The following is a 116,444-nucleotide window of genomic DNA, read 5'->3' as shown; positions in this document are numbered from 1 at the left end:
CTCCTTCATTTTATTCACATTTTGTTATGTTGCTGCCTTATCTTAATCTACTTTAAAAAAAAAAATTTTTTATATTAATCTACACTCCATGCACAATAATGTCAAAACAAAAAACAGATTTGTAGAACTTTGCAAATTATTTAAAAATAAAAAAATAAAATAAGTACATTGCATAAGTATTCATACCCTTAACTCAGTAGTTACCTTTACAGACTCAAATCGTTTTGGGTATGATGTGACAAGCTTTACACATCTGCATTTGGCCATTTTCTGCCACATTTGCAAGGCACTGTAAGTCTACGTTTCAGAAGAGGGTAAAACTGTATATAACTGTAAAGCTTTTGTCCATGTGAATTGACTTATAATACTCATATCTAGGGATGGGTACCGAGAACCGGTACTTTTTTGGACCGGTACATAATTGGGTCGATACCAGAGTATCGATAAGCTTCATGACAAACGATACTGTTATCGATACTTGCGTTGTTTTATCTCTGTGTATTCATGTGTTCAATGGCAAATTTGAGGCTGCTGCCTGTCATTTTCCATCCCTGAATGATGTCCGAATGGCTGAAGTTTGCTCGACGTATGTGTGATATCTAGCGTCATATGATTTCCGCGATGTATTTGTAATCTGCTTGTTTTGCGTGTTTATGAGTGAAAGAGTGGCATAGTTGCGCTTGTGGAGCTTTCAGCGTCCGCGTTTCACGATGAGGAAGCTTTCGTCAAACACCCCTTTGCGGAAACCCGTCAAAATAAAAGTCCTTTATTTGAGAACAAGTTATAACATTGTTTTTAATAATTCGGCCACGGAGTATATTTACTTACTTTAGTAAATTGAAGTAAATGTGCTAGTAAAATTATAAAAAATAGTACATATAATTAAAAAAATATTACTTTATTATACTAATAGTACTTAAATTTATGTAGACCTAAAACCAGAAAGGAAAAAAGAAATACGGTCTACCAGCCAAATAACCATAGTGATGTAAAGTAAATATGTTGAATTACATTATGATGTGCTCCTATACACATGCTAAGTAAGTGGTATGCTAAGGAACACACACACGTTTTGTTATGTGGCATTTTCTGTTTGCTCAGAAGCATTTGTAAACTGCCGTTCTAAAGCTCAGCTGTAATAAAGAAACTTAAAATGTTTAACATCTTGTCACATCATGTGTTTTTGCATCAAATTATAGAGCGTAGTACACTGTAAAAAATGATTCGTGGCCCTAGTAAATATGGCTCAATTAAATAGGCTGATTTTCCTCAAAAAAATAAGTTTTGCACATTACTTAATTTCTTGCTATAAATGTTACTAAATTTATTGAGATTGCAGTTTGCTTAAAATAATGAGTAAACACAGCAAGTAATTTTTAGTAAAGTCGCATGAATCTGGTTATTAGTCAATTTGACTAAACATTTTAAGATTCGGTTAGATCATGTGACACAGCAGCGGCCATTTTCTGAAAATCATCTCCTCAGACGATAAAGGTGAGTAAACTTAACTTGTTTTATACTAAAATGTTTCATAAAATAAATCCCACCAATAGTGTGAAGATACATGTTTCTTAGTGTTTTCATTTGAAATAAGTTTAATTGTGGTGGTGCACGTTGCTTGGTGTTTTAAATAAGCTCCTAGATATCAAATGTACAGAAACGTGCGTGCACAGCGCACTTCAACTTTTGTGAGAAGAAATTTATTTACGTTGCTTAAATGAGATTTATGGTAAACAATCATGATTGCCTACTTTTATGAAGGCATTGAAAACACGTTGATAGTTATATTCCCCGTCCAGCTCCTTGAGCTTTTTAGGTTCAATTTGACACAACGCGCCACATTAACAGACAACGTTTTTAAGTGAGTTAAAAAGAGCGCGAAGCCGTCATTTGCTTTATTTCAAACCTTTCATCTGTTTATCTATACCGCGTGCGAGCGTTGCGATGCATCGCGACAAACGCCTTGTTTTTAATGTTTCTGTTATCTTTTGTCATGTGGCATCTTGAGGTGCGGACAGGGTGTGACCGCTTACCGTGAGCTAGAAGTGCGAGGCGGAGGCTGGAACAGCGGGCTCAAATCTCTGTGCATCGTGTTGGTTAGAAACCTCCTTAAAACGCCACACTGTCACTTTGCAGACACGATAGAGGAGAATTGTGTCGGCTAAGGCTAGTGATTAATTTTTCTTTTATTGTAGTACTTATATAAACGCATATTTTTATACTGAGCAGTGGAAGTGAACAAAACAGTAGTGTTAAGTACAATCAACTTTGTTAGTGTGACATACACTATGGCAATGTTGTGAAGTTCTGGTAAAGTTCCATTATGTGACTTTAATATCTTTGTTTTATATTTTAGGAAAGCCAATTCCTGAATGAATGTTAAAAATATTGGGAGACCTAATTTTCATAGTGAGGAACTTATACAGAACTAGGTAAGAACTTATGCAGAATCCACGTGATGCAGCAGACCTGTGTGTGCAACATAACAGTTCATATTGATTCTTTACATTCTTTTAATTATCAGTATGTATATGTATATATTTTATACTATTCTAAATTTATATTATACATTAATATCATATTGTTTTGTTTCAGGACAATAATGGTGAAGTTAATCAACCTTGCAGAGCACACAGTAATCACCAGAGGGGGATCTCCAGATACTCCAGATCTCCATATTCAGCTCAACACCACAGGTAACATGCAAGCATACAAGACCACACACAAACTTTATATAAATAACATAACTCTACACGGTTATCAAATGCACATACACACTCATGCATACAACACCAGAAATATATTAAAAACCACTAGCCTTAGCCATGTTGATGGTTACTGTTGTTATAATGTTGTCAGAATGCCTGTTTAGTATCGTTTATTTGTTTTTGTTGTACAATGAAATTTACATTTCTGAACTGCTGTATGTTTCATGTTTAAATTATTCAGTGAAAAAATAAAGCTTTTAACATTTCACAGCTGTCCATTGTTTCTGTATTTCAGGTGTTAAGAACATAAAATTATTCATCTAAATGAGCTTACATTTGATCATGAGGGTAAACTAGACTTTTTTGGTAGAAATAACAAAAATGTGTTAGTAAAAACAACTTAAAATTGTGAGTCACACCAACCGAAAAAATTAAGCAAAATCCCTTGCTGGGAATAGGGTTAGGGTTACTCAAAAATTTAAGCAATGCCTACTAAATAATTTAAGGTAATGCTGCTTAAAATTTCATGTAGAACTGGCTTAAAAAATTGGTCGCAAAAATGATGCACTATATTTTTAAGTAACTTCAGCGTAATTTTTTTTTCAGTGTATCGATAACAGTATTGATAAGTACCGGTATCGATAAGCAGTATCGGTATCAATATCGATAAAATCTTAATGATACCCATCCCTACTCATATCTGGAAAACTAATATGAGAAAACAAAGATGACCTAATGCAAAAAAACTCATTCTTTTCATTGTTCGGAGCCCATTCTGAACGATTTCAGTGTAATGCTTTGATTTAGGCACCAATTCTTTACCGCCAATTATACTACAGGGATATATGGTGCATAACAGAAAGCCTAGTACTAGAAATTATGTAATTATAGTGATTTAGAGTAATATTGAAATACTAAATTAGGATAATTTACTGTGTGATATCTTTTCAAAGTTTTCATCTGTTTGTAGAGATTAAAGGCATAGGTCACCCAAAAATAAAAATTCCGCCATCCTTTTTACACACTCAGACCTCATTGGTTCTTGCATGTATCATGACAAAATATAACGCCTCGTCATTAGACCCTACAAGATCTGAAATTATTAATGTGGTACCATATTTAATAGTGCTGAAAACATGTTTTTGATTTTCTGTAAAAAATGACTAATTTAAATCCCACAAGTATAGAATGACATGATGATGAGTGAATTTAAGATTGTTTAATTTTTGGTAACCTATAATACCCTTTAAATGTTTAAGCAATAAAAGCTTAAAACAACATCACACAAGCTTTAATAATGCACAAAAATAAATATATGAATATATACAGTATCTTACTCTGAAGCGCCAAACAAAATTCGACTGGTTTACAAAACTGTCCAGAGATTATTTATTTGTGTGCTTGCACAAAAATAATAAAAGGATATTTTGTTGTTTTTGATGTTGACAGCTGTGTGGGACAGATATATTGCCTGGCCGAGAAACTTATTTAATAAGCAAAATTCTGCCGCTGCAATACTGCAGCCCACTGAAATGAGGTCGGCCAAAACACCACTTATGAATGCAAGCACACTTTCCTAAAGTATCCGACTGCATGCTTTGTTTCCTTTGCTCCTGTAGCTAATGAAAATGAACCTCCTCTTGTTTCAATGCATCTGCAATATAGTACATGCATATTTTCCTGGTCTCATTCCCAGGCCATTTTGTTTCTCATTCATGAGGCCTGTACGGCTTTGAATGTCCTAAAGTGATGGATGACCAGTGAGACACCAACACACACAGTGGGTTGTTTACATGCTCAGATTGAACGCCTGTCTTCCCCTCCTATTCTGGATCCCTCCCCAAACCGTTAACCAGAGCTTGTTCTATTGTTCCCATCTGCCGCGCTTACATCACTGGTGAGGAGACGGAGATGGCGTATTTGTCCTGTGGGTGCCATCAACATGTCCATTGTCTCTATATTAATGAAATCCAGGTGACATGCCATAGACAGCTCCTCACCGTGATTGGTCAAGGGGACCCTGCCTTACGGCTGAGGCGGAGATATTGCACTGCATTGCAGGAGTCCAAAGACATGCTAAACAGCTTCCATAGCTGGCAATTTTCTAGAAAGATTTCCCCTCATTTCACAGAGGCAAGTGCAAAAAATGGAAACACATTTCCAACCCCAATGAACTGCATATTTTCACATTAAGATGAGTGATTTACCAAGGATTTTTTTTCAGTCTAGGAAAAGGCACTGCTGGTGCGCCCCGATGAATCCTACAAGAAACAGCCTGGTTTGTAAATGAGCTTTATTGACATACTCTATAAATAAACCAAGTAGGAGTGGGAATACAGCAACTAGATGTGTGGATTTCTGCTAATGAAGCTGCTCGACAGCTCTAATTAGCTTCAGCCTTTATGCGCTTTGTTTATAATGATTAGAAATTCAACGTTAAAGCCATTTACATACCTCCAAATGTCACACAAATTTATCTTCGGCGCGGTGTGAATGATTCGAATGCCAGCAACATTCCATACTGTATGAAAATCATTTTCACACTCTAAAGCGATCAAATAAAACTATAACATTTGTGGTGATATTCGTACATAGCATTCATCATAGTTTGGATGTTACTAATGAGACTCATCTTGGGCTGAGAAAGTTGCATTGCACTGTGGTATTTTACTGTATATTACATTAAAGCTGGGTAAAGCTACATGTTTATCCACAACGTTTTCTCACGACAAAGTTGGATATTTTTTCCAGATGTCTTCACATCTACTTTGAACTGATCATTTGAATTTATGGAAAGAAGCAAAGTATCCTGCAGAGCAAAGCTGGAAATGGGTAACAAAGTCTGCTTGCCGCAGAGCATCTGTCTGGATCGATGCTGGTTTGACAAAGCTTTGGTTAAAAGTGTAAATAACCTTGTACAGTAGATTTAAAACTTGGACAGATAGATCATTGCTAAACATTTATTCTGGTGTTCTGGATAGTTGGTAAGTTTATGTGAGCAGTCATGTCTTCTCTAATGGTTTTTAGGGCATTGCTATTTATGTCAAAGGATATAGCTTAAAAGTAAAATAAAAAATGAAATATCTCAAAATATAAGCCAACATAACCGTCATAGTGCATGCCTAAAATGTGTGATGATTTCACATAATACAATAAGGCAAAAAACTAAAACTGTAATACTGCATACAAAGTTCAAGGGCTGGTTTCACAGGCAATGATGTAATTTTACAGAACTTTTCTATTTTTTTACTATTTTTTTCTAATATGGTAAAATATATGTAAAATGACAGAAGATTACTGCAAATTTACAAGAAAAAACATGTAATTTTACGGTTTATTCCTGGCTCCCCATAGCTGCCAGAAAAGTTCTGTTTTTTACAGGATTTTTTTACAGTGCAGGTTTAAAATGACAAGAGGGTGAGTAAATGATAACAGAATTTTAATTTTAAAATATGTCGGTGGCATTTTTTGTCCTCAGATGCACACCAGTAAAAGCGACTTAAATATCCTAAATAATAGTAAAGCGTTGTTTGTGAAACCAGGCCCAAAACTTCTTTTATTACAGATTCAAGAAATCAGAGGTCACTGAATCAATAAAAGTAACCAAGAACATATGGCAGCAGGAATTACATCTTTTCCATCAGATAAATGAAAAAACCTCTGATAACAGGAAGAGAACTAAAGCATCAAAGAGCCATCAAAGAATGTGGCTGACAGCTGAGGTGTCATAAAAGTTATAAATTGCAAAGTCTTGCTAAAGAAGACCTCTAATGCCAAAACAGAATAATTCTGCATTACTTGGTATCCTATAAGCCTTGGTTGTAATACTGCTAAAAAATGTTGACAGGTAAAAATCTGTTATTGTCCCAAAGTTGACACAAGTACCTTATGGGTTTTTACATAATTCAGATGTACACGCTGGTATAAGTTTAATGAGGTATTATGCTCAGCCAAAATCAACCTTTTAAACAGCTTCTCAGACCAGTTCATTACTGTACGTATGGCTGTATTTTATTGTACTTTCATTTTTAAAACACTGTTTAATGGAAATCTACCCTGACAGAGAAACCTGCAGAGAACAGACTTGCTCAGGAACTCCGTGCCGGTTTCACAGCGAGCAGAGGCCAAAAATAACTGCTGTCATAAGGAGGTCATGAGCAACACAACCTAACAACAGTGCAGCTTGACCACAGTGCAACTTCTGCCAGAATCTGGGCTTAGCATTTATACATATTACACAGAGTCAAGGGTCAGTGCTTGAATTCAGGGATCCTCAACATATATAAGAGTGAGCAGCAGTACTCATACACATAATAACCCATACACATGGTCTCCCTTATTACAGGGCCTAGAGCTTGGCAAATCTGCCCTTTTCCTGTGTTTATTTGGTGAAACCTTCACATACAAAGCATCTAATATTAATTTGTACTGCAACAAACAAATGGAAAAGTTGGGACATAAATTGGGTCTGTGTCCATCCTGACATCATGGTTTCTGCGGTGGTCTGGCTAAATTTTCATGTTGGTCCATCTGGAATGACAAATGATCCAGATAAGAGACAAGCTTTTTTAAGCACAAAAATCTGTGCAAAATACCATATTCCACAATACAATGTGCACAACCTGATCATCATGTGATGGATTAGCATACCTCAATTTAATGTCCATTTTGGACTGCTAAAGCTTAAGAGTTAAAAAATGCATTATGCCACAGGTCAACAATGTACTGTAGTATACTGTGTAACATCCTATTTTATGTAAAATAGTAGACAGCATACAATATTCCAGTCTGCACATATGTTTCTTAAAGATATAAATGCATCCAAAAAGTGATTTCTTTCTCTCTTTAATGCATGTGATTTCTGTTGCATTAATGCGTTACTGGTTTTTGCAGCATGTGTTGTGCAAGCCTGACCTTCCCATCAATCTCTAGAGGCCTGACAATCAGCAAATGGCTATATATCAGCAGCTCGAGACACACAGATCGTTCCCTCTGTTCAATTCCAACTGCTCTAGCCCTGCATGGATAAGTCTAACATGCAGACCAGACAAGCATCTTTACTTCATGCATCAGCATAAGCACAGACGGGGGAAATGGTAGTGTGAAAACACAAAAATAATCACAATGAGTCATTTGTAAAACAGTTTATTTAGCAAACCTAAAATAACATTTAGATGCCTGGTCCCTATGCATTATGGGAAACATTTTGTTTCTTTACACTGCTGGACATTTTACATAGCTATTTAACATTACCCAAGTCAACTCAATAAATAAATAAAAATATAAAAAATTTATAAAAAGTTATTTTACAGTGTAAAGATCCTTTAACATGAAGGATTTACCTTTGCCCAGTTGCATTAAAGTGGTGTTAAAAATCAGTGACAGATAGATCTGATCTGAAACGTGTTGAGAGTTAGCTGATTAACAGCAGACAAGCATAGAACAATGGCTTGCGGAAGCTCATAGGTGTGTTTGTAGCACTGAAGTAGATGTACACTGGGTAAATGAAGGCAGATGGGTCAACGCCGAGGGCCAGAGTCAAGCAGATCTTTTGCTTCATTGATCTTTGCTGCCAAATACGGTGATCCGCCTGCAGGAAAGAGTTTACATCAGTTTGATCGTGAATGGCCTCCCCCACGTGTGACCTGCAAACTATATTTCCACTATCTAAATATATGCCTTTTTGGAGGTCAAAAGATGTAGGGACTGTCCATTTTGAATGTAACTGATGTAACTGTTTGAAACACATCGAGTCAGTGGTGCTTGAGCCTGTGTTGTGTCCCAACCCATAAACTCCACCTTCCTAATAACTTCCTGAAGCAACTCATAGTACAGTAGCAACAAAATTGAATCACTGACAATTTAATTGTAACATTGATGAGAAGCCCACATTACAGCTCTGCCTGATTCCACATTTCTTACATTTACTTCTGCAAAGAAATCTTTTCCCCTCCAATCTCCAAATTCATGCCCACATTCAGACATAATGATGCGAGTACGAATGTACTATTGCTGGCAGCATGTAATGGGGCACATCTGGTGCCTAGTGCGCCTCTTTCCACTGTCAGAAATTCCGATTTTACCTTTAGTGAACTCAATATTTACATGAGGTGTCCTAGATGACACCTAGGCTCCTCCATCTGAACCATTTCTCCGCCCATAGCCCAGTAATGACATATTCTGCACTTTGAATTCAACAATCTTTTTTAGCAGTTATATTCACCTCTGTTTGTCCTATCTGATGAGTTATAGTCCTTCCACAACTTACATTTGTTTCTATTGCAGTGATTCTCAAAATGAGAAACGCACACTCCACATTCTATTTTGGTAATTCAGAATGTGAATTAGTATTGTTAAACTGCCTTTCAAAGTTCAGATGCTGTTCTGATAGGATCCATCCGTAAAAAAGCAAGGCAGTGGACTGAAAAGACTTTGCAAGGCAACTTAGTATTTTTACCCAAAGGCTGGAAAGGCATGCTCTGCTTCTCTGTTGTGACACCCATTCATACATCTAACCTAGTACTGGGTGAATGGAAGCCACTGCTGGGTATTCTGTGCCAAACGAGATAAAACTAGATCAGTTTGTTAAACGAGTTTGTCACGGTCCCACCGTCTTGTTTATGATATTCTAGTCGTGTGGTGGGATCGGGGCAGAGTCCTTGGGTTTTATGTGGGAAGGCCATGAGATGTTTGTTTTTACCTCTCATGTGTTTTTCCAGTGTCTCGTCTCTGTTCCCGCCATCTCGTTTCCTCGTTATCCTTCCCTAAGTGTTTAATGTACCACACCTGCCCCATGTCGTTATCCCTCGTTTGTGTTCCTATATTTACCCTCATGTTTCTTTGTCCTGTGCTCGTGTATTACGTATGTGTGATGTGCATGTGTTTATGGTGTCTAGTGAAGTGCCATGTTTTGTTACCTCCTGCGGTTTCCTGTTTATACTCTTGCTTGTGTTCTTGTTCCAGTTCGTGATCTTTAAAGTAAGTCTAGTTAGTGTTCGTTCTTTTTTGGTTGTCTAGTATTGTTTTAAGTTTTCAGTTTAGTCTAGTCAGTTTATGTTCTTGTTACCCTCTGTACCGTTTTACCCCCTCGTGGGTGTTTTGTTTTGTACTTTTGTTTATTGTTTAAAATAAATATATTTATCTCGTGTTAACCCCTTCACTGCCTGCCTGCGCTTGGGTTCTTCCCCTTACCATTCGTGACAGAATACACGAGCCCCACATGACACAAACAGAACACAACAGAACAATGAACCAGCACGAGACAGAAGACACAAGGGCATAATAAAGGGGATAAATCAAGAGGGGACAGGTGCAGGACATGAACTAATTAACAAACAATAACGAGACGAAAGGGCGGGAACAGAGACGCCACACCGGAGAGTGGAAGACCATGAGGGACAAAACGTCACTCTCCACATAAAACAAGAGGTTCTATCATGGTTCTGCCACTAGGTCAAGAGAAGCAAGACAAGGTGGGGCAGAACCATGACAGAAGCCCCTCCTTAAGGAGCAGCATCCTGATGCTCCTCAAGGAACAAACAAGACTAGACAGACTGTGACAAAAAAAACATTATACAAAACACGACCAAAAACGTGATACATTGGGAAAAAAAAGTCCAAACAAAGACATGGTGCCGGCACGAAGGCCGGCTGGACAGCACATGGTGCCGGCTGGAAGGCCGGCTGGACAGTACATGGTGCCGGCTGGAAGGCCGGCTGGACAGGACATGGCGCCGGCTGGATGGCCGGCTGGACAGGACATGGCGCCGGCTGGAAGGCCAGCTGGACAGGACATGGCGACGGCTGGATGGCCGGCTGGGAGACCAGCTATCACCGGCTGGGCAGGCCTGGATGTCGACATGACAGAACAGGATGTCGGCGGCTGGGCAGCGCTCTCTGGCAGCTGGGCAGCATCTCCGACGGCTGGGCAGCGCTCTCTGGCAGCTGGGCAGCAAACAAGGACAAACACACACAAACAGTCGACTCGACAGGCCTGGGCACCAGCTGGGAGGCCGGCAGAGATCTGCAGCGGGAACAGGACACCGGCGGCCTCAACCCTGGAGGGGAATCCGACGACCTCAACCCTGGAAGGGAGCCCGGCAGTCTCGATCCTGGACGGGGTTCCGGCAGTCTCGACCCCGGAAGGGAGTCCGGCGGTCCCGACTCTGGACTGGAGACCGGCGGCCTCTACCCTCCAAGGGAGTCCGGCGGATTCAACCCTGGAAGGGAGTCTTGCGGCATCGTCCCCTCCCGCTGAGATCCCTCTGTCTGCTGGGTCCGACGTTGGCTGGTTCATTCTGTCAAGAACGTGGGTGGTGAGGACAAGGACAGAGGACCCACCGTCTTGTTTATGATATTTTAGTCGTGTGGTGGGATCGGGGCAGTGTCCTTGGGTTTTATGTGGGAAGGCCATGAGATGTTTGTTTTTACCTCTCATGTGTTTTTCCAGTGTCTCGTCTCTGTTCCCGCCATCTCGTTTCCTCGTTATCCTTCCCTAAGTGTTTAATGTACCACACCTGCCCCATGTCGTTATCCCTCGTTTGTGTTCCTATATTTACCCTCATGTTTCTTTGTCCTGTGCTCGTGTATTACGTATGTGTGATGTGCATGTGTTTATGGTGTCTAGTGAAGTGCCATGTTTTGTTTCCTCCTGCGGTTTCCTGTTTATACTCTTGCTTGTGTTCTTGTTCCAGTTCGTGATCTTTAAAGTAAGTCTAGTTAGTGTTCGTTCTTTTTTGGTTGTCTAGTATTGTTTTAAGTTGTCAGTTTAGTCTAGTCAGTTTATGTTCTTGTTACCCTCTGTACCGTTTTACCCCCTCGTGGGTGTTTTGTTTTGTACTTTTGTTTATTGTTTAAAATAAATATATTTATCTCGTGTTAACCCCTTCACTGCCTGCCTGCGCTTGGGTTCTTCCCCTTACCATTCGTGACAGAGTTTTCCTGCTCTTAGACAAAGTCATCATTAGTGGAATTCAAAAGTATTTCTATTAAATGATCACTGAAAACATCAGTAGTCTTACATACCATTTTTGTTTAGATGTACTGTTTGTAGCTAATGTCAGCTTGGGTAATTGGTCTTTTACAACTGCAGAACGCACTGTGTCTACACTCAGTGTGAACGACACCTACAGTTTCAAAGGGAAGATTTCACATTCAATCAAGCAAGTGCTGAGTCCGCAATGCGAGATCACTCTCATAAAAATCAACAAAGCTGCTGTGTGCATCCAGTGTTTACTGCTTCATTGACTACAAGTAGTATGATCTAGTATCATCATAGCACTCATTTGAGAGGTTAAAATTAAAATACCTAAAAGAAAGGATGATGTGTGCTGATGAAATATATTTCTATTAATCATATATAACCAAATACGGTATCTGAGATGTTTCGACTGCCTCTGATGAGGGTTCAAATGTTTAAATATTGGTGCTACATAGCCAATGCCTTTCAGCATCTTGATAAACAACTGAAAATGGCTATTGCGTAGTATTTGCATGTATGGTGAATATATATTTTAATATATTTTCAATGCGGGCAAAAACAGTTGATAACTGGCAATTTGTACTGTATTTATGGCTTGAGGTACGCAAGAGTTTGACCCAAAAACTTCTGGGACATGCTGCATGACAACTAGCCAAAATAATAAGCAAAACAAAACAATGAATAATACATAGAGCGGACATATACTAGTGGAAACATTACTGGGTGAGTTTAGAAGTAAGAGTATGATGAAAGAGTAGACCAAGATTTCTTTTTGCTGTTATTTTCTGTTTTAAGCTGTGCTGGGGAAAAAATGTACAGTTCTGTTACTATGAAAATCTCACAAAACCGTTTAAAAAAAGTTATAAAAAATCATATTTCATATCCAAAGGCAAAAAGGGACATTTTAATCTTTTTTAATAAATAAGCACACTGACATCTGTTGGATTAACATTATAGAATGTACAGTACATTGATTGCATCTACAATATTATTGTAACGGTCCTGTCTGCCCCCTTGTGTTCCCCTGCCAGCTTTCCCCGTGTTTTCACTCCATGGACTCTCTTATTCACTGCGCCTTTAACAGTCACGGACTACACTCCCCATTATTTACTTACTCGTGGGTCTTACCTGTTGTTGTTTTTGGATTTACTCACCTGTCTTCTCTTCACATATTCCCTGCAATAAACTATCACCAGTCCCCTTCAGTTCCCTGTGTGGCATCGTACTTCCGTCTGCTTATGTGAAGTGTTACAGAAGACTTGACCTAAAATATGATGTTGACACTGCAACCGGACCTGGACATCTTCTCTCCGGAGACTCAACTCCTGCAACTGCGGATGGGAGGTCTCTGGAGACATACGTGGAGGACTTTTTGGAGGCGTGCAGACTGGTGAGTTGGAGCGACCCTGAGTTTAACCATTTGTTCCTGACTGGGCTGGATGATGAGCTGCTCGCTCTCATCATGCTCCCAGACGCAGATGCATACCCCCTGGAGGATTTTCTCAACCTAATCCTCCAGGCTATGGGGTGTGAACTCTGCGCCGGGGAGAGTGATTAGAGTGGGCATAGTAGTTATCCAGTCCCAGTCGCAAATGGGGGGTCTGTTCCAGCTCACATGGGGTGCACGCCTCAGTCCTCCACAAAGCCTCACCACCATGGGAAACGGCGTGGATGCCGTAGCACGTCCTCAAAGGGCCTCGAGCCGGTCCCGTCCGGCCTCCCAGAGGTCTTTGAGCTGGTCCCATCTGGTCTTCCAGACGTCTTCGAGCCGGTCCTGTCCGGCCTTCCAGTGTCCTTCCAGCCGGTCCCGTCCGGTCTTCCAGAGGTCTTCGAGCTGGTCCCGTCCGGCCTTCCTGAGGTCTTCAAGCCGGTCCTGTCCAGCCTTCTAGTGTCCTTCCAGCCGGTCCCGTCCGGCTTCCCAGAGTTCTCGGAGCTACCAGTGCCTGTTTCGGAAGTGACTCCAGAGATCACAGCTGTGATCCTCATCTCCGTGGCTGTGCGCCTGGGCAGTACGTACGACTGAGAAGCTTCTCCCAGAGCTCAGCACCATAGCCGCTTCCTCAGTGTTCCCCGAGCCGGTCCCGTCCGGCTTTTCAGAGTTCCCTGAGCCGGTCCCGGCTGGCGTTCCAGACCTCCCAGAGCCCTCACCTGTGCGCCTCCCAGAGCCCTCCTCAGGACCCTCCAAGCTCAGTCCCGGCTGATTTGCCCGAGATCACCGCTGTGGCCACCTTGGCGGTGGCGAACGTCTTGGCATTACGGATGACCGGGGGGTCTCCCCTGGAATTTTTTGGGGGAGGTGCAATACCGGTCTGTAGTGGCCGTTCCGGTACTTCCGCTCCAGGCCACCAAACCGGGAAGCACAAGCCTGCTGCTATTGCCGTGGTTGTGGTGATGTTAGGCTGCGTCCTTGCCACGGCATTCATCAGCCCCTGCTTCCCCGGCAACACCGCCAAGGCAGCCATCAGCCCCTGCTCCTCGTCTCCCGATTCCGACGTCACAGCGCCGTTCCCTGCTCCTTGTCTACCAGCTTCGCTGACTGTCTGGCACCCGGTACGGCCCGCACCTACGCGGCTGCCCGAACTGCCCGCACCTCTGCGGCCGCCTGAGCTGCCGGCATCTCCCTGGACCCCATGAACCCTGGTGCCGGTTAAAAAAAGTACACAGGTTAAAATTAAAGTACACCTTTACATCTACAGAGTGCATACTGTACATACTTTTTTACTATTATTTCTGACAGTGTATTGGTGAGATTCACCCAACAGTACTGTGAAAAAGATGACCTTGATCTTGCTGAAGGACAAGATCTACACAATGCAACCCCCTCTTCAGGATCCACTCTGCACTCTCTCACGCACACAGTGTCTACCTGCTTGGTAACAGTAACAAATTGGCAAACACACAGGAGAGTGAACAGTGAGGTAGCTGGGAGCAGGGCCTGTGGTGTCTGCTAATCTGTCTCTGTGTCAGAGAGGAAGAGCTGTGTGCAGACTTAATTAAACACAAACACAGGTCACCAGAGCTGCTTTATCTTTACCCTACAGCTATCATGATTTTACGGGTGATATAAAAACAGAAAAAAATATTTTGATTGATGTCCAAATAAAAAAATTCTTTGTATTATTATTTTAGTTATTAAAAGATAAGAGTTTCTTAAAGATCATGTGAAAACTCTATCTTTGATGCAGATAGTGATTAGGATATTTAAGTCGTTTTTTTACAAGCATGCCTTACAAAAAAAAACATTACTTCTGTGCATTTTGAGATGACAATGTCACTGATATATTTTAAGATATGTCAGTGCAAGCTGTTTTCAGTTTAGACAGCTAACATTTATTTTAGTATAGGACTAGTCTTAAAGTCACCATACAATCAAACAGAAAAAATTCTAAGGCCCAGTTTCATAGACAAGGCTTAGCCTAAGTCAGGACTATGCCTTGTTAATTTTAATGTTAATTTGGGCTATTTAAGTCGCTTTTATTAAAAGGCCTTAGAAAAAAACATTACCGATGTGCATTTTGAGACAAAACAATGGCACTGACATATTTTAAGATATGTCAGGGCAAGTTATTTTCAGTTAAGACAGATCAAAATTTAGTCTGGGACTAGCCTTAAGCCTTGTCTGTGAAACCGGGGCTCAGTGTTCTAAACAGTGTTGCAGTGATTATTATAAATGATTTATCAGTGCACACCATTATTTTCTTTTAATTCATTTGCACTTGTAATCTTTAATCAAAAACGTTAAGCTCCTCTCCTCTCAACAACAACTCTTCACCACATGACGTCAGCAACAAAACAGAGGTAGGACTATACTGACTGTCCAATGGCCAGGCATTTTTAGCCCTCCCCTCCAGGCCCAATTTACAACAAACCAATCAAAAAGGGAAGGGCAAAATAAAGCCCCGCCCTACATTTTTTTCTAATTTCAGAAGCCGTTTCACTCTGATACACGTCACGATACGGAAAAGAAGTCAATCGCAACTTCCATTTCATGGTGACTTTAAGCCCTGTATGGGAAACCACCCGACAGAATACCATTTAAACACTGAAACAACTAGCCAGAATGAAGCACGGCTTAAGTTTCCACATCAGATGATAGTGTCTTGTCAGACAAAAAAATACAATACTATGGAGTCTGGAATAAGACAGAATTCGCTCATGCACACAATAAAAAATGCACAGTAAAAAATGTGCTCGTCATTTCTTTAATACATCATACCCCTCCACCAGAACAACACATGGGTCGGATGCCTTGAACACTATTATTAACAGCACTGTAATAAAGGATTTTCTCAGTGTAGCTGGAGGATGGGACAAATCTGGCACACGTTCTCTGCAGGATGTCCTTTCTGCAGTCAGTGGCCTTATCGCTCTTCTACAGATAGAATCACAAAGCCCATCGCTTATTTCACCGTGAGTAATAGTGGTCTAGAGAAGCAAACAAGAGCTGACACGCATACACACACACACAGCACCTCTAAGCGCTGTGAGAAATGCACATGAAGGAGGGGAAAACCAGAGAAAGGCAAGGTGAGGCCATTAACCTTGAAGAGAAATACAGGGCGAACACGGTGACCAAGAAACACAAAAGCTTGCTTGAAGAGTTTATTGGTTGAGACCTTGCGCTTAAAAAGACCCCAGCTATCACAATTCTGCAGATAACAATATTTCACTACAGTAACTCTTATCACATCTAACTACATTTTCACATTACAATGTTTCTTTACGATTATTTTCCTGCCAATGTAAAATGAAGCGATATCATGAATTTAACAATAAACATGTAACAATAACTGTAAGCATTTTTAGACATTAAACTTTCTAAAGATTGTGTGATTTCACTGATTTCACAATTTGTTTTTGTTTCTGAAGATAGATTGTTTAAAAGCATCTCACGTTCTTTGCAGTTTTTTACTATAAGTAATATAAATATATAAATAATACAAATTTTGGTATAAATAATTATGGTTAGATAATCCAGAATGAAAATTACTTTATTTCAGAACACATATATGCTAAGTATCAACATATGCGAACATTATATTGTTAAAAGGCCGATTTTTATTATTCGTTTTATTAATTGTTTTTTTAAGTTATATCACCCAGCCTAAATGAGCTTTATGCAGTTTTAATGTATGCACACTGATAAATGTATTACAAATGCATCAATACCACAGGAAGATGAGCCGATTGTAAAGAGTCTGTATGACAAATGTGTATAATGTATAAATCAATAATGTAATCAATGCCACTCTGTTGCTAATGAGAGAGGTCTGCATGTGGAAAGACGTGTCAGAGAATTTCTAATTAAGACACACAGGCAGAACACATGACAGAATGAACTACTGACCTTTATCTGGATGATTTAGGACCATGATCCTCCTGTGGGCTTCTCCTACATTTGCCTTTGTGCTATTTGGACTGTGCAAACAAAACAAAAACAGAACATTTAGAAAAGGGATACGTCGCCATCTAGTGGCCATTATGTGTTGTTGATCTCCATTAGAAACATTCTGCTTCGACCTCAGTTAGGATTATTCTTCTATACATTGCCTAAATTATATACATTTATATAAAGCCTGACTGATATTTTCACTGAAGCAGGATCCCAGCTATGCAATCTATATAATTTTTTCTGTGTCAGGTAACAGTAGCAATGTTTTGTTAAAAGGTTTTATTTTATATTAAGTACTCAGTTATAGCCTGTAGACAGGTATTTTTGGCTTTAAAGATTTGATTAAAAGATACACATTAGTGCTTACAAACAACCTAACAGCACTAAAACCCTCTCAGGTCTCAAAGCATCTGCAGGAGTGGGCATCTGAGAGGCAAGAGCAACTCATTAAAGGGGTCATATGACACGGCTAAAACGAATATTATCATTTGTTTTAGATGTAATGCAATGTGTATACACGATTTAAGGTTCAAAAACGCTGTATTTTCCACATACCGTGCATGTTTGTATCTCCTCTTTGCCCCGCCTCTCTGAAACATGCAGATTTTTTACAAAGCTTATCGCTCTGAAAAGCGAGGTGTGCTATGATTGGCCAGTTAACCAGTGCATACTGATTGGTCGAATATTGCAAGCGCGTAACAGAAATATAACGCCTCTTACCATATTTGGAACATCAGGTTCCAAAGCAATTGTGCTGACAGGTGCACCCACCTTACTTGCGTATACATTTGGGCGGTCTTGGTCAAATCATAAAACGAACTGAGGTAGATTTGTGGGGGGATGGTTAGGAGGCGTTTCAGGCAGGTCTGGGTGAGCATTCGTTTTTAGATAGAATGCATCTTTTGTTCCGACACTTTAATTTTTGCAATTTTACGTGTCTAGTACATGCATGGGCAACTTATAACCAGTGTTGGGTAAGTTACTCTGAAAAAGTAATTAATTACTAGTTACTAATGACATATTCAGTAGTGTAATTAGATTACTGTACAAATTACTCTCTCCAAAAAGTATTTAATTACTTATTACTAATTACTTTCTATATCCTACATCAACCTTGATTAGATAAGTGATTCAAGGATAGACATAAAACGGCTCTTTTAATTTATTCAAATAAATAATATAAACTACATAAAGTACTCTTATTTACTGACCAAAGTATTACAAATGTGAGAATTATACATTAAGCATTTATTTTAAAGTTAGACTTTGAATTTTGATGTTAATTCCACTATTGCACACACATATATTACACAAAGTATTTAGTTTAATTACATCAGAAGTAACTGTAATTAAATTACAAAAAAAATAAGAGTAATCCCTTACTTTACTTTTTCAAGTGACAAGTAATTAAATTAAAGTAACTAATTAGTAACTAGTTACACCCAACACTGCTTATAACACACCAAAGACACAGAAAAACATGTATTCGCGTCACATGACCCCTTTCAAATATTGTGTTGGATAATTCCAGAATGTGATGATGAATCTGTCAGGCAAGACTGCCCTGTCTGTTTCAGTCAGTTTCTCCATCACGGTGTGGCAGCTGTGAGCCTAAAGCCCATTGCACATTGAGTCCGAAATTTGCGTCCGAAATTTCCGCACGTTAAAAAATAAATACGACCTCACGTTGTGTCAATCACATTTACAAACTGCCTCCGATATTTTCGTCCGTCATAAAAAAATTCGGACCTGGTTCGATTTTCTGCATTTTTCGCATCCGTCAAGCATTTTGAGTGGCCTTTTTTAACAATTCAGAGACACCGTACAAACGAGAGGCAAATACGAAAAAACGCATACGAAAATTTCTGACTGTATGTGCAAAGACCTTAAACCTGATTAAACTATGTGCTGAAACTCATTTAGAGCAGCAATATACAATGTTCAAAAGTTTAGGCTCATATGTCTGTTTGAAGATAGTTACGTGAAGAAATAGACTTAATATATTGGCACTTCTTACAAAACAATATCTTAAATTAAAATATTATTAAAATAAGTTTTTGAAATGGATGACTGAAATGGATGATACCAAATAATAAAGAAAAACCAGTCAACTATGTTAATTCGGTTTATTTAGTAAAAATTGACACAATAAAAGGGATAGTTCACCCAAAAATAAAAATGTACTCACTCTCAGATTGTTCCAACCCCGTTTAAATGAAGAACTATCCCTTTAATTGTACCTGCTAGGCTGTACATTGATTTTCTAATAAGATATTTTCACTTTACTATTCACTTGAGACACAGGAAGGAATGGAACAGCATGTCTGTCATGACAGAAACACAAACAACGGCCCAGATGCGGAAAAAAAAGAATTTATTGGACACAATAAATAGCACGGTGATCGTCAATCACTGTCCAGTAGCGACCCGGCCGCGAGCGTACCAGCTCGCGGTGGTGAGAAGTGAAGAAAGCGTCAATCTCTGTCCAGTAGCGACCCGGCCGCGAGCGTATCAGCTCGCGGTGGTGAGAAGTGAAGAAAGCGTCAATCTCTGTCCAGTAGCGACCCGGCCGCGAGCGTATCAGCTCGCGGTGGTGAGAAGTGGAAAGCGTCAAACTCTGTCCAGTAGCGATCCGGCCGTGAGCATACCAGCTCGCGGTGGTGAGGGAAGAACCTGAGGTAATGGCACACCACAACGGGAACGAAGGCTAGGAATCCAGCGAGAAGATAGAGTCTTACGTGCCGGGATTCCTCACACCGTCCTGGTGCTGAGCGGGGATACCGGAAGAAGACTCCGGTGAGAATGAAGCTCTCCGATCCTCCGGAGAAGAGCTGGCCACAGACAGAGGATGACGGGAGGAGCGACCCAGGGAACTGCCAGAGATGAGAGAAGAACAGGAGTTCAGGTGACTATAGAACAAAAAACAAGACAGGACTTAACATGAACTATGACAAGGCACAAAACTAGGAAAGGCTTCTTCAGACGAGCCGCAGCAACGTCTGGGTCAGTCTGCACTGGCTAAACACGAGCAACGGTCAGACAACGAACAAGAGACACTAGGGAAAGATAAAGGGAAGAATAATGACGTGGACACCGAGCATGTGATCCGCTAAAGATAGCGGAACCACGTGCTCGACACAGACCAAAACAAACTCCGTGCCAAGAAAACACACCGAGCTAAACCAGACCGTGACAGTACCCCCTCCCCCAACAGCGTCTCACGGCGCTACTGGGAAGGCTCACCTCGTTTCCGGTGGAACTCCACGTTCAGAGACCGGTCCAGCACATCACGCGAGGGAACCCACGACCTCTCCTCTGCACCATAACCTTCCCAGTCCACTAAGTATTGAACGCCCCTGCCGCGGCGACGGATGTCCAGGAGCTTCCTTACGGTGAATGCTGGGACGCCGTCCACCAGCCGCGGGGGAGGGGGGGTGGGCCAAGAACTGGCTGGGTTAAGGGGGGAGGTGACTACGGGCTTAATCCTGGAGACATGAAACACCGGGTGAACTCGACCAAGAGTAGTGGGAAGCTTGAGCCGCACGACTACCGGATTAACCACCTTGGCGATCCGGAACGGTCCAATGAACCTGGGTGCCAGCTTACGAAAAGGCACCCGTAGAGGCAGGTCCTTGGTGGAGAGCCATACCCGTTGACCGCACACATAGGCAGGAGGAGTGATCCGGTGGCGGTCCGCCGCTGCCTTGGTCCTCAGAGTGGTTCGGGCCAAAACCTCTCTGGCCCTTGTCCAGGTCCGATGGCAACGCTGGACGAAGGCCAGAGCTGAGGGGACCGCAGCATCGAGTTCCTGAGAGGGAAATAGAGGAGGTTGGTACCCAAGAGAACATTCAAATGGCGACATACCTGTGGCTGAGACGGGAATGGAGTTGTGAGCATATTCCACCCAAGAGAGCTGTTGGCTCCAGGAGCAAGGATTGTGAGACGTCAGACAGCGGAGTCTCTTACCGAGTTCCTGGTTGGCTCGCTCACATTGCCCATTGGTCTGAGGGTGGAAACCTGACGACAGACTCGCGGAGGCCCCGATCTGACGACAGAACTCCTTCCAAAACCGGGAGGTGAACTGTGGACCCCTATCGGACACAACGTCCACCGGAAGACCATGTAGACGGAAGACGTGGTCCACCATCAGTTGAGTCAATTCCCGGGCAGAAGGGAGCTTAGGGAGAGGTATGAAATGGGCCGCCTTGGAAAATCGATCCACTACCGAGAGGATAACGGTGTGACCCCTAGACAAGGGAAGGCCAGTAACGAAGTCCAGGGCGATGTGAGACCAAGGGCGGGAAGGGACAGGGAGAGGGCGAAGCAGACCTGCGGGTGGGCGGTGGGAGGTCTTGTTTTGAGCACAGACCGGGCAAGCCAACACGAACTGTCTGACGTCCTCTGAAGCCGACGGCCACCAAAACCGCTGGCACATGGCGGCCAAAGTTCCCTTGACCCCTGGATGGCCGACCAACCTGGACGAATGGCCCCACCGGAGGACCTCCGAACGTAAGGAAGTGGGGACGAACAACCGACCCGCCGGACACCCCTTTGGCACTTGCACCTTGCGACCTGCCTCCTCCACTCGCTGTTCGATACCCCACGTCAGAACCCCAACAACTTTCTCCTCAGGAAGGATGGAGTCGGAGACGCCCTCGTTGTTGGGATCTTCGAACAGACGAGAGAGGGCGTCAGGTTTGACGTTCTTAGAACCAGGCCGGTACGACAAGGTGAAGTTGAAACGGCCAAAGAACAGTGCCCAGCGAGCCTGTCGCGAATTCAACCTTTTGCCCGAACGGACATATTCGAGGTTCTTGTGGTCCGTCCAGACCAAAAAAGGTTGAGTCGCCCCCTCCAACCAATGGCGCCACTCACCCAAGGCTAGGTGCACCGCCAGCTGCTCTCTGTTATCGATATCGTAATTCCTTTCAGCAGGGCTGAGGTGATGGGAGAAGAAGGCGCAGGGATGCACCTTCCCATCATGACTGGCGCGCTGAGACAAAACTGCGCCGACCCCGACATCGGATGCATCGACCTCGACAATAAATTGATGGTCCGGATCTGGAAAACAAAGCACAGGCGCATAGACAAATCGGGACTTAAGTTTATCAAAGGCTACCTGAGCAAGGGAATTCCAGAAGAAGGGAACCTTGGTGGAGGTCAATGCGGTCAGCGGTGCGGCAACTTGGCCGAAACCCCGGATGAAACGCCTGTAGAAGTTAGCGAACCCCAGGAACCGCTGGAGGGCCTTGCGAGAGTCGGGGACAGGCCATGTGGCGACAGCCTTGATCTTAGCATCGTCAGGTTCAATACCTCGTGGCGAAATCACGTGACCAAGGAACGAAATAGTATCGCAGTGGAACTCGCACTTCTCCGCTTTTACGAACAATTGATTCTCCAGAAGACGCTGGAGGACCCCTCTGACGTGCTGGGTGTGTTCCTGAAGAGAGTGGGAAAAAATAAGGATATCATCAAGGTACACGAAGACAAAACGATTAATCGTCCCCCAGCACATCGTTGACGAGGCCCTGGAAGACGGCAGGAGCATTGGTCAGGCCAAACGGAAGAACCAAATACTCATAGTGTCCCGAAGGGATGTTGAATGCCGTCTTCCACTCGTCTCCCTCGCGGATCCGGACTAGGTGATAGGCGTTGCGGAGGTCTAGCTTAGTAAAGACCCGGGCTCCCTGTAAGAGTTCGAAAGCAGACGACATTAAAGGTAGGGGGTATTTATTCTTTACCGTGATGTCGTTCAACCCACGATAGTCAATACAATGGCGTAAGGAGCCGTCCTTCTTCTGTACGAAAAAGAAACCCGCACCCGCTGGCGAGGAGGAGGGACGAATGAGCCCAGCGTTTAATGCTTCACGAATGTACTTGTCCATGGCCTCTCTCTCAGGACTCGAAAGGGAAAACAACTGACCCTTGGGCGGAGAAGTGCTTGGGAGGAGGTCGATGGCGCAGTCGTAGGGACGATGAGGAGGCAGGGACATCGCGCGATACCTGCTGAACACGGTCTGTAGATCGTGGTATTTCTCCGGAACCCCGGTCAGATCGGCGGCTTCCACCTGAAACACAGGAGACACAGAAACAGGCGAGGGAGCAGGACCAAGACAAGACACATGACAAGCAGGAGACCAAGACAAAATAGCTGTGTTTACCCAATCAATGTGAGGATTATGTTGTGACAACCACGGATGCCCTAAAACCAGAGGCGTGGTGGGGGAATCGAGGATGTACAACCTAATCTTCTCACAATGATTACCCGACAAGAAAAAGCTTACTTGAGGAGTGGTGTGAGTGACGGTGGAGAGGGCAGTTCCCGTTAGCGTCACGGCGAAGACAGGCGGATGCAGAGGTACTGTGGGAATACCCCACTTCTGGGCGGTGGCTCTGTCCAGGAAATTCCCTTCAGCTCCTGAGTCTATGAGCGCCCGCCCGGTATGGGTCTGGAAGCCGTAGGTGAGGCTAAACGGGAACGTGGTGCGTGGCAGTGGAGAGGTTTCTGAGATTGCGCCCACCCGGACTCTCCGTTCTATGGATGGGCGTCGGCTTTTGCCGGACAGTGAGCCACGAGGTGACCTGTCTTACCACAGTAAAAACAGAGCCCGTCCACAAGACGTTGCTGCTTCTGAGCTGGGGTAAGGTGTGAGCGACCAATCTGCATAGGTTCGGGTTCAGCTACCGCCTGGAGGACGGCGTTGTTGCTCCGACTGGGCTCACGGCTCGCCTCGTGACGATGCCAGTCCGGGGGAGAAGTGTGGCGTCGGCGCCGGGCATTGACGCGGCTCTCAACTCTGAGGCAGAGGTTGATGAGATCCTCTAGATCCCGTGGCGAGTCTAGCGCAGCGATCTCGTCCGCGATGCAGTGGTTAAGTCCTTCGAGGAACCGTGCGCGCAGCGCCCCCATATTCCAGTCACATGCGGCCGCCAACGTTTTAAACCTGATGGCGTAATCGGTGATACTGCCTCGTCCCTGGGTCACCCGGGAGAGTTGGGCGGCCGCCTCGTCGCCTTTAACCGATCGGTCGAATAGGCTGGCCATCTCGGCATGGAAATCCCGGAACGAGCGGCAGCAGGGATCCTGGGCTTCCCAAACCTCGATTCCCCACTGGTGAGCTCTCCCCGTAAGCAGAGTTAAGACGAATGCGATGCGGGTCTCTTCCGTAGCATACCGTCGTGGCTGGAGAGCGAAAACTAGAGCACACTGGGACAGAAAAGCTCGGTAGGAGTTGGGATCCCCGTCGTAGAGAGGTGGGCTGTTAGCGTGTGGTTCGGGATCTCCTGTGGTGCCGCGAGGCGCTGTATGTTGCGGTTCCTCGGCACGAGCCAATCCACGGAGGAGCTCCGCCATTTGATGCTGAAGTGCCGCCACCTGCCCTTGCAAAGCATCGACCTCCTGGGCAGCGACGGACAGACGGGATGCCTGTTGTCCCAGCAGAACGCCCTGTTGCTGGAGAGCCGCCCGTAGAGGATCCGATCCCGCTGGGCCGTGATGCTGGTCTGACCGTTCTGTCATGACAGAAACACAAACAACGGCCCAGATGCGGAAAAAACAGAATTTATTGGACACAATAAATAGCACGGTGATCGTCAATCACTGTCCAGTAGCGACCCGGCCGCGAGCGTATCAGCTCGCGGTGGTGAGAAGTGGAAAGCATCAATCTCTGTCCAGTAGCGATCCGGCCGTGAGCATACCAGCTCGCGGTGGTGAGAAGTGAAGAAAGCGTCAATCTCTGTCCAGTAGCGACCCGGCCGCGAGCGTATCAGCTCGCGGTGGTGAGAAGTGGAAAGCGTCAATCTCTGTCCAGTAGCGATCCGGCCGTGAGCATACCAGCTCGCGGTGGTGAGGGAAGAACCTGAGGTAATGGCACACCACAACGGGAACGAAGGCTAGGAATCCAGCGAGAAGATAGAGTCTTACGTGCCGGGATTCCTCACACCGTCCTGGTGCTGAGCGGGGATACCGGAAGAAGACTCCGGCGAGAATGAAGCTCTCCGATCCTCCGGAGAAGAGCTGGCCACAGACAGAGGATGACGGGAGGAGCGACCCAGGGAACTGCCAGAGATGAGAGAAGAACAGGAGAACAGGCGACTATAGAACAAAAAACAAGACAGGACTTAACAGGAACTATGACAAGGCACAAAACTAGGAAAGGCTTCTTCAGACGAGCCGCAGCAACGTCTGGGTCAGTCTGCACTGGCTAAACACGAGCAACGGTCAGACAACGAACAAGAGACACTAGGGAAAGATAAAGGGAAGAATAATGAGAGGAAATAGTGTCAGGTGCGGGGCAATTACGGGAACAAGGGCGCTAATCATGGTAAGTAAATGCAGGAGTGCGTGTGTGTAGTGGAAAATCACCAGTGCATGAAAGTCTACCGACACAGGGAGGAGGAAACAATGACGTGGACACCGAGCACGCGATCCGCTAAAAGATAGCGGAACCACGTGCTCGACACAGACCAAAACAAACTCCGTGCCAAGAAAACACACCGAGCTAAACCAGACCGTGACAATGTCATTGAAAACAGAACGTGATTCACAAACTACATCCTTATAAACCAAAAACTACAGAACCAATAAATTGTAGTAATTCAGAGGACACAATTTGTGGGAAAGATCTCTAAACCTAACCTCAACTGACTGACAAACTACATTAAATACTGCATCATTTGATTTAGTGAATGAACGTATTACTTGTATTACACATACTCTGCAAGTTCTGATATTCTTGTATTGTAAAAAGAGCTAGGAAAATAAAAACAAAAATTTGACAAATATGACAAACTTAAATGCCTTCAATGTCTTTAAATAGGCTAATCTTCATTTAGGGGGTGGGCCTATCTCAGGCAGCAAACATGTAACATTTCAAGTTTTAAGCGAGTGACAGTCCTAAAATAAAGATAAATGCAAGAAAGTAAGAATAGTTCACCATAAATTATGGTATAGATGTTTTAACTTGTACATTATACTGTATGTAAAAAAAATCCCAGAAGGCTTGGTTGCCGTATGTTGCAACTAAAATGGACAGACCAGTTTGAAAATCCAACAATTTAGAATGGCATGTGAGATACTGTAAACAATGGATGGGGAAATTTTCAGCAAACAAATGATCAGCTCCCTATAGTCGCTCGCATCCAATTCAAATCTCTGCACTTGGCCTACAAAACCACCACTGGTTTGGCACCCCCATATCTTCACTCTCTAATTCAGATTTATGTACCCCCCCGATCCCTGTGCTCTGCAATTGAACAACGTCTTGTGGTGCCGTCCCACAAAGGAAAAAAATCCCTCTCACGCACTTTTTCCGATTCTGGAACGATCTCCCTCTTGCCACAAGATCAACAGATTCTGTAGCTGTCTTTAAGAATCGGCTAAAAACACATCTCTTCCGTCAACATCTGACCCATTAGTACGGTCTTCTACTTCTTTTCTACTTTCCTACCCCCCCCAAAAAAATATTCTTAGCTTCGTGTATACTGTGATAGGCTGGCTGAGACCAGTTTTTACTGCACCTATGCATTGTTGTTCTTTTGTTGCAGAAATTGCTTCTGTTGTTTTCCCCTACTTTGAACGTCGCTTTGGATAAAAGCATCTGCTAAATTACTAAATGTAGATGTAAACAAATATGATATATGGACAGACTTTATGGCACTTTTTGAAACTTGGCAGGTGTCTTACTTTCATTGTTGAAAGTACTGAATACAGATTCTACAAAAACATATTGGGCTCCATGGAAATTATAAAAACACAAAGATTTGTATGGATGGCAGTTCACATTTTTGGAAAAACTATTGACTAAAGTATTCCTCACAGTTTACAAAGAATATAAAGATATATAAGTTAAAGTCGAATAATAACATTGCTGCGGCCAGTTATTTAAGCTGTGAATCATAAAAACCAAAGTCAAGCTAAAGACAAACAAGAATAGAATAATACAATTATTAACCCAAATCAGTTTAAAACCATTTTATAAGCTTGCATGTGGTCAACCAGGCTGACACTGGACACATATCTAAGGAATACTGGTTACAGTTTGGTAAAGCTTTATGAAAACTTTAGTCCAGTTTGATTGACAACGCAAATAAATGAGCCATGAGGCTATGACGCGAGCTCTGCCACACAGGACGTGATACGTAGATGTAGAGCGGTGAGTCACACCTGATGGTGGACCCTGTGAACTTGAAATAAGGGAAATTTTTAGCAAAGAGCAAAATGCCCTGCTAGGTAGAGGGTGGTCCTCTAAAAACATTACAAAGTCGGAGACGTGGCTGAGGCTTTCTGTTATTAAATGGTACAGGATCAAAGCTATGACGAGAAAAGATGACGAATTAGTTCAGACCAAAACGATTGCCCCTGGACTGAACCGCAAGCTTTTCTTGTAAGTTTAGTGATGTAGTGTGTGTATGTAAAAACCCTTTGTTTTCCTCCATGACAACTCATAATGAGAGAATTCAGTATGAGTTTGCTGTGATTTAGGGGTTTCTTTAACTCATGGTTCAAAATTACCTGATCCCAAGGATAAGACTGGCTTCTCGTCTGGGCATCTTCTGCTCAAATCCACCTTTGTATGTAGAGAATGTCTAGGTAAGAAAAAACATGCACTGAATCCACCATCCATTTTATAACAATACAATATAGAGAACAAGACATTTGCTCTCAATACTGATGGCAACCGATATGCTTTGGCAATGCTAAAGGCCTCCTCTAGCAATTTTACTTTTCCATGTGAAAATTTTGACTGTTTAGGGATTTCATAAGATTGACCTGACCATTGTCCAAATTCCAAAATAAAGTTAAAGGGCCTGAGGCTGAGGAGTGTTAAGATCATGATCACCAAGTTCCAGATGAACTTCAGGTGTTTTAAGGAAGTTTTAGCTTGGATTCCAACAAAACAGTTTTAGCAGTTAAGACGTTTAGTTACAGTATAGCCCTCACGAGAAGAATCATGTTTGTACTCGCATATGGTTCACAGGCTTTCCATTTTGGTACTTGAAGGTTCATCCAGTACCTTCATATTTTATACAACTACAAAATCACAGTAACAGCTATCTTGGTGCTAATATAATTTTCAGTGTAAATTTTATGTGAAAAACTATGGGAGGCAAATCCTGCTAAATTTAAATAAATAAATTAAACGATGAAAATGAAAACCAGATTAGCAATTTCATTATACACAACTGCGTGCACAATATGTGCCAAAATGAAAAATAAAATGAAATTATATTATTTTCATTTTTATTTTTACACTGACAATGCGTTGTCCCTGTCAAATTGAAAAAGAAAATGCAATTGGTGATTTGACATTTCATTTTCACTAAAATCTCGAGGCAAGACTGCCAATTTGAAAATGAAAAGGCAAATGTGAAAAATAAATTGTAAAAACATTTTTTACAAAGGTTTTATTAATGTTCACGCAATAATACTGACACAATTCAAATTAAAATGTAAACTTTGATTTTCATTTTATTTTATTTTCTCTTCTCTTTTATTTCATTTTCGTTTTCGTTTTCATTTTCTTGTTCACGGTCATGCAAATTACATGTTAATTAGTGGGTGTGGACGAGCGTCTGCATTACTGGGAACGCCCACAAAAACGTCATATCCGTTTATTCGAACGAACGTGTGTAGACCTTGTCAGGCGCTTGGCCTTGGCGCTTTGTAATGATGACGATGACTGTGCCTGGTGCAATACCGAAAGTTGTTGTATGGTGCTCTGCATCTCTGATAAGTTAACAGACGAACAAACTAAAGCATTGGAGAGCCCGTATCTCTAGCGTGCCCTGAAACATGCCGGAGCGCGATTGTCCCCACTCCGCCGCTGACCTGCTCTTACACTGTACATTACCATCCGCACCCGAGCACGCTATCATCATTACACTGTGACTGCTTTTAAGAAAACATAAACAAAGCGATCTTTCTCAGCACAATAGAATCCATCGTAATGTTCGGCTTGAGGTTGATAAGATGTGTTTAACCTCACGCGCGCTGTGCGCAGACCAATTCGCTTATGGTATCACAAGAGCGGCTCATATGTGTTTAAATCAGCCCCGCGTACTTCATTCATTATGATTATGAGCCAATCGTTATACAAAGTGCTGCACTATGTTATGAATGCATGTTTTAAATGATGCGCCTGTTTAAATTCCTTGAAGTTCAGCTGTCATACCAAAAAACATCTAATACGCACACACTATTAATTCATTCGAATGGTTTTTTTTGTCCCACGGCGCGGTGACACAGGCCTGCACTTATAAGTGTTGTAGGTATTAGATGTTTTTTGGTATGACAGCTGAACTTCAAGGAATTTAAACAGGCGCATCATTTAAAACATGCCGCTCTTGTGATACCATAAGCGAATTGGTCTGCGCACAGCGCGCGTGAGGTTAAACACATCTTATCAACCTCAAACCGAACATTACGATGGATTCTATTGTGCTGAGAAAGATCGCTTTGTTTATGTTTTCTTAAAAGCAGTCACAGTGTAATGATGATAGCGTGCTCGGGTGCGGATGGTAATGTACAGTGTAAGAGCAGGTCAGCGGCGGAGTGGGGACAATCGCGCTCCGGCATGTTTCAGGGCACGCTAGAGATACGGGCTCTCCAATGCGTTTGTTCGTCTGTTAATTTATCAGAGATGCAGAGCACCACACAACAACTTTCGGTATTGCACCAGGCACAGTCATCGTCATCATTACAAAGCGCTAAGGCCAAGCGCCTGACAAGGTCTACACACGTTCGTTCGAATAAACGGATATGACGTTTTTGTGGGCGTTCCCAGTAATGCAGACGCTCGTCCACACCCACTAATTAACATGTAATTTGCATGACCGTGAACAAGAAAAAGAAAATGAAAACGAAGACGAAAATGAAAACGAAAATGAAATAAAATGAAAATCAAAGTTTACATTTGAATTTGAATTGTGTCAGTATTATTGCGTGAACATTAATAAAACCTTTGTAAAAAATGTTTTTACAATTTATTTTTCACATTTGCCTTTTCATTTTCAAATTGGCAGTCTTGCCTCGAGATTTTAGTGAAAATGAAATGTCAAATCACCAATTGCATTTTCTTTTTCAATTTGACAGGGACAACGCATTGTCAGTGTAAAAATGAAAATGAAAATAATTTCATTTTATTTTTCATTTTGGCACATATTGTGCACGCAGTTGTGTATAATGAAATTGCTAATCTGGTTTTCATTTTCATCGTTTAATTTATTTATTTAAATTTGGCAGGATTTGCCTCCCATAAAAAACAACTGATCGGTTCATAATGCAAGATATGAAGTTTGATGGTTTTATTGTATTTTTGGGGGGTCACTACAAACTGCTATTGCTTAGCAAGAGCTAAATTATTCTTAAATGTCTTATTTTGAATTACACAGAAAAAATAAGCATACGTTTTAGAAACAAACAAGTAAAACAACATTCATTAATAAATTTCAGAGTACAAACATGTGCACAAATCAGAGGGGGAGAGATGGATGACAGAACGTTCAGTTTATTCCCAGCCCAAATGAATAAATATTCATTTATAGGATTCATCGTTATTGGATTCACAGTATGACAAAATTATTATTATTATTACTAATTAATAACAATAATATAATTTTCAGCAAGGCGATATTTATTTAAGATTTATATAAGATAAACAATGTAAAATACATTCGGGGATGTACATTTTTTATAAACAGTTTGCTCAATAAAAATGTCTATTTGTTTAGAATTTAATGAATTCATACAAATGTGCAATTCAATAAAATAATCACAATGACAAATTATTCCGCTTAAAAATGCATAATATTTTCCTCATGAACCCAGTTAAGGTGAAGCTACTCAAACTATGGAGGTCTTAGAGAATGCACAGGTGGACAGGATGAAACAAAGCCATGGAAACACTCAAACCACACATGGCCTTGGAGCTTTGCAGGAACCTATACAAAACACGTTTACAAACTTCATCAAAGCCCAAGCGCTCAGCGTGAACTACAGTCAAGGCCAGTAAGACAGTGATGAATCAGGCCTTCACCCCACACTAGAGGATTTAGCATGCCAACAGTGCGTGCATGCAAGCAAGAGGATCAAGTTGTGGAAAAGAACATAGAAAAATTCTAACTTCATTCCCACAAATCAATGCTTTCTCAAACCAAATCTGTTTACAATAAACGCTGTTATTATGCTGGAACATGTCAGGATCACTTTACGGCTGGTAGTGTTCCTAGGGTGTTAAGAGAGCAGTTGCACAGTAAATTTGTTCACATTTGCTTACAAAGTGTTTTCTGTTCGCTAGTGCTGTTTTAATATGTTTATGACACTTACCGCAGAGGGCACTTTCTTAGCGGCTTCTGTAATAATCTGACCCAGAGGTCTCCATAAATGGAAAGCATACCAACCTAAAAATGAGAATAAGGGAAAAAGGTTGGTGGGTTGATAAGTGTGCCACTGGACAGCTGACAGACAACAGACTTAATTTCTAGGGTTAACAGAGTTGGTTTAAGGGTGAAACCACGGACAAAACCACATTTAGTATTATTCATAACATGTAAAAGGTGAGGAAGCCTTTCAACTTCAATTGGTATTTATTTGGTCAGAGTGTTGGTGAACTGCCAACGGTTGTGGTTCAACTCAAAAGAAATGCACTGCCAGTCAGCAGTGAATGAAATTCATACAGTATATAATGCCTCTGAACATCCAGCACTGAAGAGCGAAGGAAGGATGTTAAGAACATAACAACGAATTAAGCATACAAATTGTAGGTGGATCATTCATAAAAACTATTAAGGTATTATGGGAAAATTTATGGATTTTTACTCCATCAAATTTTGAAAGCAATATAGTTAAGAGACAAACTTTATTTTGCTTCTCAGCAAAAAAAGAGCCTCCTTCCACTGAAATCCAAAGCCTTGCCTCTCAACAGAGGAGACCACACACTGCCTCGACTTTTGGCAGGAGAGCTGGCCCCTCGATGTACTGAAATGGGAATTAGTTCCTTTCCTCAAAGCGACCACAAGCACTACTCCATCCTGACCTCACACAGCTATGGGTGGAAGACTTGGCGACTAACAATGATTAACTTCTATGTAACAGTAGAGAGGAGGGCAGAAACACCTGCCAGAATCAAACAAAAACAGCCTTATGACAAAGTCGGCTTGAATCATTTAACCACATGTAGCCTTTTAAATGTCTCTTTGATTGTTCTAATGCTAGAGGCTGCATTGACCTCATAAACCAGATGCAGGACCATCTGGGGTCTTGAACAAACACTCTGAGTTTAATGCTCAACCATTTATCTTGTCATCGCTGCCATCGTTTTGAGTGCTTCCCATCTTTAAAAGTCACATAAAAAATATTGGTGGTCACCTTTGTCATACAGGAGAAAAGTTTAGAAAAACAGGACGCAGATAAATACAGCTAAGAAATAAAAACGTATAAATGTAACCATACTGAGGGGGTTTCTAGTGGGTGCTTTAAGGGTTTTGGGGCTAGAATCATACACCGATCCTTTAAAACATAATGAGTATACAGATTATCAAAGCACAAATACTCATGGATTTAAACCAAACATAAACCTTTGAATCAAAGCCCACAGCTTTAAACACAATACCACAGTACACGCAGTATTACAGAGGGACATGTGGCTACTTCTTGTGAACTAACAAACGACATGTGCTAGGGTTTATTGACACAGAAGGGATATTTCAGGCAAGAAACAAAATGTCCCCATGTTTTACACACCCTCAACGTATCCTAACTGAATATGACTTTCTTTTTGAAGAATAATGCAGTCGAAGTTATAATACCACGTATCATTTTACTTCCAAGCAGTAGAATGGGAGTAACTGGGCCAAAAAGTGCATCCATCGATCAAAGAACTGCTCGACACGGCACGTGAACAAGAGGCTTGTTTTTCTGGCAAATGACAGTGATGAAAGCTCCCGCGCAGAGGAGATGGCATCCTATTGAAGCAAAACGAAAAATGCAGAGTTCGTCACCTGAACTTACAACACGCCTGCGCCATTTGCCGGAAAAAAACAAGCCTCATGTTCACGTCCATCCGAGGGATAAGGGAAGCTAGACATCAACGTTAATAGCGCTGTCAATATGGAATTTCTCTTAAACAAACACATCGATTCGCTTCAGAAGACCTTTGTTAAAATCACGGAGCCGTGTCGAGCAGTTCTTTGATCGATGGATGCACTTTTTCGAGCTTCAAAATGTTGAAGCACATTACCTCCCATTCTACCTTTTGGAAGTAAAATGATACGTGGTATTATAACTTCGACTGCATTATTCTTCAAGAAGAAAGTAATATTCAGTTAGGATGACTTGAGGATGAGTAAAACATGGGGAAATTTATCCCTTTAAAGGAATACTTCACCCAAAAATGAAAATTCTGTCATCATTTACTCACCTTCAAGTTATTCCAAGTCTGTATAAATTTCTTTGTTCTGATGAACACAGAGAAAGATATTTGGAAGAATGCTTATAACCAGACAGATTTTGCCCCCCATTGACTCCCATAGTAGGAAAAATTACTTTATCTTTTTTTTTTGTTCTGTTGAACACAGAAGAAGACATTTTGAAGAATGTAGGACAGCAAACAGTTCTGGGGCACTTTTGACTACCAATGTTTTTTTCCTACTATGGTAGTCATTGGGGGGCAAAATCTGTCTGGTTATAAGCATTCTTCCAAATAGCTTTTCTTTTAGAAATTTTACAAATTGACACATTTTCAAAAATAATGTATGATAATATTTTTATTGTGTATTCTAATTTATATAATTGAAACTGTAGTTCGTTGTTTTATTAAAACAATAATAATACAAGTACAGCCAACTTATACAGTTAAGTACAATAAAAACATGATAACATATTAAAAACAGGGATTTGAAGAACAGTGTTTTTGCAAATGAACTCTTCATGTATTATTCATATGTGTACACTTTTGCAATAATAATATATAATAACAGTAATAAACATAATAGCTAATGTTGTTTCAGTGTTGTTGAATTAAAAACACTTCAGGATTTTTAAAGACTAAATCCTATCAACTCACCAAACTAATACTGTGCTTAAAGAAAATTGTACAAAAACTCTGCATCTGTCTGAGTGTCAAGCAGTTTAACAGCATCATAATGACCAAATAATAATAATAAATAAAATAATATAACAAAGAGATGATACAGGAACAATTTGAATTTGCCTGTTTTTATTTTGACACTTAAACATGCACAGATGAGAGCATGACATTCGTTACATGAAGATTTGAATCGTGTATCCTAATGTCTATAACAAGTTCATTTGCTCAATAAATAAAATAGAATAAAACAAATCAATGCGTGAGGAATCTTTGTCATGTGCTTTCCTATTCTGTATATCAGTTTAAGTAGCCTATATGCCTATCGGGCAGATGTAACAGAGATCTTGTGGCAGGCCCGAGCCGCGCAACGTGGTTGAACGGCAGTGTTGCCAACTCTTGCAAGACAAATAAGTAACTGCAGCTCCAAAAACAAGCCCAGAACAAGCCCAACATTATTACATTATTTATGATCATCAATGTAAATTACTATGAATTATGTATTATTAATGAACGAGCCTGGGTCATTTTAAACTGACACTACCCTGTTTGAAAAACACAAACATAAGTTATTTTACAAAAACAAAGCAGGAGAAAATCCAGTATAATCTCTGATCACATGTGAACAGTAGAGGCCTGGAAATATGGAAAAGAAGAAGATATAATGACCACTTAACGTAGCTGTAACAGCCACACATTTATAATAAAGTAAAACTGAACTATATGCATTGGATGTATACTTTTTTTAATTATACTCTGCAATGATCAATACATTTATTTAATACAATAAAATGTTTTGATGTTTACCTTATAGCCTAATAAATAGGGTCATCCCTCCCTCCCCATCTTTGCTGCACCGTGATCAGATCTGAACACTTTTCGTTTATTTTCACATTTCCTTCTAATCGTGACAGATGTAATACATTTTGTTTAGTTGGTAGAGGTAAGGAGGCGGTGTGTTTGAGGACAAATTACGCTATTCACGTGCTTAGGCTTGAATAAGGCTGTGTAGCCAAATGCGTAGATCTACACTTTTAACATTTTTAATGATGTAGCCCGGTTATAAAATGCTTTTTATCTTTAAGTGAGTATTTTATCTTTTTAGTATGATGATTACCTCCGATTATCCAAAGAGCGCTGATGATTAAGTGAAGAGACCACTGCAGCATTCTTGGATTCTCTGTGTTTTATGTGCTTAGATCTGTTGTGTGACCTCCTGCGGCACCGCGTAGACCAATCGGCGCGTGACATCATAGTACCGCGAGAGTGATTCGACAGTAGACGGCTCTGAATGCTTTCAAATAGCTCTCGCGGTGCTGTGATCTTGTGCGCTGCCTCATGTAGTTCAAAAAGCCTAGCTGTGAGCAGACAGTGTTAATGGGTTGAACAAAACAGCGACCATAGATGTAAAGAAACGAAGTTGCTTGTCAGATTCAGAAGCAAGCTACCATATTTTTTTAAATAAGCCCCAAAACCACAACCGACAAGTGATATTTTTAACGCGACTTGACAGAAAAAGAAGCCCAAGGTCGCGTATTCTAAGCGGATTTGGCAACTATGGTGAACGGGTGACGGGACATGCATTCCAGTTGGAGTAAAACTGGCGGAATAAAGTAAACAAACAAGTAAATAAAAGCATGGTTGCGCTGTTTTGTTTGCTCTCGTCCGCATCTGTCTGAGTGTCAGCCAGCAAACAGTGAGAGATCTTGTGGCAGGCGTGACGCTAAGTTGAGGCAGACGCGACGCTACGTAGCTGATGGGATGCGCGGTTCATACCATTGCGGGGAAAAACGGGTCGCAAAACGTCTCCGGTTACTGTCGTAACCTCGGTTCCCTGAGAAGCGGGAACGAGACATTGCAGAAGCTTCCGCATATGGGGAACTCCTCCCTTCTCACCTCTCTTGAAGTCTTATTGGTTAACGCCAGTGAAACTGGCCAATTGTCGCGCTCGCAACCGAATGTAATTACTGGCGACCAGACAGTATAAATACAGTGCACAGCGACAATACCTCAGAATCTGCGAAAGAACGCCTCCAAGGCTGACACGCGACGAACACGGCGGCTAGCGCAATGTCCCGTTCCCGCTTCTCAGGGAACCGAGGTTACGACAGTAACCGGAGACGTTCCCTATCGAGAGCGGTCTCTCGACATTGCGGAAGCTTCCGCATATGGGAACTGTATAAAATCCCACCGTGAGAGTAGCAAGACAGCCGTAACCGACCGCATACACTCACCAGTGTTAAGCACACAGATGAACCAATCGCGAAGTCGCCTTGAAGAGCCCGCAGCTGATTGGCTGAGACAGACCAATGAGCTGCAAGAACGGTCTTCTACAAAATTTGCATATCTCAGCCAAAGAAATGAGCGAGCTGCACTGAGACAGTGCAGACACCACAATAGTAAAAGTCAGCGCGGAAATCCGGGCAGATATAATGCAAGTCCAGTAACACCAAGCACAGAGTTAACAGTAACATGGTAACAACTGCACAATATAGGAGATCAGCAACTAGGTAACATTGAGCTGCCCGTACTCACCGAGAGGACATGCGAGGCTAATGAGGATACATCCAGCCTGTAGAATCTGGCGAAGGTGTTCTGTGAACACCAGCCAGCCGCACAACAGATGTCCTTAATAGAAACGCCTCTAGCCCAAGCCCACGAAGAGGCAACAGCCCTAGTTGAGTGAGCCCTGACGCCGAAAGGGCAGGCCTGCCCTTGACTCTCATACGCCAGGTTGATAGCGTCCACCACCCAGTGAGAGAGCCTCTGTTTAGAGACAGCCCGACCTTTAGTCCCCTCACCATAGCACACGAAGAGCTGATCAGACAGCCGAAACCTGGCCGTACGATCAATGTAAGCCCTCAAAGCCCTAACCGGACACACAGCCCTCTGAGCGTCAGCATCACACGAGGCAGACGACTCGGAAGACAAAGCGGGCAACGAAATAACCTGCTCTCTGAACGGGGTAGACAGGAACTTAGGCACATAACCCGCCTTCGGCCGTAGAGTGGCGCTGCAGTCGCCGGCCCCAAAACGAATGAAATCCGCACCGATAGAAAGCACACATAAATCCCCAATGCGTTTTGCCGAAGCAAGAGCGAGAAGGAGAACGGCCAGGCATGGAGGCTCCACAAATCCGGGTTCGGGTGCCAAATCGAGCCGTTCGCCTGAGATAACAGGTCGCCCCTGAGGTGAATCCGCCACGGAGAGGACACAAGTAACTCTCTCAGGTCCGGGAACCACGGCTGATTCGGCCAAACCAGAGCAACGAGGATCACCGACGCTCTCTCCTCTCTGATCTTGCCCAGCACAAGGGGCAGAATCTTCACCGGAGGAAAAGCGTAAAGCCGGGCGTCCGGCCAGCGCGTCGTCAGAGCGTCCGTCTCCCTGGGGGAGCGCGGCAGCGAGAAGAACAGCGGACAGTGTGCGTTCTAGCTCGTCGCGAACAGATCCACCTCCGCCTTCCCGAAGCGATCCCAGATCATCCGTACTGAGTCGGGGTGAAGTCTCCATTCCCCTCGAGAAAGACCTCCCCTCGAGAGCATATCCGCTCTGCAGTTCAAATGACCGGGGATATGCGCTGCCCTGATGGAAAGCAGGTGCTGGTCTGCCCACAGCAGCAGCCTCGCAGCCAGCGCGAAAAGGGCTCTGGAGTGGACCCAGAGGCAAATCCTTGCCGATTGATGTACGAAACCACGGACGTGTTGTCGGTGCGAATCAATACATGACGCTGCATCACCTGAGGCCGAAAAGTCTGCAGAGCTAAGAACACCGCCATCAGCTCCAGCCGATTTATGTGCCAACTGCTCAGAGATGGCGACCACAGACCCGATGCCGGCCTGCCTTCACACACTGCACCCCAACCCGAGGAAGACGCATCCGTCGTTACCACCATGCGCGTTGTCACAAGCCCCAGGGGAAACCCTGGCTGAACATGCTCCAGTCGCGCCACGGTTCCAAAGCGCTGAGGCATCTGTGAGTTATCCTCACGTGCGCACGACCCGAGGACCATGCTCTCCACGGAACTTGAGTCTTTAGCCACAGCTGCAGAGGACGCATGTGCAAAAGACCCAGGTGGCAGACTGGTGATGTTGACGCCATCAGTCCCAGAAGTCTCTGAAATACCCTCAGCGGAACGGACCGGTCCAGGCTGAAGGCGCGCAATGCGGCGGAGATGGACTCCAAACGCTCCTGAGAGAGGCGGGCGCGCATCTCCACTGAGTCGAAACATACCCCTAGATATGTTATGGACCGACTCGGCAGAAGCTTGCTCTTCGGCACGTTCACCCGCAGCCCCAGGGATGACAAGTGACGAAGCAGCGTCTGCGTATGACTGACAAGCACATCTCTTGAATGGGCTAGAAGCAGCCAGTCGTCCAGATAGTTCAGAATGCGCATACCACTCGCTCTGAGAGGGGAAAGCGCTGCGTCCACGCATTTCGAGAACGTGCGTGGAGCCAATGCCAGTCCGAATGGCAGCACAGCAAAATGGTACGCCGTTCCGTCGAACGCGAACCGCAGGAAGTGTGAAAGTATGCATCCTTCAGATCCACAGACGCAAACCAGTCCCCGGGACGAATTGCGCCAGGATCTGTTTTAGCGTAATCATTCTGAACGCCCTCTTGTGAAGCGCTCGGTTGATGGGTCTCAAATCCAAAATAGGACGGAGTCCGCCATCTCTCTTGGGCACCACAAAATACCGGCTGTAGAAACCGCACTCTACCTCGCTTGGAGGAACCCGCTCTATCGCTCTTTTCCCGAGCAGGCTGTGAATCTCCTGTCTCAGCACCGGAGCGTTGCACGGCAATGTGAGTGACGGGACAACTCCGCTGAAGCGGGGGGGCCTGCGTCTGAACTGAAGGGAATACCCGTGTTCTATCACATTTAGCAGCCACGGAGAGATACCCGGAATGGCTTTCCACAAACTCAGAAACATGCATAGTGGCCGAATTACCTCGGGCGATACAGCTTGCTGATATACCGGAGACGCGCTCTGCCCTCACGAGGCTAATTGCACTGGCGGGGGAATGTGAAGCGCGTGAGGCTCCGGCCGCGGGCGAAGGGATGCTGGTTATAACATATTCTAACTGTGGCTTCACGCTGCACCGTGGCAGGGCAGGGGACACAGTGTGGTGTGATGGAAGGGGAGAGAGCTCCTTTTGTGAGGAGGTAAGTGCTTTAAATATATGTACACACACAACATTTTGAGCATTGCAACAATCGCCCGCAACAGCGGGGGAAACAAGATGCAAACGGCGCCGCTTGAGCACCGGTCCGCTCACGAACTCTCCCCTCCTCTCTGCAGACCCGTCAGGAAGGCAGCTTGGCAGCCGAAGACGATCCGCTATCGCCTCGATGACCTCTCTTCTGCCCGTTCTTCTTCCAAGCTGGGGCAGACCACTGCTTAGGCCGGACGTCCGGCCCAGGGTCTCGGGGAGCCGAAGCAGCGGCAGTGGGCTGCTTAGCCGGCCTGTGGGAAGAGCGAGAAACAGACGAGGATCTCGCTCTCGGCGCCGGCTGCAACGAACGGCGAGGAAGCACGTGGCTCATGGCTTTTGCGCGCTTCTGCGCCTCCGCGAAGCGTTCCGACACCGACTCCACGACATCCCCGAAGAGACCAGAGGGAGTAATGGGAGCATTGAGCAGCGACTTCCGGTCAGCGTCCTTGAGGTCCGCCAGCGTCAGCCACAAATGGCAGTGAAGGACGACCATGAAGCCCATCGACCTGCCCATAGCCTGTGCGGTGCGCTTTGTCGCCATCAGCGCGAAGTCCGTCGCCGCCCTCAGGTCCTTCACAGCGTCCGCATCCAAGGCGCCCCCATCCAGCGCCTGCAGAATCTTCGCCTGAAAGACCTGTAGAACCGCCATCGAGTGCAGCGCGGAGGCTGCCTCCCCGGCGGAGGTGTACGCCTTGTCGGCGAGGTGGGCGGTAAACCTGCACGGCTTCGACAGCAGACCTTGTCCCACGCTCAGCGAAGAGGAGGAGGGGCACAGATGTACAGCGAGGGTCTCCTCCACGGGCGGCATGCGGGTATAACCGTGGGCCTCCGCCCCGTCCACGTGGGCGAACATAGCCTGTGTGGCAGCGTGGACTTGCGCCGATTGAGGGGCCGTCCACGACTTAACCACGTGCTCGTGCACATCAGGGAAAAAAGGAGTATTCCTCTTCGGTGCAGCCTGGCGGCGGCCCGCTTGAAAGTACCAGGAATCGAGCTTACTTTTAGCTGGCTCCTCCGGGGCGCTCCAGCTAAGGTCGAGCTCCTTAACGGCCTTTTCCAGCACCCTCACGAACTCCTCCTGGAGGTCTGGGGTGCTCTCCGAGTCGTTGCGGTCCCGCTCCGACTCCGCCCAGTCCTTCACCGAGGCCGAGATGGACATAGAGTCGTCGTCTTCCTCGTCGAGGCCGAAGGAAATGGCATCCGCAACGGCGGGAGGGGGACGAAGGCTCTTCTCAGTGAAAATGACCGGGGAACGAGGCGACGGCAGAGGACGGCGGCCCTGAGCCGGGTCGTCATCGTCGTCGCCGCTGCCGTCGCCACCACGTGGCATGGGTGGGCCCACCAGCGGCCCTTTGGCGGCAGTGGGCCTCGACCCGAATAATCCTCGAGCAACGTTCCTGCGAGTCCTCAAGACATGCGCCGGCAGGTCAGCACAGTGCGCGCAATCAGACTCTCCGAACACCGCCTCAGCATGGGCTAGGCCCAGGCAGGCGATGCAATGCTCGTGCGTATCCTGCGGGTCCATGGGACCCGCGCAAAGACAACAGAAGGCGGCCATCGGATGAAGAAGCTTCTGACAATATCAACGATGGCAGCGTGAAAGAGAAGATTCTGAGGTATTGTCGCTGTGCACTGTATTTATACTGTCTGGTCGCCAGTAATAACATTCGGTTGCGAGCACGACAATTGGCCAGTTTCACTGGCGTTAACCAATAAGACTTCAAGAGAGGTGAGAAGGGAGGAGTTCCCATATGCGGAGCTTCCGCAATGTCGAGAGACCGCTCTCGATAGGGAACTGCACAATATTACAGTGGCAGGTCGCACGTAAGACGTTGGCAGGTCGCGCGGCAGGCACGTAAGACGTTGGCAGGTCGCGCGGCAGGCACGTAAGACGTTGGCAGGTCGCGCGGCAGGCACGTAAGACGTTGGCAGGTCGCGAGGCAGGCACGTAAGACGTTGGCAGGTCGCGAGGCAGGCACGTAAGACGTTGGCAGGTCGCGAGGCAGGAGTGACAGGTCCGGTGACAGCTCCACCCGTCAGGGAAAGATTTTACTCCATCTCACGGTAGACTCCCGGCCAAAATGACCCAGCACCAGAAATAATATCAAAACAGCCTCCATTATTCGCAAACGGTGGATAAAACCTTGAAAAACGATTACAAATATTACAAATGACTAGAGGTCCCCGGCTAATACTATTAGGGCATATCAAGCGATCTCTAACAAAGCAATAGTGACACATAGTACAAATATGTTTTACTCACATAAGATTGCTGCGCCATTCCTATCGGATCCAATATTGACGGCACAGCACTGCTTTTTAATTTTAGTGTCTCCGCAAAGACATGTTCAAGGAATCCACGTTGAAATGAAGCAAACAAACGCTCAATGTTTTCCCCACATGAGCTGGAACGTCTTTAAAAATGAACTTCAACCACGATTCCTACTGTCGGAATCTGAAGGAAGGTTATGCAGCGACTGTGTTCTTCCACTACCAGGCACTGCACAATATTTTGCGGCTCTATCTGGTTCCGTGCAGCTTGTGTTCAGTACTGTCATGCGCAAACCAGTGGGCAGGGCTTGAGAAGTATGCGTTGATATTCTTCTGTGGAGGCAGTGTTCAACCTATCTATGATAGATAGGTATGATAGATAGGTGCATTCCAGGACCTGCTGTTCGCTGAGCCTCGTGTCAATAACAGTTGCTATTTCAGTAACAAGGGCGTTTTCAGGTCTGACACTTACAGGATGTGTGTCGAATTGAATACGATTCCCTCTTATATAACAAAAGCTCGGGTTAAAATTGTGGTCCTAGTTCACTGCACCTTTAAGAAAATCATACATCTTTTATCAACCAAAAAAAGTAATTTGATTTGTTGGGGTGACATTGTCCATCCAGCTTTTTATCTAAACACTACAGCAGAAGTGTGAGGATATTGCTGTCTTCAAATATACTCCAGTCGGTGCTATTAAAGCCATCTGCCCAGAAGCTCCTTCTGTCCATCACTGTAACGTTCTGTAACAGTTGGTTTTGTCTTAGTCTATAGATCCCCTACCTTTTCATCCTCCTCCTGACAGGTGTATATACAATTCAGTTAATTCATAAAACTCGTTTCTTAACCATTATTATTGGAATTTCGTTAGAGATACAGTTTTGAACAGCAAGGTAATAATGTGATGACAGAGAGATACTGTAGTTTATGCAACACGCTTTGACTCCCACAATACTTTCAATCGGTTTAAATCAAGTCTCCATTGGAGGATTTACTGACAAGACGTTTGTCGATATCTGTCTCGGTCGTTCTGTTTGATTTTGGTGTATATTCCGCATGTCTCATAAAGTCCCCGTCTATCACTACGCTGCTGGGGCTCGCCATGCCTACGGTGAGACAAGAGGGACCAACCTAATCTGCTGCTGTAGGGTCTGGCGATTTCAAAATAAAGAAACGCAATATCTAACATCCCACAATTAATTTATATACCTAAAATGTATAAACCGCACTATAACCCTTCCACTAAAAGCATTATTTATAATTAGATTTAAAATGTTTAAAATGTAACCAAAGAAGGTGTAACACGTGATTATAGGATATAGGGAAACTCCACAGGTTTGCCAATACTGCCACAGCAACCATCCCTGACAGCAGCGGCAACCTCGTAGGACAAGGACATCAGGACAGTTCAAATTAACACGAATTCATCCAAATATAAATCTGTCAGAGGGAAACAAAGCAGAAATATGACCGACAGGGAACAGGTTAATCAGTATGAATATGAGCAGCGGAATTCACCTACCACGTCAAATACACAGACTCGAGATAAGCCCACATAGTAAGTAAATCAATGTCTTATTTATTTATGTATCTATCGCAAAATGAGGGACATTTCACTCTTTTTACGTGTAAAAGTTTATATTTTATATAAAATTGCATTTTAAAAACGAAATTTACTAAACAATACCCTTACATTTGTTGCTATTTATTACTGTATTGTGTTTGTTTAATAATAATTAGCAAGAATCTGTACATTTGATGCGTCATTTTGTTCATTTCCATATAGCGTCTTTGTTTACCAACCACTGGTTAGTTTCACTTTCGTTTCAGACCAAACGAGTATCGAAACTGATGATTATCGTCGAGTTAAAGACGAAGTTTGTTTTGGACTCGATGTTGCACACATGCACATGTCATTCTCATTCAATCACTATTACAGCAGGCATACAGTAAATAAGCGTATTCAATAAACTCATTCAAAAACATATGCAGACAACCCAATAAAAACCCAATGAAACAATGAAATATAAAAAAATATAAAACATTATATATGATACTCTAACCAAATTAAACAACAGACAGATGTATTGTTGGTAGTTGAAAAATATACCGTCGTACATGTTTTCCAATGGTGTGACTTATGATAAGGTGACCAGATATTTTACATGAAAATTTCCTAGGTAAATGGTCAAAACAGCTCCCTGTTAAGGCCCTGTACATACAAATTGTTCTATTTTAATTTGCCATGAGTAGTTAATACCTTGAACCCGATGACTCGTTTGTCATGTCTCGTTGTAAATTTTTCATTGCTAACCCTGCGTCCCAATTCGCCTACTTATACTATGCCCTATAGAAAGTAGGCTACTGTTTTTGTGTTGGAATAGTAGGTACTTTTGAGTGCATAGCAAAAGAGTATGCACACACTGAGACATACTAACACGGGACAGGCCTTAAGTGATGATTTTTCTGTGATCCTGAACAAACTCAAACATCAAACTCCTTTTTGCATTTAAACATGTCTTCATTTATTATTTGTCATGTAATGTTTGTTTACTGTATAGTTTAATTTGTTGATTCAGTTACGCATCATGCATTTCATTTATTAATTCTGTGTAGTGCAACTAAACTCTACCTTCTCGCTATTGGTTGTGGGTAATATCAGCCATTTGAGTGCATTGATGGCATGGAATTCGCCATTTTGTTTCTACAGTATACCTAAATGGACAAAATGCTCTTCATAGCATGTTTTGTAAATACTTTATCTCCTTCGGCAAAAAAGCCAAACGTGACATTGTAGGTCTGTGTATGCCGTCGTAGTGCTTCGAAGGGGAGAGTGGAGGGATGGAGTGAGCCCTTGGTTGCAATTTGCATCCTCACAGCTAGATCTAAACTTCTGGACCTTTTAAGTTTAGCCTTTAAAGTCACCCTGAAATGGAAGTTGCAATCGTATAGTGACCATTTTTTGGCAAGTTACTCTGAAAAAGTAATTAATTACTAGTTACTAATTACATATTCAATAGTGTAATTAGAATACTGTACAAATTACTCTCTCCAAAAAGTATTTAATTACTTATTACTAATTACTTTCTATATCCTATGTCAACCTTGATTAGTTAAGTGATTCTAAGATAGACTTGAAACGGCTCTTTTAATTCATTCAAATAAATAATACAAAACTACATCAAGTAGTATTATTAACTGACCAAAGTATTACAAATGTGAGAATTATACATTAAAACACAGATTTTATAGTTAGACTTTGAATTTTGATGTCAATTCCACTATTGCACACACATATATTACACACAGTATTTAGTTGAATTACTTCAGAAGTAACTGTAAATAAATTACAGAAAAATAAGAGTAATCCCTTACTTTACGTTTTCAAGGGAAAAGTAATTAAATTATAGTACTTAGTATTACTTAGTAACTAGTTACACCCAACACTGATTGTGACGTTTATGAGTGCAACAGCTTCTGAAATTAGAAAAAAATGTAGGGAGGGCTTTATTTTGCCCATCCGTTTTGATTGGTTTGTTGTAAAGTTTGGCGTTGCTAACAAAATGGAGGCAGGTTTGAATGCTGTTGTTGTGGAGGAGAGGGCTAAACATGTCTGGCCATTAGATAGTCAGTAGCCCTACCACTTTTTTGTTGCTTACGTCATGCGGTGAAGAGTTGTTGATGAGAGGGGGAAGGGAGCTTAATGTTTTTGATTAAAGCTTGCAAGTGCAAATTAATTAAAAAATATAATGGTGTGCACGGATAAATCATAATAATCACTGCAACACTGTGTAAAACACTTAGAATTTTCCCTTTTGATTTCATGGTTTAAGTAACGGTTCTTCTACGGGTAACCCAAGACAATACTGGCTAGACATACAGTACTTTTAACTTGCTAGCTAATGTAATTTACTTATTTTGTTTGCTATCAGAAATAATCTACAGGAACTCTGTGGATGTTTACCGGAAGTTAGGTTTGGGCCACAAATGCGCAGTAATGTTAATTTGTGTTGTTGCTTTAAAACCGTATATAGAGTATGTGATAGAGCTAATATTACTGTATGATTCACAGTAATGAACTTAACTATGAGGGGCCTTACAAGCCAAAATTCATTCTAGTCGTTTCACACACTGACATTCTCCTTTCGCACATATACATATCTACTCTCACACTCACACATTTTAACGCTCACATTTATACATTTTTCCTCTCACACACTCACATTTTCCTTTCACGCACATACATATCTACTCTCACACTCACACATTTTAATGCTCACATTCATACATTTTCCCTCTTGTGCTCACATATTTTAACGCACACATTCTAACATTTTTCTCTTAAAAAAGGGGCACATGCGCAAGTGCTGACCCTAGACTCTGGCGTGCTAGCGTGCTTTTGTTTGTTTGTTTGTATGTTTTTGTGGTTTTAAGTCTGTGGAACTATTTTTCTTAAGGCAATATGTTTTTTAATCTTATTGCCGTGTTTTGGATCTTGAAATGCGCTGTCGACAGTGTTGGTGCAACGAGGAAAGGCGTGGAAGCGGAGGACCTAAGGAGCGATGAACAAACGAGGGTTATTTTTTATAGCCGCAAAGATCTGTTGAGTCTCCGATACAAGGCTAAAACTCCTCCGAAGTTCCTCTATGAACCTCCCAGAATAACTCAATCTACTCTAACAACTAGGAAGAGACGGAGAGGCTCCAGAGGCGGAATTCGGAACAGACTTAAACATCGCGGCAGTCGGTTCCCCCTTCCAACGATAACTTTAACGAATGCTCGCTCGCTCCAAAATAAAATGCCCGAACTCACTGAACTGGTCAAATACAACAGAGACTTTAGTCTAGCAAATCTAATCTGTATCACAGAAACATGGCTGACGGAGGAGATTGACAACATACAATTGGACAGATATTCAATAATCCGACTGGATCGGGACAGTGTTAAATCTACTAAAGCCATCGGCGGAGGACTGTGTATGTTTATCAACTGCGGGTGGGCGAGTAATATCACGGTACGTGAAACACACTGCTCAGCCGATTATGAACTGATTTCATTTAGACCATATTACTTACCTAGAGAATTTGGACAAATAACACTTTGATCTTAGTTTACGTGCCGGGCCCAAACTTTGCACTCGCTGCGGAATGCATAGCTGCTAGTTACAGCAGGGTGCTGTGTAGCTCTGCCGATGACCCAGTTTTCTTGCTTGGTGACTTTAATAAATGTGATGTATCCTCATTACTGTCGAATCTTGAGCAATATATAACCTGTCCGACAAGATTGGTTAAGACTCTGGATAAATGTTACGGGAACGTGGAAGGGGCATATATCCCAAAGTAGGGCTGGGCATCGTTTCAAATTGATCGATTCCAAATTCGATTCTGCTTATCAATTCCGATTCCTAACGATTCTTAGTTTCGATTCCAAAGCGGTGAAAAAGCAACAAAAGTCAAGCAATATCAAAAATATTTATTTTGTGCCATTAGTTACTGCTGAACACACAAAAAAGTGTCCTGTGTGAGCCTTCCCTTCGAAGCGAGGGAGAAGGGGGTCTCACGTGTAGCATCATGTGCCGGTGTTCTGTCGAATTGTCCTACCCTGTCAGATTTTCCTACCGCAGGGCAAAACTTAATATAATCTAAAACACATCGACAAAATAAACAGGTAGGATGATTTTACAATGCAAAATACCCTGTCAGATAGTCCTACCAGCTTAAAATAAACGCATAAAATAAGTGTACAGCGTAAATACCCTTTCAGATTTCCCTACCAGCATAAAATAAACATGTAGGATTAATTTACTGCGCAATACCCTATCATATTTTACTACCAGTATGAAATAAATATGCAGAATGATTTGACAACAAAAATACACTATCAGATTCCCGTAGCAGTATAAAATAAACAGGTAGGATGATTTTATAGCGCAAAAAAATGATGTAACATTGATGTGCGCATGGCTCCGGCGTTGTCCCCGCACTAGTGTCATTGGCGGCTAATGAAGTGTGGGCACTCGGGATGCGCCACACTTTAGTGCGCCTTCCACGGTCCATCGTGTGAACTGACTTTTAGTATTCGAGCGGAAGGTCCTCGCAGATGGCTATGTCAGGTCAGGTGACTCAGGTCTTGACAGATGATGAGAAAATTATGTGACCGTGCGGTCCGGAATCGTTAAGTGGAATCAATTTTTTTTTTTTAAGGATTTGATTCCTTTCTTATGGATCCGATTCCAGAATTGGAATCGAATTTCGATTCCCAACCCTATCCCAAAGTCACATCCACCTCTGGGTCGCTCGGATCACAATGTCATTCATCTACTTCCAAAATACAGGCAATTACTAAAGAGGACTAGGCCTGTCATCCAGCAGGTTCAAGTATGGTCCAGTGTCTCAACTGATGCATTAAGAGGCTGTTTTGAATGTACTAATTGGGACTTATTTTTTTAATGACATGGATTGTAGTAATAATTATGAGCTTTTTAATGACACAGTTACCTGTTATATTCATTTTTGCACAAATTCTGTTGTTCAAACAAAAAGTATTACAACATACTCAAATAACAAACCATGGATTAACAAAGATCTAAAACAATACCTAAATATGAAGAAGATTGCTTTCCTACAGAATGATCAACAGAAAGTAAAAGAGCTTAATAAATCCATTAGACGTAAGATAAAAGATGCACTGTCACGAATCTCGGGTGAGGTGAGACAAGGAGAGATGACCCAAACGCAGACAGCGGGTAAGGGGTTAAACAAGGCTTTTAATAAATAATAAAACACACAAAACAAAAACCCACGAGGGAGTAAAACAAGAGTATAATAAGAACAAAGACTAACTACACTAAACAAGACTAAAAATAACACTTACAACATATTACACAAGACTAAGCTACACTTAACAGGACAAGAACTCACCCACACGAAACACGACAGAGTACAATGATCCAACACAAGACAGTGAACACAGGGGCATTAAATAAGGGGACAAATCAAAGGGGAACAGGTGTGGGGCATGAACTAATTAACAACCAATAACGAGGGGTACAAAAGGGCGGGAACACAGACAAGGACCGGAGAGAGTATCGAAGGCCGAAAGGGTCAAAATTACTCTCTCCACAGATAACAAGGGATCCTGCCATGATTCTGCCACAAGATCAAGAAAGACATGACAAGATGAGGCAGAATCACGACATGCACAGAAAGAATATAAAGATAATGTGGAGGAGAAATTAAAAACTGGTAATGTTAGAGACGCATGGAAAGGTCTGAATACAATGATGGGTAGGCAAAAGAAAACTGTCCAACAATATGGGAACGTTCAGTGTTTTGTAAACGATCTTAATACATTCTATTCTAGATTTGAAAATAATCCGTCCGATCTGACTATTAGTAATGTAGCCATGACCACGACCCAATCACAGCCTATGATTATACAGGAGAGAGAGGTTGTCACAGTGCTTCGCAAAGTTAAATCGCACAAGGCATCAGGCCCAGATGATCTGAAGGGCAGAGTTTTGAAGGAATGTGCAGCGCAACTGGGATACGTTTGTACAAGGTTATTTCAGACGTTTTTGGATAGTGGCTTTGTTCCAATGGCTTGGAAGAACACTATTGTTACTGCAGTTCCAAAGGTACCACATGCAAAATCGTTAAATGACTTTCGCCCAATTGCGCTCACATCAGTTCTTAGCAAATGTAGCAAACTTGTCCTCACAAGTTGAGAATTCAATCGACCCCCTGCAGTTTGCCTATCGGGCCTATCGGAGCACCGTGGATGCCTCACTTACCCTCTTGAATAAGGTCCAACGTCATCTGGATAAACCAAATACATATTTCAGAATAGTATTCATGGATTTCTCATCTGCCTTTAATACGGTTCAACACAATCTTTTTTTACTCCGCTTACATGATTTGGGAGATAGTGATTGGATGATTTTATGGATCAAAGAATTTTTAAAAGATCGACCTCAGTGTGTCCACATTGATAGTGTCAGGTCAAATTGTTCGATCTTAAACTCTGGAGTACCGCAGGGGTGCGTACTGTCTCCAATGCTGTTCTCTGTGTATATTAATGAATTGCAAGGTGATAACAACTTTATTATTAAAAATTCTAAATGTATGTAAGAAGAATATCGTCTTGGTTATGGATGTAACCTCAGTTCCCTGATGGAGGGAACGAGACGTTGTGTCGAACCGACAGATTGGAGTTTGTCTTGAGATCCTATCATCTTCTGAGTATTTAGAAAAGGCGAATGAAAATTGGCGAATGAAATTTGCATGCCGGACTCCTCCCCAGATGTCCGGGTATAAGAGGGAAGCCGGCGTGCTCTGAGGTTACATCCGTAACCAAGACGTTCCCTTTCTGTCGGTCTCTCGACGTTGTGTCGAACCGACAGATTGGGGTTCCTATGGAAAACGCCACAGCGCTGAGCCGCGTCACAATCTCTAGCGGAGCGATGCTGACTGGCCAGGGCGAGTCAGACGTGAGCGCTAGCCGAAATTGTAACTATCCAGTGGAGAGGTAGGGGGTCCCAGAGCTTTTTCAAAAAGTTGGGAAGCCCCTGCCACCGGCCGTCACGGGCGGAGGCCTAATTTTCTAACAGCGAGAAGCCATCCGGCACCATAAGGGCCACTGGGTAAGCATTATTCCCCCCTGGGGGAAAAAACGCTGCAGAGACCACTACCTAAGGAGTAGTGGAGACACCACATGGTCTCGCCAACAGGGGAGAACTCATGGAAAATGTGCGGACTAAGGAGTTAACCGCAAGGTGGGAGTCCACCTAGGGAGGTCATGGGTTGCCGAGGTGGGAACCATTCATGAGGATACATCAGACGGAACAGCCCACAGAGGGGGGGTTACCACGTCTGGAGCACTAGGTCCGGTTAGAGCTATGTGGCAGATAACTCAACTGTTCCCCGGCCTAAGGGGCAGGACTGCTCTTCCCAGCCTTCCCCGAGGAAGGTGCTTAGTGGATGGAATGCCTGTTCTTTACCCAGTGGGGAAAGAAGGGAGGCGTAATAGCCGCTGATCCCCATAGAGGAAGGGGGAAGGGCTTTCGCAGGCGTACGCCCTACCGGCTGCCGGTCCTACACGTTGCCCTGCAGGGCGCGGGCTGACACCGGTTCCACGCGTAGGAATTAAAACCTCGCGAAGGTGTTGGGCGTAGCTCAACCCGCACCTCTGCAGATGTCTGCCAGAGAGGCGCCCTGAGCCAGTGCCCATGAGGAGTGTGCCTCACTCCTAACGGGCAGGGGCGATTTTGAGATCGGTATACCATAACGACGGCATCCACGATCCAGTGCGTCAGCCTCTGTTTGGAGACAGCCCTCCCATCTGCTGACCTCCAAAACAGACAAGATCTGCTCAGAGCTTCTGAAGCTCTGCGTGCGGTCCAAGTAGAGGCGCAGTGCGCGTTCTGGACACAACACGGCTGGGGTTGGGTCTTCCTCCCCGGTCGGGAGCGCCTGCAGGTTCACCACCTGGTCTCTCGGAAGAGTGGTGGGATCTTTGGGCACATAGCCGGGACGGGGTCTCAGGATAACGTGAGAATCCCCAGGCCCGAGTTCTAGGCAATCTGTGGACACGGAGGGTGCTTGCAGGTCCCCTACCCTCTTGGAGGTGAGCGCTATCAGGAGAGCCGTCTTTATCGAGAGGTGAGAAAGAGCGGCAGCTCCGAGAGGCTCGAAGGGGGCGGGGCCTCTTGAGGCCCGCCACCTAGGTCGCAAGAGGGTATGGAGCACGGATGAGGCGGTCGCCTTCTCGCGCCCCTTAGGAACCTAATGACCAGGTTATGCTGTCCAAGAGGCTTCCCAGCAACTGGGTCGTGATGAGCGGCCGTAGCGGCTACATACACTCCCAGTGTGGAGGGGGGAGAGGTTACTCCCCAGTCTCTTTTGAGGAAGGGACAGCCTGTTCTCGATCGAGCAACTCCGCGGGTCTTCTCGCCAAGAAGAGCACCGGGACGAGAAGAGGCACCACTTATGGGCGTATAGTGGCCGAGGCCCTAGCCTGAGTGATGTCCCAACCAGACAGGGGGTGGGCCACTCAGGATCTCCTCGTCCCGTCCAGACATGGAGGTTCCAGGGTTCTGCCTGGGATGCTGTAACGTGCCCCTTCCCTTGGGAAAGCAGGTCCATCGCCAGGGGGAGCGGCCAGGGGGGAGTTGTTGTCAAGAGCCTTAGCTATGTGAACCATGTCCTGGCAAGTTTAGGCCAATGAGGCGTAACTAGTACCACTTGATGCTCCTCTTCCCTGGCCTTGCACAAGACCTGTGCAATGAGGCTCACTGGGGGGAAGGCGTACTTCCGCTTGTCCCGCGGCCAGCTGTGCGCAAGGGCATCCGTGCCGAGGGGTGCCTCGGTCAGGTAGTACCAAAGTGGACAATGGGTGGAGTGCAGGGAGGCAAACAGGTCCACCTGTGCCTGGCCGAACTGCTCCCAAATGAGCCGGACTGCGCGGGGATGGAGTCGCTACTCTCCGCGAGGCGTCAACTGATGAGAGAGCGCATCGGCTGTCTGGTTCAGGACGCCTGGGATGTGTGTGGCTCGCAGGGAACTGATCACCTGCTGACTCGAGAGGAGGAGGCGCCGGGCGAGTCGTGTTAGCTGCCGTGAGCGAATGCCACACTGACGACTGATATACGCCACGGCAGCTGTGCTGTCCGGACCAGCACGTGCTTGTCCTGCACGAGAGGTAGTAGCCTCCTCAGTGCAAGTAGCACAGCCAACAACTCTAGGCAGTTGATATGCCAAAGCAGGCGGTGGCCCGTCCACCACCCCGACACTGCGTGCCCGTTTCACACGGCACCCCAACCCTGCATGGAGGCATCCCTAAGGGGGGACCCTTGTCCGCAGAAGGTCATGGGAGACCAGGGGGTTAGGGTGCGTCGGCAGAAAAGCGTGATGACCATACGCCTGCTGCCTTTGTGCCACGCTCTCCAAGGAACCTGGCTCTGTAGCCAGTGTTGGAGCGGTCACATGTGCATCGACCCGAGGGGGGGACCCCTGCCGAGGATGCCATGTATTCCAGGAGCCTCCGAAATAGTTTCAGGGGGACCGCTGACTGCCCGAAAGCGTCAGGCAGTTCAACACTGACTGGGTGCGCTCTGTAGTCAGTCGCGCTGTCATGGGGACAGAGTCGAGTTCCATACCGAGAAAGAGGATGTTCTGCATCGGGGAGAGCTTGCTCTTTTCTCAGTTGACCTGTAGCCCCAACCGATCTAGGTGCCAGAGCACCAGGTCCCCGTGTGTACACAACAGATCTCGAGAGTGAGCCAGGATGAGCCAGTCGTCGAGATAGTTACATAGACTCGAAAATTATGTCGGCATTAAGGGAATAGCTTTGAAATGGTTTAAATCTTATTTATCCGAACGTTTTCAATTTGTAGCAATAAACAATGAGGTGTCACGCAAATCGCAAGTCCAGTACGGTGTACCACAGGGCTCAGTCTTAGGGCCTCTGCTCTTCGCATTATACATGCTACCTCTAGGAGATATAATAAAGCGACACGGAGTTAGCTTTCACTGTTATGCTGATGATACTCAACTTTATATTTCCTCGAAGCCTCATGAAACACAGCAGTTCCATCGAATAATGGAATGCATAGTCGATATAAAAAACTGGATGAGTAACAACTTTTTATTACTGAACTCGGACAAAACGGAAGTGTTACTTATTGGACCGAAAACTGCTATAAGTAACAACCAAGAATACTGTTTAACTATTGACGGATGTTCCATAAAACCCTCGTCGTCAGCAAAGAATCTTGGCGTTCTATTCGATAGTAATCTGTCATTTGAGAGCCACGTCGCCAACACCTGTAAAATTGCGTTTTTCCATTTTAAGAATATATCTAAACTACGTCATATGCTGTCAATGTCAGATGCAGAGAAGTTAATTCATGCATTCATGACATCAAGACTAGACTACTGTAATGCACTGTTAGGTGGTTGCCCTGCAGGCTTATTACAAAAACTCCAATTGGTCCAAAACGCGGCAGCTCGAGTTCTTACACGTACAAAAAAGTATGAACATATTAGCCCGGTTCTGTCAACCTTGCACTGGTTACCTATAAAGCATCGCGTTAACTTTAAAATCTTGCTTATTACCTATAAAGCCTTACATGGTTTAGCTCCTCAGTACTTGAATGAACTCCTTTTGTATTACAGTCCTTCACGTGCATTACGCTCTCAGGCGTCCTGTCAGTTGGTAATACCTAGAATTTCAAAATCAAGTGCAGGTGGTAGATCCTTTTCCTATCTAGCGCCTAAACTTTGGAATAGTCTTCCCTGCACTGTCCGGGAGGCAGACACACTCTGTCAGTTTAAATCTAGACTAAAGACGCATCTTTTTAATCTTGCATACACTACTCTTCCATAATATAAATCTTCAGAGGGTTTAGGCTGCATTAGTTAGATCAACCGGAACCAAAAACACAACTGATGTACTTGTTGCATCAAAGAGTACAGAACAGTACTCTACTCTCAGCCAGTCTTGTCTCATTGTTCCAAGGTTACCACAGCGAGCAGGATGCAGTTCATGGCCTGACCTGATGGTAGAGCGGAGAATGGGAAGTGGGGACCTGACAAGAGCTGAGATGATAGAGCTGGATAAAGAAGGACGCGGTCTCTTGACATGTCTTCACCACAAAATTTCAAATGCTATTAGATTATTAATGATAATCTTAAACTATAATTTATTTTATTATTAAGTTTATTTATTTTATTTAGCCTTGTTGTGCAAGTTCTCTGGAGCTTGTGCAGAGGCAGCAGCTTTTGCCAGAGGGGAACTGGAATCCCCTGGTTGGGCCTGGGTTCTCCTGAGGTTTTTTTTCTCGATTAGAGTTTTGGGTTCCTCGCCACCGTTTGCATACTGTTTTTGCACTATCTGCCTGACCGGGGGGGCTGCTTTAGAATTTTAAAGTTTTACTTAATTAATATTGCATATAGGAATTTATAGTCTGTTATATTTGACCTGTGCTTCTCTTTCCTTTATCCTAAATGTGTGCTCTCACTGAGCGTGTGTGTGTGTGTGTGCGTACTTGTCTGTGTACGTACGTGTGTGTGTGTGTGTGTGTGCGTACTTGTCTGTGTACGTACGTGTGTGTGTGTGTGTGCGTGCGCATCCGTGTGTGTGTCTCTATGTCTATGTGTGTTAGTACGTGTGCATATTGTGTGTGTGGAGTGTTTTGTATGTGGGTATGTCTGTCTTCTGTGTTTTCAACCTTTTCTTGTTTTTGCAGGTACAACTTTAATTATTTTGCTTACAGTCAATATGTCTCATGTACAGCTGCTTTGTAACAATGAAAATTGTAAAAGCGCTATATAAATAAAGTTGAGTTGAGTTGAGTTGAGTTGAGTTAGTACCCGCACACCTCCTTCCCTGAAGGGAAGGAGGGCGGCTTCCACGACCTTAGTAAAGACCCGTGGAGACAGGGACAGACCGAAGGGGAGGACCCTGTACTGATATGCCCATCCCTCGAACGCGAACCGTAGGAACAGCCGAAGTCGAGGGAGGATCGAGACATGAAGTATGCGTCCTTCAGGTCGATTGCCATGAACCAGTCCTGACACCTGGCGGACGTCAGGATGCGCTTCTGCGTGATCATCCTGAAAGGCAGCTTGTATAGGTGCCTGTTCAGAACACACAGATCCAAGATAAGGCGCAACCCCCCGCCTTTCTTGGGGACAATGAAGTATGGGCTGTAAAACCTGTTGAACATCTCGGCTGGTGGGACGGGCTCGATCGCTCCCTTCGCCAGAAGGGTGGCGAACTCGGCCCGAAGTACGGAAGCATCCTTGCCTCTGACTGAGGTATATAGGATGCCCTGAAACTTGGGTGGGCGTGTGGTGAACTGGATCGCGTAGCCGAGACGGATTGTCTTCCCTAGCCAGCCTGACAGTCTGGGAAGCCGGAGCCAGACTCCCAGAACTGTGACAGGGGGACTAAAGGTTCGATCTCCTTCATTGTCCCCCCGGGGGTGGTTCGATGGCTAGCAGTACGGATTCCTTGCCGGGGGAGGACCCCGGGGAGGAGATCGGCTCTGCTGTTTTTCCTGACTGGCGACTGCGCAGCTCAACGCACGTCTGACTGAGAGTGCTGAGGGCTGGTGTTTATACTCGACATTGCGCTTCGCCGTGACGCAATGTCGAGTTTCCGTCCACCGTCATGCCGAGGGTGGGAGCGGCTGTGATAACCCAGAGAGAGAGGAAACTCTCTTCTTGAGAGTAAGTGGGCGCTAGCAGATGGTGGGCGCCAGTGGGCGCCAGCAGATGGTAAGTGGGCGCCAGCAGATGGTGAGACGGGGCAGGATCCGTCCCTATCCAATTTCCCAGCGATGTGGCTGGGGTCGGGCCAGATGGTAGCCTCGATCCCCCTGAGGTCTTCCCATGAGGTCCGCTTCTGCTTTCGCCGCGGCTGCTGATGGGGCGATGGTCTCCTCTTCGCTGTCTCTTCCAGGGGGGCCGCCTGAGTGGGGGGCGCCAGAGCTGGAGGGCGTCGAAGAGGACCAGGGCTGCTGGGAAGCAGACGGTGTACGGGATTCGAGGGCCAAGGCGGCCGAGTCGCAGCACTGGAGGACTGCTTCTTTACTGTCGAGAACTGTGGCTCGACAGTATCACCAACCAGCACCCCCCCCCCCCTGCGAGACGGGTGCATCGAGAAAGCGGACCTTCTCGGCGTTACTCATCTGTGCAAGGTTCGGCCAGAGGAGTTTCTCATGGACCATAAGTGTGGACATCGCCCGACCCAGGGCCCGCGTGGTCACCTTGGTCGCCCGTAGAGCGAGGTTGGTGGTGGTGCGGAGTTCCTGCATAAGCACTGGGTTGGTCTTACCCTCGTGGAGCTCTCTCAACGCCCTGGCCTGGCAGGAGCCATAGCGTGGAGAGAGGAGGCAGCTTGGTCCACCGCAATGTAAGCTCTCGACACCAGAGATGCCGAGACCCCACATGCTTTGGACGGGAGTCTAGGTCGAGCCCCCCCCCAGGTGGCCGCCGCCTACGGGCACGAGTGCACCATGGCGGCACCACCTGGGGACATCGACGTATCCTCTAGCTGTCTCAACCTCGAGGGAAGAGAGGGTGACAGAACTTTGTTTGACGTGAAACGTGCCGGAAAGGGGGCGTTCCAGGTCTTACTAAGTTCCTCATGCACTTCCGGTAAACACGGCACTGGGGGCGGGCGCGGCTTGGAGCCATGCTCAAACCCGAGGCGCCATGTAGCCAGCCGCGAGCGCTGCAACCCAACACTCACGGCGACCTGGGAAAGTCTCCTGGGGAACGGTCAGACGAGCCAGTGGCTGGCAGATTATTGCTCACAGTAATCCTCATATCACCCTCGCTGCTTTCCGTAGCGGACGGCAGGGCCATAGTCCTGCCGCCACGGAACGGGGAGCAAACGAGGTGGTGGCTGAGTCCCGTGAGAACACAGCCACTCGTGACGCAACGTCTGAATTGTCACCGCCCGCAGTGCGGGCAGGACGTTGCCACAAAGTCTGCCCCAGCGTACTGGAAGCAGGCATCGTGTCCGTCCCCCTCCTCGATGAGTGTGTTGCACCCATGAGAACAGCGGGACAAGCCACGCTGGAGAAATTTAGCTCTTTTAGAAAGGAAATTAGCTCGAACACCTCCGGAACTGCCGAGACGCCCAGGGGAGAGTCACTGCAGGAAGGGACCGTCCGCTGCACCACGTCGTAGATTCCAGCAGAAAAATGATCACCAAAGATCGTAGAGAAGCTCGTCAGATGCGTAGGCTCTGAAGAACAAAACGTGAATGAATGAGCACGCTGGCTTCCCTCTTATACCCGGACATCCGGGGAGGAGTCCGGCATGCAAATTTCATTCGCCAATTTTCATTGGCCTTTTCTAAATACTCGAAAGATGATAGGTTCTCAAGACAAACCCCAATCTGTCGGTTCGACACAACGTCGAGAGACCGACAGAAAGGGAAATATGTATGTCTGAAATATATATGTGACCCTGGATCACAAAACCAGTCTTAAGTAGCACAGGAACATTTTTAGTAAAAGACAAAAATACACTGTGTGGGTCAAAATTATTTTTGTTTTATGCCAAAAATCATTAGGATATTAAGTAAAGATCATGTTCCATGAAGATATTTTGTAAATGTCCTACCTTAAATATATAAAAACTTTATTTTTGTGAGTGGATGGTCTGCCACAGTGCCCCTGATTAACAACTTCAAAGGCAATTTTCTCAATATTTTGATTTTTTTGAACTCTCAGATTCCAGAGTTTTAAACGGTTGTATCTCAGCCAGATATTGTCCTATTCTAACAACTCATATATCTATAGAAAGCTTATTTATTCAGCTTTCAGATTATGTAAAAATCTCAATTTCGAAAAATTGACCCATAAAGACTGGTTTTGTTGTCCAGGGTCACATATATATATGTAAGAGAAGAATGTATGTATGTGTGAGAGAGTATAGTGAAAACAGAAGGCGTATGATGGAAACTGAAGGCAGGTCATGCAGACGCAATCGTAACGTTCAGGTGAGGGTGTGATCAGCATGGCTGTATGGAAAGCCGTTTGGGTCATATTTCGCTATCAACCAGACACCTGGTGTTCAGAAGACGCCTGGTTTTATGGCGTTTAACACTTACAGACCCCGCAAAGTACGGCGTTTTGTAGTGCATGCGCTGTAAATTACGGCGTTTTCGCCGTAGAAACGGCATTAATAACGTTGTTTTAAGTGCAATGCGAACCGCTGTTCATTTTGCCGTTTGGACTTCCATAGTACACCGTAAACAACGGTGCTCCCGTGTATCAAAGACATCGAGGTGAGGGTGTGATCAGCATGGCTGTATGGAAAGCCGTTTGGGTCATATTTCGCCATCAACCAGACGCCTGATGTTCAGAAGACGCCTTGTTTTACGGCGTTTAACACTTACAGACCCCGCAAAGTCCCCGGCGTTTTCGCCATAGAAACGGCATTAATAACACGTTTTAAGTGCAATGTGAACCGCCGTTCATTTCGCCGTTTGGTCTTCCATAGTACACTGTAAACGATGGCGCTTCCGTGTATCAAAGACGCCATAAAATGTGGCGTTTTCTATAATATTAAAATCAGCCCTGCCTTTTCTACACAGTCCAGCCCCTCCAATGAACAGAAAGACCTGTGTAGTAGAATGTCGATCTGAATAACTTTTCCTGTTTTTAACTTTATTGCGAATAATGTTTAGACTTTCATTATGTGGTATTTTTCCATTGGGCACGTTTTTCAGTTACAGCCATGTGAAATAAGTCTCTGGTGTCCCCAGAGTGTGTATGTGAAGTTTTAGCTCAAAATACCCAGCGGATCATTTATTATAGCATGTTGAAGTTGCCCGTTTTTGAGTGTGTTTAAAAATGCACCGATTTTGCTTATATCTCTTTAAATGTTAATGAGCTTTTCGTCCCAGCCCCGTCTCCAGAGGAGGGCGGAGTTTCAGGAACGCATGCTGATGCGTACTGGCCAAAACAAAACATCAAAATGTCAGGAATTGTTAGTGGTGTTCAGCCCTATATGTACGAACCGGAGTCTGACACTGATGGAGAGACATAAGAAGAAGTGACAACCTTAAGAATGGAACAGGACGTTTCCGAATGGTTAGTTGTAATTTTGCAGTTATTGTGAAATTAACGTTCTTCAAGTGATCGATAAGCATTAGCATGGTCCGTCATGATAATGTATAAATCGCTGTGCAGGTCCTCGTGTGGGAATTGCAGTAAAATTCCTACAGAGCCAGAGAATAAATGCTGCATGGAGGTCGAGCAGGTATAATTTAGCGTAACTACAGTTATACTATGCTTTCAACATTGTTCTATCATGTACTGTCACACTTACTTATTGTTTACAATAAGCCCAACAGCATGTGAGGGCAGCGTCAATAAATACAGTAGACGCTGTACTTCTATTGTTAGCAACATTACCAATATAGCGTGATAACAAGCACATTAAGAGTAGCAATTTTGAAAGACTATTCAGCAACAATATGAGGTGTGATACTTAACGTTACTGCTTCTGCTGGATATGAGGACTGGACACGAAGTGTTGGTATTGCTCCCGGTTTCAGTAGCAACCTCGTTGAAAGTCCAGCGTTGTACTGGCCCTCATTCGTGAAGCAGTCTGGCGTGAAATGATTGGCGGAAACGTGAAATACTTTACCGATTCTCAGTGGGACATTGCCTTCATGAATGAAATTTAACCATGCTGTTCTCTGTGAATCTGTGGAGACAGTTATGCTGGTCGGTACATCCTAATACAGAACAACTGCAGTGCCTCAATGGTGCAGACATTGTGTAGCTCCAGTGACGATCTAACAATGGTGACTGTTGTACTTCCAACATGGGGCTGTGTCTAAGCAAATATGGCAGATCGTCACCACTGCTGGGCAGGCTTTGCCGTTGAGCGACGACAATAACGGCAGAATTCAAATCTTTGCTTTTACCAACAGGGTTTTTGAATTACGCAAATTATTAAAAAAGGAGTGAGCACATTTTTAACTGTTTAGACTGCTTGTTTACAGACACTGTGGACACGTATTAATGTTTTAACACATTATAAAAGTGAATTTTGCTAAATATGTGCCCTTTAAGGCCTTACACCGGTTGGCTTGTTAATAAGCGTTTCTTGTCATTTAATCAGTTGTCAGCAACAGGGTAGTGTTCCGACATTTAAAAACATGACCCAATAAAATAATTCAAAAGGAACGAAGAATATGGTCGGAACTCCTGTCGGTCCACTGCGTTACCGAGGCTGACACTTTCGTGAAAGAAGTCAATGCATTTTACAAACATGAACGTACACAGAGTCATGAAAGTACACACTCTAAAAAATATGCCATTTGTGCACATATGATAAACGAAAAGGAGGAAAAACGTGCCCAATGTAAAAATATCACATAATGAAAGTCTAAACATTATTTGCAATAAAGTTAAAAACGGGAAACATTATTCAGATCGACATTCTACTACACAGGTCTTCCTGTTCATTGGAGGGGCTGGACTGTGTTGAAAAGGCGGGGCTGATTTTAATATTATAGAAAACGGCATTTTACGGCATCTTTGATACACGGAAGTGCCGTCGTTTACGGTGTACTATGGAAGTCCAAAAATGGCGAAATGAACGGCGGTTCGCATTGCACTTAAAACACTGTTATTAATGCTGTTTCTACGGCGAAAACGCCGGTGACTTTGCGGGGTCTGTAAGTGTTAAATGCTGTAAAACCAGGCGTCTTCTGAACATCAGGCGTGTGGTTGATAGCGAAATATGACCCAAACGGCTTTCCATACAGCCATGCTGATCACACCCTCACCTAAACATTATAATCGTGTCTGCATGACCTTCCGTTTCCATCATACGCCTTCTGTTTCCATCATACACCTTCCGTTTTCACTATACTCTCTCACACATACATACATTCTTCGCTTACATACATATTTTTTTTCAGACATATATTTTCTTCTTACATACATTTTGAATTTTTTATAAAATATTAAAATTTATTAAAATATGTGAGCACAAGAGGGAAAATGTATGAATGTGAGCGTTAAAATGTGTGAGTGTGAGAGTAGATATGTATGTGCGCAAAAGGAAAATGTGAGTGTGTGAGAGGAAAAATGTATAAATGTGAGCGTTAAAATGTGTGAGTGTGAGAGGAAAATGTATGTGTGCGAAAGGAGAATGTGAGCGTGTGAGAATTTTGGCTTGTGCGGCCCCTCATACTGAACGATTTGCTCATCCATTACACTTTAAAGCAACACTATAGAACTTTTGCTCATGGTTCCCCCATGTGGTTTATAAGCTCAATTGTCTGTTACCAGTGTTGTAAATAATGTCGCTGTTTAAGCTTCCCGTGGGAAGTGCAATACATGTGAATTTGTTTACTAAGTTGATGGAACCGGCGAATGCAGAAATGTCGTTTGGAAACCATGTCGCACTCTTCCGCAGGCAGGGGATGGAACACAGAAGTTACGACGTACAAGAAAAGATGACTTGTGCTCCAGCTTGGTTTTGAGACATTGTTGGCATGTTGAAAAAAAACACCATGGACAGGGACATAGTTTAAGAGCAGATGTACTTAATGCACTCTATTGCCTACACAGTGCTGATGGATACACACGGATACCACCAAATTCTTCAAGACACAGCGAACTGCAGAGGAGTAAGTCATGACATGACTCTTGTTGTGTTTTTCATCTCCATGTGATCCAGATGTTTCTGTTCTATAATTGTTACCTTACCATCAGAAACAGTTTCAGCATGTATAGCTGCAACTGCTATAGAAGACAGACTTGTTGTTTTGTTAATGTAGTAACTGGTAAAATATTATCTTGGTGCTGTGTGTGCATGTGTGTGCGTGTGTGCGTGTGTGTGTGTGCGTGTGTGTGTGCGTGCGTGCGTGTGTGCGTGTGTGTGTGTGTGTGTGTGTGCGTGTGAGTGTGTACACTGCGTTCCAAATTATTATGCAAATTGGATTTAAGTGTCGTAAACATTTAATTTTATATTGTTCAATTAAACTTATGGATGGTATTGTGTCTCAGTGCTCTTTGGATCACTGAAATCAATCTCAGACACCTGTGATAAGTAGTTTGCCAGGTGAGCCCAATTAAAGGAAAACTACTTAAGAAGGACGTTCCACATTATTAAGCAGGCCACAGGTTTCAAGCAATATGGGAAAGAAAAAGGATCTGTCTGCTGCCGAAAAGCGTCAAATAGTGCAATGTCTTGGACAAGGTATGAAAACATTAGATATTTCACGAAAACTTAAGCGAGATCATCGTACTGTGAAGAGATTTGTGGCTGATTCAGAGCACAGAAGGGTTCGTGCAGATAAAGGCAGAATGAGGAAGGTTTCTTCCAGACAAATTCATCGGATTAAGAGAGCAGCTGCAAAAATGCCATTGCAAAGCAGCAAACAGGTATTTGAAGCTGCTGGTGCCTCGGGAGTCCCGAAAACCTCAAGGTGTAGGATCCTCCAGATGCTTGCAGTTGTGCATAAACCTACTATTCGGCCACCCCTAACCAATGCTCACAAGCAGAAACGGTTGCAGTGGGCCCACACATACATGAAGACTAATTTTCAAACAGTCTTGTTTACTGATGAGTGCCGTGCAACCCTGGATGGTCCAGATGGATGGAGTAGTGGATGGTTGGTGGATGGCCACCATGTCCCAACAAGGCTGCGACGTCAGCAAGGAGGTGGCGGAGTCATGTTTTGGGCTGGAATCATGGGGAGACAGCTGGTGGGCCCCTTTAGGGTCCCTGAAGGTGTGAAAATGAACTCTGCAAGGTATGTAGAGTTTCTGACTGAGCACTTTCTTCCATGGTACAAAAAGAAGAACCATGCCTTCCGTAGCAAAATCATCTTCATGCATGACAATGCACCATCTCATGCTGCAAAGAATACCTCTGTGTCATTGGCTGCTATGGGCATAAAAGGAGAGAAACTCATGGTGTGGCCACCATCCTCCCCTGACCTCAACCCTATTGAGAACCTTTGGAGCATCCTCAAGCGAAAGATCTATGATGGTGGGAGGCAGTTAGCATCAAAACAGCAGCTCTGGGAGGCTATTCTGACATCCTGCAAAGAAATTCAATCAGAAACTATCCAAAAACTCACAAGTTCAATGGATGCAAGAATTGTGAAGGTGATATCAAAGAAGGGGTCCTATGTTAACATGTAACTTGCCCTGTTAGGATGTTTTTGATTGAAATAGCTTTTGATTTCAGTAAATATGACCTCCTAATGCTGCAAATTCAACAAATGACCATTTTCAGTTTTTTACAACCTATGAAATGTTTTCAAACTCTGTTGTGCATAATAATTTGGAACAGTGCATTTTGAGTTTTTCATTTTTTAAATAAATACTGTTGTCAGTGGGAGGTTTGTTCAATAAAATTCCAAATGTACCCTAACTGTTGATTACTTGAAAATTATACTGACTGTCATTTGCATCGACAAATTAGGAAAACCAGAGAAAGATATCATTTGCATAATAATTTGGAACGCAGTGTATGTTTGATTTGTAAGTACCCTTTTTTTCCTTAAAGGGATAGTTTACCCAAAAAATAATTTATTCACCCTCATGTCATTCAAACTCTGTATATGACTCTTTCTTCTGTGGAACACAAGAGAAATGTTTTTGTTTCCTTATATTTAAATTAGTGCTGTCAATCGACAAAAAAATAATCGGATTAATAACACATTTTCTGTGATTAATCACGATTAATCATACATAACAATAATATTTTAAAATATACTTTTACATTTTAATAATTTCACATTTAATCTTCAAATTGATGTAGAAACAACATATTTCTTTAACAGCGTCATTTTATGAATGAAAGAAAACATTTTGATATTAGTACTGTAACTGATGTCTCTATTAAATTGATTATTTTAACATTAATTATAGCCATTCAACAATATAATTGAGAGCTATCATGAAATATACAGAAATTGAAGGAAGCTCTCAAACACTTTACAGTCTTTAATGCTAAATTATCAATTAAATGCAGAAGAATTCTCATTAAAGCTACAAAATCACATTGATTTCTTCTTTTATTTTGTTCTTTGATTAACGTTAGTGACAGGAGTCACAGCAGCACGTTTAAGAACGTGGCCCCTTTAAGAGCTGTCTCAGTACGCAGATCTGACCGTCACCGCACTCCCATTTTCACAACTCTTTGCATTCATTTAAGATTTTATTTTACACTTTGAAGTCTTGCTTAAGAAAATGCTAGACAAAACGGGCTTTCTGACATAATCTTGTATGGTTTTATCCATTCAAGCACGAAAGAGAACTTAACACGATTCACCGACGCAGCCTTCAGCCCATGACTGTTTACACCAGACTGGACCTCGCGTTGCGTTTTGCCGCGTCCCACAGTTTAGAAGCTGTCTATCTTCATTGAACGCGTCAAAGCAACTGTTTAAAATCACGCTTAAGTGGTTTAAAAGCCTGTACACGAATAAGAGCGTGATTACATAATGTAACTCTAGACAAAGAATGTCAAAACAAACGGATGCTGCGTTAATTGCGTTAAATATTTTTCACGCGTTAACTTGAAAAAAATTAACGCATGCGTTAACGCGTTAACGTTGACAGCCCTAATTTAAATCAATGGTTATTTGGGTACCAACTTTCTTCAAAATATCTTTTAAAAAGACATTCGTACAGGTTTGGAATGACATGAGGTTGAGTAAATGAAGAAATAAATTTTGTTTTTGAGTTAATTATCTCTTTAATACAAAGACATTTATGCACTTGACTAATGGTGTGGTGTTGGAGTGGTGTTGGACTCTTTACAAGCTGTTCAAAAACCAAATTACATACTGCATCTTTATGTATGTTGTTCGTAGGGCAATAGGTGATACTGTAGCCCACATGTGACAGTTTTCTAATTCAGCCATTGAAAATGCTGAAAAGCATTTATGTTTATTTACTATATTATTTATAGCTGTACAGAAAGAGGAAGAAGCTCTAAGGAAATGGAAGGAGGAGAACCATCCCGGCCCCATTCACCTGGCACCAGTGAGGCTCGGTATTGTAAAAGAGCACAGTATTAGAATACATGGACATTCTGATCTCAAAAACATACACAAAACCAAAAGAAAGAAACTTCTAAAAAAATGACTTTACTCTCAGGTGGTGCAGTTTCATTAGAAGAAGTCAGACAGAAACAGCAACAGGAGGCACGCCAGGTCAAACTAAAAAAAAGGGTAATTATTTTCTCTAAACTACAAAAGGGGTATTTCTACTAACAGTAATAAGAATACCAGTTCACTTATTGTGGTATCTTGCATTTATATAACTCTTCAGCTTCAAAAAGAGGAAATTGATAGAAAAAATAGACAGGCAGAGGAAGAAGAGAACCAGCAGATGAAGGACAAACAGCGAGATAAGGTATAAACCATGACTGTTTAAACTGTTTACATGTGACTTTTTATAGCTTTTCTTTAAACAGAGTGTTGCATTCATGCATCTGTAAAACGCAGTTCATTTGTGTTGTGCTTTGACCATGTGCTGTTTTATGAAGCTTTTGTAATTCAGACTTTATAACTCCAGATGTCACTGCAGGCAACTGGCACATACAAACCATCAACTGTTATGCAATTATGCAAAGAGATATTAAACTTGAGCTCAGTTAGTGCCAGAAAATGTATATATATATATATATATATTAAATGTAAGGTTTTGGATTTGCATATTCCAATTATAAATGTGTGCAAAATGTAAATGTTATATTGGCCAGTTAAGTGCAAATGGTGGTTATTAGTAAATAGAGAGATGGTTCAGACTTCAACGCAATATAAAGGTTTGAAAAGGTCATCAGAATTGAAAAAAAAAGTAACTTAATTAATTACATTGCAGGCCAATAAACTGGAGATGAAGAGAAAACAAGAAGAGCAACGTAGACAGGATCTGTACCAACATGATCAGCAAATGTACGTATGTCTACATGTTTTTATTTATTTAAAGTGTACTGTGTTCAAAGAAGAAGTTGGTTGTCAAGCTGCTCTATTGGCATTTTTCCAAAAACAACACACATGAATGCACATGTTTATCCTTGGCATTTCTATCGTAGAAATCTTGGCCACAGTCCAGAGCTTTTGTTAAGAGATGATTAAAAATAAATGTAAGGAATTCTCAATGTTAATAAAACAGAAAAGTGTCATCCTGCTGATGATTTTGCTAAACACAATTGGTGGTTTGATACTTTCACTTAAAAAAAACGAATTATTAAAAAAATATTGACCACATGATTAATGTGACCAAAAGTACCAAAGACATTATCTATCACAAATTGTTCTCAATCCAAATAACTGTAATATTTGACATCTTTGATGAAAACCCTGGCATTCACGTCTCTGAATCATATATGAATATTTGCAGATGTGAATAAAGTGTAGTGATAACAGAGAAAAATATCAGTCAACCATCTGTATTACTGTCTTTTCCACAAAACCAAGCTATAGTAGATTGTTTGTAAAACTTAAAACCTTCCATCATAATCATGTCTCTTTCTCCTGCAGGAAAAACAGGGAGTTTCTTCAAAAAGTGGAGACGTCTAACAGAACTGTTCCTATGGCAGCAAGCAATTCCATCCCAGCATCATCCTGGGTAAGAAAAGGGCCAAAAATGCACTGCATGCTCGCTAGGCCTGAGTTCAAACCTTTTCTGCATAGCTGTGGTGCTGAGGTTAGAGTCCATTGCACTGGAGTAATTCACACCAATTGATCCGTCTTTGATACATGTTTTCAAAGTAAACATGCCTCCCTCTGGAGTTTTCATCAACATGGCACATTCTACTGCAGTAAAGGGGTGGCCAACTGCAGGGGTCACTCCTCCCGTATTATCTCCTCATTACCCTCACACCAGAGAGGGCTATCCGAGTCCATGATCATTGTAAACATGCAGACATTCACGGTCAGCCAGAGCGAAGATGCAAGTCGCTTCTGAATGGTGAGGCAAGCAGAGTTCAGGGGACTTCCCAGTTTTCACAGCAAGTATGCCTCGCACCGAGCGGAGAGGGTTCTGTGAGACTGGTTTGGAATAACCTGTATTGTTTGAGTGAAAGTACCTGGAAACAAGCCAGGGTCTGAATCTATGACTTAAGCAATCTGACAGGATGCGTGTAGAGGTGTTAATTACAAACTCACGCTGTGATCTCAAATTTTAAGCTGCTACAGTGTGGGCCAGTATGCTGTTGTTGTGCTTTTTCTCACGTTCTGACTTTATTTTTTGCCATTTCTTCACTTTGTGAGGAATTTAAAAAAGTATTAGGATCCATGTTTTAGTGATTTTTGATCATTGTTTTCAGATCATACAGTACATACTGTATAAAATGTGTCTTCCGTTTATTTTATTATATTATATTACATATACTGCATACTGTATATAAAAATGAAAATAAATAAATATAATGATTTATTATAACATAATAATTATGTATATGCACTACCCGGATTTGAGACTTTCAAAAATGCACAATTCAAGGACTTCCGTCTGTACGACTAATGGGAAAACCCTCTGATAGATGCTTTATTCATTCAGACTGCAGGGCCGAGGAACACAGCAACAGCGTTCTAGAGTCTGTATCTTTGGTTCTTTCAGCCTGCCGGGAGAAGAGGAGGCCTCAGGCACTGGATTGTGCTTTTCTCTCAGTGTATTGACTTAAGTAGCTGGACAGCCTCCAGGCCAAGTAATGAAACGCTCCAACCTAAATGTCATAGGCCCCGCCGATCAAAGTGTTTGTGGAAAGACGGGTTCTTGATGTGGTTTTGTGGCCACCGAGAATTGTTTTGCTTTCAGTGATGCTTTCACAAGACAGATTAATCTCCTCCATATCCTCTGTTTGCGCAAAGGATCCTTTGTATTGGCTTCCCAGGATGCCAGGCCCAGGTCGTCCCACCTATTCCCCTTACTCTCCAGCTATTCCAAACAGTACGGCCCCTGCCTGTTGTCCCCGGGCCGTCTGACCAAACACACAAAGGATCTCTTGAGCCTGAAAAGATCTCTGCCCACCCCTCCTAATGGTGTCTCTCTGTAGAGTACCATGAGAATCTCAGAGTAACATCACTAAAATACAGCTAACACCCATTTTAGCGTAATGTTGCAGGCTTCAGGGGTGTAGAGTGTAAAGTGCTGTACCCGAGAACTGTTGATACGGAATACTTGTACTTAAAAAGTAAGCAGATTGCCTTGCAGTTTGTGCATAAAGATCACTCACGTAACATTTTGACACAGTGTCCATGAAGGGTTAGTTCATGTAAAACAATCTGTCATCATTTATTCATCTCCTTCCATCATTCATTCCAAACCTGTGCAACTTTGTTCTGTGGAGGTATAATTTTTCAGGGCTTTTTACATTGCACTCACTCTCTGTACTTTACGGACAATGGCTGGTTTCCAATACTGTTTTGTTTCTTCACAGGCTAAATGTCAGGAGTACAGAGAATCCAAAAGACAGGATGAGAATGCAGCCCTGCTTGAGAAGAAAGAGGAGCAAAGGAGAAAGGTACACCACAAAGGAAGTGAAGCAGATGGCCTGAACTTACGAACATCACCTCCACTTTTGGTTCATAGCAACACCAGAGCTAAACATAGAAGCTTTGCCAAGACAAAGAACTAACTCAGCCTAGCATATGCTCTTAATTACCATGTTCTAGGTTATAGGAGGTAGTCATGGATGGAATAGTGTAGGTGTTTTCCAGCTGGCCGTATAGAGGTATTTTTGTGGCTTTGAATGCTTTTCTGTTGGTCAAACATGAACTTAACTCGCTGATAAATATCAAGAACAGAGAGGTCAATGTCATCTATCATGTTGATATTATTTATGTAAATGTTCAATTGAATTGTTATAGCAACAAGCAGAGGAGAAATTCAATAATGCATTATTTGCAGGCAGAAATTTTGGAGGAAAAGTTAAAGCAAGAAGAGGAGGACAGGAAGAGGCAGATTGATACTGACCATCGAAGGTATGGACACTTCCATAACAGTCATAATCAGCTGACCAGAGGAATACAGCCTGATCCGAAAGTATGAGACCACTTTTAAAAAACACATTGTCATTCAAATTAACAATTCTATTGTGAGCATAACAATTTGACAGAAAATTGGAAAAATATACTAATTTGATTTAATTTTTTGTGCAAAGGGAATAGTTTCCACAAAAAGGAATTTTCATATGTCTTTTTTATGAGGGCAAAGACAAAAGTCTTAGTTTGTGCTAAGAAAGGGAATGAGGGTGATTCAATTATGAGAGAATTTTCATTTTGGGGTGAACTATTCCTTTCGAATTCACTGTTGTTACGACATGGTAGGTTAGGTCAGTAACAGTTTTAAAAAAAAAGAAATTCCATTTGGGAAGGCATATAATAGGTGCTTTCTAGGGATAGTAACAATTTAAAATCACTCAAATGACGCCTACAGGCAACACCAAGCATACGACATTACAAAGACTTCATGAAGAAAAGTTTTATTTTTCATTCGAGGGTAAAACTTCAGGGGCAGACCAGGCCAAAATAACCAACAAAAAGACGTCTCTTTTTGATAATACTAAATGTCCTAGAATGAGAATATAAAAATAAAAACAACAGTACTTCCCTAACTACCTAAACAAAAACAAAGTAAAAAGATATACGGTAAAAGAAATGGCGTCTAACCCCCTACTCCCTCTAATAAAGTAATTAACAATGTTTGTGAATATAAAAAGACAAAACAAATAGTAGCTTTTGTTATACAAACGTCAAATGAAAGCAAACTGGGATGTTCCAGATCTAAAGTGTGCCTCAAACACAATACACAATGCTTCACACGTTCACTAATAACAGGAACTCTTAAACTTCAGATAAAGTGAACAAAACATCAATTTTTACAGTTCAATAATCAAGTTCCTAAGTTTGGCACAAACAACAACGACAAAGGTAAGCGCTGGCTGAGGCACATGCTCGCTGTTAGCATGCTGCCTTCCGATGAGTGGTAGACGATTGACAATGAATTGACAATGAATTATATTACAGAGATAACCACGTACATCTGTAAAACAGCAACAAAAACACATGCACGAACACAAAAACAAACCAAACACCAGGGGGTGGTACAAACTCTAAAAACAACAACAATAATAATAATAATAATAATAAAATTATTATTACTACACAAAATAACTTGGGTCATAACACTGTCGCTGCGTCCGTAATCGCATACTGTGATAGTACGTACTGAATTTGAATAAGTACCTACCTATCGGCCGTTAAAACAGTACGTTCTATACAGTATGAGTGGGAGTAGTATGAATACATTGCGCTCTTTGAACTATGACGTACTAACAACAACCTATACGTGAGCGTTGATAAAAACATAATTTAGACATGAGAAATTAATTTATTGGCACTTCCACTGAAAGCAGATGTCCGCCTTAAAGTTTTCCGCTATATTTATTTGATTTACTTTTGAAATTTGACCGTTGCTCAGCATCATGGGATAGAGAAGTGTCCATCCGATCCACACTCACAAATCTCGGCGGAAGTAGTAGACCATATGGGTATTTCTCGCCTACTATATAGTATGGAAGTAGGCGATTTCGGATGCAGCGTGTATGTCACTAAATGTAACATGAGTTAATGAGTTTTTGTATGCTCCACTGTTTAATGACATCATGCATTTGAACTAGCATTGGCTGTGCATGTTTGTACAACACTTAAAGTGATCCCAACATAATTTGGGGATGTTATGAAAAACAACTTGAGTCCTTCAATGGTAGTCTGGAAATCTGTTTTTGCAAAGAAAATGGTAAAACAAATTTGCTTATATTTGATTAGTGTGCTAAATAAATGCAAAATTATCTTCTTTGTTTTCCATTATAACATTTATTTGTTTTAAAATGTATTACATCCTGAAACTGGTCTCAGACTTTTAAACTCCCCATTATGTGGAAGATTGAGTATGATAGTCCACTTATTATTAGATATTTCAAAAATGTTAAGTAACTTTGCAACTTCTTGTTAGCTATCAGTCAATACAGTGTTAGTAGACTGTCTCTTTAATATCTGCTAACACGATAGTCTCTCACAAAACATTCTACTGACTAAGTAACTTTGCAACTACTGTACATGTCAACTTACAACTCCTAACTCTATATCCAACCTTAACCTAACAGTCTAAGAGAGTTACTTGACATGTTGATGCAAATTTTTGAGAGTTAGTTGCAAAGTTACTTATAGTCATTATAGTGAATAAGAGTTTGGTTCCAAAATGAGATATCTCTGTTTTTTTTGTGCATTCCAATTCATATCAATCAAACTGCAGTCAAACTTTGATTTAAGCCATAATAACTAATTAAAAATACAGCTAACTAACACAATAAAACACATTAAACATGATAACATAATAAAAAACATGATTCTCATTTTGGAACCAAACTCTTCATATACTGTATATAATACCTGTAAATATGTATAATAAAGTGTAACCTGTGTTTCATTGCTGAAAACACTGTGAAATGTTGTGATGATGTATTGCTCTCTTTAGGGTGAACTTGGCCTTCCTAAATCGATTGGAGGCAAGTACTTCAGGTAGGATGTCTGAACCCATGGCAAACACCCCTGTAAGCAGTAATATCTGTGAAGACGATGAAGAAATAGAGGATCCAGCCTCATCGCCTGTACCCAATCCGTTACAGGGCTATACAGAGGAGGAAGGTAAGTCTTAACCAAGATTTATATGCGTCAGCCCGGTCACTGTGTGCTTAGGTCTGTTTCATTTCACAACACTTCTGGTAATGTCTCCACTGCATTGACTTGTTGAGTCACCAAGGCTTTGTGTATACGTGATATTGCACAGATGTCTCATCCGATGTTTCTTTCCGTCATCGAACAGCGTAGAACACAGTGTAAATAAAACATCCTACATGCTCCTGGCACATGATGGTTAATGTCAGTTATGTGGCAATAAAAGCTTAACATGTTTTTCACTCTGGATTTGAGGTCCAAAGTGCCTGCTGCAATGTAAACTCATATGGCCCTGGAGAAGTTTTAATTATTAGCATGCCACTGTGACAACTGAATCGTTAATCTTATGTCTGAATGTTTTTAGAGGCAGCACTGCATAAACATCAGTTAGCTCTGTGAGATCCAGTCTGACTTCATTGTCATTACTTGGATGCGTGCAACACCATCTTCAGACAGGCAGTACACTGCTCTTATGTGTCTTATACACATTACTAGACTTAAACATTTAAAAATATTATTACTTAACAAGTGAAATAAATTAAGAAGATATTACACAGTGTCTATATCTAGAACGGCGTATATTATATTACTACGATATTCTACAGAATGCAGTACTTTATGTGAACAGTATGCAATTTTTTTATATTTCCTATAAAAAAGTAGGAAGTATAGAGCATATAGACCACTTTGCAAGATGTAAACACTGGTTCAGAGTAGGGCTGTGCAAAAATATCGATACATGTAACATCGCAATATTTTTTTTTCGATAGTGTATCAATAGTGATACCTCTACTATCAATATTTAGAGCTCTCAGAGCAGATGTTTGGGAGTGCTTTGGTTTTCAAAATAAGTAATGGAGTAATGAGTTATATAAAATAATGCTGTTTGTGGGCTTCGCAAGTCATGACACAAGTCACTTGGCTACTGCAGTGCATTAGACATAAAGTTTATTAAGAAAAGTAACAATGATATTTATTGTGCTTTCACGGATGTGACACCAGCTCATTTACAGCACGGATGAAGCAGGGGTTTTATACTGCCCATGTTCAGTGTTTTAACTGTAATGCACCACAACAGCCAAGTGACTTGCGTGACCCACCTTATTCCCCTGTGCTACCCACTTGAGGGGCGCAAACCACAGTCTGAGAACCCAAACCTCTGATCTAAAGGTCCATGCATCGCACATCATGGCCACTCTGTAGAGGTAAGGGATATTTTTACACTTATCCTTACAGAAAACCCCCGGTGGTGCACAGCATGTTGTATTTCTAGCTCTACTTTTTACATTTTCAATTTAAAGTATTGCAATATATCGCAAATGTGCATCGTATCGAAATACATAGCAATATATTGTATCGTGACCCATCTATCATGATATGTATCGTATCAGGAGGCACTTGCCAATACACAGCCCTAGTTCAGAGGCACTTCCAGATTCATTTTTGTTTTTAAATTTACATATTTTGTTGGTTGTATTTTGTTCAAATATTTGTGTAGTGTAAAAAAACTGAAACAGGAAATTATTCTGGAACAGGAAGTTCTCCAGCGTTGAACCATCATTGTTTACGTCAACCAAAGTGGTCTATACTACACAAGGTGCAGTAAGCATAAGGCTAGTATTTCATTTCAAATAGCCAGCATCTCAAGAACTGTTCTTTATTCTGTTCTGACAAACATATTGTTTTAACCTTCTTAATGTGGTGTAGAAATGACCTACGATTCAATTCATCTCAGTTTTAGCTCTAGATACAGTATGTAGTTCTTTACTGTACCTTTTTGGCAAGAGATGTGGCTGTAAGGGCCAGCTTTTCCATCTGTACGCTGAACATGTGGACTGCTGTGTGATGGTGTGGGACTAATGTGCCATTCACATCTAAACCGTCTGCATTTCTTCTCTGATGCCTAATGGCACATTACGTTTGTGTTTAGCTTCACTTACAGTACATCTGAATCACTAAGGGCAGAAGGTTGGACCCTTAGCTGAAGTGTAAGGTCAGCCAGGTCCTCGAATTCTCAAGCGCAAAGCTCACTAGAAACACTAGACATGTTTGTCTAACAACCAAGAAGAGTCCCAGAATGCCCTTTGCCCAACTGTGGATTGGATTACTCAGGGCAGATATTGGACATTTCCTGGCTTATTATATAAACCAACATTAAAACATTTTCATATCCAGAATGGTTCACTGTATAACTAACCCATTGGCTATACCTGATCAAGGTAAAGTGTATAATTTTCAATAGCATCACTAAATGAAAATGCAAAGCAATGATTGTTTTTAAACTATAGATTTGCATGTGCTTGGTTAAAAAGGCTTTTGAGTGGCTGCTTAGTGAATCTGTCCCCAATGTTTACACTTTTGGGGAGAAAAGTGCTTTAAACTGCTTACTTGCTTTTAAGTATTTTAACATAAAAAACTTTACACTTTAAAAATACAATTTACCTGAAGGAAAATGCATAAATGCATTGAATAACACATTGTCTTTTATGACAGAAGTTCAACAAGGCTTCCCCTAATTTAATTTACTTGCTGCACTCTGTGGAGTTTTTGTATCCAAGGACGGCCTTCCCATCTGTCCGGCATTCCTGGGATCTGTGTGTATGGGACATCTGTCTGCCATAGCACTAGTTTTGACCATTAGTATGTGGTTTAGAGTGGGATTGAGATGGTGCTGTTTGCGGAAAAGGCTGGCAGCAGCACTGCGGTCGAGACGAGTTTCCCACCCTTGTATGTCGTTCTCCATGAACCAGATGAACCAATAGGCAGGTCATCGCTGAGCTGCAGCCCTGCGTAGCTGCACAGTATTGAATGACTGCATTTGTGTGTGTGTGTACTGTATTTGTGAGACTCCAAGCGGATTTAAAGTCTCGAGGAACAAATTACCATGTTGCTCATAATTATTTAGACAGACTGCCACTTTTTAAACATTTTTACAGAAAAGCAGTACATTTGCATTATTCTCCTATAGCATTATTTAATTTGTGTTTTTTTTTTTGTAGGTTGTGTACAGATGTGGGCCGTAATGAAACTTCAGTGTAATTTTCCCTACTATGAGCGAGATATGCTGGAAGACATCCTCCGACAGTGTAATGGCGACTACCAGCAAGCATATGAGCTGCTTAATGTGTAAACAAACACATTGTCATTGTGTTATTCTGGAGTTTTGAGTTTGAGCTTTAAAGGAAAAGTTCCTCCAAAAATTAAAAATCTGTTCTCATTTACTCCCTACATTTAGTTCTACTAGACTCTTATGACTCTGGTCTACACACAGTGTGATACTACGTATATGTAGTTCGGTTCTCTTGGTTATTTACTGTGGTCCGGACCAAAAAAAAAACATTTTATCCTGGTTTGCTTAGCGTTCACACTGGCATTTTAACAGTGAACCTAAACATACCGAATCTAAGGGACCTAAGGGGTCTTTCAGATATTCTTTAAAACAATAATAATGACAAATCTAAATTTTGTGCAGACAAGATACTGTAAATATTGTGAATTAATTATTTGCAATAATGTAATAACTTGTCATGCGCCCCAAAATGGTGGGGACCCCCCATAAGACAAGATTGAATTTGAGCACTGCTTGAAGTGGACCGAGACCCATCTTTTCAGTGGTCTGGGTCCGCTTCTTTGGTGGCTCCAGGGCTTGATGGCAGTGTTCAAATTTACTTTTAATAAACCGCACTAACAAAGCAATCGTACCAAAAGTTCATTTTAATCGGACCAATGCATGCCATATGTGAACACTCCCTTATAATGTTTTTCTTATAGTGTAGCATTTCAGTCCCATTTACTTTAACAAAACGGAAAATGGCAGCCAGGATATTCTTCAAAAACTTATTTTCTTCCAAAGAAAAAAGTAAATCAATGTAATGTGAGTAATTGTTGACAGGAGTTTCATTTTTGATTGAACAAACCCTTACGTAAAACAATGGTTAAGGCAGTGGGCTTAAATATTGTAGTGTCCTTTGAACTGACAGAAACACTGTTTATTTTATTTAGTTTATTCAGTTATTTTTATTGTGACACAAAATGGATTGACACTCAGCCACAGAGAAAGAAATCAAAACAATAAATCAAGATTTGAGTCTGCTGTGGGAAAGTTTATGGCTCCCATGTGTACAGTTTGCAGGGTAAATGATGTGCATTCACAAAATTCAAAGGCTAATTTATAATGAGGTAAATGACTGGCAAAGTTCTGTGTGCATCCAACAATAGGGAGGGACACTGAAAAACCAAACCACCATACAGATCATTTGCTTCCAAACTGTATAGGTTCATGCTTAAGACTGCTTTTATTTGTGTGAAATTTGAGCAGATCTAATCATGAAGTAATGGAAACGGAGTTCCTGTCAAAGAGTTCGGGTGTATACAAACTTTAGCTCGAGATCTGTAGCACGGGAGTTTTCTTGATCTTCAAAGTTCTTTACCCTGCTCAGTGAGTAAAATAATACAGTGTGAGAGATTTTCCTCTTTGAGATTTGTAAAACGTAGCCACCTTGTATTTTTGTTGAACCACGATCACTTGTGCTCCTACACAGGAAAAGATTCTTATGTAAATGTGTTCACTTCAATAAACATTGTCGTTTCCTGTGACAGCTTCCCTATCTTTTGACGAGTTTTTATCGTGCATGTATTTTCCTGTGTGCAGGGTGGAGAGATAGTTGTGGAAAGAACGGTTCCCAAGGTAACCCAAACTCAAAGGAAACTGTATTATTTCTGAGACACGATACCAAGAGCTGTTTCCGAGAGATGTTGTTTTGGGTCATTGAAACTAAGAGGGACTGTGCTGTACCATCATATCACACAACCTCGATGACCCACAAATCAGAACTGCTGGTAGGTCTGCAAGACCCCGATTACCTCAGTAACAGCTAGGGGGATTTCCTGTGGGTGGTTCCCCATCTGAATTAGGTCATGGCATTACCCATATCGCTGAAGAATTCTGGGGAAAAATAATAAAATCTACAGACAGCAATAAACCACAGTATACACCCAGCAGATCTGGGCTCTATTATCCATTGGTGTCGAAAAGACAAATATGTTGATTCTCTGTGAAATTACCCTTTTTGTTTTTCTTTTTGACCATTTTCCTAACCTTGTGAGTTTTTAGTTCAACAAAGTTATCCCTTCAAAGGTCTTGTCTGAGTCATGAAATGAACTACAGAAAAATGGGCAGACTACACAAACCTGATGCTAATATCTCCACTTTTATCACTAGAGACCATGTTAGTTTTTAGACTTTACATGCAAGCAATAACGTTTGCATGTGTGTTGGCTGAAATATTAGTCACCCTGTCTGTTGAGAGTGAAGGATACTTCAGGACAGAAGAAGACCTCAAAGTGAACTAGGAAAACATGCCACTCGCAGAGCTGTACATGTAAAGATCTCCACAGTCAACCACAACTGAGTCACTGCGCTTCCTGGGGAAAATCGGTTCAACGAGACAGGCTATTCAGGCACGCCTCGCCTTTTGGCTGACAGTGCCAACAAACCTCATTTACTCTCACACACTCAGACACAAACAAATAAATAAACTAGCTACAGAACAAAAATATTTATGAACACTGAAGTTCCATCGAGAATTTTAGTGCCTTAAAATATTTGGTCAGGCTATCTTTCCTATGATTACACATCGGAAATTATGCCACAGGGGGATTCATTTGATCTGCGTTTTGGGTAATAACTACTAGAAAGCGCTATGTATTTGGCAATAAATACAGAGCAACTGTTTGGCTAAGACAGCAAGAAGAATAAATGGAGACTTTACTGTGAAACAACGCAAATGAATTTCAATATTAACGCAAAGATTCACAGTGAACTGAGCTATGCGATCCACATTATTTGTATAGCTCTGCACTCCTACTGTATGTCAACAATGGTCTTTTTCATTTCTCTTGAAGAATTTTATGAGAAACGTGAAAGAAATGTGATACTTCAATGAGACATGACTGAGAACTCAATTAAGACTTTTGAGCTATAAAAAAAATAAAACGCTAACAATAAAACTGCCAAGGACACAGCTGGGAAGCAGTGTCAACAGTGATGCTGTGATGGTTCTAATCCCACAACCTGTTGTGAGGGTGTATATCCAAAATACAGTGCACTGGCTGGAAATCTGTCACCACATTGGTTTAACGGCCATGACACGGTTTGAGGAAATACTGTGGAGTGAGAAGTTTTCATTACACTCTGATGGTGTCTCTATGTCCTGAGCGGACCTTAAGAAAGGAGTAGACAAGGGCGCTGACGCCACTTAAAGTCCTTGCAGTCTGTGTGATTTAACACTCTAATTATGGCCAATATTGTTTTCCTGGAGCGTTTTTTTATCTTGACCGTTTCCCCACTGAGGCTTAGCTCCATTCCAACTTGAAGTCACTGTACATGGAACCTGCACAGCTGCAAGAATAGCAAAATATTTGCTTTCTTTGGTCTGGCACTGGCACAAAACCCAAGAATATAGGAAAAAGCAATACTTTGCTTTCTTAAACGCTCTGCTAATAAGTACAGATTGGTGACAGCCCTCTCTGGAAAATAGCCATGCTCTGACTCTCTCTGCTATCATGGGTAATACAAGATGAAAACGGCATGCCCTTATGAACATCCTCTGCCCCAGGCCTTCATGTATTTTGAACTTGCGTGACCTTAGCCAGTAAATTTGAGGCGACATTAATTTCTCCCACCCGTGGAAAAAACCAACACACTGTTTTGTGGATGCTGTGGGGGCAAACAGCATTTTATTATATTTATTATAGTTTTGATTTTAGTTTTATTTAGTTTTATTAATATTTTAAATTTGCTTTTATTTTTAGATTTTTAGTTTTTGTGTTAATTTTAGTTTGAGCAATTTTGGTATATGCTTTTGTATTTTTATTATTTGTTTATTTTAATGTTGCTATATAAGATTTATTCATTTTATTTTAGTTTTATTTTAGTTTTTGTTTATTATTATAATTTTATTGCTTTAAACTTACTTCAGTCTATTTTCGAGGCACTAATTCAATTTTTCCTTGAGTTAAGTTTTTCCAATAATTTTTAGGTCAATATTTTATTTGATTTCAATGAGCAGAAACATTTTCAAAGTTTTAATTTTAGTAAACTAAAATAACCTTGCTGCACACTGCCTAATTAAAAGCCACATGAACTTGCACATCAACAAAATAATTTGGAAGTACTTTTAGTAGCAATTTGTTGGATAATGTGTTTTGTTGCAGCAAAAACACACATACTAGACTAAACCCATGAGGTCTCTTCGGTTTCTGAAAACATTCCACAAAATAAACTCAGTAACTTAATTTAGAAGTTACGCAGGATAAAGTCCTGACCGTATTGTGGTCTTCTGTCTCGGTACACTCCTCAATAAAGGATCTAAAATTCTGTCAGTATTCCAGTTTATTCATAGTGAAATCAGTTTAGGAGCCGACCTTTGACCCACAGACAGTCAGTCCTTTTTCATTCAGTTTCAATGTTTCTAGCTATTGTGTAAAACCCAATAAGAAGCAATTGTGGTATTCTACCAAAGTCTCTAAAGGCTGCAATGGCCCAACTTTACTGTACAAGTAAAACAATGTTTTTCGACTGAATAGCCAACATTAATTTGATATAACCCAAATATATAGCAAAATAATTGCCATACATTTATGTATTTTAGAGAAAGCATTTCCTTGGCCATTAATAAAAAGGTTATTTTCAATTAAAAATGTTCATACAGGGATCATCCAGCACTGATGGCGTTGCATTACCATAGCAAGAATAAGATTCATTGGGTCGAGACTTTGGTGGTATGTAAACAGATAGAGTTTCCATTACAGCGCATTCTGAGATTTTACAGATTATTCATGGTTTTGTTTGTTGGGTTAATAGAAATTAAAAATCACCTTTCAACAGTTGTCGGGGGAATGTTTGTCTTTAAAGAAGTACGCAGCAATATGTGACCCTGGACAACAAAACCAGTCTTATAGATCAATTTTTCGAAATTGAGATTTATACATCATCTGAAAGTTGAATAAATAAGATTTCCATTGATTTATGGTTTGTTAGGAGAGGACAATATTTGGCAGAGATACAACTATTTAAAACTCAAAAAATCTAAATATTGAGAAAATCGCGCTGTAGCAGTGCGTTGCTAAGAAGAAACAGATTTGTTTGAACGCTCTCTATTGGTTTACTGCTGTAATGACGTTTTGGAGAGTAGATGAACCCGAAAGCAGAAATTCTAAGATTTTCATATACCAAACTTGAGTGATTCATTCCCAAAGAGCAGGCAGCAGTGAGTAAAGTTTGTAGGCGTGTTTCCAACCATTTTTGTTAGCGATTTTGCTGCATCCACTAAATGTTTAACTAAACATAGTTTAATATCTAAACATAGAGTTTGGATATATTTACCGTAGTAAATTTACAAAATATCTTCATGGAACATGATTTACTTAATATCCTAATGATTTTTGGCATAAAAGAAACATAGATAATTTTGACCCATACAATGTTTTGTTGGCTTTTGCCACAAATATTCCTGTGCTACTTAAGACTGGTTTTGTGGTCCAGGGTCACATATAATAAACACTTTATAGTCAGCAAGCAGAATAGACTTAATAATGCGTATCAGGGTACATTTGAAGAATGCAAGTGGTCTCTGTAGATAGATTACTATATTTCAGTCATGTGAGGCTAATTTTTTATCTGGTTTTATTAAGTTAAAAAAAACATTTACGCATTTATCCAAAGCAACTTACATTGCATTGTACTATACATTTGTTTCTGACTATGTGCAATACCCTGGGATCAAACCCATGACCTTGGCATTGCTAGCATCATGCTCTAACCACTGAGCCACAAGAAAGCTATAATTTGCAATTCATATAGGGTCATTCCGTGTCAAATCAACCAAATTTTGAATATTTCCCCAGCTCGAATTTTTGATTTTTTTTTTCTATTTTTACAGAAGCAAGACCAACATCTGGAGTGATGTTAAAAAAATTATGAAATGCCACAGAAGAATAGTTATTAAGTAATCAATTAATTTGTAGAGGGAGGTAAAATTGTCAATTTTCACCTGAAATTTGGAGCCATATTAGAGGGGATAAAAATGAGATAGTATAGTATATACAGTATATTAGTAAATCTGATAATTTTAGCAATCTTTGATGTATTTTATGCCAATGATGAAAGCTCAAAAATGAAGAAAGGGCACTTTTTGTGTTCTTTTTACAAAATGTGCATGCCTGTAGCTCCAGAACTGTCAGAGATACCTTGATGTCCTTTTATGTTCTTGTAATTGACCCACTTGTCTTTTGGGAACTACATTTTTAAAGCCCTGTAAGCTTCAGTCCTAGAGAAATGAGGATCTCAATGTGGCTTCATGAGAAAACTGTTAAAATGGACACATTTTCAGGCATCAAAAACTAATTGTGGGTCATTTTTAAAAAATCTGTCACTTCTTTTAAAGAAGAATGTCTAAAGAACAAATAATGTTGAAACTAGACATGTATCTTATTTCTTTCTATTAAAACAACTGCACTAAACATAACCATTCCAGTGTCCTTTTGGCACTGAGTTACTGTCAAAAATGATCAGGTTAAGGCACATTAACTTGCTCTGAATAGTTTATTTATAAGTTTCTATATTTCTTTGAGTTATAGGGAATTTTTGATAAAGGGATGTTGTTAATTATGGCCCGAGCGCAGATGATGTGAGGAATCAAGTGACATATTTTTTTTTAAATGACCCACAATTAGTTTTTGATGACTGAAAATGTGTCCATTTTAACAGTTTTCTCATGAAGCCACATTTAGATCCTCATTTCTCTAGGACTGAAGCTTATAGGGCTTTAAAAATGCTGTTCCCAAAAGACAAGTGGGTCAATTACAAGAACATAAAAGGACATCAAGGTATCTCTGACAGTTACAGGCATGCACATTTTGTAAAAGAACACAAAAAGTGCCCTTTCTTCATTTTTGAGCTTTCACCATTGGCATAAAATGCATCAAGGATTGCTAAAATTAACAGATTTACTAATATATAAACTGATCTCTGTGTAAAAATAAAATGATGATGCTGGCATATTTCTCATCTCATTTACCCCCTCTAATATGGCTCCAAATTTCAGGTGAAAATGACATTTTTACCTCCCTCTACAAATTAATTGATTACTTAATAACTGTTCATCTGTGGCATTTCATATTTTTTAACATCACTCCAGATGGTGGTCTTGGCTTCTGTAAAAATAGAAAAAAAATCGAGCCAGGGACCTCTGGTTGAGTTGACATGGAATGACCCTATAGACAATGACAAGATTACACTACTTTATACAATTACTTCTAATTCTATGTTAATAAAGAAAAATAAGTATCGATAAGGTTAGTTTAGGACACATGTAAAACAGAATAACTTCAAGAAAACAAGACATATTCTTTTCGATAAACAGGCATAAAAGCATGCTTCACAGTTTGATACTGTATTGCTTTCATACAACAGTTCAACAGAAAATGGAAATATACATCTATATTCATCTATATTCTATATATACATCAAATATTAATCTACTGATGAAAGAATTTAGATTTTATAGTAAACTATTTGTTTAAATCAATACATTTGAAAGGTGTTTGCAAAATGTATGAAAACAGCAAAAATAAAAGTACATTTCTATGAACTTTGCTCGTAGTTTTCTTCTTTTCAAATGTTGGACCCCACGCACTGACCCAGATCTAGCAGACATACCACACAAGTGTCTTACAACAGCCAAGTCATTTAATAAGTAATGTCACCTAATCCGCTCATGTCTTGCTACACCCTCATGCTTTGGGCTAATAGTGGGAAATACCATGTTGACTATGTTTACAGTCTGTCTGCTAATTCCTGAGAAAATTACGTGATTTATGAGATTAATTTCTAATGATTTTCTCAGAAGTCATACGCCTATACCTTCTTCTCAACAGTTATGTGGCCGTGCTTTCAAATACAGTTACTGGATTCCTTACATTGACACACCATTCAGGATTACATGTGTGCATGAAAGTACAGTGTTGAATTATTGTCTAAAGGCTGGATTACTACAAAAAAATCAATGCATGAGGGAGCTATGTTATTGTGCTTTCTATCCAAAATCTGTGCTCTGACATTTACTTACTTGGTGTAATGTGGTGGACTCGCAGCAAAAGGCTAAAGTGTTCAATGTGGAGTCTATGTATGTCTATCCTACCCTTTGTGTGGAGTTCTTTTGTGAGCTTGTTGTTAATGTACAGGTATATATCTTATCTACTTGGATGTTCTGCCCAAGCTGTCAAACTGACATCATCAGAAAAGGATTGCCACTCCGAAGCGGAAATATATTTTCAGAGTTGATGAAAGATTATGAGGACACATGATGAATAAAAAAAATTACCCTCACAGACAAATCATTTATATTAAACTGTAATACACAAAAAAATAAGAATGATCAGTTTTCATTTCATGGTGACAAAACTTAACTGTATGTAATAAGAGAACCATTTTTAGGTTGAAAATTTAGGCAGACAAGACCAGTATAACTATGCTGGTCCACCTTCCAGAGCAAAACCAAAACAGCACTAACCAGCAAAACTCAGCTTGAACCTGCATGGGCTGGCCTTTCTAGCTGGGTGATTTAGTTCTTTAAGATAAACTGAACCACCCACAAGCTGTCTGATGCATGGTGCCACGTGAAATTAGTTATGTCTGGAGATGAGGAGACATTTGAAACCAATGAGAGAGTTTAGTTAACCTAACCCAAACCCTCAGAGGAACCACCAACTCAACTAATATGAGAGACTACTGTAGCACTATGTGGTAGAGCCGCCAGCCAAAACTGTTTAGCTTTGTGTCCTGGACACTGTGATTTGCTGAATGCCAAACAGGACCACCAGTGTGAAACAACCCAACTTGTGTTAAATGCATATACTCATGTTTATTCTCCATTTGGTTGTGTTGGACTTCCTGTAATTTGAATACCTTGTTTATTGTATTCCCACACTGTAAAAATGTCACCAGTTTCAGCTGCCTTACATTTTTAAGTTAAATAAAATTACAGTCAATTGAACTTAATTATATTGAACTTAAAACACAACTAGATTTTTAAGTCAGTTCAATATAATTAAAGTTTAATTGACTCATAAAGCTAATTTGATTTAACTTAAAAAATGTAATGAAGCTGTTTAACTTAAGTTTTAAGTTGTTTTTTACAGTGCACTGGAAAGTTGGTTTGAGAATATAAACTGTCATAATAGTCCTGGGGTCTCTGAGAGGATCTTCTCAGCTGTTTAAATGTGACAACACACATTTAAATGCTGAATGACAACATGTTTCCACAATGTCTACTGAGCTTCTGTTGTCATAAACAAACTGAAAACAGAGTCATCATTTACAGTACAGTACAGCACTTTTCATTATTCTATTATTTGTATCATTTTTCATTTATATTATTTGTTTTTATTGTACAGTATATGGTTTCTTTAGTTTAGTCACTATGATTTAGTGAGAGCTGTCTGAGGAAAGACCTTTATCATCTCTCAGTGGAATCTTAATGCTTTTTCACTGAAGCAAAAAACCTGGGCTGCATAAAATATAACTTGTATGCGGGCAACCCAGTTTGATGTAAAAAAAAGTTGTTTATCAACAGAACTGCTGGAGAGGCTTAATGTGTGTAATCAATGTTTTGAGCATTTTATTTGGTGAGTGAAAGCCTATTTTAATATGCATACTGCTTGTAAAATAACAAGCTATTCCCATAGGAGATTATAGAAAATGGCCATGCTCAAAAAAACAAATTCATCCCCCGACCTTCCATAATAAACAGAGTGCAGGGAGGAGAAGAACATTCATTACACACACAGATGTTTTACTTTAATTCATCAAACATTCATTATTCATTCATATTATTCATCTTGCATGATGAAGAGCTGTCTGGTATTTACTGTAGACATATGCTTAATGACAGTGCTACATGTCGGTAAACAGTTCCATAACATCTGAATTGCAGCCGTCTATCACTCATTTTGAATTATAGGCAAAGGCGCATCCAGTTGACCTGAAAGTAGAGAGAGTCGATCACTCCCACAGTGGAAAGTATGATTGTTGAAAGACACATGGTTAAATGAATACCTCTTTTGGCACAGTCCTGTTCAGGCGTGAGTGGATGTGGGTGGGGGTTTGATAGGTGGAATACGGAACGTTCCCATGACCTGACCATTCTGAGCATCCTGTAGCGTTTGCTCTAGGATTTCAAGGGCTGTGCTGTGGTTTGCTGAGGAAACTTGGCAGAAGTGTTTTGGCTTAACTTTATTTGATTTTGAGTGAGAAAAGGCTAATTGCTTGTTTATAGGTCTGTGATACCTGAAACCCGTGAGCGTGACACTTTGCATTTATGTGGTCGCTGAGACACATTCAGGTTTCGGTCTTTGCTTACTGAACTTCTCAACGTGTTTTTAAGAACTGCGTTGAACTAAAACATTCCACTCAATGTGAATGGTGTCTTGAAATTTCTTACTCTTCCATCTGTTTTTATGATTTTCGTTATTTTTTATTTATTTCTTGCCCATAATCCTAAATGTACTGCAATTTTTGGTTTCTTTGAGCAGCCTGGGGGAGACATGTGGACATTGGCTGAACCAGTGTTGTGAGTTTGTGGTAGGATTACTGTCTGATTAATGTATGATCAATGGCAAATTAGGAGAGTGTTAAGAAACGTGTTTAAAAACTTTACAGCTATGCATTTTTAACAATACCATGAAGAACACAGCTCTTTGAAACTAGATGTGCTAGTTTCATGCCCATCATATTACCAGACCTCGATGAAACTAATTTTAAATTCAGGTTCACATTGCCAATTAGTGTTAGAACATTGAACATTAGTCAGATTGGGTGAGTTGGACTACCCAAGTGTTTAGGTCTTGCATGAGTTCTGCTGCTGTCATGGAGTTCATTACCCAGCCTGTGTAATGACAAACAGATGCATTTGTTTGCCTCTTTGTTGCATGTACCATAATGATACCAAATCAATATTACTCTAGCTAACCACAGAGACATATGCCGATTTTGAGCTTTCTCTTAAGCTTTCTCTTTCTACAAGGTCTCCAAACATATTGGTCTTGGCAGGATTATTTTGATGCCATGTAAATCTGAAATCATGAAAAGATTAGTCACGAACCTTTACCAAGGACGCTCATGACTCTTCAAAAAGAAACAAACTTTTCTCCTACTATTTCATGTGTGTTAAGGACAGAATCTTGATAAAGCAAAAGCTCAACATCAATACTAGTTCTGTTTTCAATGATCACTGCCAATGGTCTTGTGGCATCATAACATTTCTTCCCCCTTGTGTCTCTTGTTGTTGTTGCTTGCTTTTTTCAGCACGCAACCAATTTGAGACTGCATGCAACGGCATACAAAACGTTCGCTCTGCAGTCTAAATAACATCTTTGCTAATTCTTTTAAAGTTTTAACCGAACTCAGAAGTGGAGCTTGCCTTGTATTTTCACACCAAATGCCAACCTCAATAGGTGGGAAAAATAACATTTATCTGTGAAAATTTCAGAAACTAAAACTCTGGACCTGTCATAACTTTATGAGCCATATTGCACTCCCTTCTGAGTTAACTACATTTGGTCTTCATTATTGTCTCATTTTACACCAGATAAATACAACTGGGTTTCATTCAGTCACTGCAAAGTCATGTTTCCCTAGTGTGCACTTCACAATGGTTTCTACTTTTTGGATGTACTGTTGGCTGAAATCTTGTCTCTTTGTTCTTGTCCCCTCTGCCTGTTGTTTCAATTTGTTGGTCTGGACTCTACTGCCTCTCTTGTTATTGACTACTGCCTGTTTTTTATCCTGCCTCTGTCTTCCCCCTTAATAAACACAGCACATGGATCCACACAAGCCTTCTGAGCCTTCGTTGTCAGAAGACTTTATCTGGATCCAGGGGATCCTTTCGTGCATACAACCTTTGCATCTCAGGTGGCAATTTTGGTTAAAAACCACCACTCAACCGCTCAACCATCTCTCAGTCTCTGTGGAGGGGTACTGTGTCACAGTAATACTGGCAATATTACTGGCAATACTGGCAATGTACTGGCAATACTGTACATTTACATAACACCCACAAACCTACTGGGGTATCCATTGCAGGGGCATCCAGGGTTGTCCTTTGCCATTTTCTCACAATGCCGAAATTTCCTGGACAGATGGAGATATTTTCAAATTCTTTCTGTCAGTCCACATGTATCAGTTGCACACACTGTTTCATGCTGTTGCACTCTGTGAATCTCCAGGTAATACCAGAAGTGGAACAATGTGTACATTGCTCAACAGCTGCTAGTGTCAAAGCCAAAGCCTCTAAGCTTCCAACACATACTGTAGATCCCAAAAACTGCATCTACCTATTGCAACAACCTAAAACCAAGGTTAAGGAGGAGTATGTGGAGGAAGCCTTTTGTACCCACTTCACAAGCTGTTTTTTTTGTGAAGGATAGTGGCCTTTGTCTGTACATTACAGGGGTCTCAGCTCCATTTAGGTGAAGTTATCTTCTGCCATTAAACAAGTAACAGAGGCTGATATCATGAGTCTACTCACATTCAGCATGTATTTTTAACCAGATTCACATGGATACAGACAAGGTCCAATCCGTCGTAAACTGGCCCTTCACAACAGAAAAAGGGGCTGCAATGATTCTTTGGCTTTTCTAACTCCTACAGACCCACTCACCTTCCTGATACACGGCTCCCCTCATACATTGTCATTGACCCCCACCAGCAACAGTCCTGATTTTGAAACACCCAGACTCCATGTTACTATTCATGGAGCAGGTAAACACCTCCAATACTGTAGTAGTAGAGCATTATACTGTACTGTATACTGTACTGTGCTTCCTTCATAGGAAACTGTCATGTGGAGAAGAGCTATGATGTGGAAAACAGAGTTTCCATAAAGGTAGCATGACATTGGTTGAAGAGGGTCCAGCCCTCATTTCTTACCTCATTTCCAGCCCTCACTGTAAACTCGAATACATCCAAGGAGCCAAGAGACTGAACCCATGTAAAGCCTGATGGGCCATGTTCTTTTCCTGTTTCGATTCGTTTGTTACCTATCAGCTTGGGTCTAAAACATCAGACTGATGCCCTCTCCCAATCTCTATCTTGGTCCCATCAGTCTATGCTAAATATGTTTATCATGTGTGAGATTGTGTAAAAGTGTAAAGGTTTCTTTTGTAAGGGAACATGATGTAAGAGATTACCCAAAACCAAGTTAACAAACCTTCTCCTTCACAGTGCCTAGAGTGCATACATGACCACCACCTTTCTTGGAGGGGGCTAGGGGAGCAGCAATACGAGGAAATATTTTGGGGGCCATCAAAGTTTTGTTAAAATAATAAAAAATATTAAAGATGGTGTTATGTTTTGGATGCGAAGAAACGACACGGACAACCTTTTTCCCGGAGTCTCTTTACTCAAGCTTCCTGTTTGAGTACACCACGCCACACAACCCCCGTGCGTCACATATGGACTTTTACCAACTACCATACTGCATGTTATAGCTGTGCATGACCAATACACTACATTTCCTCCCCCGTAGATTTTTGACTCATAACAATTTCCACATAACAAACTTTGAACACACTTTAAGATTAGAACGTTTGCATTAAGTAACCTTAATCAGTCCACAATTAGAGATCTAATCTGTTAGGTTCCTTTCTCAACCGAAGTGGATACATTCTTTCAGGACCAGGAACTGTCCTTGTTTCCATTGGGCTGTGTGTTTGAGGAGCATTTACATGAGCCTCATTACCAGCATCAGGAACGAAATCATCGACCTTCGTACTGCCCATGAAATCTGTTTCCTCCTGTGCATTAGATGACAACAGATTATCCACATGCACTTTCACACTTCGATCTCCGACTTTCACTTGGTATGTGAGAGGTCCGTGCTTGAACAGAATTACACCTGGGAGCCAAACACGATGTGGATGCCTTTCGCTGCGCACAAGGACCTTCTGTCCAATTTCGAAAGATCTGAGTTTCCTGAATGGTGTGTCATGAGCCTTCTTTTGTTGCACTTGATGTTTGAGAACAACAGCAGAGGTATCAGGCTTTAGTAGTGTGAGACGGGTAGGAGGCTGTCTTTTCAGGAACAGTTCAGCAGGCTTTCGTTCTGTTACTGTGTGAGGGGTGTTTCGATAAGTTAGCAGGAAACGGGCCAGGCGTAATTGGGGTGATACTGCCTGCCCACGCAGCCGTGCCCATGTCTTCTTGAATGTTTGAACCACCCGCTCGGCTTGTCCGTTTGTAGCAGGGTGATATGGAGGTGACAGAATGTGGCGTACCCCATTATTTCTCAGGAAATCCTCAAACTCCCTGGAGGTAAATGGTGGACCGTTATCCGATACCAGCTCTTTCGGAAGTCCATAGGCAGCCCAGAGATGACGTAGGATGTTATTTGTCTTTTCAGCATTGGTCAGTTGAGTGGGGAAAATTTCGACCCATTTTGAATGAACATCAACAATCACCAAGAAGTGTTGCTTATCAATTTCGGCGTAATCAATGTGAATACGTTCCCAGGGTGTGGTGGTCCACGACCATGGGTGAAGAGGTGCACAGGTTGGTTGTTTTCGCTCTACTTCACATGGAGCACACTTACTCACAAAGTCCTGGATGTCTTTATCGAGACCTGGCCACCATAGATATCCTCTGGCCAGCATTTTCATTCTTACCACTCCCGGGTGACCTTCATGAAGCTCGGACAAAAGTCTTTCTCTATACCTTGGAGGAATTATCACTCTTGAGCCCCACAGAACGCAGCCTTGGTCTGTTGAGAGCTGGTCCTTCCTTACAAGGAATGGTTTCAGACCTTCATCCGTAACGTGACTCGGCCATCCAGACAACGTCAGATCCAATACCTTTGATAGCACTGGATTTTTTCTGGTTTCCATGGCAATATCTTTTGCACTGATTGGCAATTCATCCAGGAATGAGACTTGAAACACCATCTCCTCTGTCCCCCCTGTAGACTTTTGCTCACACGGTAATCTGGATAGAGCATCCGCATTGGCATGATCAGAAGATCTTCTGTACTCAATGTCATAGTCATAGGCTAATAAGGTTAAAGCCCATCGTTGCATACGAAGAGCGGCCAATGTAGGAATGGCAGATTTTGGACCAAGGATAGCTAAAAGGGGCTTGTGATCAGTCAGCAGATGGAACTTCCTGCCATACAAATACTTGTGAAACTTTTTTACTCCGAAGACTATGCTCAGGGCCTCTTTCTCAATCTGCGCATAGTTTTTCTCACTCGCAGACAACGTTCTTGACGCAAACGCAATGGGGTGTTCCTCACCTGAGGGTAACACATGTGAGATAACTGCGCCGATGCCATATGGTGAAGCGTCACAGGCGAGTCTTAGTGGCGTTTTGGGATCGTAGTGTGCTAACCACTTACTTTGCAATAGACGCTGCTTACAGGCATTGAAGGCTTGTTCACAATGCACTGACCACTGCCATTTTTCATTTGCTTGCAATAATCTGTGAAGAGGGTTTAACAGCATTGAAAGATGTGGTACAAACTTTCCATAGTAGTTCAAAAGTCCCAGAAAAGAGCGCAGCTCTGTGACATTTTCTGGTGCAGGGGTTTTTACAAATTGCGTCAACTTTACTTTCCATTGGATGCACCCCTTTTTCGTCAATTTTGAATCCCAAATATTCCACTGAGCTACAAAGAAATTCACATTTTGCTTTCTTCACTCTTACTCCATACTGTTGAAGTCGTGACAGCACTTTGTCCAGTAATATCAAGTGTTCGAGATTTGCGAGATAATTCCATTCCTCTCCAAGCGAGCCAATTCTTCCTCTACTACTTCTTTAAGAGCATACAGAACAGGTCTTGGTTTGTGAAAGATGGGTTTCGATACTTCTTGCACTCTCACTTTTGCCGTGAAATCTGTGATTCTGCCGTAACCCTCTCCAAAAAGTTGTGTATGCTTTTTCAGTACATCAAAGATGGTAGAGGCATTAACAGCCACTACATGACTCAATCTGAAGATCTCCTTCCAATTTAAGGATATTTCCTGGAGCCAGTTACGACCCATTAGCGGTGGTTTGTTTCCTTTAACCACGACCAAAGGAAGTGAACACTGTTGATCTTCGTATGTCACTGCAACTTGGATCTCACCCAACACCGGGATGTTGTCCCCTGTGTAAGAGGTCAGATGGATAGACGTTGGGCGCAACACAGAATCATACAATTTGTCTCTGTAGATGTGGTCTGAAATTACCGACAGTGAGGCTCCTGTGTCAAGTTGCATATTAACCGTTTGGCCATTTAGTTGAAGATCAATATAAATGCCATCTACTCCATCTTGAGCTGTGTAGACCGTAAATAAGTCAAACAGTTCGTTAACTTCTGAACACGGAGTCTCTGAAACATCCGCTGACACGTATTGCATTTTTTTAGAACGCTGGGCTTTGTGGCTTTTACACGCTCTCTGCAGGTGTCCAATTTTACCGCAGTTGTGGCATTTCTCATTACGGTATCGACACTCTGAGGGATGATGATTTGCTCCCCCATAACGGTAGCAGTCGCTTTTATGCTTGGAAAATGGCTGTCGCTGAACACCTTTTTTAGTACTGTGGTGAGAATTGCCCGATCCTCTGTATTTGTCTCTGCGCTCTCCAGTATGTTCCAACTTATGCACATTAGAGTCTTTTATGGCTGCTTGAGCGCTCAGCTGCTTTGTATCCTTCTGTGCTAGTTCTAATGCAAGGGCGATATCACAGGCCTTTTTGAAGGTGAGGTCCTTTTCTGACAGTAACCTCCTGTGGTAAACTTCTCCCATAAGACCACAAACAAATTTGTCCCGGAGAGCATCATCGAGAAATGTCCCAAACTCACACGAACTTGCTAGACGTTTCAGTGCCAAGATATAATCAGATATCGTTTCATCATGACTTTGGTTGCGTTGATAGAATCTGAAGCGCTCTGCTATCAGAATGGGCTTGAAATGATCAGAAAGGGTCTCGGTAATTTGTGAGTATGTTAAATCAATCACTTTCGCTGGCTCAACAAGAGTTTTTAAGAGGCCATATTCTGTTGGTCCCAAAACACTCAGGAACACATCAGCTTTTTTTCCACTATCAATTTCATTCGCAGCAACCCATCGCTCAAATCTTTCCATATATGTGTCAAAATCCTCTTTAGTGTTGTCAAACTCTGGCACCCGTCCAATTGTGGCCATTTTCCTCTTCCTATTTCCCTATTCGTTTTCTTTCTTTTCTTTTTTTTACCGTCCGCTTTGTCGTCCTTCATTTTTCCATATTTCCCTTTTTGCAGTGAGTGTACATAGACTATTACCTTTTTCCTGTAATTTCCAGTCCGTCCACTAAATGTCGCTGTGCTCCCATGAGTTCAGTATCTGACCGTCACTCCTCCGTGCACTGCTGTTGGACTCGCAAACAGTTCTCTTTTCTGAATGCCGCCGATTTCATCGAGTATTCTCTTGCTCGTCTAGTGTGCTGGGGATTCAAAAACCACCTCGTCGCCACTGTTATGTTTTGGATGCGAAGAAACAACACGGACAACCTTTTTCCCGGAGTCTCTTTACTCAAGCTTCCTGTTTGAGTACACCACGCCACACAACCCTCGTGGGTCACATACGGACTTTTACCGACTACCATACTGCATGTTATAGCTGTGTATGACCAATACACTACAGATGGGTGGCAATTTCTTTTAAAAATGCTGGTGGGGAAATAGTTTATGTCACTTTATTCTAACGCTTTGTCTGTTTTGTTGTCCCTGGATACATTGGAAACTAGTTAGTAGTTCAAACAATTCTGTAACAGTTTTATGGTAGCTTGGGGGAGGCTAGCACCTAAACAACAGTAAGGTAATAAGAATGAAACATATATATATATTGCTGTATACAGAGATGCTGCTTCCTATCATACATGGTTTCCAAATATTGGAATCAGAATCAGAAAGAGCTTTATTGCCAAGTATGTTTGCACAGACAAGGAATTTGTTTTGGTGACAGGAGCATCCATAACATAGAAACAGCAACAACAGTACACAGAGACCATAACACAATAGAATACAGTACACAATGATTTAAATAAGGGCCTATGGGTATAAAAATGAAGAAATACAATACAATAAACATAAGATAAAGATATAGCGAGTGTAAAGCTATGTATGTATATAAATATGTACAAGTAAAAAATAAGAATAGACTATTGTAGTACAAGGTATGTGCTATATACAGCAGAATGAATGAAATATAATTTACAGAAAAAGTTGTATAAAAATAGATAGTGTATTATCTGGAGGATATAATTAATATTGCACTTAATTATTATTGCACAGAGTTATTAATTGCACGGTGTGTAAAAACATTTAACTGTTCAAGAGGTAGATGGCCTGAGGGAAGAAGCTGTTTTTGTGTCTGGTTGTTTTGGTGCTCAGTGCTCTGTAGCGCCGACCAGACGGCAGCATTGTGAAGAGATGATGGCTTGGATGTGAGAGGTCCAGGGTGATTTTCTGAGCCCTTTTCCTCACTCTGGATGTATACAGTTCTTGGAGGGTGGGCATGGGAGCACCAATGATCTTCTCAGCAGTCCGAACCGTCCTCTGTAGTCTTCTGATGTCTGACTTTGTGGCTGAGCCAAATCAGACAGTGATGGATGTGCAGAGGACAGACTCTATGACAGCTGAGTAAAACTGTTTTAATAGAGTTTGTGGTAGGTTGAACTTCTTCAGCTGATGTAAGAAGTACAACCTTTGCTGGGCTTTTTTAGCAATGGAGCCAATGTGATTGTCCCACTTCAGGTTCTGAGAGATGGTGGTGCCCAGGAACCTGAATGACTCCACTGCTGCCACAGTGCTGTTCATGATGGTGAGAGGGGGGAGTGCAGGGGGGTTTCTCCTGAAGTCCACAATCGTCTCCACTGTTTTAAGCGTGTTCAGCTCCAAGTTGTTATGACTGCACCAGACAGCCAGCTGCTCAGCCTCCTGTCTGTATGCAGACTCATCACCATCCTGGATGAGGCCAATGAGTGTGGTGTCGTCTGCGAACTTCAGAAGTCTGACAGAAGGGTCCTGGGCAGTGCAGTCATTTGTGTACAGGGAGAAGAGCAGTGGGGAGAGAACGCACCCCTGGGGGGCGCCAGTGCTGATTGTGCGGGTGCTGGATGTGAGTTTCCCCATTCTCACTAACTGCTGCCTGTCTGTCAGAAAGCTGGTGATCCACTGACAGATAGAGCCAGGAACAGATAGCTGGGTTAACTTTGTCTGGAGCAGTGATGGGATGATAGTGTTGAAAGCAGAGCTGAAGTACACAAACAGGATCCTCACATAGGTCCCTGGTCTATCCAGATGTTTCAGGACAAAATGCAGCCCCATGTTAACTGCATCTTCAACAGACCTGTTTGCTCTGTAGGCAAACTGCAGGGGGTCCAGTAAGGGTTCTGTGATGTCCTTCAGATAAGCCAGTACCAGTCTCTCGAATGACTTCATGACCACAGATGTGAGAGCGACGGGTCTGTAGTCATTCAGTCCTGTGATTTTGGGTTTCTTTGGGATGGGGATTATGGTGGAGCGCTTGAAACAGGAAGGAACTGTGCACAGCTCCAGTGATCTGTTGAAGATCTGAGAGAAGATGAAGGCCAGTTGAATAGCACAGCTTTTAAAACAGGCTGGGGAGATACCATCTGGGCCTGGTGCTTTTCTTGTCTTTTGTTTCCTAAAGACTCGGCACACATCCTCTTCACTGATCTGAAGTGCAGGAGGTGGGGTGACTGAAGGTGATAGGTGTTGTGTAGAGAGAATGTCAGAGTTGGTGTGAGGTGTAAAGTTAGCATTTTCAAATCTGCAGTAAAAGTCATTCAGATCATTGACCAGGTGTTGATTGCCTGCCAAATTGGGGGATGGTGGCTTGTAGTTGGTGATGTCTTTAAGGCCTTTCCACACAGACGCAGGGTCGTTGGCTGAAATCCGGTTTTCCAACTTTTTAGAGTAGTTTCTCTTAGCCACTCTGATCTCCTTTGTCAATGTGTTCCTAGCCTGCTTGTACAAGACTTTGTCCCCTTTTCTGTTGGCATCCTCATTGGCTTGGCGAATCTGTCTGAGTTTTGCTGAGAACCATGGTTTATCATTGTTGTATTTTAAGGAAGTCCTGGTAGGAATGCACAAATCCTCACAGAAACTGATGTATGATGTTACATTCTCTGTGAGCTCGTCCAGATCGCTGGTAGCAGCTTCAAAAACACTCCAATCGGTGCACTCGAAACAGGCTTGTAAGGCCCGCTCTGTTTCGTTGGTCCATCTTTTAACAGTCCTTACCATAGGTTTGGCAGCTTTCAGTTTCTGCCTGTAGGCTGGGATAAGGTGAACCAGGCAGTGATCAGACAGTCCTAAAGCTGCTCTAGGGACAGAGCGATATGCATTCTTTATTGTGGTGTAGCAATGGTCCAAAATATTTTTGTCTCTGGTAGGGCATGTGATGTGTTGTCTGTATTTTGGCAGCTCGAGTGTAAGTTTTGCCTGATTAAAGTCTCCAAGAATAATAATAACAGAGTCCGGATGTTGTTGCTCAGTGTCCGTGATGTGATCGGCGAGCTGTTGTAACGCCATGATCACGTGCGCTTGCGCTTGCGGTGGAATGTAAACACACATGAGAATGAACGAGGAAAACTCTCGCGGCGAGTAAAAGGGCTTACAGTTAATGAAGAGTGCTTCTAGGTCGAGACAGCACATCTTCTTCATCACTGTTGTATCTGTACACCACTTTTCATTGATGTAGAAACATACCCCATCACCGCGCGATTTCCCCGTTGATTCTGTGTCGCAGTCCGCTCTGAACAGCTGGTAGCCGGGCAGATGTAGCGCGCTGTCCGGGATGAAGTCATTCAGCCACGTTTCCACGAAACACAAAACAGCAGAGTTTGAAAAATCCTTATTTGTCCGGTAGAGTAGAAGAAGTTCGTCCGTTTTGTTTGGCAGAGAGCGCAGATTCGCCAGATGTATGCTAGGCAGCGCAGTTTTAAAGCCGCGCTTTCTGAGCCTGATTAGCGCGCCGGCTCGCTTTCCACGCTTGCGAGTCCTGGAGCGCTTTGTTAGCGCCGCTGCGCCTCCGACTACGATGTTAAGTAAAACGTCCGAATAATCAAAAACCGGTAAAAGATCAGATGGTGTGCACTGCAATGTTCAGCAGTTCATCTCTTGTGAAACTGATTGTATGGGAAAAACATAAAACAGGACAAACTAACAAAAACACTAAAACAACTGGATAGCTCCACACCGAGGCAGCCATCTGCGGCGCCATCTTTTTTTTTTTGGCGTGACATTTACAGAGATTATATCCAACCTAACATGCAAAGTGCAATGACTCGCAAACTGTATTCTTCCCTAGTTTACTGTGAAGAGAAAGCTAAACTGGAAATATGGTTACACTTAAAATATAAAATGCTATTGCAATTAACCTTTTTAAAACATATGAATCCTTTCAAAACATGTTTTATGTGGTAACATTTATGTACTGCACTTCTTTAGTCAAAAATATTATTTAAAACTAACTAGATTTTAGGTAACTTTATTATGACTTTTTACAGTGTGTTAAATGACTTAAGTTAATTGATACATATTTGACCATTTATTTATATTTTTAACTGACAAGTTAATGCATTAGTTTAACTAACATGAACTACTGTAACTATAAACAGTGTTTTTCATATGGCTTTTTTTTAATAAATTTTGGTTATTGTCAACTTAAATATAATGCATTTTAAACAAAAATGTTAAAAATGAAATATGTAAAATTAAATGCTTACATTAGTAAACTTGTTCATTTACGTGAATTAACTATTTTTATGAACATTAGGTTAACATCATCAGTCTCTGTTTGAACAATTCATATGATGCAATATAGTGTAATCTTAATAGAAAAACATATTTTTTTGTTTTATTACACTGAGTTCAGTCATATTAAAGTAAGTTTTTGATTTGTGGCATCATAATTTAAAACCAAAAACGCACACATTATTTAGGGAATATGCGTGTGGCCAGTGGTAATTCATTTTATCTCTATGTATCTGTCTATTCTGCACAGGTTTCAGTATCAGTGGAAGGGGAAAATTTAGAAAATGTTTAACCGGTGCATAGCCCGAGCTTGTGGTGAGCTTCTACGTAAGCAAGTAACCAGAAGGGTTTCTGCCACTGGCATGTTTCTGCAGCTGAGCGTCCCATCTTTCTCTCCTGTCCTCTTATGATGGTAATGGTGAGAGAAATCAGAACCATCTGAATGACATTCCACACCGTCTTCCGTCTGGGTGTGTTGTCAGTGGTTTGGGACATCTGGAGGATTTACTGATTTTGGTCTATTTCACATCCCCTGGCTGAAGCTAGACAAAGTCGTTTACTGTAGTTTAAAAGGAGTTGATGAACTGGAAAAGGCATTAAGCAAATAACATTGCAACACAACTATTCTAATAAATTCTAATAATTATGTCTTGGGGTGTGTGATGAAAGGTACATGAATCTTAAAAGTTTTATTTTTGCAATTGTAAGTTGAAAGGAACTGTTCTTTGGACGCTAGTCAAAGTAGATCTGTGGCAAGTAATTTCAACTAGATAGGTACATTTTCTGAAGAAAATGTGAGTGATGCTTTGTGGCAAACCGCGGAACTGGGCACTAGAGTGATAACACATTAAGCCACGAATTAATCTAACCAATCCCCATGTCTCTACGATGTTCTGATGCAGAGATATACATATTGCTAAACTGTTGCTAGGCTAATATGTTTGGTTGCTATGGGCCTGGCTTGGCATCTGCACTTAATAATACACTAACCTATGAGTGAAACAAATCATCCCCCGTGTCTCTATGATGTTCTGATGCAGAGATATAGGCGTTGCTAAATGGTTGCTAGGCTAACCTGTTTGGCTGCTATGGGCGTGGCTTGGCATCTGCAATTGATAATACTCTAACCTATGATTGAATCGAACCACCCCCCCGTTTCTCTACGAAGTTCCTATGTAGACATATAGGTTTTGCTAAATGGTTGCTAGGCTAACCTGTTTGGTTGCTATGGGCGTGGCTTAGCATCTGCCAATTGATGATGCTCTAAGCTATGAGTGTAAAGAACCAACTCCCGTCTCTCTATGATGTTCCGATGCAGAGATATAGGTATTGCTAAACGGTTGCTAGGCTGACATGTTTTGTTGCTATGGGCGTGGCTTCGAAGCTTCATGATGATCCTGGGACACTGATTGGTTGCCTGAGTAAAACGAGCCCACCCCCTTGTCTCTATGACACTGTGTTGCAAAGATATCCACCTGAACCTTTTATAATGGGAGTCTATGGGATCGGTTGCTAGGTTGCTGTAAATGGTTGCTATGGGTGTGGCTTAATAGCTTCAAGATGATCCTGTGACACTGATTGTTTGCATGAGTCAAATGAGCCCACCCCCTTGTCTCTACGACACTGTGTTGCAAAGATATCCACATGGACTTTTTATAATGGGAGTCTATGGGATCGGTTGCTAGCTTGCTGTAAATGGTTGCTATGGGCGTGGCTTAATAACTTCATAATGATCATGTCACACTGATTGGTAGCCTGCGTCAAATGAGCCCACCCACTTGTCTCTAAGTGGTTGTACTGCTAAGATATTCAACACGGGACGTTTTACGCCTTATATGGGCATGCTTCCTGTGATTGGGAAATTTTAGGAGGCTCTCACACCCCAGGGGTGCAACTTACACCCCATTGTGAGTGATGTTCTTACAGAGCCTTATAGCCTCTTCAAATCGTGTATTATTTTCATGTTTCTACGATATCCTCGCTCGGAGCTACGATCCCTCAAAGTTGGGCGCAATGTTAAATCAATGAGATTTTTCGGGTGGTTTTTCTCCCCTCTATCGCACCCCCCTCCCACCCGATCGCTTATAAAAGTCATAGCACACCATTCCCGAATAGGCCCGTCGATGTGATGTATTCATTCATGGGTCTACGTCAAAAGCTGCGGGACAAGTTACGTGCCAAACTTTTGGCGGAACAAGAATAATTATAAGAAATATGTATGTTCAAATAACAATAGTTATGCTTTTTCAAAGCATCACTAATTAGTAATGGTAGTCATTACAACTCATGTAAAAGATGCTGGTTTAATAGAATCCCCCAAACCCTAACAAAACCACCTAAAACCATTTGTGCCCTATAACTATATTACACCTAGAGGTAAACAAATCTATTTTTGGCACACTGAATAAAGAAAAATTCAGTGATCATCAAATCATTTGTCATTGCAAATTCAAGCATTATTCTTTTTTAAAGATTTATATTTGGCCTTTTTGCCTTTGTTATTTTAACAGTGCAGTGTGAGAGAGGACAGGAATCAAAGTGGGAGAGAGAAGGAGGTGGATAGGGGAAAGGACCTCGAGCCGGGACTCAAACTTGGGTTGCCCGATGTGCATCTGCGCCACATGTGCATCTGCGCAGCACTAACCGCAAGACCATCGGATTCGGCTCCAACACAAATCCAAGCATTATTCAAGCAAATATTTTTATCATCTAGTATTTTTTATAATTAGTTTATTTAGATTTTTATATTTCAATATTTTTTTTATAAAATTACAAAAATGATAAGTAAAAAAATCTAAGTAAACACTTTCATGAAGGGTAGCTCTCACATAAGAACAATAAAACACTAAATTAATATTTTATATGATTTAAATGTCTAAATATTTCATTTTGTAGAAATAACCAATTATTTTCAGTTTTTAGAAATACTTCTTTGAATGATAACACAACATTTTTCAGTTTTTATAAGTGTAACAGGAATGACCATTACTTTAAAGATAGCTTAACTTATCACAACATGAATGACTCAGCAGGGTATTTCTTTTTCTTAGTCATAATGACCATGTCATTTCTGGATGATCTCTTTACCGCTTAAAGTTTGTATTTATTTGTTTGTTTGTCAATATTTTCTTTTAAATAAGAACATGTAAATATCCTTAGAATATTATATAGAAAAGTACCAAACTATGGTACTCGAAAACCCATCAGTTTATGCTACTAAAATGAATAGGCATTTTAGCCATTATTCGCTTTTAAAGTAAATTTAAAGTTGGCTCAAAAGTATCAGGATGGTTTTCCAGCACTTTTAGATAAACGGAAGACATTTTAAAGCTTGTTTTAAATTATAACACTTGTTGTTATTCTACTTGCAAATAGATTGTAATTCTGCTGTTTTGTAGTATGTGTGTGGGGGGGGGGGGGTTGATAATAATAATGCTATTATTACAGTCAATACCAGTCAATTTGAGGGACCTTAATTGTGAAAGACATTTTGACCTCTGATCAAAGGCAGAACTACTGATATGGAGTGTCAGGTATAAGTTACACCCTAACAACATGTGTGTGGTCATGTAATGGGGGCTGTTTGAAACTAGCCACTATCTCGTTTCAATTCGGACATTGATTGGAATTGTGCTGTCCAAGGTCCTGACGCCTGTGGGAACACAAGCCGAGATAAGCAGGGGGTCCTTTTTTACCAGTGCATCATTCAGCATTAGCTGACAGTATGTACAGTAGGTTTGTAAATTTGTGGAGTATTGCTAAGGTGTAGAGCAATAGTGGACCAGTAGAGCAATATACATTACAAGAGTGGTGTGTCTGAATCTTCAGTAATGTTAAGAAAACTCCCCTCCTCTCCAGGCAATTTATGTGCCAAGTGAGATAACTACCCGCTCAGTCTATGAGTTTGGTGGCCTTCTTAAAGTATGCTCCAGTCTGTCAGGTTGAATTTCAGCTTTAATGTTTTATTTTTTAAACAAAGCAGCTGATATTGCCATCGCCACAGCAGAAAGCAGAGTCGCTTTCACCCAAAAATGGTGGAAACGCAGGGCGCAGGTGTCGCAATGGAACGTTCTATTGAGTTTCGCCTCTTGGTATCTATACTCTTTGGTTCCCCTTGTAGCACGCGCAAGTGATGATTCTCTGTAAACCAATCAGCGTTCTGCAGTGAGACTAGCTCCACCCATTAGGTTCCGGTACTATTGGTACTACTGTGCTAGGTACCCTTACGAAAGGGTCCCAAAAAAGTGGTACGGTACGGTTTCGCTATTTTGGTACCATTCACAGTGGAAACTGAAAAAATTGCGTACCGTAGTGAACCATACTGAACTGTACCACTCAGTGGAAACGAGGTATTACTGAGAAATATTAGCATTTAATCTGTTTTTTAAAAGAACGGTAAAAACAACTGATTTAGTCAGCAAAGGAAGAGCATGCAAGCGTGAGCGTGCAAATTCCTAATCTACTTTAAAGTGCATAACAAAACTCCCAGCTGTTCTATAAATCTAACCTTGAAGCTATTTCCTTTTCACCACAAAAATCCATTAAAAAGGCACCCTGAGTTAGCATGTTTAGGAATGTATCAATGCCTTTAATATATGCTTAAAAAGCACATTTTAGTTATAAAACTGTTCATGCCACATCAAGCCTATAAATATTTCACACTAAGTTCCTAAAATCTGACTTTTCTGCGAATGGGTGACACTAACATACAATATGCTATATACTATTGCATGAGATGATAATGGTTAGACCATTCAAATGTTATGCAATCACTTTACCATTTTATTCTGCAACCTGAAACCCTTATTTTTACACATGTGAACAATAAAAAAGCCAAAAAAATACAAAAATACTTAACTCCAGCGACGCAGAACCGACATAATAGGAACCATAAAGGCAGCATGCGCACAGCAAAGTTGGCAAACTGTCCATACGTTTTTATGGAACCCCATGGTACAGTTGCTTTGAAGAATACAATCTCACGAAAAAGATCTAGTCTGCTGTGTTAGCATTTGAAATGAGACTTTGGATTTTCTAAAAAAATGAGCCAGGATTGTAACTTGAAGTTGTTCATTGTAGGCATGTACAATATGTTTTCACTGTATATTCCTGCTGATTTGGCTTTCAAGACTATAAACTAGTATTTAAGGCAAACATAAACCTAGTTTTGTTACAGAAACTGATTGATCAAATCTCAAGAGAATGTGTTTTATGAATGCTTGTATGATTGTACTTGAAACATTGCTGTACATATCGTAAAACGCAACCAGATTTATCCCTAACTACCCTTAATTGTCAGTGTGACTTATGCAAATCATATGAAAACTGACAAATGAGACTGCATAAACTCATATGAATTTGAAAAATTATTAAATAGGTAAAGTCCCCCTATGGTGAAAAACAAGTTTTTAATGTTGTTTGTGTCTATGTTGTGTTTTTAATATGATTTAAGATAAACCATGTGCGAATTCGTTATTTTAAAGCATTGCAGAGTATTTTTTCTATGAAACTGCAGTTTACCAAAGACAGTTTAAAAATGCAGTTTGAAACTGCCTCTGTTTATGACATCATAACCCTGTAACCAATAATGTAAACAGATTACTGCTGTTTCAGCTCCTGCAACACGAGCATGCACTGCTTACACGTTAAATGAGGCATCTACTGTATATAACCACCTGTCCGAGCTCACGTGATTGAATGGAGGCGGAAACTAATTTCCATATTCATGAATCTGCAAATACTAAATGAAGCAAGGGTGTAGATTTACATTCAAGTCATTTTAAGGCATGCATGAAGAAATTCCTATCACAATAAAAATCTTTTACATAAGCTATTTTAATGCTTAAAAGACGAGTTTTAAGTGATAAAATTGTCGAATGCAGTGGGACTTTAAGAATTGTCATTAGGTTGTTGTAATTATCCTTAATGTTCAAAGACAAATAATGTCACACTAAGCTGCTCTTACTTAAAAAAAATGTCAAATTAAGGTCGATCTCCATATGTAGCCATTTCTAACACGTGGTTTCATAACGTTAAATGGGGGTTTACTGTAGGTTGCTGTGGATGTGCATTGAGAGGTCATCTTAATTTAATATGTTAACTGGTGTTTCACAATAGACAAATACACAATGGGACAATGTTTTGTTTAAGTCCCCCTACTGTACTTCTTTCAGAAATGAAGTCCAAGCAAAATATGGTCCAACTTTCTGCAGTGAATTAGAGTTGCAGTAAACAATCGGCACTAACGGGAGAATGTTATTTTAATGATGCGTGTGTTCCCACCCTATGCTTAATATAATTCACCAGACTGCTTGACAATACCACAAAGAAAAGAAAGACTAAACATTTACTTTTAGCTGTCACATCCACAGAGGAGCCGGTTAACGCTGGGAACAGCCTTTGCTGAGGCAGTATTCAATTAGGATGAACCCACGTATAAGTCTCAAATGGTGGAAATTTTGGTATCATTTTAAAGGATATTAACAAAACACATTAAACTGAATGAATAAATTACATGTATAAATTAAAACTAAAATCTGTATCAAAACTCTGCATTATTTACAAGTGGAGATGACCACTTAAACATCACATTGAAATTAGTATTTTATTTAGAAAAGTATCTTTACTAGTCAGAATGGTATAAATAAACATATAATAGAACAAAACTTTGCTAACATATGAAAAATCGTAGACTTTAGGTTTGCCATTTAAAACAGCCGTGGAACAACATATTGTGCTCTCCATGAACATTTGTGCACAGAATTGTCAAATGAATGATACTTAAATACAAAGTTTCTTTAGCAAGAAACCAATCCATTTAAGCCTAAAAACAAGAGCCATGTGCTTGATAAAAAGCATATCTATAACTGACCTAAAGTCAATGCCCTAAATCCAAAATCTCTCTTAAAGAATGGAGTAAAGGCATTTATACAATGATATACACTGTACAAACTTTACATTATACAAAACATTTTACGTGTTCTATCATCAGACAATAAATAAATACACAAAGAAAAAAACTTTAAATTACAGTGTCCCAAACTCAGTTTGGTTCCACGCATTGCTTAAACATTTTTAATTCTCCCGGTGAATCAAAGACAGTCCAGCCGTCTTAATTTTTGTTTGTACGTTTGGTTAACTAAATTTTGACATATTTTCTCAAATTAAGCACGGGTTTATTTTCCGAAGTCATGCATAGTGACTTAAACAAGCAGAGCTGTCAAGGCCACTTTTCTAGTATGAACTGTCCTCACTCTCAAGTGGTATTAAATTTTTTTTTTTAAACAAACTGATTTGTTAACCTAACTCAGAGGTCTAGATTTCATTTTTTGGGGGCTTCAGTAAGCTTTTTGTGGTTAAACAAACAGCAGTTCTGTGTTTGTTTAAACTCTGTCACTGAAATACCTCCAAACTGACATAATTTTTTTAACTGCTGGTGCTTCTTTGCATGGCAACATTTACGCGAAGGGCACTGTACACTCTTAAAAATAAAGGTTCTTAAAAGGTTCTTCACAGCGATGCCATAGAAGAACCATTTTTGTTTCCACAAAGAACCATTCAGTCAAAGGTTCTTTATAGAACCATCTCTTACTTTTTAATAATCTGAAGAACCTTTTTTCACCACAAAGAACCTTTTGTGAAACAGAAAGGTTCTTCAGATGTTAATGGTTTTTTATGGAACCAAAAGGTTCTTCTATTGCATTGAAGAACCTTTTGAAGCACCTTTTTTAAGAGTGTACAGTCTATATGCTGTTTTGTATTGAAGAAATGTAAAACTAAAGGTACTATTGGACCGATACCAGTATCAGTATTGGTGCACTCCTGTATTAAGTATGTAAAAGTATTTAGACTTGTAGATGGGCTCATCTAGAATCATATTGCATGCCCCAGTCCTGTTCTAGGTCTTCTTGTGATGGTACTTTATAGCTTAAAACCACATCTGCTAAAATGCTTCTAAATGATGTACAATGCAATATTGTCAAACAAAAAGTCAGTGATCAATAATACAAGTTCTCAGTGGTTCATGGTCACTTTGAAAACGTCTGTAGGGTGTGCATAAGTGTGCATAAACATGTTCAGTAGCAAAAACTATGAAAGTCAATCGCTTATCTTAAAAGCACCAAAATACGTCCCCTCGGCTGCAGGGTCCAGCAGCCAAAAATAAGATACGCTAACATAAAGCCCATCACCTTTATTTAACTGGACACCTCTGCCCTGCACCGCACAGAACTTGTTGTACTTGGCGATATTCCACTGGCGATAGGTTCCGCCACTTTTGCCAATCATAATGGGTGAGATTATATTCTGTGTGTGCTTCTCATGGTAAATATACTGAAACAACTGTATATTGCTGAGGTCCACTTGCTCAGTGTCATGATCCTTAGCATATCTGAAGCAGGTTTTGGCATACACATAGTAATAGCCGGGCTCGTCCACTAGTATTCGACCATCGTGGTATTTAATCTTTTTCAGCGTTCCTTGACCTTCATTCCAGTGGATTATGGTGGTGGCTTTTGGATCTTCTGCAGAAACAGCAGCATGATTAGAATGAACACATTTGACAGCGTAAACACTTGCATATTTTTTATGAACCTTCTAGAGGCTTTTTGCAGTACCATTTTCCATGGATATTTAAATTAAATCTGCATTCTATAACTTTTTTTGGTTAAATAAAAAGCAGCTACAAATACATAAAAATCAGTCTTCAATACTGTCTCCTTGCCCAATTCACAACAGTAAACTTAAATGACATATAAGTAGAGCTGCTGGGTACAATTTCATGAAAAACTTAAGTTTGACATTATTTGACTTAAACAAACACAGATGCAAACGTTTTCAGATTTAAATATTATTTTAATTTATTGTCATTCTTGTCATGCAAATTAGGTTTATAGTAATTTGCGCCTTGTTCACAAAAGTCTGTAAGAACATCCCTCACAATCGGGCACTCAGAACCAAATGTAGTGTGGAGATGTGGAATTGAGCAGTGCAAATTGCTTGGCACTAGTTTCCAAGGCCCTTTCAAAACCATTAGATTTGCATAAATCCTTTAATGGGATAGTTCACCCAAAAATAAAAATTCTGTCATCATGTACTCACCTTCGAGTTGTTCCAAATCTGTATAAATTTCTTTGTTCTGATGAACGCCTAGAAAGATATTCGGAAAAATGCTTATAACCAAACATTTCTTGGACGCCATTGACTACCATAGTAGGAAAAATTACTTTATATGTTTTGTTTGTTCTGTTGAACACAAAAGACGATATTTTGAAGAATGTAGTTCTGGGGCACTTTTGACCACCATTGTAATTTTTCCTACTAGTCAATGGGTTCAAGAACTGTTTGGTTACAAGCATTCGTCCAAATATCTTTCTCTGTGTTCAACCAAACAAACTTATACAGGTTTGGAACAACTAGAGAGTGAGTAATTCATGACATAATTTTCATTTTTGAGTGAACTATACCTTTAACAATACAGGCAGCAAGTGCACATAAGCAACATTATTATTGTCAGTGAAGGTTTTATGAAACACTTAGTAAGATTGTGTCATGTGAAATGTTTATAGAAAACTGTATTTACAAAAATGTATCACAATTAACAGCATAATACTTACTGGTTGAAAAGTCATTGGTTGTACTAATCGGCAGATGAGCTAATGGCAGGTGTGCATCCTTCTTTCGGCATCTGTCTTTTTTCTCCTTCGTACTTCGTAGTGGGTCGGCTATTAATGTTTCACTGTGCATTTCCTGAATAAGAATCAAACACATGCAAAAAAGCTTTTAGGTTCTGAGTTTTTAATAATGGATGAACCATAGCTCATTTTGCCTAATGCATAAATTCTTAATTGAAATTCTGATTCTGATATGCAAATATGCATACAAAACATATTCTTTTTTTAGGGCATGTGACCTATCAACTGCTCCCCACACCCCTGAGGCAACAAAACATCTTTTCAGAAGCTGATGATAATATGACTTGTGAGGTGACAGTGTCTTGTTTCCTTTTTACATGTTGTTCTTTTCAGGTATGCACAAAATGTTGTCATTCAAATTGAAATCTGTCATAAAAATGAAGACAACAATCTGGAAAGTCCAGAAAATCAGTAATACTCTGAATTCCTGAATACACTTACTTCAGCTGTAAGCTGAAGAAGTATCAAACAAACTTGTTGAATTATGGCATCACTATAAGTACCATACAGATTTACTGTATATATTCAGTTTGGAACGCACCGCGTGTCTGTGCGCACTTGTGTCTCCTTTCTGCAGCGCCCAGCCGCACACTGCCTTTTTGCGAGTTATAGATACGATGCGCGTGCCGCTTCTCGTCCGGTGCGCACTGTTGTTTTCATGTTTCAAGTCATAGTGAGCTGTCTGTAAAGAAAGGCTTGACTTCCAAATGATGTCACTTTAATCTAATTCAAGCATTTAAAGCGGTTTTGTTCATGGTATGTGCGGCAGCAACGATGCACAAGTTGGTAGCACTTTATTTTACAGTCCTGTTTACCATGTACATACTATGTACTTATTACAGTAAATATAATAACTGGGTAATAACTAGGTACTAACCCAGAACCTACCCCTAAACCTAAACTTATACCATGTAGTTACCTTATACCACCCAGTACTTCCGTAGGTAAGTACACTGTCAGTACACTACACTTACTGTAAAATAAAGTGCAACCCACAAGTTAATGGGTCATCTCAATCATTGTGAATATTGTATGACGTTTTGACAGAAAAGTACTGGAAACACACAGGGCATACATACAATTCTGTGGACATTAATAAATGAAGATATTTGATATTGACACAAGGAAAGGGCACAGGCCTACAGAAAGATTTTATTCTTATCATATTTAGCTTTGTAAATTGCTGGCATCTAGAATGAGTTTAATCAGCATTTTATTGATTATAGCAAAGGGCTCTCTCAACTTATATTTTACAGATTGTCAATGAATAAGATTTTTAGCTTCATATACCTACCCCCCAAAATCCCCCACAGAGCCCCGGCACATAACAAATCCCAATTTAACCCCTGGCTGTAAGTAAAACTATAGGCTCAAGAAATACAAACTAAATGTTTAAGTTATTTAAGTTAGCCTGTTTGTTCTGGTATTTGTTCTAGACTAGCTAAAAGCAAACAATTTCTATTCGGCTTATTTTACTGTAGGTCTTTCAAGAGCAGAGTTCTGGATGCTGTTCACATCCTCTGACCTTCTTAAGAGTTTGGGTAGACCACAAACAAAGTACAAGCCAGTATATACAAGCACTCAAAAACGACAGCAGGGTCATAACATGTATTTAAACACTGTCTTTTTTTAACATTTACATTTCCTGGGAAATAAGCAAACCCAGGGTAATGTAAAAACAACACACTTATCATGGTCTGTCACAGTTGTCAGAGAAACGCTTCATAAAAACCATGACTACAAATTTATTACACTAAGTATTATAGCCAGAATGGAACAACAGACGCTCATTTCTCAAAAAGACTACATGGTAAATGTACAGTAAATACTTTCCAAAGAACTTAATTATCACTTCGTTTCTCACCGGATCTCTCTTTAGAGATTTTGATAATAACAATGAGGACAATAAAATGAGTACATCATTTGAAGAAAACATAGATATACTGTATGCAGAAAAAACAGCTCAGTTGTAATTGAATAGTCATTGGCCACAAAACCTTGGTTAAACATCTAAACTAAATTCCTTCTTGGGTACTTTGGCTCGACCTTTTCATGAGCAACTAAATTATACTGATCAAGGAAGTGTTTTACAGCAGCTATGATATTTTGTTGTGCATTCATTCTTGATCTAAATAAAATATGTTAATTAAAAATAGCTAAATAAAGCCTATTTTTAACAATGAAACTTTAGTATCATTAATACCACACGCACATTCTGCCTACCTAATAAACACCATGCTATAAACATTTTCAGGTTACTGGAAAAGCACAAGTATTGGAATTTCCTGGCTTGTGTTCAAAGGGGGAAATGCCATGCCAAAGAATGTGAAATGTCTATAGACCAATATACAATAATCCTTGCAATTGTGAGCTTCGGGATAAAGTATTGTGTTATTGAAAGAATATTTGCAACTTTGTTCTAGTCTAACCCAAGTTGGACAAACACTAGGAAAAAAACATCTTTTGAAGTTCACTAGCTCACCTCATTAGGAGTCTGCTGTGCTGTAACAAGGTCCACCTGTAAAAAACAACAAACACAGTAAAGTTATACAACTGCATACTGCTGGGTTAATATATTGCTGTTTACTAACAGGTGCTGCATGCTTTTTATGAAGTAACGGGAAAGCATCATTATTTTCATTAGGTAATTTAACTGTGACACACCCACAAAACAATGTGAGTAAAGATACACTTCAAAACAATGTGTAGATGAGTTTAGCTGTCAAACGACCTCAAGGCAACTAATGCAACAAATCAGAATGCACAATGCAATATTCTACAGTAGTTGTTTTCATCAGCTTTGTGCACTTCGTTAATGTCGGTGGTAAAACATAATAAAACATAGGTTTTTATACTTTTATACCATAATACTTAATCAACTATTTAAATCACTGAAGAGCCACTAATTCTGCTTTTATCTAATAAAAAGAATGTGGTATTCTCACCTTAACAGATTTATCATTTATATCAATGTTGTAGAATTCTGAACATTTGTCCCGAAAATGTATGTGCAAAATGTGCAATAATGTTACAGTATCTAGACCTACTGTCTGGAAGCACACTACATTTCTGTGATTTATTATTATTTATTAAGTATTCTCAATGATACATATGATTACTATTTGCATGTACAACACCCATCTAAAACTACTACAGGTGCAGGCACTGGCAAAAAAACCTTTCTCATAACTAAAAACAGATGGAATGAAATGTTCTCAGAGAGAGAGAGACAAGGAATATGTGATGCATGACATTATTCACGTCTCCTTTGATATACTGAATTGAATGTCGCTTCGGCTCACTTCACTATATAACAAAATAATATTTCCATGACTCTTTCCTTTAAGTATCCTCAAAGACAAACTATATTTGAGCATAAAGCACCATACCAAATTGTTATGATGTGAAACAAAACACTGCTGGTAAAAAAACTCTTGTAAGTAAAAACAGATGGAATGTTTTGGGGGGATATACCTTGATATACTGAATGTAATTTTCATTCACTATATAAGGAATTACATATAAGTTAACACTTTTATATATGGTTTGATATATGGTTTAGTTCAGCAGAAAATATTTTCTCTGCATCCATTTTAAGGACAACATGAACTTTGCGCCAAACACAACTAACATTCGTCTTTTTCTCCTCGCATCTGTTGCATTGGCCCTCCACCAGCACACTAGAAGCCTCCGACGGACATACACCGCTGTGTTTGGGCCAAAGCCTCACAAAACAAGATGTCATAATACGAGAGAGAGAGAGCAGGAAAACTCTGGGCATGACAATATATATGAGGCTTTTTCTCAGCTAAATAAAATCAATAAGCAAAATAAATAATTAAGATTGCATCAGGCTGAAAGGGTAAACTTGACACAATAAAATATACTGTAAAAGAAAGAAAGAAAGAAAGAAAGAAAGAAAGAAAGAAAGAAAGAAAGAAAGAAAGAAAGAAAGAAAGAAAGAAAGAAAGAAAGAAAGAAAGAAAGAAAGAAAGAAAGAAAGAAAGAAAGAAAGAAAGAAAGAAAGAAAGAAAGAAAGAAAAAGAAAGAAAGATGTTTTGTAAAAATCCTTTACAATGCTGACAGTACATACACAACATTTGTTTAGTAGACTATTATTCTAAAGGATTTAAAAAAAAATTAAAGGATGATCTGGGGATAAAATATAAATACAACACAAGTCTTTTGTGTGCTTTCGACACATTTCTGACTAAAAACAATAACATTGCAGGACGTAAGACACATTCATTCAAACTACCTCGACATTGCCAACAACCAAAATCTCTTTTAAGCCAAGATCTGCAATTCCCTGAAAGAATAAATTTACATAGTTTATTGAACTTTAAATAAAATGAGTAAGCGCATTTCCTGGAGGGGCAGTGTCAGCACTCTCTGAAACTAAAGCGTACTGTAATAAATGCGCTGTTGCTGAAGAGCCACACAAAAAACAACACTCTTACATTTTACAAGCCTGAAGCATCAATCATGCAACAATAACTTTTTAACGGTGCCTCAGTGGATGTTCCGGTTCAACTGGTGCCCTAGGCGAGATATCACATGCTCAAAAAGAAAAGATGTGTAACTTACTACGCCAGTGGACCCGTATTCAAATAACCTACCAACCTGTGTTTAGTTTATTTAGTTGTATGGGAGAATACCTGACATCTCACAGGTGCAATAGTCAAACGAGAGACATGCGGATTGAGTAGTCTATTTAAATCAAATGATGCAACTCGGACTGACCAAGTTTAGACATGCGTGATTTCTGTCACAAGACAAATATTTAACTTCAAATATCGTACAATACAGTGTGGTTTTCCAACACCCCGTTATGTTTTAGAAAGTTATTTAAATTGGACTTTTGCGCGTGCACCTTATGCATAAGTGAACAGTCTCAGGCTCTTTGAACTTTCTTGGCATTCAGAGCACACAACAGGTTAAACGAAACCATGCAGCCAGCTGAAACAGAACTATAGTAAAACCACAGACTTTTTGCGCATAAACTTGACTCTGTCGGTAAAAACAATGTTGCGCTGTAAGCTCAAATAGACAAAACTTCACAACGACTTTTCACAAAGAGTCGTTTTCCCCTGGGTGCATTCCGCCGTCTTTCTTTCCTTGCTGTGCCAGTTTGTTTCTTACCTCTCTTAGATAACCGGTTAAGTGCAACAAAATCGCTACGCTCGACGCGACCTGCAGCAGTCCCATGATAGCCAGGGTGATGAATATGAGCGCCCTGTGAGTAGAGCCTGTGTGCGCGACGCGCGCCGGAGCCTCGTCCATATCGATATGATTCCGCAGGTACGCGCGATAATCATTAGCTGCCATGAGCGCTGCGCGGATTCTCTCTCAGTGGGAGGACTGGAATAATGATCAAGGATTCTTATAAACATGTGGGTGGGCAATGCAACTGGGTTCGGAAACAGCCAATCAGATAATAGTCAGAGATGATCTCTCTTTTTTCTGGCTTCCTTTTCTTCTTTTAACGTGTGCATGAGTTCAGCCACGAACAGGTATGTTGTCATTGTTGTCTAAAGACATTACCACATGATGATTAATTACTTTGGCATGCGTGTAAGTTGGTTATGTTCATTAGGTTATAAGTTATACTGCGATTAGCTATACTATCTTACATTTAACACAATTAATAAATGCAATAAGAGATTGGACAAATTGGACAAAATGATACATTTTTTCCAATTTTAACACGATATGCTGATAGTTGCCATTATTTCGGATAAAACATTGTTGGCTCCTCTTGTAACACAGTTACATAATTACCCAACTAGGAACACAATAAGACATGAATAAATGAAAAATTTAATGAATGAGTGCATTTTTGGAGATGAGTTGGCTACAGAAATGTAAAACTAGTGATTCTAGACACCCAATAAAAGTATTTTGGATTATTGGATGTCATGCTTAGTGAGCTGCCTAGACAGCATTTTTACTTGCCATACCTATTCATGCCTTCATAAAAAAAACCTAATGTGCTGACCTTCCTACATAGGGCATTGATGCTAATTCCAAACTCCTGTCTAGCGTGGCAGCTAGAAAGCTTCTGAAACATAACCAGCATGTGTTCATAATTTCTTCTAAAACAAAGACTTTTTGGGTCATATGATGTCCAAACACCTCAAAGGAGATTTTCCAAATTATGTTCAGTTTTAGATCTGTGTCCATGATATTGGTGAAGAGGACTGAATGTTTATCTCAATTTGTAAACATAGTGAATGTCCGGTTGTTTTTGCCAAGTCAAAGTTAAATAGAACAGAGCTTTCTAAAGTAATGTTTCTTTTTGATGCTTAAGAACTTTCAAATCCAATCACAAAGCAGAGCTTGGCTTTTTCTTCCTTTTGCGCAGCCTCCAGCACAAAATTTTGTAATGCTCTATCATTATATCAGCTTTTTCATAACCACAATAATTACTCTGGTTGCAAAGTGTGCCACACTGGATTGTGTGTCATTTACATCTAACTTTCAGTTTTGTTACTATTTCTGCAAAGCGGATTGGTGCGGATGACGATCGCGTCACTTGCATTCCATTTCAGAAGCCAGGACGATGCCAGTCAATCTCTAAACATGAGCCGAGCACACTCCTGACCTTATGAACTTGGCTGGCCTCGCAGGGACTGCCATCCCACAGCACGCCACATTCACTCAAGAGTCATTAATATACTGTGAGAACTCTTGTTTTGCATGCCTTTCTCGTGCCTTCAGCTATTTTCCACAGAATGCAGACACTGCGGGTTGCGGCAGGAAGGTTTGGGTGGTATTTATACCCTTTTGTTTTGCCATGTGAGCTGTTCAGAAGGTAGTTGAATAAGCCGAAGCCAGCGCTCCATCAGAATATGACAGAAAGCCAAAACCAGGCAGTGTTGAGAGCAAAGCAGGCGAAACCACTGGCACAGGCACTTTCCTCTCTGCTGAGCAGGCCTCGGGAGATTATTATTAGCTCTCCTGTAAGCGTGGTACTGTACACACAGGATGGGAGAGAGCACGCCAAAAGCCTTCCCATGTTTCACAGACTGTGGAGTCACCATGAGGATGTTTTTTTATGACTGTAGACTCCATGCGGCTACGTTAAAGTGTTTCATGCCGACCGCTTTCTTTGCATAAACTTCATGATCTTTCAGCACTCGAGGATAGGCAGGACGATTGGATCTGAAATATTAGCATCACCACAGAACTCTGCTCATGGGAGTTGGAATCATCAGCTCATGAATTTTTTTTTTATTGTCCCTTTAGCTTGCAAGAATACACACGCATAGTTTTTACTGCATTTAATGACATAGAAACAGTGTTGCGGTTATCCATAATATGAAGACCTGTGTACAAACAGAATTAAGCTGCTACATAGAATGCGAAAACGGGACATGAAACAGTGCAGTGTTGTCCTTTCCCTACCCTTCCACATCCTGTGTGGTAAGACAACCCAGAGCACACAAAGGACGACCGCCTCTTCATCTCCTCTCCTCTCTTCTCTACTTTCTTACTCACTTTTACACACCAAAACACAAGAGGTCTTTAGAAGGCCACTTTAACTCTGCACTTCTGTGTCTTTGCATTTTGGTTTAAAAGAGATTATTGCATGACACATGGCATGCTAACAGACCATCAGCTTTCCTGTGGCTCAGTGGTTAGCGCATGGCTCTAGCAATGCCAAGGTCATGGGTTCGATCCCAGGGGATTGCACATAATCAGAAGCAAATGTATAATGCAATGTAAGTCGCATTGGATGAATGCATCTGCCAAATGCGTAAATGTAGTAAAAAACGTAATCCTTTTGTAGGGATATAGGACTACATGTTACTCATATTGCCACATAATGATAAAATGGGCAGTCCTTGGCCAGATTTAAACGGACCACAATGTTTGCCAGTTAAAATCTGACCACAAGGGGGAATATGTGGTTTCCTATAAAAAAATAGTTTCAAGTTTTGAAAATGTTGGTGCCAAAACTATTCATGCTCATTTCATCCAGTTACACTTTATGGCACGTTTCACTACATGGAATACACAATACAGATTACTCAAGCAGGCAGTAATTGTAATAAATTCAGTATATTTTTAAGTGTGGTCTATGGAGTACAATGACTGTTATGAAACTTGGGCCAGCATGCTCAATGATCAGGCTTACCTTTCTGACTCCAGTGCAGGAAAACAATAACCAGCATAACATCATATTTTGAAATGTGTTCAATTGTTATGGTTTGCAGAAGGCAGGTCATAAGAACAGTTGTCTCTAATGCACTTTGATGTTGGCTGTAATGTACTACATAAGAACTATTTTTAGCAAACATTGTGGAAGATCAATAGTCTTTTAGGGCCGTAATGTCGTGCACAGTGAAAACACTATATAATTCAGGTGGTGCTTGTCTCACTATGGGGTGATGATTTTAAGATGAACAGTGTGGAACAGGGTAGTGGTAGACCAATACAGCTAAAACATCAGTTAGAGGCTGCCCAGTCTCTAATTATCCCAAGATAAATTGTAACTGGTTCCTCATGCAACATGTCACCAGTTTAGCACTGCCTCCCTGCCTCTTCCTCCACTCCCAACAAGTAGCTTCCTGCTTGTCTTTCCGATAGTTAAAGCCTAATGCGAGTAGCCACAACGCTGCCCATTTAAGCCACTGGCAGTTTTTTTCCTTGCCTATAACTTTAAGTGAACACAGATAGACCTTTTCAGCTGGCTAAGAGCTGCTGCTCTACTGACCAGGGTATTGCCACTGTGAAGGTAGTATGGATTGCAGTTGCAGCAAGTAGGAATAACATGTCAGTGGTTATTTACTCAAATTCTTTGAGACGTGATTCACATCAGTGATTAGTCTCCCCTTTCAATAGAAAATCCCCCAAACTAATCTGTCATATACGGCATATGGTTACCATGTAAATACGAAGGCACTTGTTTTTGGGATTATGCCTGGGAATGGCTAAAGGAAAGGTTGATGTCATGGAGGGAGATACACAATTGTTTTTCAATAGAGACATGCAACGTCTGAGTCAGGAATGATGTCACCAGGAGACAGGAAGCAGAAAGTTCAAAGGCAACAGCAGTGATATTATGATATGTCAGGCCGACTCTGATGCACACTTTGGGATCTGAGCGGTGTGCACTTTACAACGTGTATAAATTTGTCATGTCTCACACCAAGACTTGATTCATGTGTTTTCAGTTCCATGAACAAAAACAGAGTCCTCTCCACAGCTCCATGTTTTCAAATCCCAAAGGTCTTCACTTTCTCATGTAAATCCTCTTTTTTGTTTCAGTAAACTTTGATATTTGGAAATGACTCAGCTGCTCCATAAGTTAATATGGGCTCTTGAAGACCGCTTGAAGCTGAAGCTCTCCAGCCGTGGGATGTTTCCATGATAAACAGGGCCAACCTCAGCTAGCTCAGGGCTGTGGGAGAGCCCATGTACCACCCACCAGAGAGTTGTGTATCATCCCGTAAACACAACAGAAACCACTGCCATGTGCGTCGTCGTGTTGAGACATCTTGGATATGGCCACTGGATACTCTTTGCCCTGAGGTAAAACAATGGTCTGTGGCTGCAAATGGAAATGAACTGCAAATAAATTCAGAAGTGATGGGCATGGAGTGTTAGCCGTGCAGCATTCCTTTCATGAAAGGTGCTGGGTGACGAATATCGGGTGGCGGTCAAATATCATCCGATTCATGTTCTAAAAGACCAAAACAAATTAGGTGTTTTTTGAAATCTATTCAAGACATCAGTATCTCATTCCCATTAGGCAGACAAAGTTAACCTTTGGTGAAGGGCATAATTTCTGCACTAGTGTCACCAAAACAAATGCTTTCCTGTGGCTCAGTGGTTAGCGCATGGCGCTAGCAAAGCCAAGGTCATGGGTTCGGTGCCAGGAATTGCACATACAAAAACAAATCTATGGGATAATGAAATGTAAGTCGCTTTGGATAAAAGTGTATGCCAAATGTAAATGGCTGTTTCTTATTCATCTGTAATTGGACAAACAAAAT

At 41.4% G+C, this 116,444-nt stretch overlaps 3 protein-coding genes and 1 pseudogene across 5 annotated transcripts; 1 reads left to right on the top strand and 3 right to left on the bottom strand.

Annotated features, from left to right (window-relative positions):
• Window positions 1-5,209: 5,209 nt before the first annotated feature.
• Window positions 5,210-42,829, bottom strand: dnajc15 (DnaJ (Hsp40) homolog, subfamily C, member 15). Its single transcript, XM_057335826.1, has 6 exons — window positions 42,627-42,829; window positions 41,647-41,680; window positions 31,407-31,480; window positions 27,594-27,667; window positions 17,036-17,106; window positions 5,210-8,298 (listed from the first exon to the last, which is right to left on the bottom strand). Exons 1-6 carry the CDS (start codon window positions 42,756-42,758, stop codon window positions 8,228-8,230), a joined length of 456 nt encoding a protein of 151 aa, XP_057191809.1. The 5' UTR covers window positions 42,759-42,829; the 3' UTR covers window positions 5,210-8,227.
• On the bottom strand, window positions 19,567-25,636 carry LOC130555254 (uncharacterized; annotated as a pseudogene).
• A 152-nt stretch (window positions 42,830-42,981) lies between the features above and the next one.
• On the top strand, window positions 42,982-76,498 carry epsti1 (epithelial stromal interaction 1). Of its 2 annotated transcripts, none has more exons than XM_057335885.1 (11): window positions 42,982-43,212; window positions 61,765-61,823; window positions 65,123-65,206; window positions 65,311-65,384; window positions 65,485-65,568; window positions 66,037-66,110; window positions 66,699-66,786; window positions 68,600-68,683; window positions 69,070-69,143; window positions 71,698-71,867; window positions 74,897-76,498. In XM_057335885.1, the coding sequence occupies exons 1-11, from the start codon at window positions 43,121-43,123 to the stop codon at window positions 75,025-75,027; spliced, it is 1,014 nt and encodes a 337-aa protein (XP_057191868.1). In that variant the 5' UTR covers window positions 42,982-43,120; the 3' UTR covers window positions 75,028-76,498. The 2 variants fall into 2 exon arrangements, with proteins under 2 accessions (XP_057191868.1, XP_057191869.1); XM_057335886.1 differs by having other exon boundaries at window positions 43,157-43,212; window positions 65,123-65,196.
• A 26,284-nt stretch (window positions 76,499-102,782) lies between these two features.
• Window positions 102,783-111,882, bottom strand: tnfsf11 (TNF superfamily member 11). 2 transcript variants are annotated; one of them, XM_057337016.1, is made up of 5 exons: window positions 111,586-111,882; window positions 108,926-108,961; window positions 106,366-106,498; window positions 105,851-105,898; window positions 102,783-105,273 (listed from the first exon to the last, which is right to left on the bottom strand). In XM_057337016.1, exons 1-5 carry the CDS (start codon window positions 111,769-111,771, stop codon window positions 104,849-104,851), a joined length of 828 nt encoding a protein of 275 aa, XP_057192999.1. In that variant the 5' UTR covers window positions 111,772-111,882; the 3' UTR covers window positions 102,783-104,848. The 2 variants fall into 2 exon arrangements, with proteins under 2 accessions (XP_057192999.1, XP_057193000.1); XM_057337017.1 differs by lacking the exon at window positions 105,851-105,898 and having other exon boundaries at window positions 102,792-105,273.
• Window positions 111,883-116,444: the final 4,562 nt, after the last annotated feature.

Source organism: Triplophysa rosa, linkage group LG6 (assembly GCF_024868665.1).
Source record: "Triplophysa rosa linkage group LG6, Trosa_1v2, whole genome shotgun sequence".
Classification (NCBI taxonomy): Eukaryota; Metazoa; Chordata; class Actinopteri; order Cypriniformes; family Nemacheilidae; genus Triplophysa; species Triplophysa rosa.
This window is presented reverse-complemented; position numbering and strand designations above follow the sequence as displayed.

What these genes read in the sequence shown, in the direction of transcription:
- dnajc15 (XM_057335826.1), bottom strand. Translation starts at nt 42,758, where the DNA reads ATGGCGAGCCCCAGCAGCGTAGTGATAGACGGGGACTTTATGAGACAT. An exon ending in GAATGGCGCAGCAATCTTAT is followed by an intron (nt 31,481 to 41,646) that starts GTGAGTAAAACA and finishes TCTCATTTTTAG; the next exon opens with GTTGGTATGCTTTCCATTTA. An exon ending in CTAAGAAAGTGCCCTCTGCG is followed by an intron (nt 27,668 to 31,406) that starts GTAAGTGTCATA and finishes TTTCTTACCTAG; the next exon opens with ACATTCTCTACATACAAAGG.
- epsti1 (XM_057335885.1), top strand. Translation starts at nt 43,121, where the DNA reads ATGACCGACAGGGAACAGGTTAATCAGTATGAATATGAGCAGCGGAAT. An exon ending in AGGTCAAACTAAAAAAAAGG is followed by an intron (nt 65,385 to 65,484) that starts GTAATTATTTTC and finishes ATAACTCTTCAG; the next exon opens with CTTCAAAAAGAGGAAATTGA. An exon ending in GGGCTATACAGAGGAGGAAG is followed by an intron (nt 71,868 to 74,896) that starts GTAAGTCTTAAC and finishes TTTTTTTTGTAG; the next exon opens with GTTGTGTACAGATGTGGGCC.
- tnfsf11 (XM_057337016.1), bottom strand. Translation starts at nt 111,771, where the DNA reads ATGGCAGCTAATGATTATCGCGCGTACCTGCGGAATCATATCGATATG. An exon ending in TAACCGGTTATCTAAGAGAG is followed by an intron (nt 108,962 to 111,585) that starts GTAAGAAACAAA and finishes TGTTTTTTACAG; the next exon opens with GTGGACCTTGTTACAGCACA. An exon ending in AGATTTGGAACAACTCGAAG is followed by an intron (nt 105,274 to 105,850) that starts GTGAGTACATGA and finishes CTGTTTCTGCAG; the next exon opens with AAGATCCAAAAGCCACCACC.